General features: G+C 43.6%; 1 protein-coding gene across 2 annotated transcripts; it reads right to left on the bottom strand.

Moving 5' to 3' along the window:
- Positions 1–2,159: 2,159 nt before the first annotated feature.
- Positions 2,160–110,326, bottom strand: SLC30A9 (solute carrier family 30 member 9). 2 transcript variants are annotated; one of them, XM_068278512.1, is made up of 18 exons: positions 109,913–110,326; positions 84,430–84,597; positions 69,449–69,511; positions 67,257–67,356; positions 64,936–65,028; positions 60,151–60,233; positions 57,349–57,407; positions 48,503–48,570; positions 42,226–42,328; positions 37,175–37,230; positions 31,701–31,836; positions 31,576–31,615; positions 26,422–26,493; positions 24,487–24,594; positions 20,804–20,969; positions 15,589–15,718; positions 13,218–13,331; positions 2,160–3,932 (listed from the first exon to the last, which is right to left on the bottom strand). In XM_068278512.1, exons 1-18 carry the CDS (start codon positions 110,010–110,012, stop codon positions 3,888–3,890), a joined length of 1,704 nt encoding a protein of 567 aa, XP_068134613.1. In that variant the 5' UTR covers positions 110,013–110,326; the 3' UTR covers positions 2,160–3,887. The 2 variants fall into 2 exon arrangements, with proteins under 2 accessions (XP_068134613.1, XP_068134614.1); XM_068278513.1 differs by lacking the exon at positions 109,913–110,326 and adding an exon at positions 105,755–105,832.
- Positions 110,327–123,310: the final 12,984 nt, after the last annotated feature.

Raw genomic sequence — 123,310 nt, 5'->3', positions numbered from 1 at the left:
GCTTTCTGTGGACAGGATGTAGGCAGTAATGCTTTCTGTGGACAGGATGCAGGCAGTAGTGCTTTCTGTGGACAGGATGCAGGCAGTAGTGCTTTCTGTGGACAGGATGTAGGCAGTAGTGCTTTCTGTGTACAGGATGCAGGCAGTAGTGCTTTCTGTGGACAGGATGCAGGCAGTAGTGCTTTCTGTGGACAGGATGCAGGCAGTAGCGTTTCCTGTGGACAAGGTTTAGGCGGTCATGTAAAGGACAGTAAGCAAAAACAAAACTCCCTTGTGGGAACCAGTGACAAACAATTATCAATCTTATATAACCTTCCCCAAAGCTGTGCAGCCCTCTATGCTCAGTACTGCAATTACATTTACTCTGACACAAGCTGCAGTATGTTAGAACTGACATACACCCAAAAATTCACATTTGCATGAATTGATAAATTACAAATCATTTTTACAGATGTAATCTCAATGCCAATATGGCAGCTTCTCTTGCTTCACAAACAGTGTCAACTCTTATGGGCTGAGCCAGAACTCTGCAGAAGTTTAAAGTTTTGAATGCTGGCAGCTGATTAAGGTAATATATTAGCCCCATGCAAAGTTCAGCCCATGTACATTCCCTCTTCCCATGGAGCAAGAGACTGCTACAAAGTCAAAATAGGTGACTGTCTCTAATCATAATGACTACCCATACACTAACATTATTCTATTCCCAAGTAACAGGATATTTTATTAATAAACAGAATTCGCAGAGCATCTATCAGGGGACTGTATGGGCTGAAATCTCAAGGTCTGCGTCCAAGAATCATTGTGGGAGTGATGTCATTTGTAACATGTGAGGTATGCATGCAGAATCTAGGAGTGTGCAAGCACATGCATGGAAGATGCTGACTCGGACACTACAAGCCACATTAATATGGCTGCCTATTGTCAAAGGTCAGCTAATTATTGTTTTAGTCCTCAGGTTATTTTTTCAACGGCTCGGTTTCTTTGAGTTGGGTCTCTAAGAAATCTAACATAGCTCAATAAAGTGTGTCATCAGTTATTTCAGGCTAAGGAATGCTGAATGTAGTGTTCTTGCTTTAAAGATGACATAGTTACACCTTCCAAAGACTCAGCACTGCCTGGATTGTTTTGTTTTTTTATACTACTGTAAATGCTGCTTTTTGAAAGATAGCCTCTGAGAGGCAGCAAACACAAGGACTTTGTTAGGCTGGATATTGTACTGGTTAAGGGCTCTGCCTCTGACACAGGAGACCAGGGTTCAAATCTCAACTCTTCCTGTTCAGTAAGCCAGCACCTATTCAGTAGGAGTCCTTGGGCAAGACTCTCTAACACTGCTACTACCCTATAGAGCACATCCTAATGGCTGCAGCTTTGGTGCATTGAGTCCACCTGAAGAAAAGCGCAATATAAATGTTATGAGTATTGTCTTTTAAATACAGCAAACACAGCGTTCAGCCTTCCTTAGCTGATAAAAGAGAAAAACATGGATTACACTATTCTGATTACAAGTACCTCAAGAGGAGGAATTCCCTGGATGTGGTCAGGAGAGTGCTTAGTGTGATAGATGACCTGTTACTAGATGGACACTTGTCAATAGTGCAATTATTTATACAATAGTGGTGATTTGCAAAAGAGGGCATGCAGTGAAATCTCTCCAATCGCTTGAAACATCCAATCAGGTACACAGGAGTTTAAAATCCGAGGAAGCTCCTGTCTCTAACTCGATGTTCAGGGCGATTCTTGTGACAGTTATTATTCGGGTTGTATATTCCAAGCATATTCCATGGTACATCTCCTGCTGCTTGCAAGCAATTTGTGTTGCTTGGCGTAACGAGAGGGTAGGCACTGCTCACCACACATCTCTTCCAGATCCTCTGATTGGGTAGGGCATGGAGATACATGTTCCTCCCAGAATGCACCTGGAAGAGACGCACATGGAGAGCTGTGTCTGGCAACATGTTGTGTGGTGGACAGGTGGGAAAGATGAAGCAAGATATCATTTATGGATGTTGTTTAGAGGGTGCTTTGTGTCTAGGGTGGAATATCACTCCAAATTGTTAATCACCCCTATTGTCCTGAAATTCACCACTAAATACAATACCAGGAATGTTTGAAAAAAAACTTTTTTTTAATAAAAAAAAAATAAAAAAAATGATACACGACTATTTACAGTACGCTTTTGTAATATTTATATAACAATATTTTGAATGATGTGAATAGTTTTCTCACGAGTCAGGATTATGCAGATCTTGCATGCAAATGTACGTGATTTGAAAATGCACCAGTCGAATTCTGCCGAGGTAGAAACTGAACGGCCCCTTTTCAAGCTGCATAAATCAGAGTTCCCCAACCCTGCCCTCAAGGCCCACCAACAGTACACGTTTTGCAGGAAACCACAAACTTGCACAGGTGAGGTAATTAGTGTTTCAGCAGAGCTGATTAGCTACCTCTGTGGATGTCCACAAAACATGCAGTGTTGGTGGGCCTTGAGGACAGGGTTGGGGAACACTGAATTGGCATACATGCATTTTTCATAATCCTGCATCAACTCGGAATGATCTGCATTTCATTGATCGTCCATAGTACAGATGCTTCCCTTGAGCTTCCCACAGCCCACTGTTGCAGCGCAAACCCTCTAAATCAATGTATTGATTCGAATAAGTTTTTTTCAGGCCCCGGCTGTGGATGAGCGCATCCAGACTGGGCGTGTGCAAGTAAGGTCAGCGCATGTCCAGGAGAACAAAGTGCTCATGCACCGAGGAAAGAAGCCATGCCCAGTCCGGATGTAGAAGACAGAGGGATCTTGCTCTGGCCTGGTGGGCTGCAGGAGGATTTAGGAATAATCTGGACAATCCAAAGACTTCAGTCTATTGAGATAAGAATCTAACTTTTCCCTCTCTCCACTTCAGGCGTGCTTTAAATGTATGACCATGTGACCTGAAGCAGTAAGTACAAGGTGCAGTGACAGATTCTGATTGGCTCATACTGTTCAGCTTGCAAGGGGCGGGGCACAGGGACAAACCTTGCTGAAAAGACTACAGACTCCAGCTATGGGAGTCTGTGCTGTATGGCCTTCTGACTAGATACCATAAATGTCATTTATGTCGCTCCACCTAATCATTCAGCTTATATGTGGATAAAACAAGCTCTGCCATTGAACTCTGACAGAGGCCTACAGGAATATTTATTGCCTGGAGCTGGGTTTTAAAATAAAATAACTTTTCATAACCAAAGAGTTGCACTTGGTAAAATCTGCAGAAATGCGGAGACCACGATATTACGGCTTATGCGCCATAGCGGAAGAGGAGTACGACATATCTGTGCATATTACAAAAAGGAAGAATCGTCAGCAGCATCCTAGCCTAAGAAGAACGCCTCGCCAGCATCAAAGACCTAAGAAACATCAGAAAGAACATTCCAACCACTTCCAGCAATAAAATAAAACCATGAACATCTTTGTACTGTACAAGGTGGCGGAATGGCGGGAGTGCAAATGGTTGTTTCCTTATCTCAAGCTGTCCAGTACGCCAAAACAAAAACAGCAAAAAAAAAAAAAAAGGATTAAAGTCATGCATGTCAATGGAATGAAATAAAAACAACACAATGTACTTCAGTGAGGCAGTTGTACAAATAAATAACCTTAGCTTTTTTTCCCTCTCCTTCTCTTGTCCGCCACACAAAAAAGTGATTGCAGATAATTTGACAACAACAGACTCTAAGATGCTCTTGTAAACAGGACTTGTGATGCAGAGCATTTGCATTGCAGGGCGATTCGCGCTCATTTACAATTTAGTCATGGAGCATGCACACTGGAAAATGAAATGAAGCTTCTTGTACAGTCTCCTTTTCTCTTCCTCCATGAATCGTATGAATAGAAAATTCTTCCGCTTCTATAAAATTTCCAAGTCAACATGCCGAACCTCAGGATTGCTTTGCTGAAACAAAAGGGAAGAAGTAATTAATGAAACATTAGCTTCCTGACACATTATTTGAAGGCTGGCAATAGAGAAATAGTCTTTATTGTAGATGAAGATAAGACTCGGGGGCGAGATGCCCCCTGCCTGCGGAAGCGGAGACGTGCTCTGCAGCCACAATCCGCCCGAGAGCATAAGCGATGCTTAATGGTCATAATTAATACTAGACATTCTCCTCCTGCTCTGAGCTGTTTGTACACTGATGTGATGGGGAAGCAGAAGGCAGCGCAGCTGCTGCTAAAAGGGCCCTCTCCTGACCACACTGTCTGTGTAATTGCCGCACACCTCTCCTGCTACAGTACAAGGCAGCTTTCACAATCATAACAGGCAGGCTTGTTTGTAGACCAGAAAATGCCATCAGAGCAGCAGTGGGCAACATGATATTTTATGGATCAGATTGTATTCATTGGAAGGGAGCAAAAATGCATAAAATGCCTGAGGGAGGAACTGTGCGTTTTTGATCTGTTTGAGAAAGAAGCACAACGGCTGAAAAGCAAATCATATATGTCAGTGTTCTCTGCATCAATCAGATGAAGTTTTTGTTTATGTCCTGGGTTACTGGACAGGACCGGACTGAGCTGAAGTGTATGTTACTGGAAATCTACACGCATTTTATTTTTGTAATGCTGAAATGATCATTTGTGATTGTTTTGGGTGGCAGTTTAACAATGATCCCTGTTACGAACACAGGGAAGTCTGATATGTGGGGTGTGGTAAAGTCCAACTATACACTGCAGTAGGGAGTACAATAGTAATCAGTCAAGTATTATCCAACTCACAAGTAGCTACACTACAACAATCAATCATTTCAGGTAACAAAAGTCTGGTGTGCGTACAGAGCTTTAAAGAGAAACCGTGACCAAGAATTGAACTTCATCCCAATCAGAAGCTGATACCCCCTTTTACATGAGAAATCTATTCCTTTTCACAAACGGATCATCAGGGGGCTCTGTATGGCTGATATTGTGGTGTAACCCCACCCACAGGAAACTGAGGACCGTGGTCCTGGCAGTTTCCTGTCTTTGAAACCGCTGTAAACTACTATTTCCCACAATGCAACGAGGTTCAAACTGCCAAAAAAGCAAGCAGCAGCTACTTCCAGTGACATCACCTGCCAGCAGTAAAAATGTCACCATGTGATAAATGTCAGAATGTAAATCAGGAGAGGAAAGCTTTTACAATGGGCAAACACTGACTAAATCATTTATACATAATTATTGTAAAAATGAAGCACTTATTTTTATTACATTATTTTCACTGGAGTTTCTCTTTAAGGTATGTACACACCTTAGTGTCGAGTGTCAGGAAACATCTCAATACTGTTGGTGACACTAGGGAACGAGAGCTGTATATGGTATACCAGAGCAATGTATACTATCTTCTATGGGATGGGAGGAGTAATGATAGCACAGCGCACAATGGGGGGCTTCATGGAGGAGAGGAGGAAAACAATGCATTCACTCAAGCAGATCTGGCACTTTGAATCTTTGGCTGACATCTTGGGCCAGCTGTACACACGCTAGTGTCAACCCTGAAGGGTCGCCTCGGCCCAAATCCCATCTAGTTTGTGTACAAGTCTTTTGTTATAGTGCTGGGTTGAGGACTGTGTTAGGCAAAGGCTGGGGAAGTCTGTTTTATAGATGGACCTGCGGTAAGTTAAAACGCAATTCATATTTATACATTACAAGGCTGTACAGAAGCACCACTAGCCTGCAGGCTGGTAATGTGCTTTGTTGCTATGTGGGGTGGAGAGTCGATGAAGGGGCGCAGGAGTGATGTCATACAATGGGTGGGGTGAGTGTGGAGAACAATGCTCGATCCACTGGATGAGCCATCGGTGGCTACTGCACACACTAGATTCTCGGCTGATGCAGTTGTCGGATACCTTGGCTGAGTTCCATCTAGCGTGTGCATGAGGCTTGAGACTCAAGCTGTCAATAAGATCTTTGGTAGTAGAAGATCCAAGTTCCTGCATATGGCTTCATCATGCATTGGAAGTAGGACAATATGTCCATCTTTCTCCACAACTGTCCCTTTTAGCCCCCTAAATAGATTAGACAGACTAGTAAGTCTACTAGGGGAGGAAAAATGGATTCCAGCCTTTTTGTAACTGATGAATGAACATAATTCCTTTTAGCTGTCAAATTTCTGCACTGATGATTGCACACAGTGGCCATGAGTCATTAAACATTTTTATGAGCTTTCTCACTTTCCACTAAACAACATCTTCCTGGCATAAGGCAAACCAAACACTACTAAATATAAGGTGAGAAAGTTATGTCAACCCTCAGCTAATTAACCAACACTTCAAAGTCATTTTTTTTGCTTGCTAGGAATTGGGAAGATGTTACATAGAGGAGACTTGCAAGCAATAAGAGAACAGCACAGGCAAAACCTTAAAGTTACTCTGCATAGACTGATAAAAGGAACAGGGTTATGTACATTAATACACTAATTAAAGTGCCCGAAATGGGTACTTGCCTAAGTAGAGGGAAACCTCTGGATCCTCCAGAGACTTCCCCCGTCTCCCTCTTCCTTGCCGGTCCAGCACTGGAACCCGCTGAAGCGCCTCAACAAGGGCTTGTCAACAGAGCTTGATGGCACTGTGTAGGTGACTTAAATCTTAGCGATTGGAAATGTTAGCGATTCTTTTTGTCTGTGGAACTCCATATGGAAAGTTCCTTGTTCAAGAGACCCAGCTTACGCAGCTATCGCCACGGGCTCTTTTAAGTTGTTTGTTTGATGGAAACTGGGAGATTAAAGATGGCCGCCAGGCCTGTCCTTTTGAAGAATCTGCCTGGGGAGGCGGGAGTCCGAGGCCTGACCCTACTTCAGGCTGATCCTTTCACTGCATTCTGGCAGTGTTGGAGAGGAAAAAAATGGATCAGGTATGGATTATTGTCCATATTCTGCGCATGGCTCATCGCCCGCATACAATAATAGCATATTCATCATCCATAAAGAATCTGCATCAGGTTGATACCAAACATTATTTTACTGTATGAAATATTAAAACAATGAACTAATATTTTATAATTAAGGTTTGTTCATAGTTACTCCAATTGTGTAAGCTGTCTGCGCGGCGACCATGATGCTCAGAATTCGGTGATTTTAGATTATATATATTTTTTCATTTTTATTTATTTATTTATTTATTTTTTAGAGATGAGACTTTTGGTTTAGCAGGAATAAGAAAAAAATTTGAAATGGATCTATTCTATATTCTGTGAACATTGCTGGCTACCTCCCATGGATTTGAGGACAGGGAGATGGCCCCCTGCTGGCATAGCTTCCTCCTTTGCTATGTTCTAACTGGGGCTAAAGCCAGGTGTGAAGGATGCCAGGGCCTTCTTGGAGCATCTGCCCTTTGATAGATAAACAGGGAGTCCACAACACTATTCTGTCTGAATGGAATGTCCGCTCTAACAGAAAGAAAACCAAAGCATTCTTTAACAATACAATCTCGAATTGTACTTTGACAATCTGTGTACAAAACTAATTGTGATCACGAGTTTCACAGTTATGTTGTGACAGTGCCAATCCTTATGTCCGCTACTTATTGCTGCAGTTTGCACAGCAGGTAGCCCCGGTGACCGATATTTTATCCAGTGCCTCCGGGCGCCCAACTTTCTGCTCATTGCCACTAATCGTGACTTTTATCATGGTCGCAAATGGCGGCCGGTCTTCTTTCCAGGAAGCATTGGGCGCCCTTTTTATTGGGTTTGAGGTGTGTAACTCTCCATCTATCGCTTAAGATTTCTCCTACACCGAACTGAGGTTTACAACTGCTTAATACCCATTTCCTACGACAACTGCTACTAACTCCTGAAGTAGGCACACGGCTTCTGGAAGTTAAAGGGAACCTTAACTGAACGGGGGTAAAGAGTTTCACTTACCTGGGGCTATTACCAGCCCCCTGCAGCAGTCCTATGCCCTCGGCGCCACTCTGGAATCCTCTGGTCCCCCGCTGTCACTTAGTTTCGTTTTTGACGACTCACCAGTCGCCGGCCGCCATGCGTATTATTGGACGCATTCACCAATGCAATTAGCGCTATTGCGGACCACAACGCGTACAAAAGTACGCGTTGCCGCATATCTACGCGTGCGGAATGCAGCAACGCGTATTTTTGTACGTGTTACGGTCCGCAATAGCGCTAATTGCATTGGTGAATGCGTCCAATAATACGCATGGCGGCCGGCGACTGGTGAGTCGTCAAAAACAAAACTAAGTGACAGCGGGGGACCAGAGGATTCCAGAGCGGCGCCGAGGGCATAGGACTGCTGCAGGGGGCTGGTAATAGCCCCAGGTAAGTGAAACTCTTTACCCCCCCGTTCAGTTAAGGTTCCCTTTAATGCATGGATTCTGAGATATGGAGTTTGGTTCACACCTAAACCAAAAATTATGGATTAAAAAAAAAAAAAAAAACAGAATGTTTGTGTGTGTGGTGATGGCAGTATTTTGGAGTGAAGTTACCGGTACTGTTTAAATGCCTTTAGGTAAGCATGTCCAGCTGTCACGCTAGGCAGGCGCATCATGAGCCAAAGAAAACGGAACTTTCCCTGAAACGTGTAAACATGCACCAAGTAACCTCAGCAGACACAGTTTGGTTGTAGCAGACACATTAGGCTTTGCACGGTCTAATGCTCATTCGGATGGAGCTGAGCTGCATCTCGATTACACCAGTTAAATAAATCATTATGGAAAATGCGAAAAACTAATGACAAAAATAAACAGCCATTTAAGTAGCTGGAGTGTTCAAAAAGGAAAAAAATAAATCATTGATGAGGACTTGTTACAGTTTAAAAATGCCGACTATAAAGAGGCATTTGCAAAGTGATTTGTTAACAATTTTGTGTTACAAGTGTCATGTCCACTAGAAAGGAAGTGACGAGGTGGATCAGCTGCAAAATACATTCCACACAAAGTAAGATGATTGTAAAGACCTTTCTGTAGCATACACATTCATTTTTCAGAGATTTGTTGAGATTTAAATCCCATAAGCAACACTTATTAGTCTGTAGGCAGGCGTAACTAGTTAAGACCTGGACACGCGCTAAAATCAGCTGATACGGCTAATAACCACTGTCTCTGCCAATAATCTAACGTGTGTACAGCAGCCCCCGACTCCCACCTGGCCAACGATCTACCAGGTGGATAATTTTGGCCAATAACTTTGTTCTCCATGCTCACCATGTGAGGTCAAATCTGCATTGCTCCACCATTTTACCTCAGGAGAAGGAAGCCTTTGGATACTCCCGAGGCTTCCCATGTCCTTCTCTAGACACCTCATGGACACCGGTACCCCCTGGAACCTCACAGCCACACTCCTGTGTGTGAATAAGTGCACCCGCACTGCACGGTAGCACGGACCAGATGAAGCTTCAGCAGAAAAAGAAGACAGCAAACAGCTCTGTACTACAGCACTGGTGCAGTGTGGCTCATGCCGGGACAAGAGCAGGGACGCGCTTGGGCTTTGGGAGGACACAAGGCTGGAACCGGTGGAGGAGGATGGGGAAGCCTCTGGATTAGCCAGAAGCTGCCCTCTACTGAGGTCAGTAAATGTTTGAGACAGTTTTTTTTTAGCTATGTTAAAAGCATCGATATAACATATCAATGCCACACATGCCATTTTGTAATAGAAGGTTATTTAAAGTACCTTACATTTTAAGTCTGCAGCCAGCTATGCTTTTTCTAGACATGAGCCGAAGTGATGAGGAATTTTCAAGCTAGCATAATGTCTCTCTCATTTTGAAGAACAGTTACAATGGTTATTTGACCCGCTCAGAAAGAGAAATGGTAGCTGGTCTGAGACACTGAGACATGCTGCACCGGAAGAACAAATGGAAGAATCTGGTTGTTCCAGGAAACAAATTTTATTTCAGTCATCTTGTCAAAGCTAAGTTTTTTTGACTGTGCCAAGCTGCAGTATTAGCCAAGACTGGCTACTGCACAGTAGGAATGGTCAATGAGATCTTCAGGCAACCGTTCAGGAGCCACGTGCTGCACATGTCATGCTGCTACAACAGGCCTGGAACCCACTAGAAATGCTTCTCTGAGTGCTTTGTGATTTGAAACGCTCTTGCTAATGAAATGCTATGAGTGTGATCCCACCAGAGGGATGTGATTTTATAAAAATCCCCCATAGCATTGCATTAGCAAGAGGTTTTTCAAATCAGTAACATTTAGAAAAGGCTGCTAGTGGGTTTGAGCCCACATAGTGCCATTGGGATGGGAGGAGGAATGACATGTGGCGGCAAGGAGGAGAACATTGGAGGGGCAAGGAGGAGAGCATTGGAGGGGCAAGGAGGAGAGCATTGCCGATTGTCACTTAGAGATCTGGCATGCCTGATCATTAAAGTAAACCTATAGGGAAAAAAGTGCCCCTGGGGAGTACTTGCCTAGGTAGGGGGAAAGTCTCTGTATCCTAATGAGGCTTCCCCAGTCATCCTCATCCAGCTTATTTCAGCGATGGCTCCCATGCAGCCACACTGACATTAATATTTACTTTCAGAGGTGCGCGCAAGTGCACTTTGCGGCTATTTACTTTCGGAGGTGCGCGCAGGTGCACTTTGCGGCTTCCTGCTTGTGCTCCAGCGGATATAGCCAAACCTGATCTGGTCTGCTCTACTGTGCAGGCGCAAACTCCGCCCATCAGGAAGTCACTAATGTGCCTGCGCGCCCAACAAGTGATGACAAGGGAGTTTTCAGGGAACCAGCGCTGGATCCCATCTAGTGAGGAAGAAGGGTCACTTTAAGCTCGGTCCGTGACACTGGACTCTCATCTGAGATGGCACTGATTGGCCGCCTTGGCACAATCTAGGTGTAAGGGGCTTTACTGTAAAAGCTAGCTTGTCCCAACCCTTCCTTCTGGACCTTAAAAGGAGATCTGAAATAAGAGGGCTATGGAGGCTGCCATATATATTTACTTTGAACAAATACCAATTGCCTGGCAGCCCTGCTGAATAACACACCTGAAACAAGTATGGGGCCAATCCATTCTTCATGCTTGCTCAGGGTCTATGGCCAAAAGTATTAGAAGCAGAGGATCAGCAGGACACTAGGGCAATTTGCATTGTATAAAAGGAAATAAATATGGCAGTCTCCACATCCCTCTCAGTTCAGGTGTGCTTTCTTAATGAAACACATTCCCCTTCATGGAAACTCAGGAGTCCAACTTTCTTTACTTTGACTTCAGGAACCTGTATTTCTGAGACAATGGTTTTAAAATGTTGTTTAAAGGAAGTTTACCACTTATTCTGCACATTTCCCTGACATATTTCATTTGTATTACCCAGGAATGTGACAGGTTTGCTTTGAGGAAGCTACAGACTGATTTGTCACATTCAGAAAGAAGAAGCAAAAAGTGAATCAGGGAGAAGTTTGTAAATGAGAAAGGATTATTGAAGAAGACTCTGCGAGCACAGCATGGTAAAACACATGTACACAAAACTGAAAATAAACTCTCCGGGGAGCTGACAAGTTGAATAGTGAGGAAATTAGCAACTATAAATTAGCGAGAGCAAGGTCTGTTGCAGAAACATAGAATTGGATGTGGAAACAAAGAAGCGCTTCATTTAGTCTCGGGTTGTGTAAAACCGCAGGCCTTGGGGTCTGGTGACAAGCCACATTTTCAAGGAACATGAAATTCAATTTAATCAGTAGTGCTTGGCAAATGTAACTACAGTGATGGTGTGCCTAGGAAATGTGTGCTGTGGAGGGTAAGAAATGCTACCCCCCATCATCACTAGAAGGTACCTGAGAAGAAGTCTCATCCAATCAGATTTCAGCTGTCCTACTGTTCTATAATTTAAAGGCCTACTATTGCAAAAAATAGTAAAATTTAAAATATATACAAATAAGAAGTATGTTTCTTCCAGAGTAAAATGTGCTATAATTTACTTTTCGCCTATGTTGCTGTCACTTACAGTATTTAGTAGAAATCTGACAGGTTTCTGACAAGTCCATCCCCTCATAGGGGAATCTAAGTATTTCATTTATTCTTTACAAAAGCACTCCCTGGAAAGGATTTATACAAAGATGCAGGCCGTCACCCCAACCTGTTTACATACTATTCTGGCAGTTGCACTGAGCAACTGCCATTCACTAAGGGCCCATTCACACCTGAGCGATAAGCGGGCGTTTACCGCTAATCGATAGCGCAATGTTAAATATATGGCATTGATCTCACGCCGATTCGCGATTAGCGCTAGATGCAAAATGCAGCATTTTTTTTTGTTTTTTTAGCATTTTTTGAGCGATAGTGTATTTCAATCGAGAATCGCGATTGCTCAAAAAACGTGAATAGGTCCAGTGATTTTTACGTGTTAACCGTGTAAAAATCACCGGGGCAAAACGCTAGCGCTAAGTGCTTTTGGAAAGAAAGAAAACCATGAGAATCCCCCATGAGGAAATGGGCTAGTCAATTCTGTCACATTTCTATTACCTACTGTGTGAATGCAACATAGGATACAAATAATTTATAGCACATTTTACTCTGGAAGAAATGTACTTTTTATTTGTGTTTTCATGCATGTTAAATTTTACAGTGTTCTGTGATGGCGGTCCTTTAAAAGGTGCCCATTAATGGTACAATTTTTCACTAAATGCGATATTTTGATGCGATTTGAACGATCATAACTAATCGGAAAGCAATTATTGATTGTTCACATTTACTGAAAAATTCTTTTTTCAAATTCGATCATAAAATCCAACTTTTGGATCGATTTTATCCTATTTAGCAATCATCCAAAGAATCGTTCCTTATCGACTGCCTTCATAAACAGTGCATTTTCTATACAATTTGATAGTAAAAATCGCATTAAAAGATGGCATTTGGAGAAAAAAACTTGTACCATTAATGGGCTCCTAAAGAGGAACTGTAGTGAAAATAATGTAATTAAAAAAAATAATTTTTTCTAATACTTTTCTCTAGACTTGCCAGGTGATCTCTGCGGAATGTTTGGTAACTTAGATCTAAGGACAGAGGGAGATGCTCCTTGCTTGGCAGTTATAAACAGCTATTTTCCACGATGCAAGGAGGTTTACAGACAGGTACCTGTCAGGGCCATTGCCTTGACATTGTTTCAGCACAATAGCCATACAGATGTCCCTGATGATCTATTAGAGAAAAGTTAAAGATTCCTCGTGGGACAGGGGGCATCGGCAAGCAATTGGGATGAAGTTCAATCCTGGGTTAAAGTTCCTCTTTAAGAATAGAAAAGGGATCTGTACCCTTCCACTCTTACCTTCAGTGCCTTCTCTAGTCTGTCTACTTCAGCGCCTAGTGTGTCAATAACGTTCTCCCCGTGTTTAAGCATGAACGCCTCCAAATCTTCTGCGGTCTTTACTTGACGAATTTCCTGAAAAGAAAACCAGAGTACAACTTCCATACACTGGAATTTCAGACAAAGGCCAAGTTCTAACAGTCTCTTATTGTATATACAGTATTAAGTAAAACATAATTTAATCATGTATAAACAGATCTGTAAGAAAAAAAATGCTGCAGTTAGAGGAACTCCAGTGAAAATAATGTAGTTAAAAAAGTGCTTCATTTTTTTACCATAATTATGTATAAATGATTTAGTCAGTGTTTGCTCAGTGTAAAATCTTTCCTCTCCCAGATTCACATTCTGACATGTATTACATGGTGACATTGTTACTGTGGGCAGGTTATGTAGCTGCTCCTAGCTGTTTTGGCTGTTAGAGACAGCTGTAAACAGCTAATTCCTGTCTGTGAACATTGTTACATTGTGGCAGTTTGCCCAGAGTACCGCGGTACTCAGAGCTTCTTGTGGGAGGGGTTTCAGCACAAAATCAGTCACACAGTGCCCCCTGATGGTCTGTTTGTGAAAATCATTATATTTCTCATGTAAAAGGGGGTATCAGCTACTGATTGGGATAAAGTTCAATTCTAGGTTGGAGTTTCTCTTTAATATTGTCCTGTAAAAGCTGTGCTTCTCTGCGGTTGGATATCATTTTACAGAGTTTCTTTTTCTTTTGCTTTCTTGCCTTTATTCACAATTAATTCTATAATGCTCAATTAAAAGGATATGAAGAAACGACTCTGTGTATGGCTTCCTAAATAAATGTGAAACTACATAATCCCCCTTTTTCCTCCATGTACTTATGCTGGCAGAAGTCATCCTTAACTACCTGCGGACCGATGCAGTACGATTCTACGGCGGGCAGGTGGCGCTGCGGTTCTGACTGGACGTAAACTCTACGTCCCATTCACCGCGCGTCCCTGCCGTTCCCGCCGCTCTCGACGATGTGTCCCCGCCGCAATGTGCTTGCCCTGCCGTCTCTATGACGGCAGAGCACTGTGAGCCGGGCAGGAGCAGTTTTCATTGGTTCCTGGCCCCGTCATTCCTGTAAACCGTTCCCATTGCTTGCTTACATTGAGTGACAGGGTCAGGAGTCAATGAAAGCGGCTCCTGACCGGCGCACAGCGCTCTGCCGTCAGAGACGGCAGAGAGAGGAGCCTGCGGCAGGGACAGAGCGGCGTGACCGGCGAGAGCGACGATTCGTCGGGGAAACGGCGGTTTACTGTACCAGCAACCTCTGGTCCTTAAGAGGGCACAGGGTGCTGGTACTGAAGTGGTTAAAGACGACCTCCATAGTAAATATAAAAATCCAGCAGCGTCCCTGGAAAAAAAAAAAAAGTTATATTTACCTGAGCAGCCTTGTCCTGCGAAGCCGTGCCGAAGACCCCACATCACTCGACTTCTGGGCCTGGGCCTGCCTCCCATCTCCTCATAGATAAACCCCAAGCGGTTTCCTGCAGTAAATAGCTTGGTGTTTTTCCACGCATGCGCAGAGGACCACGACTGGCGGGACTGAGCCAGTTACCGGGGATGATCGCAGCTGAATGGCAGACCGTGGGAGGATGGCGAGGGACTCACACGTGCTTATGGGGCTGGAGGAAGCCCCAAATAAGTATTGAACCTTAGTATACTGACAGCTCTGGTTTGCTTTAAAGTGCACCAGAGACGACTAATACTCTCTGGCAGGCCTGTGCTAAATAAAACTCCTTTGTCTTCAGACTGCATCATTGAGGTAAACCACCTCATCCATTTTCATTTTTATATTGGTTTTAAACTAAATGTTATCTATACTGGGGCGCCTTTTTACCCAAATTGTGCTTGTACACCCCACAACATACCCTGTAGGAGGGGTTCAGACAAACCTCTAGGGTCTAGTCCTAATGACGGCCTGTCATCGTTTTACCAAGGAGAGTGACCACATCTAGGTCTGGCTGGACCACGCCAAATGGAGTCGGGTTTGTTGTCTCCACCTGCTTCCTGTGGTCGGTTGCCCCTTTGCAACCCACCTTTGTGAGTAGCCAATCCATTTTTACATTATATCCTTTTTTTGTATCAAACTTTTTGTTTCCTGTGTCTTTTGTATTCAGGGTGTCAAGACACCCCCATCACTGCTCTAATCTGAGAGATCCCCTCCTGCTGGATTGTGTTTTGCACATCCAACTACAGTTGCCTCAGCGCAGTAAACGTTAATTGCTAAAACCCATTTATGAAATGTGTGTCTGTGAGTTCATCCTAAATACAAGAGCTGTAGTAAGTAATTTAGCATTTTTAGAATTAATAATAAATAGCTTACTTGCAACATCTGGTCAATGTCCTGTTTTTCCAAGTATAACCTTGTCACAACTCGTCCGTCAAAATCCACTTCTGCTTTAAATCGCACTTTACTCAATCCCATATCTGTAGCTTTTACATCATGAACTGCTCTATAAACAAAACATTTTGACTTGCATGAAGACTCAGTAAAAAGTACATGAAAATGTGCACTGAATTTTATAGGGGATCCTTTCCCTTACTATATGGGTCTGCTATTCAGTCACACACAAGGTTTGGAAATATACAATTGTATAAAGTTAGAAATGTCCCTCTCTGTAATCTCTTTTGTCTTTTCTACTTGGATATTTCACAGCAGCAGCCGTATTTCAGAAGAAGACAACCATGCCAACAGTAAAACGTAGTGGTGGTAGTGTGAGAGTCTGTAGCTGCTTCAGGACCTTGGATCACTTTCTGTGATTGATGGAACCATGAATTCTACTCTAAAATTCCACAAAAAAAATCCTGAAAGAGAATGTCTGGCTATCAGTTTGTAACCTTGAAGGACTTTGAGACAAAAAAAAAAAAAAAAAAAAAAAAAAAAAAAAAGAAGATGTAAGATGCAGTACCTGCTAGTAATAAGGTCATAACGTCTTACGCTGTGCTCTCCGTTTGCCTGCATTCCGCTGCAATTCTCTACATTTTTAGGCCTTGAATAATATTAGTCATGACCTTTCACCTGGAGTTTATTTCCCCTGTGCATGTGCAGTGGGGTCCTTTCAGACAATCAGACGGCACTGTGCTAGCTCCCTGCAGCTCTCCTCCTGCCTGGGGCTCGAGCAAAGACTGTGGAGCCACACCCCTGGACCATCAAAGAGGACTGTGTGAGGAGGAGAGCTGCTGTGGGATAGCACAGCCCCGTCTGTGAAGCTGAAAGAAGCTACTGAGCATGTGCTGGGGGCAATTTGTTCCAGATGACTAGTATTAGACAAGGCCTAAAAATGAAGAGAATAGCAGCGGAGCAGCAGCAAGCAGAGGGCACAGACAGTATGCCACTACTAATGCAAGCAGGTACTGCAATCAACATCTTTATCTTGTCTCAAAAATCCTTTAAGCTGAAAAGCAATTGGGTTCTGCAGCAAGACAATGATCCAAAACACACCAGTCAGTCCAGCTCTGAATAATGTAGTATACAGAGGCGCCAGTAGAATAAAATTAGTACCAATTAAAATCAATAAAAGTGTTGGTGGTATGGGTGGATCTACCCGCCCAACAACAAACACAAGCACTGCTGTGTGTAAAATGGTCAATTTAATAAGAACTCCTAATAAAATTGTACAGTTTGCAACGCGTTTCACGGGTCCCAAGCCCGCTTCCTCAGGCAAAAAAACTTTTACAAGCAGGAGCAACTGAAAAATACAAAAAACATAACAAAAGACCCAAATGTAAACAACAATCAGAAATCAAAAATCAAAGATGAACATCAGTCAGTATTTAAGCTGAACATAATATAACCTACCATAACACAATCTCTGATTACGTCAGCAAATAATAACATAACATATATAAAAGACAAGAGACATTGCATCCATGAAAAACACAGACATATACTCTTGTCAGCCATTTAGTGCCATGTAATCTCGCACTTGCTTGGTCCACAAACGCATTGTATATATTTGCCAAAGTTTGGCCATCTACAGTCCATATCCTCATACATGCAAAAAGAGCACCTTCTCCTATCCTATATACATATATATGAAAACACACAATAAGTATAATATACACTACCAAAAGAGCTTTTCAATGGATATGTCTAAACTTGAACATGGAAAATTTTGTAGAACCATGCGGATAGAGAGGTGGGGGGTGGCCAGACTATCGCATACTAACGAGGGACAAAGGAGAAAGAAAGTGAGGGGAGCGAAATAAACACTGGATTTGGGAGGAAAAACATCACTTACCAGTGTCCTTGTGCAGACGAGTGTGGCGCCTTTGCTGCAGGTTGGCGCCACACTCGTATCTAAAAAGCCTTCCGCATCGTGACGTCCGGGTGGTGGGGGGCGTGGTGTGTCGCGTGTATGGAAGGGCGTGACTAATGGATCTCTAATGAGGGAACGCGTAATCCGCCTATGGAGACCTGTACAGGGCGGAAATGCGTCAGCTAAGGGTATGATGGCTGAACCGCCATCTTACTAGTGGGCATGGTATACTTATGTGATATCCACATAAGAGCAGTACGGAGCGGAAGTGCGTAGGTTAGGGGCATGATGGCTGGGCTGCCATCAAACTAGTGGGCATACTACTCTCGTGTGACATCTCATACGGAGATACGTAATGTGTATAATGTAGGTCTAAACAATATTCCTTATAAAAACATATGGTATAATATAATAATGGAAAATATATATACACACATAAGGATTCATGTTCAAACAAAACAAAACAAAACAAAAAAATATACAAAAAAAAAAAATACAAAAAATACAAAAAAATACTAGTCAGATATAAATAATGGAAAATTCATAATGCTTAAATGGATTGGATTGTCAGACCAATCTAGTAACCATCCGTGGTGGCCTATGTAGATTAAGGATAGAGGATAATTATTGATAGACAATAAAAATGAAATAAAATAAAATATATATGTATATATATATGTGTAAATGTGCATACACACACATACATACACACAAAAGGGAGAGGGGGGGGGGGTGTCAAAAAACAGTGGTAAAATGTAATATAAAAATTATTAAAACCATAAAAATCGATTAAAAGAGAGCGACAATTGTGAACATGGGTCATGGTCATAAATATCTGCCTAAATAGGTCAAAATATTGCCAAATTACTGGTATATTATGCAGGGACGGGGAGAAAGGTAAGTACTGTAGTTGTGGCCAGATCTCCTCCATACCCAACACTGTAGGGTAAGGGGCGGAATGTAAGTGTGGGATAAATATATTCAAAAAGTTTTCTCTAGTTGTTCGTTCAGTCCTAGGGGTGTGAGTGTCTTTAGTGTTTGGATCCAGTATATCTCTCTGTTTTTGAGTATTTGAATTGCATTTGGTTTCATAGGGTTTATAGCCTCTAATGCTATGAAAGAAACTTCTGTCGTGTTTCTGTTATGGGCCTGGTCAAAGTGTCTTGACAGGCTGTGGGTAGCAAGCCCTCTCCAGATATTCCGTTTGTGTTGGCCTATTCTTTCTCTAAGTAGTTGGCTGGTGCGTCCAACATATTGTACTTTGCATGGGCAGGTAGCCACATAGATGACAAACCTGGTGTCACAATCTATGTGCTTAAAGGATACCACAGCCCACAGGCTGTGGTAAAATAAATGCAGCATGTGTAGGGGAAAAAAAAGGACATACTCACCGCTCCCCTCGCTCCCAGCCGCCGGGTCCCGCTCGTCTGCTACAGCTCCCGGTACCGGCCGACTCATCTGACCCCTGACCCGGACATACTGCACTGCGCATGCGCAGTATGTCCAATCATCTTCCCTTCTGCCGTCGCATCATGACGGCAGAAGATCGGACACTCCCCCGCCTCCTTCCTGCCCAGCGTGTGCGCTCCACTAATAAAGCTAGCGTGACATGCTAGCTGGAGTCACGCTGGGAGCGGCGATTTGGAGAGAGAGTGGAGGGGGAGTGAGTTGGGATGGACGGGAAGCGGGCACTTATTATGAAAGTGCCCGCTTCCCGTCCATCCCAACTCACTCCCCCTCCACTCTCTCTCCAAATCGCCGCTCCCAGCGTGACTCCAGCTAGCATGTCACGCTAGCTTTATTAGTGGAGCGCACACGCTGGGCAGGAAGGAGGCGGGGGAGTGTCCGATCTTCTGCCGTCATGATGCGACGGCAGAAGGGAAGATGATTGGACATACTGCGCATGCGCAGTGCAGTATGTCCGGGTCAGGGGTCAGATGAGTCGGCCGGTACCGGGAGCTGTAGCAGACGAGCGGGACCCGGCGGCTGGGAGCGAGGGGAGCGGTGAGTATGTCCTTTTTTTTCCCCTACACATGCTGCATTTATTTTACCACAGCCTGTGGGCTGTGGTATCCTTTAAGTATTGGGTATACTATATTGTCATGGTGGGATATAATATGATCAGTACTGGTAATGAAGCTACAAGCAAGGCATCGTTTTTTAAGGCAGGTAAAAGATCCCGCCGGTAGTGTATTTATCTTGTTATCAGATTTGAGCTTGCTGGGAGCCAGTAGATTTCGGAGATTGGGCGCTCTCCGGTACGTCATGATTGGTTTCTTGGGGATGTGTTCACGTAGATAGGGATCTTGTTGCAAGATTTCCCATCTCTGGGTGAGGATATCTTTTATAGCTGTGTGTTGAGCATTGTATTTCGTGATGAACCGTAATAATAAAGTAATAAGTAGCAATAAACAAAATACAATTCTGCGAAGAACCGTGGGACAAAATTCTTCCCCAGCAATGTGAAAGACTCATTGCCAGTTATTGCAAAACACTTCACTGCAGTTGTTGCTGCTAATGGTACCACCATTTATTAGGTTGCAGGAGCAATTTCTTTTTCACATAGGACCATGTAGGTCTGGATTGCAAATCATCATGTTTTTCTAATATTTAAATGTGATTACTGTTCTGAAACATTTAAGTGTAAACTAGGTGAGTGCAAAAAAAAAAAAAAGAAAAAAGGAGCTTTTATCACACTTCTACATGCTCTGAACTGTCTATTGCAGCATACAATTTTCTGAAATGATACACGACAATAAACACATCCCATAAAGTCTAATTTCCACTATCGGCGATTCACTGCGTTTCCCGCATGCGTATTTAGAGAAAGAAAATGTAACCTACTGAAATCAATATGGTGCTGTCCGTTTAACGCTCCGCATGCCGGTCAAAAGTGGAAATGGGTCCTTTGACAACAGGCATCAAAAAATTACACCTGTTAAGCTCACTGTACACGATACGATTCTTTGTGCGATTCGATTACAATTCTATTTACGATTCGATTAAATCCATCATGTCCGATCCTGATTCAATTCGATTTGCCATTGCAAAACAATGGCAAATCGAATTGGATCGAATCGAATCCCGATCGGACATGTCGGATTTAATCGAATCGTAAATAGAATCGTAATCGAATCGCACAAAGAATCGTATCGTGTAGATTGGGCTTTAACACAGTCAATGGATACTTCCAGAGCCTGTACATATGTAGTAGTAACTGTTTCTCTGAGCCTTTTAACAATTAATGAGTACTTCGTTTAGCGCTTTGTTTCGTCTTACCTCACGGCAGGGTCGCTCTCTAGGACTTCAGTGAGACGCTGTACTTGCTCTGGCTGTATTGATCGACCTATCAGAGCCTCTGTGTTGGTGTAGATGAGGAAGGCAGACACCGCTCCTAACAGAGTGCCGACTCCCAAGGAACCCAAACTGTCATAAAGTGGGTTTCCTGAAAAAGGACAGTCACTAAAGTCACACACAACCATTAAACTGAAACCGTGCAGATTCTTTGTAAACAGCTTCTTCCTATTTCCCTAAGCAGCATAGAGACAACGCAGGCGAGTGTAACAAGTTGTTCAGAAGTTTTTATTTCGCGACAAGAAGGTCAGTGGAAAGTCACTGCAAACAGCACTAGAGATCAGCCGAGCGGATAAAAGTATTTGAAACCTTAAAATTGAAAGTGTCTTTGTAACAGGTGACGCACAATAAAACAAAGAGATGTGTGCCCGCCGTTTGCAGAATTAACAGATGTGGCTGTTGAGATTTATGAGGTGAAAGATAGCATTAAAAGATCAGAAAACAGCAGTACACACTCATAATTCATGGGGAGTTGCCTTGGGTGCCTGTATCCAATGATAGGAAAAAGCTATGTAAAAAGCTGCCATCCTCTGGATTAACTCCGTCATTGCTGTGCTAGCATGCAACACATACTCTAACCACACAAAGCATGAACGAGAAAACACTATATAAAGCATGTATAAATGTATGTATGTAATGTAGGTAGGTAGGTAGGTAGGTAGGTAGATTATATATATATATATATATATATATATATATATATATATATATATATATATATATATATATATATATATATATATATATATATATATATATACACACACACACACACACAGTGTGTATATCAAGAGATTATGTTTCCTTCTAGTTATATGCTGCGGTGACTTGCTATTTTTCTTTGCTATAAGCTATGGTATGTGGGCAACTCTGACACTGGCACTGCTGCAGTGAATGGCATCTTACTCTAACAATAGAGGACAAGCAAAACCGTACAGATAAAACATATGCTGGATTTGGGATTCTGGTGCAATGAACATTTGAGACTGAAAATCCAGTTTATTTAAACTAAAACAAGGTAAATAAAAATTTTCAGCATATAAGACACTTTTTCTCCTCCAAAAATGGGGAGAAAGTTAATGCGTCATATTCCAAATACAGGGAGCTCCCGACTTACGAACCCCTGCTGATACGTACCTCCAACACAATGTCAGGGATTCCCTGTATTGTCCCCCTGTGTCCTCCACTCCCACTTAATACATGAAAATAGCAGCAGCGTGGCTCACCTAATTCACCGGAGCCTGCGGCAATCAGAGACCTCTTTCCCTCACTCACTGTTCTCCTAGTGCTGGTCACTGCTGATCACATCATCAGAAGCCAGCGCTAGGGGAACAGTGAGGGAGAGACGAGGTCTCTGCTCACCGCAGGCTGGTTTAGGTGAGCCACGCTACTGCTGTTTTCATTTATTCAAGGAGTGCGGAGGAGGACACAGGGAGAGCAGAGGATACATGGGGGACAGAAGGGGACACATGGAGGACAAAGGGGGCACAATAATTGGGGGAGAACATCTACAAGACACTCTGGGACCAGGTTTAGTATATTTTTTTCCTCTCTAACACTAGGTGCGTCTTATAGTCCAGAGCGTATTGTATAACTAAAAATACAGTGTGATTCAAGCAGAAACTACAATATAGTAATGAATTAAAATCTAGCCTGCAGGCATTCCAAACCGTGGTGAGACAGACTGGACAAATAGGAGGAAAGGAGGAAGGGCAGAAGGGCTGAAGAGAAGAAGGTAAGGAGGGAAAGCAGGAGCAATGAGAAAAGAGAAGGGGTGGGGGGTACAGAACTGGGAAAAGTTAGGAGGAGATAAAAGGAGCAGTAATAATAAATAGAGGTTGGTGCTTAGACCAGGAAGTAGTGAGATGAGCTGAGTACATCATGCAGTCACCACTGGGCTAGGGAAGGTGCAATCAAGGATTTCCTCATGATCAGAACACACGTTTTTGATGCGGTGAGCAAGTGACATGGTAACCATTATTACAGACATTCAAATCCTTGCACAATCTGGGCCCTGGATATCTGAAGGACTTGTTGCAAATGCATCACACCCCCACAATCTTAGATCAAAAGGATCTATTAACTTGGTTACCCCCAGAGTCCACCTCAAAACCTTTGGAGACAGAGCCTTCTGTCATGCTGCCCCTACACTTTAGAACTCCCTGCCACACCCAATCAGGACATCTCCATCCCTGGAAGCATTTAAAGTGGATCTGAGGTAAAAACTTTTACGCATTTCATAATTGTGCCCCTTACATATATTTTATAGGGCATTCCTCAAGCCAAATAATTTTTTTTGTTTTAATGCCATAATTTCCTATAAACTAAGCAATCTGTGCCCACAACTCCTCCAACAGCTCATGGGAGCTCAGTCTGGGGAGAAGGCTTTTGCAGAAGGAGGAGGCATTACTAGCCGGGAGCTGCTGAGATTTCAGAGGCAAATGGGCGGAGAGGGGAGGAGAGAGAGGAGTGGAGTTTTCACAGGCTGAGGGGTGGAGATGCAGAGCAGCTTGCCTGTGTGTAATGAAGACAAGAAGAACATGGTTGCTCTCATTTGATCACAGGAAGAAATAATCATATACTGTTGAAGCTGTTTGCAGCTAGATTTACTGTGTAAACCATTTCAGCTTTAGATAAGATATATAGACAAGTTACTTTTTATAGTGAGTTTTTCATCTTTAATCTACTTTAAAGAGAGTCAGAAGCCAATTTAAAAATACCTGGAAAGTCGTGGAATTTTGTCCCGGGATTTGGGGGGTATAACGCCTTCGTTCTGCCATGGGAATGCGGCGTTTTAGCACTGCTCATATTCCTTAACATAAATAACAGGTAAGAACAAGTATTTAAATTGGCTTCGAACTGAAAAGCCACCTGTTTAGTCTGGCATTTATGAACCCCTGACTATTTCCTCTGTAACACAGTCCAGCCTGACTCCCTGTATTGCTCTGTGACATATCTATTCAATTTGAGTCCTGTGAGAGAAAAGCACTTTAAAAGTGTTATTGTATTGTATTATGTGACTCGGCAATGGATTTTAAGGGTGGGATAACTTGCAAGAGGTTAACTACTGGCGTTTAACAGCTTTAAACTACATTTGGGTTATTTGTGGCTGTTGCTTGTATCTTACAGCTAATCTAAAAACAGCAATAGGGTAATGGGAGATTTTATTTTCATTGGTACTTTAGATGACATAGGGTTACCTTTAATCACACATGCCATTAACCTTAAAGGGATACTTAAGTCAAAACTAAAAAATGATTTTTACTCACCTGGGGCATCCCTCAGCCCCCTGAAGCTGTATGGTGTCCTCGCAGCCTGGCTCCGATCCTCCTGTCCCCGCTGGCGGCTACTTCCGGGTTCGGCGACAGCCGCTGACAGGCTGGGAACGCGAGCGATTCCCTGCGTTCCCAGCCGCTATATCACCCTCTATGCTGCTATAGCATATAACATATACGCTATCTCTTTAAACGTAGCTTTCTAAATTCAGCGTCACCCAGCTTTACTACACCCACAGGAAACAAGTTCTGCAGAAGTAATACTCCTGCCATATTCCTGCGTACAAAGTAGAACTCCTTCAAGTAAAGTGGAAGTAACTGACTGTTTCTTACCAGTCAGTGAGGTCAGTCCCATACAGGAGGAAGCCATAATAACTCCCAGAACTGCAGCAGCATCCTCCATTAACACCACATTAGTACTTGGGTCACGAGACTGCATCACTGGAACAGAAAAGCAGCAACATTATCATACAGTGCAATATGAAGAGTTCAGTTCACAGCCAGAGTTCAGCATTTTGTGTCTCCTGATGAAGGCGGAAGGCCGAAACTACTCGGGACGAGAGTGGGCAATGATACACCATTGATCGCTGTTATTGTACTTTAGGACCACATTGAGTGGGAAGCGAATATTGCCAAGAGGGTCCCTACTGGAGTAGGACCCTCTGTATGTGAGTTTTATTTTGTCTATTTTATCTGGAAGAATTTTTATTCAAATAAATTAATCTCTCACTTCCTGTCCATGAAACCGCCATGCTGCTTTGTGGCTCCAGATGAAAACTGGTGCTCTCAGGGACAGGAAATAAGGGACAGCCATAAAATATACAGTCAGGGATTCTAAAAGTTCCCCACTCTACAAATATGTTTTATCAGTGGCTGTCGCTGTCACTCCGAAGGGTTTAAACACTGGGTTCACACATAAATCTGTACATTCCATTCCAGTCAGTTTTGTATCATGCACTGTGTACAGTTGTATTCCCGTGAGGTAAAACTGATAGACAACTGATGCAAAACTGACATGACAGCACTGGAACGAATACAGATTTATGTGTGAACCCAGTTTTAAACAGATACAAAACTGACAAGACCGGGTTAGAACGGAGCTGTACATCTTTTATGTGTGAGCCCACCTTTACCCTTACGCTTCAAAAATGTTAACTTTTTCCCACTGGATTTGGGCTATAAAGGTGCACTGTAGGGAGAGGGATGTGAAGGCTGGCTTTTTTCCCCTTTTTAATTATTTTCCGAGTAAGATTGATGCCACTCCCAAGTACTTTTGCCATGCCTTCCTCAATGAGTCAATACCCCACCACACTGTGTGCATCCTTTCAGTATGTCAAGGCTTTCATAGTTACACTGATCTAACCCAGCAAACCAAATCATGGGACACTGAAAAAAAATCCCTGAAAACACACAAGAAAACATGTTGCATTTCTCTGTTTTCATGTGCAATCTGAACAGTCTGAACCTAGTCCAAGAAGGTGAAACTTGAGAAGCAACTATGATGATGCATTTAAAGGAAATCTAAGACAGGGTAATACAAAAATGTATACATACCTGGGGCTTCCACCAGCCCCCTTCAGGCTGATCGCTACCTCCCCATTCTCCAGGATCCTCAGCTAGCTGCCCCGGTAATTCTTCCAGTCGGGGCGTACTGCGCATGCACGGCCCTGCCGCGTGCGCCCCATCACGCTCCCATCCCCAGGAGAGTTCTGCACCAGGTCAGGCGTGGATTTACATCTCAGGAGCCTATAGGCACAGAGGTCCTGGCACCCTAGACTTCGCCCTACATGGACCTACAAACCCCCGCCGAACCGCACCACAAGTGTGCTGGCTGGCCCAGCTGTCACTACCCTGTGTGTGAGTGCGCCACCTTTCCATCATCAGGCGCCTGTAGGCTCGTTCCTACAGTGCCTTATGGTAAATCCGGCCCTGGTGCAGGTGCAGAACGCTTCCATGTACGGGAGTGCAATGAGGGAGCGCACGTGGCTGGACTATGCCAACTGTCGGATTCACCGGGCCGGCTAACAGAGTATCAAGGAGGCCTGGGAAGACGGCAAGGGATCGATCAGCCTGAAGGGGGCAGGAGGAAGTCCCAGGTATGTATAATTTTTTTTTTATCCCATCTCAAGTACACCAACTTCCACTTCATAAAATTTCATATTAATAAAGAGTCTTCTGGGTAGGGATACCCAGGACTGCAGAGATAAACAAATATGACATCTGAAATAAAATAATAAAATACTGCAGTATAGAAGATGAAGGACATACCATATTGGTAAAAGGACACTCCCTTCGCCCGGGAACTTTTCCTAATTTCATTAATGGCAACAAGAAGTGTAGCTAATGCAAATAAAGAAAAATGCACATTGTGAGAAGCAGAAATACACTAGAACATAATGTATATAGATGCAATTATCAGCATTTTCTTTAGTGAGATGAAACAGGAGTCATAGCTTTTGCTGGAATATGGGCAACAGCATTCATGCTTAAACTAGATAAAGTGTAATGCACCGAAATGGCCACAAGCTGTTTGGTACTATTCCAGTGTGTTTTCCTCTTTCCTGATAATCTGTTCTGTTTCTGCCTTTATATGTGAGATGCCAGACATGTTATCCCCTTTATATTTACGATATCACGGATCCGGTGATTAAGCCTCCAAGATAGCGTTACCGAGCTGCATTGACTATTCTCAAAAATTCTAACCAAATAAAATAAAGGATCTTATGTGCACCGCCACTGGGCAGACACTCTAGCAAACTTGCTAAATGGAAATAGAAGAAAAAGAAGTGGTGCAATGGTCTATGTAACTTAGTGTAAAGAGAATACCACACCATACAGGAGAGAAAATTTAAAGCCCAACGTAAAGAGGAACTCCAGTGAAAATAATGTAATAAAAAAGTGCTAATTTTTACAATAATTATGTATAAATGATTAAGTCAGTGTTTGCTCATTGTAAAATCTTTTGTCTCCCTGATTCACATTACATTACATTACATTACATTTATTACATGGTGGCATTTTTACAGCTGGCAGGTGATGTCAGTAGAAGGAGGTGCTGCTTGCTTTTTTTGGCAGTTGGAAACAGCTGTTATTTCCCACAATGCAACAAAGCTACCACAGTTTGATGTCAGGACCTCAGAGCTGTGAGGCGCTGACATCACACTGTGGGAGGGGTTTCACCACAATATCAGCCATATAGAGCCATCTGATGATCTGGTTGAGAAAAGGAATGGATTTCTCATGGGAAAGGGGTATCCGCTACTGATTGGGATGAAGTTCAATTCTTTGTTACAGTTTCTCTTTAACCCTGAAATTAAGACTATTATTCAGGCTTACTCTTCACATAGTATGCTCACTTAAAGAGGAACTCCAGCCTAAACAAACATACTGTCATTAAGTTACATTAGTTATGTTAATTAAAATAGATAGGCAATATAATCTCTTATCCACACTGTTTTAAAACAACAGGCAAATGTTTGATTTCATGATGGCAGCCATCTTTTTGGTTGAAAGGAGGTGACAGGGAGCATAAGACACAGTTCCAACTGTCCTGTGTCCTGAGCACCTCTCCCAGTTGCTAGGCAACGTGAACAACATAGGCAATCCCATCATGCTCTGCACAGCATCAGGGGAAAAAAGCCTGGGCTTTCTCTCTTTGATGGGTGGAGCTTAGATAAAAATGCAGCTAAAAATGATGCTTTGGTAAGAAAAACAAAGTTCTGATGCTGTGAAACTGTTAAACACCAAGCCTTTTCAGTTCTGCTGAGTAGATTTTTAGTCCGGAGGTTCACTTTAAGTAGGCTTTCTCTGTTAAATAGTATTTTTATGCATAAAAGGTTTATAGAGTTTAAAGGACTTACGAGGCCAATTGGTAAAAGAAGTTAAATACCTGTATCCTATTTTAAGGCACGGAGGACGCTGTCGGCGCCCTCCGTGCTGTTCCGCCGGGTCCCCGCCTCTCAATAGCCCCCGGGCTGGTTCACGACCTCACGGCCCGGGTCGGGCTCTCCTGTCTGCAGTAAGATGGCCGCATGAGCTGGCCGCGGCTGCGCAGTCCGCATAGCCGCAAGTGCGGCTGCGCAGCTCTAGGGCCAACCCCCGATCCACGCTACAGGAAACAGCCTGTTGTGTGTGACTCGCTGCTATGCGGACTGCGCAGCCGCGGCAAGCTCATGCGGCCATCTTACTGCAGGCAGGAGAGTCCGACCCAGGCCGTGAGGTCGTGAGCCAGCCCGGGGGGCTATTGAGAGGCGGGGACCCGGTGGAACGGCACGGAGGGCGCCGACGGCGTCCTCCGTGCCTTAAAATAGGATGCAGGCATTTAACTTTTTTTTTAGCATTTGGCCTCGTAAGTCTTCTAAGCAAAGAGGTCAGCCTGACCTACTAGGTCCCCTACTCACTGTGCATACATCCTAATATAAATGAATCAGAGATGCACCACAATCTTGCTGGGTAGACAAATGCTTCAAACACAGCAGTCAGCAGCACTTCTGTGGTTCAGCTTCTGTTTATATGTAGAAGAATGCACACATTCTGACAGATGTGAATAGAAGAAGTAACCATATAGAAGCATCAATTCAGCACCAAGACCTGCTTTAGCAAGCAAATTATGTTTGGGGTATGGGGTTGGATCCTGGCAGTGAGCTTGCTAATTAAAATAAAAGCACTATATAACAAGTCTAAGGTTGCAAATTATAGCATGATTTACTAGCACAACCAATATAGACCCAGCATCAGCAACAAAAATAGAGCATCCTAACCTATTCAGAGGATACAATGATGCAAGTAGACATATTCATAAAGTGTATGATAAAACAAGGTGTCACTATCTAGGTACTGTAGTATGGTAAACAATAAGTAAGGAGAATGGGAGGCAGCCCGAAATGAAGACGCACAAAAACAATTCCAGCTGTATTGACTTAAAGCAACTTATAACAACGCTGTGAAATATATAATAGATATAAATATATAATAGCAACAGCTAAGAAAATGACAACTTTATGGAAACATGTGGCAAGTTACAATGACTGTATTACACCATCAATTTTCCTTATATTTCCAGTCCCATAATGCAGACATCCACATGATGCTACCACCCTCTGGCTCTCTTGACAATAGACAGGAAATCTAACACAATGTCAGCCCATCTGAGCTGCTCAAACCTTATTCATAAATGAAGTGTGGAGCCTACTTCTTCCTTACATACAAACACATTTACATAATGATAAATATACAGCAAGAGAGGTGCTGCAAATGGCAATGTATTGCCTATAAACAACAAAATGATAATATATAAAGGCTGGAAGCCACCATGGGCACATTGCGGCAATAGTGGGATCACCCCTGTATGGATCAACTGGCGTTGCCTGGCTGTCCTGCCGATCCGCTGGCTTTAATACTTTTAGCCATAGACCGTGAATAAACATGCATATGAGGGGTTTCTGACCGAAGTTTGACTGGACTGCTTGTTTCAGGTGTGCGATCCAGACACTACTGCAGTTGCCAACTCATCCCTTTAATTACTGACACATATGAATTATACAGGTTTGGTGGCTAGGTAGATGCAGTTAAGGCACAGATTATGTGCAAATAGCCCCAGAACCTGTATAACTTCGATGTGTCAGTAATTAAAGGGATGAGTTGGCAACACTGGCAGGACTGCCAGGCAACTGGTATTGTTTAAAGCAGACCTGAAGTCTTGCACAGGAGAGAAGAAAAAACACAGAGAAATCCACCGTGAGTATGCTTATAGAAAAAAGACTGTCCAATTCTCCCTTTTCAGCAAGTAATGAGCCAGCGCAATTTGAGCGGTCAGCTGCCATGTTGTGAGCTAATATGTAGTGCTCCTAGCAAATAAGGAATTAACTACACTTCAGCATCTCTGTAGGAGCTCTATAAGATGTAAAGAAGAACATTTTTTTTAAGATTATGATCTTGCTTATAATTTAGAGCAGAGAGGAAGTTATGTGTTCAGGCCTGCTGCAATTTGAGCGGTCAACTGCCAGGAAATAAAAAAGGCTTTCGGTTCAGGTGCGCTTTAAAAGGGTTCTGTGATGCTTTTGTTTCTTAAAAAAAAGTTTCACTTACCAGGGGCTTCTACCCCCCCATACGTCCTGTCCTACGCTGGTCCTCATGGATCCTCCAGTCCCCCGCCGCAGGTCACCTTATAATTATTCATCTAAACAGATAAATGTCACTGCACCTGCGCGGCCGCGCGAATCCTCAATCCTGCTCATGCCGCCAGGAGCGTCCAGCGCAGGTGCAACTTTTCTCATACTGTGTAGGAAGCTCCCACAGACATGAGCAGGAGCTTCACGGCCGTGCACGGCGGGCGCAGTGTCATTCGTCTAGTAGGACAAATAATTAGAAGGTGACCCCCAGTGGGGACAGGAGGATCCGTGAGGACCAGCATGGGACAGAACATCTGAAGGGGGGGAGCAGGGGGGGGGGGTAATTTTTAGCCCCGGGTAGGTGAGGCTTTTTGTTTCCCTAAAGCATCACAGAACCCCTTTAAGTATATCAGGCCCATAGTACGGGAACAGAAAGCAATGCAGTTGTGTGAACTGAACTAATACATAATCACAATTGCCATGTTTTAATACATAGGGCCATCAGAAATTGTTACCGTATCACTTTCCCAACGTAAAATATAATCAGCTTGCATCTGTGATGCTCATTCCTATACAAGTGGATTGCACTGACCTTTGTATTAAAGAGAACCAGAGACGGTACACCCTCATGTATTTTACCATATACATCAGTGGGAGCCTTAGAGAAAATACCTACCCTGCTCTCTGTTTTATTCTTCACTGTTCAGCCTGCTTATCAGCCCTGATAAAATCCCCGACTGAGCATTCAGTCTGGATTTGCTGAGGAATCATTATAGCGGAGTGTCTTTTCTGATTTCTTTTCAAGCCCAAGCCTGCCCCCTTGTGGCTCTGCTATAATGATTCAGCTATAATGATTCCTGAGCAAAGCCAGACTGAATGCTCAGTCAGGGATTTTATCTGGGCTAATAACAAGCAAGCTGAACAGTGAAGAATGAAACAGAGAGCAAGGTAGGTGTTTTCTCTAATGTTCCCACTGATGTATATGGTAAAATACATGAGGGTGTTCCGTCTCTGGTTCTCTTTAATCTGTTCATATAAAACAACTCAACTGCAAATTAATAGAACATGCAGAATGTTTCTTATCAAAGATAAACAAACATGTACAAAGTACATATAATGTAATCAAAAACGTGTGTGTACCGCCTCCTCTCCAATACTGGGATGTGCAAACCGCCTCAGTATTTGCAGTAGGCAAGCAGGTTAGAATTTGCAAGTCTGCCAAAATCTGATGAAAATACCGCATATAGCTGGCCTGGATTTATTTAGGAGGGTCTACACTTTATGAACCATTATTTAAAAAACGGCATCCTACCTCCTTCAGAAACTAATGATCCTGCCAGTATACAGTATGCCTGGAATAGAAGAGATAAGCACATTAGCATCCACAGAAAACATAAGTATCTGTTGGGTGAAACACAGAAAAAACACGACACCTACCCAGAGGAGTGATTCTATTGGCTGTGGATGTAGTAAACCCATGATGCCGTGGTACCAGGATAATCCGGCACCCATCATAAATATCCCAACACCACTGATCAATGAAACAATGTATCGCATATTCGTAAAGCCATACCTGTGGGGGAAAAAAGTGAATACTGCCATTTACTAATATGAAAAGTAGCAATTCCAGAAGTGAGGTGGCACACCACCTGGGCTTATTGGGGTGTATGGCAAATGATCATCTCGCTAATCATTCCAAATAGCCCATGTATTGCCAGCACACCAGGTTCAACGCACACCCGGGAGACAAATGCAGGACACACGGGGGACAATGGAGGACACAGAAGAACACAGAGGGGCACGGAGGAGGACACAAGGTGTACGAGGAGGAACAAGGGGTGGTCAGCGGCAGTGAGCGGCCTCACCTCTCCCTCGCTATCCCTCAGTTAGGGAAAGGAGAAACCACTGATTGCCACAAAAACAAATGGCCACAGAGGACACATGGGGGACAATGAAGGACACGAGGGACACAAAGGAGCATTAAGGAGGACACACACACGGGGCCTGAAGGAGGACACACACACGGGGCCTGAAGGAGGACACACACACACGGGGCCTGAAGGAGGACACACACACACGGGGCCTGAAGGAGGACACACACACACGGGGCCTGAAGGAGGACACACACACACGGGGCCTGAAGGAGGACACACACACGGGGCCTGAAGGAGGACACACACACGGGGCCTGAAGGAGGACACACACACGGGGCCTGAAGGAGGACACACACACGGGGCCTGAAGGAGGACACACACACGGGGCCTGAAGGAGGACACACACACACGGGGCCTGAAGGAGGACACACACACACGGGGCCTGAAGGAGGACACACACACGGGGCCTGAAGGAGGACACACACACGGGGCCTGAAGGAGGACACACACACGGGGCCTGAAGGAGGACACACACACGGGGCCTGAAGGAGGACACACACACGGGGCCTGAAGGAGGACACACACACACACACACAGGGCCTGAAGGAGGACACACACACACGGGGCCTGAAGGAGGACACACACACACACACACACGGGGCCTGAAGGAGGACACACACACACACGGGGCCTGAAGGAGGACACACACACACACACGGGGCCTGAAGGAGGACACACACACACACGGGGCCTGAAGGAGGACACACACACGGGGCCTGAAGGAGGACACACACACACACGGGGCCTGAAGGAGGACACACACGGGGCCTGAAGGAGGACACACACACGGGGCCTGGAGGACACACACACACGGGGCCTGAAGGAGGACACACACACGGGGCCTGAAGGAGGACACACACACGGGGCCTGAAGGAGGACACACACACGGGGCCTGAAGGAGGACACACACACGGGGCCTGAAAGAGGACACACACACGGGGCCTGAAAGAGGACACACACACGGGGCCTGAAGGAGGACACACACACGGGGCCTAAAGGAGGACACACACACGGGGCCTAAAGGAGGACACACACACACACACACACACACACACACACACAGGGCCTGAAGGAGGACACACACACACACGGGGCTTGAAGGAGGACACACACACGGGGCCTGAAGGAGGACACAAACACGGGGCCTGAAGGAGGACACAAACACGGGGCCTGAAGGAGGACACACACACGGGGCCTGAAGGAGGACACACACACGGGGCCTGAAGGAGGACACACACACGGGGCCTGAAGGAGGACACACACACGGGGCCTGAAGGAGGACACACACACGGGGCCTGAAGGAGGACACACACGGATCAACGTAGGACACAGGGTGACAATGGAGAACACATACTTTAACACATAAGTGAGGAGTATGCATAATGTACTTTTTGGATAAGATAAGTAGTTCCCTTTAAAATTTGGTTAAATCTGTGTCTTGAAAAACTATACATATATTAAAATATAAAAAATATGGCAAAAAGTACACAAATTAAGAGCAGGGCCGACCCATTTAATATAGCATTATGATTCCATGCCCTTTTCAGTGCTTAAAAAAGTAATTTCATTCTGTATTTTTTTTCTAATCCCTTCCCTGCATAGGCTATTTAGATCTAATCTTATTACTTTAATGTTATGCACCACAGCTGCTGATGAAATTGATTTAATCCCTTTTTTAATGCATTCAGATATTTAATGAACAGGGTAGTATTTAAATATTTGCTGAATACTATTCCAAATTTAATTCCCCGTGTCTTTATGTGTAATTTCAGGTGTTTTAATACAGAAAATACATTTTCATATTTATAATTTTTTTTTATAAGTCCAAAAAAGCCAGTAATTACAGGCTGGGAAGCGGCTGATTGTGTTTTCCACGAAAAGATGTACTGTATAAGAGTGGATGCTGGGCCAGTGGAAAAGATGAAGATCTGCGCATTTACCAGCTACAGCGGTTCATGTATGACATACTGGAACTAAAGCGTTTGCAGCTGTCTCACATAGCAACAAGAATCATGACAGGAAAACTATTTTTAACCCTTTAGCAGGCTTGCAAGAACTATTTTAGCACTTTTTATTTTTTTAATTTCTCATCTGTTACATTTCCTTTCTTCTAGTATTGCTGCAATGTGCATTAATGACCACTTGTCACTAGGGGGCAGTGTGAAATAACTGAGGACTTCTGCTTTTAGTTTCTATATTTGCTGCTAGCAGAAAGACATCAAAGCATTCCAACAATTTACAGCACGAGTTCTGCCGGTTTAGGTCAACAGCAATGCACTTATCTCTAACGAGATAACTCTATTGATGCTACTGATGGGTTAAATGGAATAGGCACACAACATATTACAAACCTGTAAGCATTTACATTTTCTGGTTCCCCTAAAGGTGGCTGTACACTTATATATGTCCATCAGATAGATCCCTCTTAGATCAAATCTGACAGGGATCTATCTAATCTTTGCCAAAAACTAGATTTTTAATAGATTTGAGTGTGAAATCTATTAAAAATCTATCCAACTTCCATGATCTATGAAACTTTTTGAATCTGGCTAAATTTTGAGGTGTCTTTGTTCCTAGTGGTCCGGATCTTAAAATTTCCTATATTATTCTGCCAAAGTGTAATTTAATGTAGGCATTAAACACAGCCAGCCAGAGAATCAGATCTGAACTAAATTGCCCAGTGAGCCTGTGTGTAGACAATATAGGTGGAAAGACACTCATTTCTCCACAGGAAGTAGAGTTTGTACAACTGTTGCCTGCATTATGCTCACCAGTGAGAAGTATGAACTCCCTACCTAACACACGGCTCTAACCTAGAAGATAGGTTACATTCTAATACAGCAAGAAGAAATCATGTAGCCAAACATCGCTTTATTGCAACAACTGAATGACATTCAATATACAGCATAGCAGAGAGCAGAATTGCTATGAGAATTTGACTTCCTTTATTTATACTGTTAGAGATGCCGGTACAATTTTTTGGCGCACTTTTTACGATTGAATTGTACACAAAATTGTGCAGTACGGAAAAACGATGTAAACCGATTCTTTGGTCGTTTGTGTCAGAAAATATAACTGATCCAAAAGTTGGATTTTACAATCGTATCTCCAGAGAGAAAATGCCCTAATTGACCCGTTTATGGGATCAATCAATGATTATCTTCTGATTACTTACGATTGCAAAAAGTACGTCGAAAGATTGCATCTGATGAAAAATTGTACCGTTCATAGGCACCTTTAGTTAACCTTTGCACAAGGACACAGGACTTGAAAGTTATTACCATGATTGCCATTAAGCACCTTTATCTGGGACATTACCCTAAGGAAAATAGGAAATTGTTTTTTTAAAATTTACTTTAAGGAAAACATATGGAGGCTAGAGCTTTGAAGGCTTCAAGCTTGAATAAAAAATTTGGGGATATGTACTTTATGTGGACACCGTAGCATCTAACCTCTCACTTTCTCTCCCTTGGTCAATATTGCCCTAGGTATCTCCTCCCCCTCCTGCGGCCAAACGATGCTTGCAGTCATGTGTTCCTTGCCATGGATTATACCTTGCAACTGTAATCTGTTCTATAACCTTGTCACTTCTTGTGCTTCACACTGCTGCTCCATTCTCATATGCTTTGTTATGAATGTGGATGTTATCATTTTACTTTATCAAATATCACCAACCTCTTTGCCAGTTGGCAGTTATTTTTTTGCCTACCGTATATACTAGCAAGCAAGCCGAATTTTTGACCCCCAAAAAGTGGGCCAAAAGGTGGTGGGGTGGGGTGGGGGGTTCGGCTTGCTTGCGAGTCATGTTGATCCCCCCGCGGCCTGCTATATTCCCCTCTTCGTCTCCTGCTCGCCCGTGTAAATAATTCACAGCAGCTCGCCCCACGGCGGCTGCTGTGTGATGAGGGAGGAAGCTGTAGGGAGAGCGGTTCCCATAGTAACGGCGATACACATCGCCCCTACAGGAAGCCGCTCTCTCTACGGCTTCCTCCGACATCACACAGCAGCCGCCGTGGGGCGAGCTGCTGTGAATTATTTACACGGGCGAGCAGGAGACGAAGAGGGGAATAGAGGAAGCCACCGGGTAAGCTAATAGCAGTGGTGGCCATGGGGGTGGGGGTGCACTACCTACCCATACTGGGGCGCTATACTGAGCACTATACTAGCTATACTGGGCACTATACTAGCTATACTGGGCACTATACTAGCTATACTGAGGCACTACCTACCCATACTGGGCACTATACTAGCTATACTGGGACACACTGGGGGATCACGCGGCCAGCATTTCCTACCCCTGACTTATATGAGGGTCAATCATTTTTTCCTGGTTTTTCAGGTAAAAGTTGGGGGGTCGGCTTATATGCGGGTTGGCTTGCTTGCGAGTATACACAGTATTTCTATGTTAATAAAAAGAAAAAAAAGTTGAATAAAAAAATTTCTGATGTGTTTAGTTATTGTAGTTTGTTTTGTGCTATGCCCATGTGTGACATCACCTGTTCTAAAGCCTTCACAAATAAGCTGCTTATAGCATTTGCACTTTTTGGAAGATATCTAGAAGATGTATGGGCAGGAATGGGGAGCTTTTATCCTGAATATATGGTACTCTAAAAGCATACATTCATTTTCCCTGCCCCGCGCTTTTGCTGCCGATGAAATTCCGGGCGGCGTTAATTACTTTTTCCCCTCAGAGTCGCAACAACTCGGTGGGAGAAGTAATTCGGGGTCCGCCAATCGCCAAATCCCCGAATTACTTGTGTACTATAGCAGAGCCAAGCTCAGGCACAACGTGTCTCGGTATATGAGATGTAAGGTTAGATATTCACATTGAATCTAAAACTCATTCTGCAGGTCCAACAGTATGACCATGTACTATAGTGCATTCTGCAGGTCCAATAGTAGGAGCATGCACTATAGAGAATTCTGTAGGCCCCTATGGGCTAAGACCATCTACAGCAATACTCAAACATGACTTACGGATGTCCAGGATCTGGTGTCCTCGCAGACTGTGCAATACCGAGTGCTAACAGTGCCTAAGGAAGCAAAGAAATTCATAAAGAAAGCTGTAAAGTGTACAGAGGTAGAGCCCAGATAAAAGGATGAATGAAAACTAAATCCTTAATACCTGAATAACAAAACTGCCCAATAGTGATACTGAGCACTGCATATAGCTGCACAGGCATGTATGGCATCTCCTGCAGTTATCACAGGCAGAACAGATGAACAGAGTATACAAAAGACTAACTGCAATAACCACTTAGTGACATGCAGACGTATTAAAACATTCTGCTGGAGCCTCTTAATGGCTGCAGGACGTTTTAAAACGTCATGCACTACTGCTGCTGCTGCTGCTTTGCGCGCTCCCGTGCATTCCTGTGCACGTGCACGTGCAAATAGTGAAAAAGCCCACCAAAAAGAAAAAAAATACACCTTTATTTCCAAATACTATATTGTCACCATACTTTGTACTAGGGACATAATTAAAATCTTGTTATAACCAGGACAAATAGGCAGATAAAATGTGTGGGTTTTATGGACAGTAGCAGTGTTTATATTAAAACCATAGGAGATGAAGTTGGAGAAATTGTGTATTTTTTCATTTTTTTTCCCCTTTAAAATGCATAGAAAAAGTAATTACTGAAAACAAATATCAACCCCAGAAAGCCCAATTGGTGGTGAAAAAAACAAGATATAGATCATTTCATTGTGATTAGTAGTGATTAGTAGTGATTAAGCTATTGGCAAATGAAAGGGATGAGCACTGAAAGGAGAAAATCGCTAGTCTGTTAGGGTAAAAACCTCCTTGGGGTGAAGTAGTTAAGTTAAACCAGACTTAAAGTGATGCAAGCTGATACTGCTTATCGGATTCTAATAAAAATGACTGCCTGTCATGCTGATCTTCTTGCTTCAACCGTTTCTGAGTCATACACACCTGCTGTTAGATCACCAGAGCAACCAACTCAGTTTGAGTCAACATTAATGACAACAGAAAAGAGAAAAAAAAATGAAGTATGCTGTATTTATTTCCTATTAAACAATACCATTTGCCTGGCAGCCCTGCTGATCTATTTGGCTGCAGTATTGCCTCAATAACACCAGAAACAAGCATGCGGCTAATCTTGTCAGATCGGACAATAATGTCAGAAACACCTGATCTGCTGCCTGCTTGTTCATTGTCTATAGCTAAAAGTATAAGAGGCAGAGGATCAGCAAGATAGCCATACAACTGGCCACGCTTAAGAGGAAATAAATATGGCACCTTCATATCCCTCTCACTTCAGTTGTCCTGGAATGTATAAGAACGCAGAGAATCACTATGACAGCCAGGTAACAAGCATTTTTCAGAGTAAAGCGAACAATGGCAACTTTTACAATTTCCAACTCTAAGAATCTTTTATTTAAAATATTTGGTAAAACATCATAAGATTTCATGCATTTATAAAACTTCAATAAAGCACACAGTAAGTCCAGTGGTATATGGTGCGTCGTATGGGCTGGTTTGCCCCAGTTAATGGCTTTAGCGATGGCAACTGACCTGGGATTGTTGTATTGCTAGACAGGACTACACCTTTGTTTGGTCAAGTTATTTACTTGAGATTAACATAAAAAGAGCAAGTAAAAGGTTATATTTTTTTTTCAATGATACTTGTTTAACTGTGGTTCTGATCTCTGGCCTAATACATTCTGAATCGAAAAACCATAACCAGTAAACACAAACGATGTATCAACTAGCTGCATCCTTGCAACAGATGTAAGGTTTAAAGAGACTCCGTAACAAAAATTGCATCCTGTTTTTTATCATCATACAAATTCCAAAAGCTATTCTAATGTGTTCTGGCTTACTGCAGCACTTTATACTATCACTGTCTCTGTAATAAATCAACGTATCTCTCTCTTGTCAGACTTGTCAGCCTGTGTCTGGAAGGCTGCCAAGTTCTTCAGTGTTGTGGTTCTGTGATGCATCGCCCCCCTCCAGGCCCCTCTCTGCACACTGCCTGTGTGTTATTTAGATTAGTGCAGCTTCTCTCTGCTCTCTTATCTTTTACAAGCTGGATAAATCCTCCTCTGAGCTGGCTGGGCTTTCACATACTGAGGAATTACATACAGGCAGAGCTGTCTGCACTCTGCAGGAAGAAACAGCCTGACACTTCAGTGGAAGATAGCTGCAGGGGGAAAGAAACACACAAATGATCTCTTGAGATTCAAAAGGAAGGGTGTATACAGCCTGCTTGTGTATGAATGTATTTTCTATGTGTGGACATACTGTACATCAACCTACTTCCTGTTTTGGTGGCCATTTTGTTTGTTTATAAACAAACTTTTTAAAACTGTTTTTAACCACTTTTAATGCGGCAAAGAGCGGCGAAATTGTGACAGAGGGTAATAGGAGATGTCCCCTAACGCACTGGTATGTTTACTTTTGTGCGATTTTAACAATACAGATTCTCTTTAAGAAAGCATTAAAGTGGACCCAAACTCTTGCACAGGACAGAATGAAAAAAATGCACCCTGTATATATTTAGAGAGTTTAGCCTGTCTAATTCTCCCCTCATTTGTGTCTAATTACTAGTTGTAATTTGATCTCTGCCCAGTGTCACATGACTGCCACGGCAAATAAGCTCATTTGAAAGCACAGGAGGTTAATATGTCTGCTTCATTAAATCAGGAAGTAGAAACAGTGAAGATTTATATTAGGATTTGTATCGGCAAATAATTTTTTTTTTTGTTTAACGGTTATTGTTGTGCATCTTTTAGAGCAAAGAGGACGTTTTGAGTTCAGGTCCACTTTAAGTGAATAAAATCAGCACGACAGCCTGGTAAATAGCATTTTTAAAGCAGGATATGGCTTAGTTCATATGGAGCTGGATTGCCAATAGCCAATCGAGGTGGACAGTGCAGGGTCCACTTCAATTACATGTTGTGGTCTGGTTGTTGCCCAGAATAGATGAGTTTCCACCACAGGCTTCTGTGGGAACACATCCTCTATCCGGAAAAATCATGCAGTTCGGATTGTTGTGTTGCAGTTACCGCAACAAAGACTGACCAGTATGAATATGAAATGATCCTTTTAGTAAAGCAGGATTCATTTGACAGTTTGTTTTTGCGTTGCAGAGTGAACCGGGCCTAAGTCTGATTGCAAAGAGAAAGGATCTGGGCACTGTAGTCTTTGATGCAAAACCATTTATTTATGGTACATCTAGAAAAGTGGTATACATACACTTTGTGCAGCGTTGGTGGCAAAATCGGTGCCTAGGTTACAAACAGGCCAGAATTGGAAGGATGATTGTTCACATGTACGACAGTGCCTAGTTCCTTACCACTTCTCATCCGTGAGCACATCCTGATTGAAGCCTACCTCCATAATGCGGTGAGCGTTTCATTACTGTTGGGTACTGCTGTATACCCCTGCTTTATTTATCTACCAGTTTAACTGAACTGGGCTTAACATGACATTCTCAATATTAATCCCACTTCCGGTTTCTTTAACATGAAGGAGAGACAAAGCACCCTCATGTATTTTACCATATAGATCAGTGGGAACATTAGAGAAACCTCCTACCCTGCTCTGTTTCATCCTTCACTGCTTAGCCTGCTTGTTATCAGCCCTGATAAAATCCCTGACTGAGCATTCAGTCTGGCTTTCTTCAGGAATCATTATAGCCGAGTCGTCATAGCAGAGCTAGAAGGGGGCAGGCTTGGGCTTGAAAAGACATCAGAGAAGACAGACTCAGCTATAAGGAGTCCTGAGCGAAGCCAGACTGAATGCTCAGTCGGGGATTTTATCAGGGCTGAGAACAAGCAGGCTGAGCAGTGAAGGATGAAAAAGAGAGCAAGGTAGGTGTTTTCTATAATGTTACTACTGATATATATGGTTAATACATGAGGGTGCTTCGTCTCTGGTTCACTTTAACAGTCTGAAGTAGATTCCCTTCTAATGCAACTTAGAGAATCATATATATTGCTCTTCAGGATCCTATTCCATTCATGTGATGTGTTCTGTCCGATCAATAGAATTTGTCTCCCATTTACTTTTGTTCCTGCATAAGACACTCTCTCCAGCCACACGAGCAGCAGTGGCTGGATGGTGTTCTAATTAAGATCTCTGCCTCTGACACAGGAGACCAGGATTCAAATCTTGTCTCTTCCTGTTCAGGAGACTTTGGGCAAGACTCCCTAACACTGCTACTGCCTATACAGCGGGACCTAGTGGCTGCAGCTCTGGCGCTTTGAGTCCACCAGGAGAAAAGGACAATATACAGGAAATGTTCGGTGCCGTCTTGTCTTGACTGATTAATGAGCATCAGAACTGGACTACTGATCTATGGAAGAAAGTCTCTGGTTTACTTTGGCCTACCAATTCCCCAGATCTGATTGTGCATCTGTAGGATGTGCTGAAAAAGAAAAAAAAAATGACATGCAGAGGCCTAACCTCTCAACCTAAGCCTGACATACACCGTAAGGCAAATCAGGCCAACAACTGATATCATCCCATTATTGATAATCTACCTGTTCTACCACTTTGCATGAGTAGATATTAAACAAAAAAAAAGACATCTTGTCCAATATCTATCAATAATGGTTGATGGAATACAAAAGCTATGAGAAAGTCAATTTCAAACAGCTGCCACCTGTGCCTGACTATCCTGCCTGCGTCAATTAAGTATTGATATTTTAATAGATTTTCAGTAGAATCAATGTGTATGTAATCTATCTCACACCCATCCACTACAACATTGAATTTCACAGACAAAAATAAACCCCAACCACATTTCAGTTTTGCAGAGACAGTGACAATGACAGATAAAGTCATAGCTGCAGCATTGTACTGTGAGGGAGATGTTTTGATAAGCAGATGAACATTGATAGGATATGCTGCCACCTGGTGGGAAAATAGCAACAGTAACTCTGTGGAAACGGAAGCTCTGTAAAAGAATTTTCAATATTGGAACATTCCATACTAAAATGCAAGGCAGATGTACTGCTCAGGTGTGTGAAGCCTGAAAACAAAAGCTACATGCTCTTCTTACCTGATTACACGTATCAGCTAAGGAGTGGATAGCTTCAGAAAACATGCTGGCAGAACCAGTGTACACCCAGGCCAGCAGCTTAAAGAAAAAGTTTAGCCCATTTCTGTATTGAAAAAAAAAAAAATATATAAAAAATGCAGGACAGCTCTGAAAACATTCTTCATATGTATATACAGTATATGTTGAGATGACATAACTAAGATTATTAAAAAACATTAAGTATAAAAGCATAAGAACAAGGATAGTATTTATTTATTAGATTTATAAAGCCCCAACATATTACGCAGCGCTGGAAATTATTTAAAGTTACAGACAATACTTAGGGGTGACATCACACAGCAATATGACAATACAGGAATACAAGAAAAACCAGATCAAGCAGCACAGTAGGAGTACAAGGTAATGCTAAGTCAGTCACTGGATGGAAGCATGGGGATTAGGAAAGTTGAGTTCACTCAGATCCATAGGATTGGTGTACGGAAATGGAGGTGCATGAACAAGTAGGAGACATAAGGAGGAGGACACTGCCCAAAGGCTTACAATCTAGAGGGAGAGATGGGGACACGAAAGGTAGGGGGACCAGAGTTCAGCTGTGGGTTTAGAGCACTTGTGAGTCGTGGTAGGCCAGAGTGAAAAGGTGAGTTTTGAGGGCCTTCTTGAAGATGTTTAAGGAGGGGGCTGCCCTAATGGGTGGGAAGTTCCATAGTGTTGGAGAAGCTCTTGAGAAGTCCTGGAGGCGTGCATGGGACTGAGTAATGCAGGGGCAGTCAGGCAAAGTTCATTGGAGGAGCGGAGTCAGCGGCTAGGTGTGATATTAATTATGAAGCCTCACCTACGGGGGAATTTTCTTACCACATGCTAGGCATTAAATGCAAAAATGACAGCCAGTGGAATATGCAGTAATAACAATCAGCTTTCTTCAATAAAATCTGTATGAAAAACTTATTTTTTTTTTTGTAAGGAACACCAACACACATTTCAAATGGGCATGCCACCCCACCTAGTCCCCCCCCCCCCCCTATCCCTTTAGATTGTAAGCTCACAAGGGCAGGGCTCTCTCACCTTTTTGTGTCTTGGAACTCATTATACATTTTATTCATCATGTTACTTTTGCCACCGTCATTATCAATTCTGTATTTTGTATCGATTCTGTATTTTACCTATTTTGTATATTGGTGTACACCATTGTCTGTATTATGTACCCCGTGTTTGTTTCTTACTTTGCACAGCGCCACGAAATATGTTGGCGCTGTATAAAAATATAATAAAAATAACAATTTTGTTGATTAAAATTATGCAACATAAAAGACATTTCATCACTGCCAAAGCTTAGGAATTTTAAAGCTATATTAAAGGTAAACTTAAGTCAGCTAAAAAAAAAAAAAAATGACTTACTCACCCGGGGCTCTCCTCAGCCCCCTGCAGCTGAATGGTGCCCTTGCCGTGTCCCTCCGATGCGCCTGGACTCGCCGGCGGCCACTTCCGGTTTGGCCGTCAGCGGCCGACAGGCTGGGAACGCGGCTGATTATCCGCGTCCCCGGCCGCAATAGCGCCCTCTATAATGCTATTGCGGCCGGGGACGCGGATAATCAGCCGCGTTCCCAGCCTGTCGGCCGGTGACGGCCAAACCGGAAGTGGCCGCCGGCGAGTCCAGGCGTATCTGAGGGACACGGTGAGGGCACCGTTCAGCTGCAGGGGGCTGAGGAGAGCCCCGGGTGAGTAAAAGTCATTTTTTTTAGCTGACTTAAGTTTTCCTTTAAGATGACATCTGCTCTTGGAAACAAAAAGCTACTTTAAATCACTAGCGATTTCCCTAAACACTCTGCCAATATAAATAAATGTAACAAATTCTACAGTAGCGATTGCGATTAGCAAGATCGCAATCGCAGGACATGCAGCATTTTGGCAGCGTTTGCGCTTTAATGTAAAGTATTGAAGCGCTGGCAAATTGCTCATGAATCGCTACACATATCGATCTGTGTGTGATTTTACATTTTTACATTACTGCAAACTGTAACAAAAATTTAAATAATTAGAAAGGACCAATCAGAATTAAAAACGCTAATCGCAAATCGCTATCACAATCGCTGACAAAAAGCTTACACTTTTTAAAATCGCTACCAAAATCGCTGGAAACCGCTCATGAAAATAGCTTACAAAACGCTAATTAAAAACGGTCGCGATTGTGCTAGCGATTTGTAGTGGGTTCCAGGCCTTAAAGGTTATATGAATGTTAGTTTGCAGAATAGCTCTGCTGGATGTCGCAATAGTGACTAGGGAAGATCGAGATGCAAACAATTCGGAGTTTATGCCGGATTATGCAAATGTTGTACTTATAAGGTATACAACTTGAAAATGGACCAATCAACTCCTGCAAAGGTGAAATTTGATAACTGTAGCTGCAAGCATTTGCATACAAAATATACATAAACCTGCATCATGCGGATGGCCATGCGTGCGGAACGCGTGCGGACCGCAACGCGTACGAACGCATGGCCATCCGCGTTTGTGTGCGTTGCGTGGCTGATCCCATCACTGAAAAGTGAATGGGACAGCCACGCGTTTTAGCAAAATCTGCGTGCAGCATGCGTTCCCGGTCCGCACAGGTCCGGAACGCATGCAGTGTGAACATCAGACATTGCACTCTATGCAATGTCTGATGTCGTGCGTATCGGCCACCTGCACGCGTTTCCAAAACGCGGCTGGAAACGCGTGCAGTGTGAACGGGCCCCAACACTGAATTATTTGCATCTCAATGACAATCCGTACTAGTAACGCTAACGACTAGTTTCGGCAGAGATTAAGTTATTTATGATGAATACTATCTGAAAAATAGAATATTTTATCTTTTTATTTTTTCTCTCAATTAAAGTTTAAATGTATTAGGAGTAACATGAATAAATACTCTTTATAAGAGTAAAATGAAATAAGAAATCACTTCAATGAACAAAGAAAAACCCAACTGCGATGTACAATATTATTCCTCACAAAACTTACAGTATCCAGGCCACAGATTATGCTCCTTATAGTACAATGAATGTAGCAATAAAATGTGAGGAACTAGCAAACCGTATCAGTGACTCCTGTAGTGCTTTTATGCACCAGCATACAGCATATCCTCTGTGACTTCAGTGCTATAATGCACCAGCATACAGCATATCCCTGGGTGACTCCAGTGCTCTACTGCAGTAGCATACAGCATATCCTCTGTGACTCCAGTGCTTTTATGCACCAGCATATCCTCTGACTCCAGTGCTATAATGCACCAGCATACAGCATATCCTCTGACTCCAGTGCTATAATGCACCAACATACAGCATATCCTCTGTGACTCCAGTGCTATAATGCACCAGCATTTAGCATATCCTTGGGTGACTAGTGCTATAATGCACCAGCATTTAGCATATCCTTGGGTGACTAATGCTATAATGCACCAGCATTTAGCATATCCTTGGGTGACTAGTGCTATAATGCACCAGGATTTAGCATATCCTTGGGTGACTCTAGTGCTATAATGCACCAGCATTTAGCATATCCTTGGGTGACTAGTGCTATAATGCACCAGCATTTAGCATATCCTTGGGTGACTAGTGCTATAATGCACCAGCATCTAGCATATCCTTGGGTGACTAGTGCTATAATGCACCAGCATTTAGCATATCCTTGGGTGACTAGTGCTATAATGCACCAGCATTTAGCATATCCTTGGGTGACTAGTGCTATAATGCACCAGCATCTAGCATATCCTTGGGTAACACTAGTGCTATAATGCACCAGCATCTAGCATATCCTTGGGTAACACTAGTGCTATAATGCACCAGCATTTAGCATATCCTTGGGTGACTAGTGCTATAATGCACCAGCATTTAGCATATCCTTGGGTGACTAGTGCTATAATGCACCAGCATTTAGCATATCCTTGGGTGACACTAATGCTATAATGCACCAGCATTTAGCATATCCTTGGGTGACACTAGTGCTATAATGCACCAGCATTTAGCATATCCTTGGGTGACACTAGTGCTATAATCAGAATCGTTTATTTCGCCAAGCATGACTGGGTCATGCCCGGAATTGGTTTTAGCATCACAGGGCAGTTCACAATGATAAGTTACAGTAGAGACATAACGTGAGAACAGTGCACAACATTAAATTACAGCAGAAATATACAATGCAAGGAAAACCGAGGCAGTATCACAGCAAGAAGCAGCACAGCGTTCTCAGAAGAATCCCAGTACCGTACACACTCTTGGGCCATGGGTGGTGACGGCAAGTACAAGTGTGAGGGGGGCGCCATGGGATTTATAGGGAGTTCAATAGCCTCACCCCCGCGGGGAAGAAAGTGTCTCTGTGCCTAGATGTCTTGGTTGGGATGGCCCGGAACCTCCGACCCAATGGGAGCCGTCGGAGGAAGCGATGACCTGGGTGTGATGGGTCATTGGCAATCTTTGCCGCTCTAGAGCACAACCTAGAGTTGTGGATGAGCTCCAGAGGGGGGAGGAGTTTCCCAATTATTTTCTCTGCTGATCTGATGACCCTCTGAATTTTGTACCTGTCGCTGGCGGTGGCGCCAGCGTACCATACAAGTATCGAGGTGCAAAGGACAGACTCTATGGTGGCGGAGTAAAAGGATTTGAGGAGTTCTTGGGCTATACCGAACTTCTTTAGTTGGCGCAGGAAGAAGAGTCTCTGCTGGGCCTTCTTTTGGGTTGTGATGGTGTTGTTCTTCCAGCTCAGGTCATCAGATATGGTTGTGCCCAGGAGTCGAACGCTGGAAACAATTTCGACTTCAGCCCCGTCAATGAGAATTGGGCGGGGGGGTCGTCCTCCGCCTTCACCAGCATTTAGCATATCCTTGGGTGACACTAGTGCTATAATGCACCAGCATTTAGCATATCCTTGGGTGACTAGTGCTATAATGCACCAGCATCTAGCATATCCTTGGGTGACTAGTGCTATAATGCACCAGCATCTAGCATATCCTTGGGTGACACTAGTGCTATAATGCACCAGCATTTAGCATATCCTTGGGTGACTAGTGCTATAATGCACCAGCATTTAGCATATCCTTGGGTAACACTAGTGCTATAATGCACCAGCATTTAGCATATCCTTGGGCGACACTAGTGCTATAATGCCCCAGCATCTAGCATATCCTTGGGTGACACTAGTGCTATAATGCACCAGCATTTAGCATATCCTTGGGTGACACTAGTGCTATAATGCACCAGCATTTAGCATATCCTTGGGTGACTAGTGCTATAATGCACCAGCATTTAGCATATCCTTGGGTGACACTAGTGCTATAATGCACCAGCATCTAGCATATCCTTGGGTGACACTAGTGCTATAATGCACCAGCATTTAGCATATCCTTGGGTGACTAGTGCTATAATGCACCAGCATTTAGCATATCCTTGGGTGACACTAGTGCTATAATGCACCAGCATTTAGCATATCCTTGGGTGACTCTAGTGCTATAATGCACCAGCATTTAGCATATCTTTGGGTGACTCTAGTGCTATAATGCGCCAGCATTTAGCATATCTTTGGGTGACACTAGTGCTATAATGCACCAGCATCTAGCATATCCTTGGGGGACTCTAGTGCTATAATGCACCAGCATTTAGCATATCCTTGGGTGACACTAGTGCTATAATGCTTACATGCGCAATGATGAGTGTTCAAACTGAATGCACTCTGCAATGAACTAGGCACATCCAAGCAGCCAGAGCTGGTCTGTAGTGCATCCTTGTGCATATCATGGAACGTTGAATAATGCGGTTAGTATACAGCAGTCAGTATTGTTCATGTAATCATTTGAACACTTGGACATACCTAACTGATCAGAAACCACATCAGCAGACAAGACCATCCATTGTTACTGCCCATTTATCCAGCATAGTGCTTGTTTAAGAGTCACTTGAGGATGAAATATATGATTATATGCATGTTCTGAACATTTTGCCATTGAGATTGCTATAGCTATGAATATCCTGTAAGGACAGACTTCCTATGGTGTAAACCACACAGTACTGTGTATCTGCTAATAATCGCTTACAATGGCAGCATTGTGTGATCATGTGCAATCACTTCCTCCAACATGTTACAGCACATTGTATACTATACTGTAGAGCTCATCTTATCTGCTAGACACGGATTGCAGGGCTTCCATGGTTATTCCACGATTATGACTATGAGTCACTGAAACCCAACATAGTTCTTTAACTCTAATAATAAAATATGGATTTATTAAAATGCAAACAAAAAAACTTACATGCAAATTGCAACCATTACAACTTTCCCGGGACCTTTAAGAAACAAGGACATTGTGCTTAGCCGGGGCTGTAAAATAAAGAAAAAAAAAGTCTCAGAGTGCTGCACTGCATAGATTTGCAAGCTAAAAAAGAGATTTCATGTTAAATACATTTTTATGGCACAAATGGATAATCTTTATCAGGTTTGAATACAATTACGTAATTCAAGTAGTGAAATAAACTAGGTTGTAAGGTTAACACGTGAAAATAAAAAAAAAATAGAATATCACGCAAAAACCCATTTATTTCAGTAATTTAGCTTAAAAGGTGAAACTAATTTATGAACTAGACTGATTACATGCAAAGCGAGATATTTCAAGCCTTTTTATGTTATAATTTTGATGATTCTGGCTTACAGTTTATGAAAAGCCCAAAATCAAAATCTCAGACCATTAGACTATTGTGGAAATATTTAATATTGTAGGCCCAAAGTGTCAGACTAATCAGCTAATTAATCCAAAAAAAACATTTTAAATTGCAAAAACTGAAATAAATGTACTTTTATCCAGCCATTCAGAACAGTTCCACAGTGACTTGAAGTAAACCTATGCTAACCTCCTGTGCAGCCTTACCAATCACCCTACAGTGCAGAATAAAAAAAAAATGAAATGACAAAGGCCTCAGCCAGTCACTTTGTCATCAGAGACCCTTTAATGCTAGAGTTTGACCATAACCATGATGCTACTTGTGGCTTTCATGTAGGTGACACAGGAAACCAAGTCTCCACCTTCCAATCTGACTCCAAAGTCCTGGCACAGCTTCCTACAGACGTGTGTTCAAAATAAGTAGTGTAGGGAGGGAAGCAGGGCTGCATGGGATGCAGCTCTACCCTAAGCAGATACTGTGTCAAGCTTTACACAGTTTATTTTAGGTAGCAGAAGAAATCATGAAAACTTTGAAATACTTAAAGTGAACCTCCGGACTAAAAATCTACTCGGCAGAACTGAAAAGGCTTGGCGTTTCTTTAACAGTTTCACAGCATCAGAACTTTGTTTTTCTTACCAAAGCATCATTTTTAGCTGCATTTTTAGCCAAGATCCCCCCATCAAAGAAAACTGCCCGGGCTTTTTTTTCCCTTGAGGCTGTGCAAAGCATGATGGGATTTCCTGGGTGGTTATTCACGTTGCCTAGCAACTGGGAGGGATGATCAGCACACAGGACAGTTGGAACTGTGTTTCATGCTCCCTGTCACCTCCTTTCAACCAAAAAGATGGCTGCCCTCATGAAATCAAACATTTGCCTGGTCTTTTAAAACAGGGTGGGTAAGAGATTATATTACCCATCTATTTTAATGAACATAACTAACGTAACTTAAAGCGGTTTAACACCCAGCATTACAACTTTGCTTTAAAAGATTGCTTACAGCTTACAAACTATTATGCCAGATTTTTTTTTAAGCAGAAATTCACTGAATGGGTTAAACATGACATTTTAGTGTTGGATTTAACTAGGAATCCGCATCCGTTCTTATCTTTAGTTACAAAATGTATCTTTATTTGGAATACAAATAGACCTTTGAAAAGCCTGCCGGGGAAGCCCTCTTTGTTCTCTCAGAGAGGTGTTTGTTTGTTACATTGTAGATAGATACATTCGTAACTAAACAAGCAAGCACAGAGGAGGATTTCTAGCTAAATGCAGCACTAAAATGTCATGTTTAATCCATTCAGTGAATTTCTGCTAAAAAAAAAATCTGGCATAATAGTTTATAAGCTGTAAGCAATCTTTTAAAGCAAAGTTGAAATGCTGGGTGTTAGACCACTTTAATGACAGTATGTTTGTTTAGGCTGAAGTTCCTCTTTAAGACACAACTAAACCCAAAACTGAATAAGACAATTGGTAGAAAAAGACTCCTGCACCTGAGCTATTTATATAAAATATATACTAAAGAAATTAAGCTATAAATAACTCAGGCGCAGGTGTCTTTTTCTACTTATTGTTGGCAATTTTTATGGGTGAAGGAACACTATCCCATCTCTCTTTGCAGCCCAACTCTATTTGCATTGCATTGTATTGCTCAGTACTGCAATCTTTTATATGTAAAATTGAAGACAATTGTTTTTCCCAAAAATGTTTTATTCATTTTCCAACAAACGAATTATAGCACTAGTGTCAAAATTATGTATTTTCTGGCCAGCCTTAAAATGCAAGGCTTTGACCATGTATGAAAGTTATAATCTCACGACCCACCCCACCGATGTTACTGCCCTACTCTGCATAGGGTCACATTCTTAATTCCAGACATCCTGGAGTACCCATCGATTGCTCTGTGGCATACCAGGTCGTGTATTTGAAAGGGGTCATTCGTTGTTGTAGATATGAGCTTGCCATCTTTTTAAGTAGGAACGGCTTCCATTTTTTGAAGAACTATTTGTGGCCTTTATCCTTGTGCATAAACGCACCTAGTTTGTCATCAAATGTTTTAGCACTTCTTTCAAGTCCGGTGGGGTCTTACATATCCATTGATTAAAATTACTTTTGCACTCTATTGGCCCGTACACACTGATGACATCGCTGGGCCAAAGCTGTATAGAAGCATAGCCAACCTGTAGGCTGACTATGTGCTTTGCTGCAATGCGGGGAGGTGGAGGGCTGACGGAATGGTGCAGAGACGCGCGGGTGGGGCATGGACAAAGTAATCACCCGTGGCTTGGCTAATATGATCCGCCTGGCAGATGGCTTGTAGAGCTTGTCGGGACTGCTGTACACAAGCTGGATTATCGGCTCATGCCACCCCAACCAACATTAAAGCATGCGTGTTTACGGGGCTTAGAGAAGAGGGAGACCTAGTGGTAAGCTACCATATTTACAATACCAGTTGCCTGTCAGTCCTGCTGATCTTTCTGGTCAGTAGGGTCTAAATCACACACACCTGAAATAAGCATGCAGCTAATCTTGTCAGATTTTCTCATAGACATCGGATCTGCATGCTTGTTCAGAGTCTATGGCTTAACGTATAAGAAGCAGAGGATTATCAGGACAGCCAGGCAATATGCATTATTTAAAAGGAAGCAAACATGTCAGCCCCCATATCGCTCTCACCTCGGGTCCCTCTTTAATACGTTTTTTACCACTTTCATGTAGTAGAAAAACCAACATACACAATCTGGTCATAGTGGAGGTAGTAAAATTAGCCAGTGATTAAAGAGACACTTTTTTTTACATATATATTTTTTTTTTTATTAACTCCTCTTCTGCATCAACTTCTAAGCTGATTCGCCGCATCCCCGTGGCAGCACGAGTGATTTATTGCCCAGAAATAGCCCTGCAAAGTTCCAGGGCTCACAGATTTTTCTTCCTGGCAGAGCTTTGCGCAGTAGCTCTCCCTCCTCTCCAGTCAATCTCCACCCTCTGTCTTCTTTCACTGAGAGGGGCGGGGAGAGGCGAAGATTGACTGGATAGGAGGCAGAACTACTGCGCAAAGCTCTGCAGGGCTATTTCGGGGCAATAAATCACTCGTTCTGCCGCGGGGATGCGGTGAACCCGCTTAGAATTTAATGCTGAAGAGGACTTTATAAGAAAAGAAGGTAAAAAAAGAGACTTCAGTTTCTCTTTAAAATTGGATGCGTGTATGCACCCTAAAGCCTGGTATACACCTTCAATTGTGATTGGCCAATTTTACCACCTCCATGTAGTATGAGGGCCAACAGATAAAGGATACTTTGAGCAGATTGTGTAGATAAACCCCCATACTACATGGGCATGGTAAGATTGGTCAATCCTAATTGCAAGTGTGTATCAGGCTTAAAAGGTGAGACTTTGCAATAGTGTTTGACTTTATGTGGATCCCATTGCCTATTGCAAAGTAAGAGGCAAAGTGAACACCAGTTAGTGCATTGCATGAGCTGTGAGCTTCCACTGTCCTAGCTGTGCATAAAGCAGGGATACTCTTTGTTGCAGGAATTATGACTCCATATTTCTGCTCTGCATCTCCTCTGCAGTACAAGGACGCAGGCCCAGACACCGCAGACTATTACAGCCACAAATGAGATGTCTAATGCTTTGCTATCTCTTATCTAATACAAGTTTAGGGTAATGACCTGCGATATTGTGCTATAATGAAGCAATGAATCAGATTTATAGATTCTCTTTTTTTTCAGATGTTCATTTGGAGCTGGTTAAGTGTACATTGTAATTTATCCAAGCTTTTTACCTGCTAACCGAATGTGAAGTGGAGGGAAATGCTGTAAACCATCTAAAATTATTAATCAAAAAATAAATGCAGTAATCCAAAGTTTTTGGCATTCAATTAGCATACAGCACCGTAGAACATTATTACATATAATTTACATCACATACTGCTTAAACAAAAGTATTACAGGAAAAAAAAGCATTGCAAATGAAAAAGGAAAGGATTATAACAGAATCTCTCTGCAATACAAACTTGCAATATAAATAATAAAAAAACAGGTTTCTGAATGACTGCGCTGGGTCTCCACAACCTCAAGTGTCTCATTTCTCTATACACCAACCTCAGTGCAGATCATCTACTCTATTTTACAGAAAAACATGATGAACCAGAGAAAGCCCCGGTGCTTAAGAGACCTACATTTGGAAGTTTAATTTCCCTTACAAACCAATAAAAATGGACAAACTTGCTGAGTATGCTCGTTATTAGTAGAATAGACAGAAACAGTAATGACTCCACTGATGAGATGATAGCTATGGAAGCTCTGTGCATACAAACAAGAAGTTAATGTGCAGGCACCAAAGGGACAGCATTGGACTGAGCGCTTGCACTCTTAAGGTAGCCATAGATCAGAAGATTGTGAGCAGATTCAACAAATAACAAATTTATCTCTAATCGAAGTTGATTAGTTAGAGATTCGCATCTTTGTTGAAGCTGCCCATATACTGCAGGCCAATTTTCAGCCGATTTCAGCACGAAATCTCCAGGGAATCGTCAGAGCCCGCCGAGTCCACCCCGCCGCTGCCCTCTAATGTATAAATGTGCCCCCCATGAGTGAATTTATACATTACCAGTCCTGTGTCAGCCTCCGCGTGGTGTCCGTCCGTCTCCAGTTGGCTCTTCTATCAGCTGCATAGACGCTGGCAGCAGCGGCGCATATGGTGTGACGTCACACGCTATGCGTCAGTGGGGTTTACAGAGTTGACAGAAGAGCTGCCCGGAGGTTTCAGAGACGGGCACCAAGTGGAAGCTGATAAAGGACAGGTAATGTATAAATGCACTCATGGGGGGCACATTTATACATAAGGGGGTAGCGGCTGGGATTTCAGCGCTCATTCCGAAATCAGCTGCCGCACACCCGATCAACAAACATCAGCCCGACATCTTGCATCAGGCGCGATCGATTAATGCAACCAATTTCAGTCCAAAATTGGTTGCATTGTTAGTCGGGCCTGCACTTAGCAGCACCGATTTCCAATAATCGAATTGGCTGCCAAAGTCGACAGATGTATGGGTACCTTTAAAACTCTGTCGCTGAATATTTTGGGCTAGGCAATGGAATGCAAATATTGCTCAGGGTTGTCAATCAAGGTTGGGCTTTGACAACAACAGGTAGGATTAAAGGGAATCTGAAGCAAAAGGTATATGGAGGCTGCCATATTTAGTTCCCTTAAAGTAAATCTGAAGCGATTTTAAAAACAGATACTTACCCAAGGAGAGGAAAGGCTCTGGGTCCTAAAGAGCCTTACCGCTCTCCTCACGGTCCCCTCGTTCCCCCACAGGCTTTTCCATTCAGATCTCCTACCATGTGAGACTTCCAAAGTTGAGAGACTGAGTGCTCCCAAAGACAGGCAGCTCTGTACTGCGCATGCGCAAGTATGTGATAGAGCGAGCGCTCACGCAGTGTTGAGCAGCCCGTGTGCTTTCTAAGACTTCCCAAGCCAACCAAATTGGAAGAGAGCAGTCTACAACCGATCGGTCATAGACTGCTAACAGGGGAGCCTGCGGGCGAATGTGGGGACCATGAGGAGAACAGCAAGGCTCTACAGGACCCAGAGTATTCCCTCTCCTAAAGGTGGCCACTAACAGTCCAATTTCTAGCAAAAAAAATTGTTCAAGCAATCAGAAATTCTGGTTGGATTGGTTGTACATGTCCATTGATGGGCACAATCAATTATGAACGATTATAAAAATAGTTGTCTGATTGGATTTTGGTCAAACCAAAATTTGGATTTTCTTATTGGTTGTGATAGATAGGAAGCAAGGATTGGTTCGTTGATGCTGTAGTAAGCGATTTTTCTTCTGATCAGAATTATCTGACCGCTTGAATGATTTTTGCTAGAAATTGGAACATTAGTGGCCACCTTTAAGTAAGTATCTGTTTTTTTTTTTTTGTTTTTAATTTCGCTTCACTCTCTTTAAGCAATACCAGTTGCCTGGCAGTGCTGCTGATCCTCCATGTTACAAAGTGGACGTTACACCACTCCTCAGCGCTTATGTTTTTACCTATGCCAATTTTCACATTATTTTATGCAACTTTTACATACATCTAGCATAACTGACAATCATTACATAGGAAATGGATGCATGGTGCGAACATTTTTTTAAGATTGAAATGGACTACATAAAACGCATTCAATGGAAACCGTTCCATTGAAATTGTATTGCTTTAGTATTAATACAAATTTTTGCAATGCAAATTCTTACTCAGAGGAAATGGACCCTAATGTTTCTTTTAAGAACAAGGAGTACAGCATGACCCACAAAACAGCACAACACAAAAAAAAGCCAAATCTTATACATCATAATTAATTGAAACAAAAATAATCAATGAACAAGCAGAATAAAATCATTGAAAATTTTCATAGGAAAGCATCACTGCATGATGCTCCGATAACAGTCACAAACAGATAGAGTAGCACAATATAATACTGCATCATTATGGTTCAAGAGAGTATAAACTCAGAAAAAATAAATACATGCATCAGTGAAAATAAACCACATGGGAGTGAAATCCTACTTCCCATAATACAGGAATGTTGAACTCCGGTCCTTAATGGCCGAGGTCCTCAAGATGAGAAGATCCACACTGTCTAAAATGAGTTTATTTAAAGCTCTTTAAAAACTGACAGAAGCATAAAAATCAGTGTGCGCCGGGTCATCATGGCGTTTCGGATTAAACATCCTTCTTCAAATAACTCCAGTACACACTGCATACAGTCCACTTTGTAACGTGCGTCATGATGACCCGGCTGATTTCTATGCTTCTGTCAGGTTCTAAAGAAACTAATTTAAGACTCTGCAGATTTTCTCATTATGTATATTGGATCCCTGTGACTCCAGGGGTGATCACGGCAGTTCAGCATCCATAGGTGCGGTTGTAGCTGGTAAAATTCCTGGCCGAGGTACGCACACATTTTTGGCACAGTTCAAATTAATTGATGGAACTGATTCAGGAAAGGTGCCACTCATCAAGCAGAACACATTTCTGCATTTTTCAGTCCATCCTAAACAGTGACATGGATATTGCCCTCCAGGACTGGAGTTCACCACCTGAGTTGTGTGATAGGAGCAGAATACTAGGTGAAGTGCACAGTGAGACCCATATGAAGAGGGTCAAAGAAAGCATATTTAGCCTGCTTCAATGAGGCATCTGACTTCCTGCCCGGATGTGCAAAACCAAAGTGGTCAACCCCCCCCATACATTACACCTGCATTGTTATAGCAAATACTGATTCCTCAGGACCTTGTGACTAGTTATAGCAAATGCTGATTCCTCAAGGCATCATGATAACAAGAAAAACATTAGCTGGAAGTTATCTTTACATTGTCTGTTATTCACAATTATTACCAATGACCGAATGGTAATATTTAACTTCAGAGAGCTGATCTGGCTTCATTGTGAAGATGAGTAAGAACATATTTCCCCATTGTGAAAAAAAAAATGGCCATAGTTTTTGTGTTATTTTAAAGAGACACTGAAGCGAAAAAAAAAAAAATATGATATAGTGAATTGGTTGTGTACTATGAATAATTACTAGAAGATTAGCAGCAAAGAAAATATTCTCATACTTTTATTTTCAGGTATATAGTGTTTTTTCTAACATTGCATCATTCTATAAAGGTGCCCATACACTCGTCAGATTGGCAGCAGATAGATAAGAAATGCATCTGATGATCTATCTGATGCGTTTTTAGAACATTTTTTACCAGGATAGAATTCCAATAGATTTCAGTTTGAAATCTATTGAAATTCGATCTGATGGCATTTTTTTGCCATCAGATTTCCATTAAGGCCAATGCAAACTGATAAGCAATCTCATCAGATCGACCTAAATTTTCCACCCTGCAAGTTCGATGGAAATCCATCGAAATCGATCGAAATCGGCCGTCGATCGGTCGATTGGCCAACCGATTTGCGATCGATCGATCGATCGGGCCAGAAAATCGGCTGAGTGTATGGGCTGCTTAATATGTGCAGATTACACAACATTCAGCATTCAAAATGAGTCTTTCAGAGCAGTCTGAAGTAATGACATCTCCTCTGGCAGAGGAAAAGTAAATAGTCCAGGAACAGTTGAGATAATAAAAGTCAGATAACAGCCCTCTCCATGACTAACTTAGTCGGAGAGCTTAATGGCTTGTTTGCATAGAGATAACAACTGGAGTTTCAACTCTTCCTGTACTGGAAACAATTAGACTGATGTATCTGATCTTAATGTTTTATTTCTTAGCTGTACTACACATAAAAATCATAATATCATCATTTTTTTTTTTTGCTTCAGTGTCTCTTTAAATGTTGTAATTTGTCTTTCTCTAGATGCAAAAGGTACTGAAATTCACTAGAGGCTGAGCTTAGAGGAGTCTTTTGTATAACCTTGCAACAAAATGAATGCATACCTTTGTATTTCCTAGAAATTCTTTGTATTCCTTTAATAGTTTCTGATTTCTAAATAGATCTGTGAAAAGAAAGAAAAAACAAAGAGTCAACATAAAGCTAACTTTTCAGAATAAACAACAGGGTAGACTTGCGTGAAGAAAAGTGGTTCTGAAAGACACAAATTAGTGTAAGGCAAGTAACAGTGCTTGTCAAACTCAGAAAGGAAACCAACAATTAATCAGTTTTCTACTTGACAGACAAGTGTGTGTGCAGATAACAGCCTACAATTTTAGTCTTGGGAGAAATGGACAACATCAACTGGCAGTTTCAGAAGTTTCAGTAAAAGCACTTAAAGTGCACCTGAACTCTTGCACAGGACAGAAGGAAAACATATAGTAATGCACCCTGTATGTATTTTGAGAGTTAAGCATGTTTCATTCCCACTCATCTGTAACTAAGCACAAGTTGCAATTTGATCCATCAGCTGTGTCAGCTGCCTGCCACAGCATAGAGTTAATTGGCAAACACAGGATGTTAATATTAGGTCTGCTTCCATGAAAGCAGGAAGTAAACAAACTGCAGATTTATTGCAGGATTTGTATCAGCTGTAACAAAGATGTTTTTCTTTAAAAGGTTATTAAACTGTTGCGTATCTTTTGGAGCAGAGAAGATGTTCTGCGTTCAGGTCCGCTTTAAGTCTAATATGGTAAAAAGGAAAAAACAGGATTGTGTAGACAAGTTTGTGTATGTATGGTTATGTATACACATGTGAGCGCATGTATATGTGCATGATTCACATACTGGTGGTATGGGTGCTTCAATCACTTATAAATGCCTCCTCTAGTCATTATTCAGGATTGTCTAATCTAGGGCAAAAAAGAAGTTTCACTGTGTCACCCAATGTAGCTTAGTTTTCCCGTGTAAAGGACAAATGCAGCAAGAGGTACGTGGAAGCTGCCATATTTATTTCCTTTTAAACAATACCAGTTGCCCAGCAGTCCTGCTGATCTATTTGGCTGCAGTAGTGGCTGAATCACACCAGAAACAAGCATGCGGCCAATCTTGTCAGATCTGATAAAAATGACAAAAAAAAACACACCTGATCTGCTGCATGCTTGTTCAGGGTCTATGGCTAAAAGTATTAGAAGCAGAGGATGAGCAGGTTCGCCATGCAGCTGGTATTGCTTAACCACTTAAGGACTGCAGTCTTAAAAGCCCTTAAGGACCAGAAACTTTTTTTCCATTCAGACCACTGCAGCTTGAGGTGCTAGAATTCCAGGATAGTATAAATACCCCCCAAATTACCCCATTTTGGAAAGAAGACATCCCAAAGTATTCACTAAGAGGCATGGTGAGTTCATAGAAGATTTTATATTTTGTCACAAGTTAGCGGAAAATCTGAGGGTGTGGGCTGGTAATTGGGTACCCGAAAGGGGCAGATTAGGGTCTGATCTGATGGGTAGCAGTGACAGGTGGTGACAGGGGGTGACTGATGGCTGATTTATGGGTGATCAGAGGGGAGAACAGATGTAAATAATGCACTGAGAAGGTGATCAGGGCGAACACGGTAAATCCAGCGCTGGACACTTGGGCGCAGCAGCGCAGGAGACTTGGGTGCAGCCGGCGCCACCATAGGCCGTAATAGGAACTACGGCTATCGCAGGCACAGGGAGTAACTTCAGCGCCGTCAGAAGACGGACCTGAAGTTGCTTTTAAAACAATAATTCGGCTTCCAGCAATTGCTGGAAGCCGAATTATTTCATTTCCCCACTATCCATGTCGGCCTGGAGGGGGAATAGTAATTAACACGGACCGGACTTGTGCGGCAGCAGGATCAGTCATATGCTGGCTGCGTCCTGCGCCCAAGTCTCCGGCGCCGTTCTCTCTCGTACGCGATCAGGGGGGGTCTGAGGATGTGGGCGGGTAATTGGGTGCCCGCAAGGGGCAAATTAGGGTCTGATTTGATGGGTAGCAGTGACAGGGGGTGATTGACAGGTGATCAGTGGGTGATTACAGGGGAGAATAGAGGTATACAGTACACAGGGGGCAGTTTAGGACCTAATCTAAAATATGGCATGGACAGATAGTGACAGGGAGTGATTGATGGGTGATTGGGTGAAAACAGTGGTCCCTCCGTGATCGGGGGGGTCTGAGGGGTGCTGTGGGTGATCAGGGGGCAGGGGGGCAAGATCAGTGTGTGTGTGCTTTCAAATACACAGCTGCCTCCTACCCTGATGGTCCCTCGGTCCTGGGGGTGGCACTTTGCCGACGCCCATAGGTAGTGGGCGGTCAGCAAGTTGTTAAAAGGAAATAAATATGGCAGCCTCCACATACCTCTCCCTACAGTTGTCCTTTAAAATTGACACCAAAAAACAGTTATTGGTTAATTCCTTCCCCCCCATGGCCTCTCTTGCAGAACTCAGAAGATGAAGATCTAACCTACTAAAGGTGGCCATACACTATTTGACTTGGTAGCCGATCCACCATCCGATTTGATAATTATTATTGAATCAGATGGCGGTGCAACCAATTTTGGACTGAAATTGGTTGCATAGATAGCAAACTTTTTTTTTATCACTTGCTGTGCATAAAAGAAGAAAGGGACTTCAGACAGTTTCTTACTAGGACTAGAACTATATGTACCTATGTTTATCTCATCATATCACTTCAGAAATGCTTGAAGTTCAAAGTTGAAAATGCATATAGAAAAACACTACACTTTTTTTTTTTACAAGCCAGGTAAAGAAAAATGTGTTCTACTGTTGGACACATAATACCCCATGTAACGGTCGGCCATTGGGATACTGTACAAACCAACTCACTTTCTTTATATGCAATCTCCTCTTCTTTCCGTAACTTCCTCTCCCTGAATATGGCTTCAGGACTGCCCCAAACTTCCAGAGCCCTGTGAAAACAGTTGGGTTGGTAATAAGTTGGTTAAAAGGTTACACAAGACAAAATGAACACCAAAGTACCAATAATATCCACACTAGAGAAAAGGATTAGAGAAAAAGTGTTATCTGCTATCTAATAACATCATTCTGATAAGATACCAAATTACCATGTCAACCCGACGCCTTGTACGCTATGACGCGGCCGCGTCATGTCCAGGGGTGTGCTTGTTAATTTGGGAGTTGCCGGACGGGGTTTAAAAGCGTCTCTTACGCGTTCTTACTCTGCCTCTCTCTGAAGCGGGTTGAGCCCGCATGATGCATTAAGGCGGCGGCTGTGTTCCTTAGCGTCCTCCCATCTCACACGTAGGTCACTTCTTCTCTTTGACTTGCTGCTATTTGTAGTACCCTCTTTTGTGGTTCTTATCCTTTGATTTACATTTGACCTGCTGCTATTTGTAGTACCTTCTTTTGTGCTCCTTATCTTTGGATTTACACTATATATCTGGGGTTGCATTTTTATGTCCCAGTCTTGCTATATAATTTGGATATAAAACATTTTTTTGCACATTGCACTTTACTTTAGGTCGAACATATTGGGGGTCTCTCTGTTACCTATATTATTCACCTCTTGGTTATTTTGAGTGTGAGGACTTTGTTATCATATGTTGAATATACTATTATATAATGATTTACCCACATTGTACACCGCTGCTATCACCTTCTGGTGACTTTTAATCATGTTTTTATTGTTGTTGTTTTCATCAAATAAAGAACTTTGTATTTTTGAATAATTGGAGTGGTTTGGTGCTGTATATTGGGAACCTTTTTCTCTTTGTTGTTTATGTACATTGCATACCCAATTAGCACATTCCTCCTCCCCATTAAATACAAGTGTTATTCATAAGGTGGTGCTTATCCTCCTATTTTGCTTTAAACTAAGTTACCAAATTCATGCAGTAAAAGATTCATTTAAAACGTAACTGTAATGAAATATAGAATGTAATACATTTTTTAGGATACTAATTTTTACCTTATATTATCCTCATTTCAATGTTAGAAATTCTTTTTATATTCTAAAGGAAACCTTAAAAAACAAAAACAAAAAAAAAAGCTTTCATTTACCTGGGGCTTTCCCCAGCCCCCTGCAGATGTCCTGTGCCTGCGCCATCTCAAACCTATCCCGCGTACCCCCGCAGGCAGCTAGTTTATTCCCAGTCGGTCAATTTCAAAGAGTGTACAGGATAGTTGGGAAGGATGATGTTAGGACACAGAGATTTGATGAAGTGCAAATGAAAGTTATACATAGAGGTTATCCTGAGGAAATAGTGAAACGGAATAGAGTTTTGGAAGGTGGTGAGAACAGGATGAGGGACAGAAATGACAGTCAGAGGCTACCTTTTTGTTACCAAAGTGATAATATAGTCAAGATCATTAACCACTTAGCAACTTCTGCCACGCTTTTCTACGTCCTTATTTACAAACACCTATAAACACATAAATATTTGGTTCTGCTGTCTATTTTTAGAAAACTGAGTACGTATAGCACCATCTTGTGGCCAAAAAGTAAAACTACTTCCAAATACACCATTATTCATTTACCATAGGAACATTAAGCACATTTTCATTATTTTTGAAACTCCTTCACCCCTCACCCAAAATAAAATATTATCGCCATACTTTGTACTAGGGACACAAGTTAAACATTGTAAAAACCGGGACAAATTGGCAAATAAAATGTGTCTGTTTTATCTACAATAGCACAATTTATTTTTAAACTACAATGGCTGAAAGCTGAGAAATGGTGATTTTTTTCATTTTTTTCTTCTTCTTCCCTGTCAAATCAGTATAAAATAATATAATTCTTAGCATAAAGTACTGCCCAAAGAAAGCCTAGTTTTTCCCGTAAAAAATAATGTATAGATCATTTCAGTGTTATAATTAGTGATAAAGTTATTACCGAATGAATGGGAAGAGCTTTTGAAGGGGAAAAAAACCTGTGGTAGAGAAGTGGTTAAACGCTACTGGTATCTTCTTGCTGATAGCTTCCCTGATATTCCACAATTTAACAATCCCCCTATGATCTCCTATAAAAAAGAGCCGAATTTGAGAGACCAGTTGGTCCGCGCTGATTTGAGGAGTTATAATAGAGGGAGTCAGTCAAAATCTAATCGCATGGGTACATTCCAGTGTATGAATTGGGTCCACTGTAGTTCTGTAATCAAGGGCCAGTATATTGGGCTTCCTGACTTGGGTACTAAGTTTAACATATGTGATTGTTTCACGTGTGATTCATCGTACGTAGTTTATGCATTAAAGTGCCCCTGTGGCCTGTTATATGTTGGGCAGACGACCCCAAAAAAAAACAAAAAAACCGGATATCTTCCCACAAACATGCGATTAGAGAATCTTTGACTTATCAGGCAGTGGCCTTTCATTTTAAAACAAGCCAATCATCAAGTCAGCCAGTTGAGATATATGATTATAGAACATGTTGGCCCTTTAAAGGGGCACTATGGCGAAAAATTGTAAAACTTATAATATGTGCAAACACAGACAAATAAGAAGTACGTTTTTTTCCAGAGTAAAATGAGCCATAAATTACTCTTCTTCTATGTTGCTGTCACTTACAGTATGTATTAGAAGTCTGACAGAAGTGACAGGTTTTGGACTAGTCCATCTCTTCATAGGGGATTCTCATCAAGGCTTGTATTCTTTATAAAGATATTCCCTAAAAAGGATTTAAATAATAATGCTGGCCAGCTTCCCTGCTCGCTACACAGTTTTTTGGCAGTTGGACAGAGCAACTGTCATTCACTAAGTGCTTTTGAAAATAAATAAATCCCTGAGAATCCCCTATGAAGAGATGGACTAGTCCAAAACCTGTCGCTTTTGTCAGATTTCTACTACCTACTGTAAGTGATGGCAACATAGGAGAAAAGTAAATGATGGCTCATTTTACTCTGGAAAAAACATACTTCTTATTTGTTTATGATTGCACATATTTCAAATTTTACAATTTTTCGCCATAATGCCCATTTAAGGAGAGGAGGTGACAGGATTAAAAAATAACTATACAGAGAGGCATTCTGGATCAAGAGACTTGATACAATGGAACCTCGTGGTCTAAATCGAGAGTTGGATTTATTGCCCTTTATTTTATTTCTGTCTCTGGCTCCACATGCTTCTTTGTATCTGTGGATGGGTCACCATATATAGCAGTGGTCCTCAAACGAAGGCCCGCGGGCCGAATGTGGCCCCCTGAGGATTTTTTACCGGCCCCCACTCACAAAATGTATTATTTATAGATGTGATCAGCTACATCTTTAAATATTGTTGGTACGCATATAGAACAGCAGTTCTGGCGCCACCCATCCACATGGAAGCCAGAAAGCAGTAATTTGCTGTTTTCCAATCAAATTCCACATCAGGTGACACTGCTGTCCACTGCAGGTTGTCACCTGGGTATGCTTCAATGTCTGGCCTGCAAAGACTTCTACATCATTTTATGTATACTCCGGCCCCCCAGCAGTCTGAAGTATGTTGACCCGGCCCTCGACCCAAAACGTTTGGGGACCCCTGATATATAGGGTCCTTCATTTAACTATGATCTGATGATAGATGTAATGATGACTGTGTCTCTTCAAATATTACTCTAGCAGCATGTATGGATAATGTCATTTATTATTTTATCTTTAATGTAGTATGTATTTTGTCCCTCCAGCCTTGTTCAAAACTCTCTAGTGAGTTCACACCAGTATATTCAGCCACTGCATAGTTACATGTGTCTTTAGACACGTATTTTTGTTTACATAGGGAGGTCATCCTCCTATTGGTTGGTGCTATCCAGGCACGCCTCCCTTCCATCTGCAGTTGTGAGCGGCGGAGTCCGCCGCTCCCACTAGCTGTAGTCAGAGCAACGTGGTTGGCGCCGCCCTCTCCAAGTTACGTAGGCATGTTCCCCATCAGGTCCGCCAGGCTGGCGGCCTGCAGGGTGTGACAGCCTTACGTGTCCTGACACTGAGGCGTTCCTGTGTGGCGCGGTCATAGGTGAGTGTGGGTTTCCATTTTCAAACGTACCTATTGTAAGCAACTAGTATAGTTCCCCACTAGGTCCGCTCTGAGGATGGACTGTAGGATTGGCTGATGTAAGAGAATCATTCTGATTGGTTGCTTTGCTACTATGCTCTGTATATGAAGTGATTTGATGTCTAACAGCTCAGCTTGATAAAGGGGCGGCTGCCCTGAAACGTTGTAATGACAGCTGTTGATCGCCAATAAAAGAGCTATATTTATCCAGATGGTGCCAGTTTCATCCCTTCATCTTGATTAGTAAGCCAGTGTGCGGCTGGTTCAACTGTGGCACGTCTTGTGTGCATGTGAGGAGTGCTCCACTACAAGCACAAGGGATTTAATTCAGCATTATGGCAGCACCCAAATAGCCGCAGCTGTCTGACCCTGACGCTCCTGCTGGGAACTACTTTATTTCGCCAGGAGCGGTCGCAGAAAAGAACAAGCAATTCTATGTAGGACTGAAAATGTCAGTTTTGATTTTCAATACATTCTGTTTATATTGAGTCCAACTTATTGAAAACAAATCTGTTGGAGTATGGGTTGATTATCTGAGGTGTCTATAATACTAGTTCCCAGCTGCATAACTGATAGGCCCACATTATGACATACGGTGTGAAAAAGTTTTTTCTAATTTTCACTTACTTTGCCTCTACATCTGATCTGAGAAACACAGTAAAAGATTCCGTGTCATCATGCGGACTCCTCCGTCTAATCTTCCGCAGAGGTTCTAGGTCACTAGGATAAAAAAGGAAAAAAAAACAAAGAAAAACAAGCAGATAAAGACGATCAAAGGTTCACCCAGGTTCATACAGCAGCATGACTACTGCTTAGTCTGTGGTTACTTACAAAAGGTCATCAAATAAAGAAACGCATAAGAAAACGGCTGTAATCTACAGACCGCTCAACAATACTTATTACTCTGAAAACATACTCTGAATACAAAGGAAATGTCCACTTTTATTAACATATCAATCCCTTCAGTTAGATTTAATATATGAAAATATTACCTCAGCGTGCTAACTTTGCTTTTAGATAAATATATATATAAAATATGTCCATTCTACAGGTTTTCTCACAAAGGGCCAATCATATGCAATTCACTTTTTCACCTGAGTTTTCTCCTAGGAGATCATTTTTCATCTTCGATTTAAAATAACTTTCCAGTACTTTTCAACTAAAAAAGTACCAAAAAGTAGGTGAAAAAGTACTTTCAATGTTATTTTGAGCATTTTCTTGGTTGCTGGTGGCATTAAAAGGCATTTTATTGACAAGTTTAAAATTATCACCTAGGAGAAAACTCAGGTGAAAAAGTGAATTGCATATGGCCCAAAATGTCAGAGGAATGTTTCAGTCTGCTGCTACTAAATTACAGTACTCAGTTAGCCCAGGTGTGTAAACAGCATAATGCAAATTAGGGCGGTACGGTGGGGTAGTGAATAGCACTCTCGCCTTGCAGTGCACAGATTTTGTATATGCTCTCCAGGTCTGCGTGGGTTTCCTCACTTCACTCTGGTGTCCTCCCATACTCCAAAAACATACAGATAGGTTAGTTGGCTTCCCCCAAAAAGGACGATGGACATGAGTTTGGTAGGGATTACACTGAGTCCCTCTGAGAGAAAGTTAGTGCTATATACACAGTACAGCGCTGCAGAAGATGTCAGCACTATATAAAATGTAAATGCTAACAATTATTTCTGGGCACTATCAGCTCCAATTAGAAAGAAAAGATGCACAATAACATGTTTTTCCATGAAAGGAGAAAATAGTAGCTATGATTTGATGGTACAGTCTAACTGGAGAATTTTATTATACTTGCTTTGTAAAGTCAACGAAATAAAAAAAAAAAATGTGCTCACAAAAAAGTTTTAAAATTACTTAAAAATGTTCCATTATTTGATCACAATAGACCAGGGGTGTCAATCCCAATCACATAAGGGGGCAAAATTTAAAACAGTCTAAGTAGCAGGCTAAGATTTAACATTTATTGAACAATCTCAAACTAAGTGGTATAACTATAGTGACCATGGGGGCCAGCTCCTCCCCCTTCTGCAGAGTAGTGCAGTGGAGCAGTGTAACATTTAACGGCTTCAGTACTGCTTTGAGACTCCTCTGATCATTCTGACAGCCACATGCTCTATGCTGCATACCTCTGGCTCCTGAGGCATATCATGTGATCAGGAGAAGTATGGAAGCATAGAGCGTGTGACTGCCAGGAAGAACAAGAGGCATTGCTGGAGCAGGTAAATAATACACTGCTCATCTGCACTACTCTGTTATGTGATGGTGTCAGGAAGGGGATCCCAGTAGAGTGTCCCATGCTAATTTTGCTGGGGATGCCCCGTGGGTTTTGTTTGTGCACCCAACTCAAACTGACAATGTTTCATTCAGAATCACTGGCACTGGTCTGCCCCTCTGGATAGGAAGGCAGTGTACTGATTAATGTTTACAGTGATGCACATTTGAAGCTCTGGGGGGGGGGGGGGGCACATAAAATGGCAAGGAGGGCCACATTCAGCGCGCGAGCATTGTGTATGACACCTGTGCAATAGACTATAAAACAATGACATTAATTGATCATGTCTCAAATTATGCTTCAATTGTTACGTGTCAAAGTGGCTGGATAGTGTACACGTTAAGGGCTCTGCCTCTGACACGGGAGACCAGGGTTTGAATCTCGGCTCTTCCTGTTCAGTAAGCCTGCACCTATTCAGCAAGGAGCCCTTGGGCAAGTCTCCCTAACACTGCTTCTGCCTACTGAGCATGCTCTAGTAGCTGCAGCTCTGGCGCTTTGAGTCCGCCAGGAGAAAAGCACCAGAGATTATTTGTCTTGTATTTAAATAAAGCATGATCGCATCTTAACTTGTGCTGCCAGCATAGCAGGCATACGGCAGCATAGACCCTACAAAGTGTTACAGAGAATTTCTAAATATACACTTCACATTCGCAGGAACCACTGATCATACCTGGGTTTAAGGCAGAATTCATTCATTGCTCGGACCGCTGTGATGAAGTTATTCTTCATGTATTTTGCTCCATAGTCTCTTTTCTTAAGAACGGCTTTAACTGGAAGCGTTAAAATACAGAGAAATACATTTCATTTAAGTGAGAGCTGGCAACCTGTGACATGCCAGTATTACAAAACGGCAAAAATCAATAACACAATTACACTGCATTACTGAGAAAGGTCACTTTTTAAGGGGCGGTTCACACTGGCACACTGTTAGTCTACTCCTCAATCTCTTTCCATTGGCTGACGCCCATAGCTACTGTGAGCCAAGCACAGTAATCTCTGTTTACCAAAGGGAAAGGACGGCTCTGGTTTAAGGGGCCAGAACCGTCCAGGCCCGTAAGGGTTAATGATAAATTGGTTTGAATCCTTAAACTCAGTAAGAGAGTTTCTTAAGGTGTTTTTTTATATCACGTTTCCCTTGGTTTGGAACTGGGGATCAGATCAATGGTGCTGGTGAAAAAAGTATAAATTGTAGTGATAAAATTAGTGTAATGAAGGGAGAGGTTAGTTTGGAAATCACATTCTGACTATTTTTTACCCATGACAAAATCATTTTCCTGTGCTTACATACAAAGGCTGGGATGTATACAACTGGCAATATACATAGCTTTACACAGTGTTCATTTTTAGGTGGGATAAGAGGCAGAGGGGGTTTGTAATGTGTTTTCATGAATGACAGTCCAGTCCTGCTAATCTGTTCATGTATGCATGAAAAATGATGCAACATGCAGCAGGGTTTTTTTCTGTTGTTGGCTGCTGATTGGTTAATGTAGTTTCATGATGTGGGATGTATGGATATGACCTTGCAGAGCAGTGAGAAGACAAGAAGTGTGGTTTGTTAGCAGAGGTCGTCCAGGGATCAGCCCGCTGAATAGCATGAGGATGTCCTTGCAGATGCGTGGGCTGCAATGTGGAAAAGATAAGAGTATGGCAATAATGAGGAGCCTCTGTCCAGCTTCATAGAAAGCAGGAGAAAATGTGATTTATTTATTTTTATTTCATTTTTTAAATGAGCCCTTTTTTGTTTTAGTGCAAATTTCAATTAACAAATATAGCGGTGTTCCCATTTTGTCACTGATTGCACACATAAAACTATAGTATATAAACTGGCTGTGAATCATGACAGATTTGTCTGTAGGTCAGCCCATTGGGCACTAGAGGCTTGCTCTTGGAAAATGATACTTCTCTATCTTCAACATTCCTAAGTGCAGTTGTATTTCCAAAGGAAAAACTATTTTTACTTACCCTGGGCTTCTTCCAACCCCTACAAGTTACATCCATCGCTGCAGATCCGGTCTTCTCCCGTCTCCCGCTGACAGCCTCTGAAGATCGCCGACCCCTGAATGGGTTGGCGTCTTCTGCCCTCATCACCAGGACCATACTGTAAAGTACATTCCCGATGACATGGGCGCACATCGGCGCTTGCGCAGAAGATGCTGACCCATACGGGGGTCGTTGATCTTCAGAGGCTGTCAGCAGGAGATGAAGGAAGAACAGAGCAGCGGCAAAAAACACACGCGACTTGTAGTGACTGGAAGAAGCCCCAAGTAAGTAAAAATACTTTTTGTTTTTTTTTAATCTCACCTCGGGAGTCCTTTAAGTTTGCAATATTTTTCATGACTTTGAAACACTTCTATGGCTGGGTTATTTCCAAATTTGCCCTGTAGGAGTAATTCTGATGCCCACTTTTCCAGTAAGGCTCCTGCTGGTCTGCTTCTTTTTTTACTTTCTAGGTGTCCACCACCTTTCCCTGCTGCTGCGAGTTCTCTACCCCCAGAGATGCCTGTCCAGCTTTTTCTAGTCACTGGCCACATGGGAAAGGTAAGAGAGCAGCAGGCCTTTCCATAGTGCAAAATACTACAAGTGGTAATCGTAAGGTGTTGAAGACATGCTGGAGAATGCTGCACAGGAGAGGAGAGTGTTACAGGAGCATTGAGGCACAAAACACCTACGTAGGAAAGAAGTAATGAACCAGCAACAGGTTAGCACCTTCCCGGGGAAGTAATATTTTTTCCTCACTGTACAGGTACATTTTATTGCCATGGAAAATGCTTTGTCTTTAACTACATTCATTACAATTTGAGATCCTCATACACTGCACTTAACCATGTTAGAAAGAAAGTGTAATAAAAGAAAATCACAAACCCTTGACATGGATGGGATCCAGAGGTGGGGGGCTCTTCTGTTCAGCTTTGCTTGGATCCTGACCTGTGAATAAAACATTCCACACATAAGATATTGAGCAATACACTTCACAGCAAAATTCTTGGGATTTCAAAGATTTCCAAGTGGTCATCCAATCTCTTCTACAGCAAGCTTCCAATAGTGTCACCATATAGCCAAATACCTTTATTTTGTACTGTGGACAGATCCAACATACTGGTTGTGCAGCACATAAACCCTCCACATTATTATTGTTATTTGGATTTATATAGCGCCAACATATTACACAGCGCTGTACAATACATAAGATTACAGACAATGGTAAAAGGGGTGACCGACAGCGCAATACAGGTAATAGACAATAGATACAACAATGCAGGCAATAAAAAGCAATAAGATACACAATACAATACATGTAGTATAATGCCAGATCATACACTGGAGTGGTAGTTCTAATAATACACGTCTACATATTCTGGGTAGGGTGTACAATCAAGTATGATACACAAGGGGAGAGGGCCCTGCCAAAGGCTTACAATCTAGGGAGGGGGTGGTGACAAAAGGAGAGGGGGGTATCTAGAAGTTCTCAGCAGAGAGAGTTGGGGCATATTGTTGCGTTGCACAAAATCAGCGCATAGCCACACAGAAACAATGATAGCCCTATGGGGCTTTCACACTGCAAGGCCTTCTGTCGAGCTAACGCAAGAGATGCTCTTGCAATACAGGATAACGCACTGACAGTGGGGCTTACTTTCGTGGTAATGTAATGGTGGCCACTAATGATCCAATCTTTTTCATCCAATCTTACCATTTCTATGTAATATAAGGGACTGTATAAATTAACTATTCAATATATTCACTTAATTTACCCTTATACTACATAGATTTGGTAAAATTGGATGAAAAATATTGGATCATTAGTGGCCACCATAAGCCTCATTGTACACTCGTGCCAATGCAATGACACATTTTATAATCCTTGCGATGCAAAGAACTATTGCATTACAACAGAAAGCAAGAAGTGTGAAAGAACCCTTAAATAAGGCACTGTGGTGACTGTAGTGTGCTATTGGAGTTCTGATTTCCTAGGAGACGCAGCACCCTCCCTTAACACTGGCAGAGGTGGGAAGGTAAGAGAATCTGCGATCATGTGATCAGTGCTTATATTTTTCCTTGGAGTACAAATGTTTTTTTTTTTGCAATGTAAAACCTAAGCAAAGACTATGCATTTTTAGAGATTAGATTTTAAAGTCAATAAAATATTTATTGAAATATCAATAAAGTGTAGTTTCAACACGCCTGTTATTGATCAATGTCGGCAGGAGCTGTACATGAGTGATTGCGGTATTGCCTTGTACTGCATTGGGCAGAGTGATCTATAATCGATAACTTCAGCTGAAATCTTGTATCTACTGGTGCAAGGTGGTAGACCAGCTAAAATATGCAAAATACTGATTGTATTATATGTGTGATTTAAGCCACGATTCACAAAGGGGTGTCTGCAGGCTTCAGGCAATTGATGTTTCGTGGGAAGTTCCTATGGTAGGAAGGGTCACCAATCCTCCAGGTTAATCAAATCAATCCATACATATTCCATAAGGAACTCAACCCTCAGCGGATTCTTATCCAACGATTTCCATTTATTTCAGTGTTGAATAGGTGTATACAGCATAGTGCAACCAGCACTCTGGTGAAGGTTGAGTTCATTATGGGATATGTATGGATTGATTTGATTTAAGCCACGTTCACACACTATATTTAACTAAGCTACGGTAAGAATATGTAGATGTCCTGCCTAAGTTAATGTCCAAAATGCCTGATATAAATGACAGCGACCCCCAAGTAAAAATGTTCCCCTACTTACCCCGCCCACCAGAAGACGCTCCATCATATGCAGAGGCGCCTTATTTGTGGCTACAAGCACTATTAGGCACTGCTATTTGGCCTGACGAAGTGGGTATGCACCCACAAAACGCGTTGCCAGTGCAATAAAATTCTATTAACACATGAATTTATCTTCATTAGGTAAGCCACCTCACTTTTTTTTCATTTTATTTGTATTTAATGCATTTTATCTTCTCTGGGTGCCCCCTTTACCCTAGGTTTAAGTTAAAATTCATCAATTCAGCCATGTTTTTTTTTTAGCACCTTGTACAGTACAGCACTTGCACGTAAAGTCTTGTCCCAGTAGCAGCCCCTCCTCTCTATGGTTGAAAGAGTGAGATCATTGATTAGTGGGGAGAGGGAGTGTTTTGAGGCGAAGGGGGTAGCAATATATTGTGCTGACCCTCCTAACCTTGTGATGACCCTTCTAACCATAGTTTTATATACAATTTACCTACCATGATCTCAATGCCTCTACTTTGGTGCATTATGTTGTGTGTGTTTTTGTGCCCCATTTAAGCTTTATACACCAATAAAGGTTACGTTTTAAACAGAGTCTTTAGAACCCAGTTCCCACCTAGGGATACATTTTCAGCACTTATTTCCCTGACACACCCTTGGATCTAGACATACAAACTCCATGCAGATAATGTACTGGTCGGTATTCAAACCAAACACCACCATAGACCACCATGCCACATAATTCTATTGAAATTCCTGCTACCCTAGCCTGACATTACATTTGGCTGACCAATTATTCCAGTCATATATATGCGAGTTTGTATGTTCTCCCCGTGTCTGCGTGGGTTTCCTCTGGGCACTCCAGTGTCCTCCCATACCCCAAAAACATACAGATTAGTTAATTGGCTTCCCCCTGAAACTGACCCTAAACTATGACACATACACTACATGATACATACATAGAAATATGATTATGGTAGGGATTAGATTGTGAGCCCCTTAGAGAAACAGTTAAGCGACAAGACAATATACTCTGAACAGCGCTGCAGAAGAGTCAGTTTTGCTCCCGATTAAAACTTAGTCAGAAAAGTGTCTGAGAAAAACACACGGAACAATTATAAACACACACATTAATCATAAGACGTCACACAGAAAACAGAAAACTTCTTAGGAAATGCTAACTACTAATGGATTTCAGGAAAATTAATATCCATTTGTTTTGTTAATGGTGGCAGATGTTTTTGTCTTATAAATCTTCTACGTGGGAGATGGAGCTTGAAGTAATGCTGTGCAGATATTCAGGATTTGCAATAAGCGACTATTTTCTTACCATAAACTACATTTTGACGTGGTCTGAATGAAAGAACAGCAATCATCTTGGAGAACCCTAACATTGGCATTACTTTAGACCAGTCAAAACATTGTTTTAACTTATGCTGGGAATACACAATGTTTTTTTTTGTTTTTGTTTTTTTTAGGCAGATTTACTAGCCGATCGATTTTCCAATCGTTTTTCATTCACTTCTATGAGAAAATTTATTAGAAAACTATCGAAATCAGATTTGTCCCGTCGGAAGCTATCTATCAAACCATCTACCTGCCAAAAAAAACTCATGGTGTATTCCCAACAATAGGCTGAAATACAATGCAAGTTATTTATTTTTAGAAACACAGTCAATTAACGTTATCTGAGTGTCTGCTGCTGGTATTTTTCATCATTTGTTGTCAACAAGAGAAAATGTAGGTGATTGGCTCCCAGTGATCATACGATCTGACTGGTCAGGTCAGGTGTCTTTTTTTAAAGCCATCAGCAAAAAAAAAACAAAAACAAAAAAAACCTAAAAATATTGGATATTCTAGAATTTGGCATTTAGAACAGCTAAACTGCCATTGTGACACTTAACAGACTAAAGGAAGGCTTTGAAAACAAAGCTTTCCCCAAAAGAGCAAATTGCTTGATGTGTTGGCTTTTACAGTTACACACTAAAAGCAATATAAATTCCCCAACCAGGCAATCAACAAAGACAAAAGAACAGACAGCATCCTCCACTGACACAGTGAGGGTCAGGTTAGCTGTTATACACACACACACAATGTCACCTCATACAAGCACATATAATGCCAAGTGGGGGACTAGTGGTGATCTCTGCTGTTTTATTATTCATTTTTATGCAAAATACAGAGAAAAATGTAGCCATTGAAAGATAAAGCACTGAAAGAAATCCTTGCATGTCTCAAAAACAATAAATGGATATCATTAACCCTTTTGGGACTGGGCGTTTTTAAGGACCGGGCGTTTTTGCTGAAAGGGGGGGGGGGGAGCATTTGGGGGGGTTAGGGCAGCCAGATCCCTGCAGGGTCTTGCTGGGCTGTGTCCCCGTGTGGCCAGGTGTCCCCCGTTCAGCAGCTGCTTTCACTCACCTTCCAGGCTCCAGCGACGAGCCGCAGCGGACCCCTCTGCTCCGGCCGGCATCTCTGCTCTTACTACCGCTTAGTTCCAGGTCGCGGCTTGATGACGTCATCAAGCCGGGACCCGCCGCTGCCGTCAGAAGGAGCAGAGATGCCGGCAAGAGCAGTGGGGAGCGCCGATCATCGCGGGAACGGCAGGGAGGTGAGTGGATCTTCTTTCCCCCCTACCGCCGCAGCTGTCAAATTGAGCACTACGATCTGCCGGCGGCCGTAGTGATCACGTGATCGGCAGCCATACACGATGGCTGCTGATAACTGAGGGGAGAGGTCAGCTGTCATATGACAGTTTAATCTCCCCTCTCCGGTGCGCACGATCACGTCGGGACGGTTCGTTAGCAGGGACGTTGAACCAACGTCCAGTCAGGGCGGCAGCACTACCTGCTGGAGGTAGATTCAACCTACGTCTGTCTCCAAAAGGTTAAGGTTCCCTAGTGATGATGGGCAGAATCGACTTAAAGAGACACTGAAGCGAGAATAAATTTCGCTTCGATGCTTCTACTCAGCAGGGGCATGTGTGCCCCTGCTAAAACGCCGCTATCCCGCGGCTAAACGGGGGTCCCTTACCTCCCCAATCCCCTCGTGGAGTCCCGGGCAGCGCTTCCGCATTGAGGCAGGGCTAACCGCTACAGCCCTGCCTCACGCGCATCTGTCAGCGCGTATCTCCGCCTCTCCCCCGCCCCTCTCAGTTTTCCTTCGCTGAGAGGGGCGGGGGAGAGGCGGCGATGCGCCGCTGATAGACGGCGCTGAGAGGCAGGGCTGCAGCCGTTAGCCCTGCCTCAAGAGCAGCAAAATCTACGACCAAGTTGGTCGTAGATTTTGCAGGGGAGGGGGGGGGGGGTTTGGGGAGTAAGGGACCCCCGTTTAGCCGCGAGATAGCAGACTTTTTAGCGGGGGCACACATGCCCCTGCTGAATATAAGCACTGAAGCGAGATTTATTCTCGCTTCAGTGTCTCTTTAAGCCTCATACTCATGAGCTACAACTGTCGCCGCAACCACGTGGCACGCGTGTGTGTATGAGGCGCGCACCCCGAAGCGTCGCTACTCAGAGCTGTCGACGGGCGATTGACTTGGCCAATCGCCTGGCGACAGCTGTCGCCGCAACCTCAACACAGCTGTCGCTAGTCCGCCGTGTGTATGCGGACTAGCGACAGCAACTCCATACACAATGTATGGAGCTTCCGGCAGGGGGACGGCGGGGAGGAGGAACCTTCGGGGACAGCTTCCACCGAATCTGTGTCCCTCTGTGCGCCGTGTGTACGGCTGTTGCACAGAGGGACCTGGTGACATGCTGTCCCTGCTTTCTTTCTTTCTTTATGGCTCTTGCCACAACGGTTGCTCATGTGTATGAGCTATAAGAGAGACAAATCTCTCTCTTAATTGAATCTGATTAGAGAGAGATCTGTGAGCTGCCCATACACCACAGGCGGATTCCCGATCAATTTCAGCATGAAATCTTTCAGGAATCAACCAAGCCTGCCACGTCCGCTGCTGTGTGTATGTATGTAATGTATATGTGCTGTTATGTGCATTTATACATTACCTGTCCTGTGTCGGAGTGTCCATTCACCTTCCGCCTCTCTTCAATTAGCCGCATACACGATGTCCCGAGCTGGCGTGCTATATGGACTGACACCGCGACACAGGACAGGTAATGTATAAATGCACATTACAGCACATATACATTACATACATACACACATTGCAGGAACAGTGCCAGGGGTTTCGCCACTTGTCCCGATATCTCTCGCCATTACCGCCACGCACCAGATCAAGCAAGTCGGCCCAACACCTTGCAGCACGTCTGACTAATTAATGCAACCAATTTCTGCCTGTCATCGATTGGGCATGCACTTGGCGGCACCGATTTTCATCCACTTATAATAATCGAGTCGGATGGTCGATCGGCCGACAAGTCGCCTAAATGTATGGCCACCTTAAATGTGTAATTTCTTTTATTTATAGGAGGATAGGTACACACACAATCAAAGTTAATTAAATTGTTGACCAGAAGTGAATTCTTCCATTGACCAATTGAAAGTAGCAAATAAGTGATCCCTTATCAGAAGTTAGGCCCTGTTTACACTCACAATATGCGATTGTGTTTTGCTATTGAGATATTTTGCAATTTTTCAGCAATTGCATTTGTGGTTTTCATTCAAGTGAAAACCATCTGATCATTAAACTAGGTGAAACAATGAGGTAAGCGGCTTAGACTTCATGGACACATTGGCGTCAATTAACCAGAGGTTACCAAACTATCACATGGTCGATATTTTACCTCATGCGATAACTCAAAATAACAATTCTCTACAAATATAGGGTGGTATAGTGTGGTATAGCGGATAAGTCAGTTGCCTAACACACACTGAGACCTGGGTTCAATTCCCAGCCATGGTATGTAAGCTGACTTTTGAAAAACTACAATTCCCTGGAAGATGATGATGAGAGGAGGGAGGAGGAGGAGGGGGGAATCTTTTTCCGACGGAATCGGGAATTCCGCGGAAATTCGTACAAATCCGGCGGAATTTAACACTGACGGAATCCGTGATTTCCGGCGGAACGGAATTTGCTGGTTCCGATCATCCCTACTAAGAAGGTATAATGCTTGGCAGCTCCAGTGAAGTCACTGGCAACTATCAGCCAGAAGCAGTCCATGCCTGCTAAAAGCACCAGTCAGTGTAAATAAAGTGCCTACTAAAATTGTCAGTGACGGACAGGCATCTCCCGCAAAACTGATAGTCAATACTGGCTTTTCTTCACCTCCTTTTGGACAATGAGCCGTGATTAATACATGGTTAGAAAAGTATACTCAGGAATATACTGGAAAGCAGGTAATTACATTCTTCCTGCTTCTCTGCAAACAGGATCTCTAGGAGTTTGTTGACTCACACAATAACTAACCTACATTGCACTAAACTCTTTTCTTAGGAATCTGCCACCTGTGTCTGAATCATGTTATCTTCAGCTAACCAAATACTGGGGGATGGATGAAAACATGAGAGTAGTTACATGTCTCACAAGAGCACAGCAGGCTTTCACTATGCTTCCCTCTGCACAAAAGTGGTACAGGAAAAGAGGGGAGTTGCTAGGATTCTTAGAGATCCGAGGCACTTTGGGCGCTCCAGCCGGAAAATGGGTGTGGCCACACACCAGAATGTGGGTGGGGTCATAGGTGGAGCCAAATGTACATGAACTTAACAGAGGTCTAAATAAGCCCGCCCAGCAAAATGTTGGGTGAAGCCCCCATTCTCCATTAACCTCCCTGGCGTTATGATTATTTCCATATTTCGGGTCTAAAATCCTTGCAATTTTTTCACAAAAAATGGATTTCTGTCCCAAGCCTACCACGGGATTACCGCTAAGGAGGTGAATACAAAAAAATAACAATAAAAAAAAAATGCAGCACAGCACATAAATAGGCAGTGTCACTTAAAGAGAAACCGTGACCAAGAATTGAACTACATCCCAGTCAGTAGCTGATAACCCCTTTCCCCTGAGAAATCTATTCCTTTTCTCAAATGGATCATCAGGGGGCTCTGTATGGCTAATTTTGTGTTGAAAACCGTCCCACAAATGATGTCAGCACCTCACAGCACTGAGGTACTGACATCACACTGTGGGAGCCTTGTTGCATTTGTGGGAAATAACAGCCGTTCACAACTGCAAGCAGCAGCTACTACCACCGCCATCACTTGCCAGCAGCGAAAAGGTCACCATGTGATAAATGTCAGAATGTAAATCAGGGAAAGGAAAGATTTTACAATGAGCAAACAATGACCAAATCATTTATACATAATTATTGTAAAAATGAAGCACTTTTTTTATTACATTATTTTCACTGGAGTTCCTCTAAACATAACTAGGCAGAGTTACATGGCTTCTGTGCTGGCTGGTGTGGGTTTCTGCTGGGCAGACTGGACTGCTGCCAGGTTGTCTGGCAGTTCCCCCATAGCATTCCCTGACCTTCTAGTGGACTCCCATGCACCCACCCTACCACAACTCCCAGCATGCCCCCATAAAGGTATCACAGCAACCCAGCATGGCACCACAGCTCCCAGCATGCCCGCCATTGAGACACCACAGCTGACTGTCTGGGGGACATCCGGGTATGTGCCACTGATCTTTAAGGCTAGCAACGCCCCTGCAACAAAATAGGAACTTCCACATGGGAGGACCAACAGAGATAATGCTACATCAGCTGTATCTGTTTGTATCCATACACATAGTTACCGTAGATATGACATGGGGTCGAAAGGACATACACAATATGGCCAGCATTTTGATTGATATTTTCCAGCATGCCTGATTATTTTCAATTTAGTTATGCCTGCTGAAAGATGAAGTATGATGTTTAGGGATGGCCAGTGAGAAGCAAATACCAGTAATTCTGAGTTGATGCAGAATTATGCACTTTTTCCATGCACATCTATGCATCTCTAAAATAGATATTTTGGAACTGTAAACCATGGACTCTAGCCCTCTGATGGCTCTCTCAACAAGGTTCCCGGGGGCATCTGATGGGTGTCTGACGCTTATCTATTGCAAGCAGCTGGTGCTTGTCAAACACGTATTTCACTTTATGGATGCCTTTTGCAATAAAAGGAGCAAGAAGATTTGCATTATAAAATTTGATTGTGCTGATCATTGTAGATTGGTCTCTAAAATGGACCAAGCGCACAAAACCTAGGTGGAATTTGATTGGACCATTTTCAAGCTCCATACATTTATGAAAAATATTAGAAAATGTGCATAATTCTGCATCAACTCGGATTTATTTGCCTCTCATTGACCATCCCTAATGATGTTATGAGGTCACAGAAATTTCAGTAGAAGATTTGTGAATATGGTGGGACCTTAATGACAATTTCCTGACCATCAGACTTAAAGGGAACCTGAGGTGAGAGGGATATGGAGGCTGCCATATTTATTTCCTTTTAAACAATACCAGTTACATGGCTGTCCTCCTGATCTTGTGTCTCTAATACTTTGAGCCATAGACCCTGAACAAGCATGCAGCAGATCAGGTACTCAGACTCAGGTTTTACAGGATTAGCCATATGCTTATTCCATGGTTTTGACTCAGACACTACTTATGCCAGAAGATAAAACAGGACTGCCAAGCAACTGGCATTGTTTACAAGTAAATAAATATGGCAGCCTCCATATCACTCTCACCTCGGGTGTCCTTTAACCACTTAAGGACCACAGGCTTACACTCCCTAGTGACCAGGCTATTTTTTAAAATTTAGGCCATTGCAGCTTTAACAGCTCACTGCAGAGCCATACAACTCAGCACAAAAATGAATCATCCCTCCTTTTCTGCCCACCAACAGAGATTGCTGTTGGTGGGCTCTGATCGATGCTGTAACATTTCGGTTTTTTTTTTTAATTTTATTTTATTTTTATTATCAAAAACAGCTATTTTTTCTTGTAACAGCCTGCCAACCACGATCGCGGGATGGCAGGCTAATCTCCGAGCAGAGCTCCGTCATTCAGCGGGGATGTGACCCCCACTACATGTATAGTGGTAGCACAAAATTGGCCATGGACAACTGATACATCTCAGTTACATGAGTAATTCTTTATTGAACAAAACACTGCGGGTATTCACCTTTTACGACTCAAACCACAAACAGAAGTTAAAACCTATTTCTGCGCAGAAACTGGAACAATTAAAACCGAGGAGCCATCCCACACTTTCCCTAGATCAATACTCTAGGCCTGTGTGCATGGAGTCTGTCTAATGACACTTATGCTCCATGCGCGCAAGCCCAGTCCGCCCGCACATACACACCACCTCACACCATGCATCCGGCAGCTGCCTCCCCCTAATAGGGATAAGTCCTGTAATTTTTGGCAACAGTTAACAAGCAAGCGTTAGTCAGTTAGCAGGGGTGCAAGCAAAAAGGCTGTTTGATAGAGCAGTGTCATCCAGACATCATTCTCCCAATGGTTCAACTTATGCATGCATGATCATTTAACCAGTTCGGCCTATCTGGACGAGTTTCCTCGTCCAGATAGGCACTGCTGTTTTCCCTGCGTGGTGCGCGCGATCGGGCGCACGCCCGCAGGCGCACCCGCCGCCCGCCGCTAGCCCCCCGATCAGTGAATGGGAATATAATTCCCATTCACGGATCTAACTTCCCCGCAGAAATACCGACGCTTTCTCTCCAGAGAGCGCAGTATTTCTGCCCCCAGGAAACTTTTCCCCAGCATTTTAGTTCCTGGATGCGAGATCGTTCGCATCCAGGACTTTTTTCACTGTGGCCATCTTGTGGCCAAATAGTAAACTGCACCCACATACATTTTTGATTTAAAAAAATATAATTTTACATTTAAAATTAGCAGTTTCCCTCCCACACCAAAAATTACGCACATACATAGTTACATAGTTACATAGTTATTTCGGTTGAAAAAAGACATACGTCCATCGAGTTCAACCAGTATAAAGTACAACACCAGCCTGCTCCCTCACATATCCCTGTTGATCCAGAGGAAGGCGAAAAAACCCTTACAAGGCATGGTCCAATTAGCCTCTAAGGGAAAAATTCCTTCCCGACTCCAGATGGCAATCAGATAAAATCCCTGGATCAACATCATTAGGCATTACCTAGCAATTGTAGCCATGGATGTCTTTCAACGCAAGGAAAGCATCTAAGCCCCCTTTAAATGCAGGTATAGAGTTTGCCATAACGACTTCCTGTGGCAATGCATTCCACATCTTAAAGAGAACCCGAGGTGGGGATCTTAGAGTTAAATCTATACACAGAGGCTGGGTCTGGCTATAGTGCCCAGCCTCTGTTGCTAGTTGAATATTCCCTAAATCCCCCCTGCTCTCTGCACTAGCCCATATATTACAGCCGCGCTGGCGACACTGAGCGTGTCGCAGCAGGCTCTGTTTACCATTCTAGTGCCACTCATGCCGCTCCCCCGCCTCCTGCAGAGCACCGATCCCCGCCCACGTCTCTTCCCTCGCCGCTGATTAGAGAGAAGGGACTCGGACAGGGAACTGCGCTCTGCAGGAGGCGGGGGGAGCAGCGTGAGTGACACTAGAAAAGTAAACAGAGCCAGACAGCGCGGCTGTAATTTATGGGCTAGTGCAGAGCACAGGGGGGATTTAGGGAATATTCAACTAGCAACAGAGGCTGGGCACTATAGCCAGACCCAGCCTCTGTGTATAGATTTAACTCTAAGATTCCCACCTCGGGTTCTCTTTAATCACTCTAACTGTAAAGAACCCTTTCCTAAATAAATGGCTAAAACGTTTTTCCTCCATGCGCAGATCATGTCCTCTAGTCCTTTGAGAAGGCCTAGGGACAAAAAGCTCATCCACCAAGGTATTATATTGCCCTCTGATGTATTTATACATGTTAATTAGATCCCCTCTAAGGCGTCTTTTCTCTAGACTAAATAAACCCAGTTTATCTAACCTTTCTCGATAAGTGAGACCTTCCATCCCACGCATCAATTTTGTTGCTCGTCTCTGCACCTGCTCTAAAACTGCAATATCTTTTTTGTAATGTGGTGCCCAGAACTGAATTCCATATTCCAGATGTGGCCTTACTAGAGAGTTAAACAGGGGCAATATTATGCTAGCATCTCGAGTTTTTATTTCCCTTTTAAAGGAAAGGTTCAGGGAGGGTGGAGGAAAAATAAAAATCAAATTCCACTTACCTGGGGCTTCCTCCAGCCCGTGGCAGGCAGGAGGTGCCCTCGCCGCCGCTCCGCAGGCTCCCGGTAATCTCCGGTGGCGCGCCCGACCTGGCCAGGCCGGCTGCCAGGTCGGGCTCTTCTGCGCTCCAAGGCCCGGAACTTCTGCGTCCCACGCCGGCGCTCTGACGTCATCGGACGTCCTCCGTGCTCTACTGCGCATGCGCAGTAGTTCTGCGCATGTGCAGTAGAGCCCGGAGGACGTCCGATGACGTCAGAGCGCCGGCGTGGGACGCAGAAGTTCCGGGCCTTGGAGCGCAGAAGAGCCCGACCTGGCAGCCGGCCTGGCCAGGTCGGGCGCGCCACCGGAAGCCTGCGGAGCGGCGGCGAGGGCACCTCCTGCCTGCCACGGGCTGGAGGAAGCCCCAGGTAAGTGGAATTTGATTTTTATTTTTTACCCACCCTCCCTGAACCTTCCCTTTAATGCATCCCAAAATTTTGTTAGCTTTAGCTGCAGCTGCTTGGCATTGAGTACGATTATTAAACTTGTTGTCAATGAGTACTCCTAAGTCCTTCTCCAAGTTTGATGTCCCCAACTGTATCCCATTTATTTTGTATGGTGCTAGACCATTAGTACGTCCAAAATGCATGACCTTACATTTGTCAACATTGAATTTCATCTGCCATGTATGTGCCCATATAGCCATCCTATCCAGATCCTGTTGCAATATGGCACTATCTTCCTGCGAGTTGATGATTCTGCACAATTTTGTATCATCTGCAAAAATAGCAACATTGCTCACTACTGCATCTACTAGGTCCTAGGTTCTCAACGTGTGGTACGCGTACCCCAGGGGGTACTTCTGATGGTTCCAGGGGGTACTCGGGCTTCATATACTTAACCAAGAACAACAACTTTAGAGTCTTAGAAAATGATAAATCTTATTTAAACAACACCAAATTAGTATTTTAGCTGATTAAAAGCAATAGTAAATGCTTGGAAATAGTTTAGAACCAATTATCAAGTACTACAATGAAATATATATTTGTCAAGGGGTACTTGTGAGAATGTTTACTATGCCAGGGGGTACTTGGAGAGTACAGGGTTTTAAAAGGGGTACATACCAATAAAATGTTGAGAAACACTGTACTAGGTCATTAATAAATAAATTGAAGAGCACTGGACCCAGAACAGACCCCTGTGGGACCCCACTGCTAACAGTCTCCCATTTTGAGTACGATCCATTGACCACAACTCTTTGTTTTCTGTCCATTAGCCAGTTCCCTATCCATGAACACAGACTCTTCCCCAGTCCTTGCATCCTCAACTTTTGCACCAGACTTTTGTGGGGAACAGTGTCGAAGGCCTTTGCAAAGTCCAAGTATATCACATCTACAGCATTCCCAATATCCATATTAGCATTCACTACCTCATAAAAGCTGAGCATGTTAGTCAAACAGGACCTGTCTTTAGTAAACCCATGTTGATGCTGAGAAATAAGATTATTTTCTACTATGAAGTCATGTATAGTATCTCTTAGTAGCCCCTCAAATAGTTTGCATACAACTGATGTTAAATTTACAGGTCTATAATTTCCTGGATCAGATTTTTTGCCCTTCTTAAATAAGGGCAAAATATTTTTTTTATTAAAAAAAAAAAAAAAAAAAATACAAATACAAATAAAAAAAACAAAAACAACATAAATAGTTACCCAAGGGTCTGAACTTTTTAATTATGCATGTCAAGAGAATATGTTATTATATTATTTAAAATTATAAGCTTATAAATAGGGATGGACGCAAATTGAAAAAATGCACCTTTATTTCTAAATGAAATATCGGCACCATAAATTGTGATAGGGACATCGTTTAAACAGTGTAAGAACCGGGACATATGGGCAAATAAAATACATGCGTTTTAATTACGGTAGCGTATATTATTTTCAAACTATAATGGCCAAACACTGAGAAATAATGATTTTTTTCCATTTTTTTCTTATTCTTCCTGTTAAAATGAATTTACAGTAAAGTGGCTCTTAGCAAAATGTACCCCCCAAAGAAAGCCTAATTGGTGGCGGAAAAAACAAGATATAGATCAATTCATTGTGATAAGTAGCAATAAAGTTATATGCGAATGAATGGGAGGTGAACGTTGCTCGGATGCATGAGATTTTCGGCACTGCGGCGCTGAACCGGTTATACTTGCAATGAATCCAGGATATGGTACATCTCAGGTCAGCTTTACTGTGTTATCTCCCCTCCTCCTCAATAGCCTGCAGTCACGTCCATTTTGGCGACAATTTTTAGGCTCATATATCCCTTTAGTTGGGTTTTACTCCAGCTTTTCAGAATGTCCATAAAGTCCATGGGGGGATAGAATGCCGTATATGCCCATCCACACGCCCGGACAGGTCAGCTGGGCAAGGCACACACTTCCACCAGCATTGGTATAGAGTGGCTGCTGAGCGCTGACTGTCTGTGTCCGTATTCAGGTCTGCAAGTCCATTTCCGCATACTGTGCGCTTTGGCCTGCCATATTCTGACCCTGCCTAGCCAGTTTAGGATACGGCTGGCAGACGCCGTCTGTCTGTGGCAGTGCGAGCAGCGGGGACGCGAAATCCGCGTGGTGCGGCGATAGGCTCCTCCCACCGATGTTTCGCATCACATGACGCTTCTTCAGGGCGTGGATCCCCACTAATCTCCTCCCCCAGAACTTGACGCCGATCTGCGTTAGTCGGTCCTGGGGGAGCCCTCTTGTGGCCGCCAATCGGCATCAGGTCATAAGATGATTAACTTTCCAGGTGTCGGTGCACAGGTTTTTCTCTTTTTCAGCAATCACTTTATGAATTCACAACCAGTATTGTTGTTCTGCCTTGTGTATACCCCTCTAGCTCTTTACACCACTTTATAATGCTAGGTATTTTGGTTTTTTTCCACTTCTCACCAGAGCACGAGCATGTAACCTCAACCTAAAAAAGGTATGTATAAAGAGTATTACCTGGAATACCTGCTGCAGTTTTGTCTGTGGAGCTTGCAGTGCTGGCCTCTGCTGGTCCGCTGGGTTCCTTCTGCTCAGAAGAATAAAGTCTGATTTGTGCTTGCATTGGCAGCCGGCAGCACGGGGTTAAACACAAGACTCCTCTGCTCCTCAGAGAGCTCTGCCAACCTGCATTGAAAAACAGAGCTCAGGTGACATGTGGACGCTACAGTAATGTATCACTATGCTTATTGTGAGCAGTCTATAACAATAAAGCTTGGTTATATTCACAACACATCAGTTACTGACCATGGCTTCCCAATGTGCCCAGACATTACTACAAGGTCACGGCTGCCTTGACTTTGCCAGAGGACTCTTTGCACACTCAAAATTACTGCGGCTAGGGCCACACTAGGCATTGCCTTCCCTGTAAAAACAGGATCGTGGCAGAAGAGGAAAGTGGCAGTGCACATTAGATTCGAAATGTGAAGCATACAGTGAAAGTAAAAGTATGTCGGCCATTCCATTCATATAGAATTGGTACAGGAGCTGACAGCAGTCACGTGTTAGCACTCAAATGCACTTGTTCAAACAAATTACAGCTTATATATAAAAAAAAATGATTATTTAATGCCGCAATAGTGACTAGGGAAGGTCACTGAGGTGGAAATAATTCAGAATTATGCAAATTTTGTATGAAAAAATATACAGCTTCAAAATGGACCAATCAACTCCTGAAAGGTTGAAATTGATTAGTTCATTTTCAAGCTGCATACATTTGCATGCAAGATTATATAAACCTGCCTCTACACAGAATTATTTGCATCTCGTTGACTATCCCTACTAGTGACAACTACTCCTCAGGCTTTATCCTTACCGGAAAGCTGTAATTTATTTTATATAAAAGATTCCTGTGTACACATCAAATATACAGCCAGTTACATATTTGTATCGGATTTTAAAATATGGTGACTGCTTTATTGCAGCAGCTCAAGTAACTGTTTTTTGAATGGTTTATTTCCTTTTTGTGGACTAAGCACTGCTATTACTGTATATACAAGTCATTTATGATGACTTATCTGAGAAATAGAATATTTTATCATATTTTTTTCTTAAAAGGACTACTGTAGAGGGGGGGGGGGGGGGGGGGGGCCAAGGGAAAATTAGTTGAACTTACCCAGGGCTTATAATGGTCCCCAGCAGACATCCTGTGCCCGCGCAGCCACTCACCGATGCTCCGGGCCACTTCTGGATGCCTCCGGTCACTTCTGGAATTTCCAACTTTAAAGTCGGAAAACTACTGGGCCCAGTATGGTCTGTGCCTACGCAGTACGCTCCTGGTGACGTCAGCGGGAGCGAGGACACAGCTGTGCAGGCACAGTGGTTTTCTGACTTTAAAGTCGTAAATTCCAGAAGTGACCTGGAGGCGGGGACCAGAGCATCGGTGAGTGGCTGCGCGGACACAGGGCGTCTGTGGGGGACCATTAGAAGCCCCGGGTAAGTTCAACTTATTTTCCCTCAACCCTCCTACAGTAGATCTTTAAAGTTTAAATATAATTAGGGCTGGTGCATTTTTGTTTGACTCCAAGAAATACCCCACAATTGCTCCAAACTCACAGCCCTGGTTCCCTGTGACATCGGGACAGCAGCGCCGCACGCGCCACTCGTGTTGCATCGCATACGGTCAATGAAAAAGTAGGCTTCACTTTTCTGTTAACGTGCATGTTTAGTGGTAACACACTGTATGCATTGTGAACGTCACATAGGTGGTGCATTGCAGTGGGATAAGCTGCGTTACAAAACGGCCATTACACCACAAAGCATAACTGTGAATGTGGCCCAAGTCAAAGGGATAACACATAGAAAAAGACTGGGGAACCATTTATGTAACAAATTCAAGATTATAGACCAGCAAGTACAAAGAAAATGTGAACGTTACTGTCACCCTGAACAATCATTGGGGATCCTTCCTGGTAACACTTTAGGCACAGGTAAGTAAAACCATTTGAAAAATAGGTATCCTGTTCAGCACTTTTCTTTTAGGCTGGGAACACACTAGGTAGAAACACTTGCGTTGCAGAAAGCGCAGTAGACGCACATAATGCAAGTCAATGGGCCACATGAAAAAACAAATATGTTTGTGTTCAGCACTGTATGTTTTTTAAAAATGCTGGTATTGTTGCATATTTTTCCAAAACGCATCAAAATTGCACATAATAAAAGTCAATGGTGAAACAGAGGTATTGCGTTTTACTATGCATTTAAAAACCATGTTAGAACTTACCGGTAGCGGTATTTCAACGAATCCTCCAGGATGGCTTATACAAGAGAGGAAGCCTGCTCCACCTTCAAAGGAAACACCCACTCAATTAATCAATCAAGCCGTCTCTATAAGACCTCCCCTTGCATTAGCCTCCCCAGTTATTGACGAGTATACACTAGAAGGATCTAAGCAAGATATATATATAAGTATACACCAATATTTTTATTATAATTTCATTTTTAGAAATATCTCCCAAAATAGGGAGGGAACTAAGGTAGCCATCCTGGAGGATTCGTTGAAATACCGCTACCGGTAAGTTCTAACATGGTTTTAACAACTCATCCTCCAGGATGGCTTATACAAGAGAGACCAGCGAGAAATCTAATAAGATTACCTTAGGGAGGGATGATGTTCTGAAGAACTTTTCTCCCCAAAGAAAAGTCTTGACTTGACAGTAGATCGACTCTGCAGTGTCTGACAAAAGTCTGATGACTAGACCAGGTCGCTGCTTACAGATTTGTTCTAAAGAGGCCCCTGATCTTTCTGCCCAGGAAGTGGCGAGGGATCTAGAGGAATGGATTGACCTGCCTTGCTATAGGCAAAAGTAATAACTTCCCTAATCCATCGTGCTATAGTGTTTTTCGAGACCTGTAATCCCTTTCTGGCTCCTGCAAAGGCCACAAAAAGGTGATTCGACCTTCTGAAAGACTTTGAAGTCTCTAGATAGACTAGCAAAATTCTCCTGACGTCTAATTTGTAAAACTTTTCCTCCTTTTTATTGGAAGGTGGGTCACAAAAAGAGGGGATAATGATGTCCTGTGATCTGTGGAAGACAGAAGAGATCCTAGGAAGATAAGTGGGATCTGTTCTGAAGACTATCTTAACTGGAAAGACAGACATGTATGGGTCTTTTATTGAAAGGGCTTGAATATCTCCTACTCTACGTGCTGAAGTTATGGCAACTAAGAAAACTGTCTTTAAAGCTAGCCATTTTAAGGAAACAGAGACGAGGGGTTCAAAGGGAGCATCCGTCAGACTATTCAAGACCAAGCTTAAATCCCAGGGAGGTATCAACTTTGACGGGATTGGCTTTGATCTGGATACTGCTTTAAAAAAAAAAAAAAAAATCAATAATCGCCTGTTCCTTGGCTAATCTAACATTAAGAAAAAAGGATAGAGCCGCCACCTGGACTCCTAGGGTGTTGGTAGCTAGGCCAAGCTCCACACCGTCCTGCGAAAAATCCAAAATCATAGGCAGTGTAGTCTCTTTTATACTTCTCTTTCTTTTCCAGGAAGCAAATACTTTCCAAATTTGCAATAAATTTTCCTTGTCGTCAACTTACGGCAATTGACCGAAGTAAAAATGACTTTTGTGGTGAATCCTCTTAACTTCAGGGATTCCCGCTCAAGAGCCAGGCCGCTAGGGTAAATTTCTGGGGGTTCGGGTGCAAAGTATCGGCTTGAGACAGCAGATCCCCCCTGGAAGGTAGAGTAAAAGGTCCTTGCATAGAAAGTTGAAGTATCTTCGAAAACCATGCCCTCCTCGGCCAGTGGGGGGGCTACAAAGATCACTAGAGCGGACTCCTGTTCTACCTTTCACAGAGCTCTCGCTATCTTCGTCGTTGAGGGACCATTCCGCCTCTGTGCATGTCTCTCTGCTTAGCCGGTCTGCTAGAGTATTTAGAGAGCCTTTTATATGCACTGCTGAAATAGTCTTCAGATTTTCTTCTGCTATCTGCAGAATCTGCAGCGCTAAGTCCCTTAGCTCTTTTGACCTCGTTCCTCCTTGTTTTTGAATGTAGGAGACTGTCACCATATTGTCGGACAATACGGTCACATGACAATTTTGTATTGCTGGAAGAAACTCTAGTAGCGATAGCCTACCACTAGGAGTTCCCTGAAATTTGAAGACTTTGTTTGAATTTCTGGGGACCATTTCCCCTGAACCTGGAGATGATCTAGATGGGCTCCCCAGCCTCCCATACTGGCATCCGTATAAATCCTCTTCTGAACTGGTGGATTCCAGACCCGACCCTGATTGAGGTTCGTTAGCTCCTCCCACCACAGAAGGGATGCTATCACCCAGGGCGGCAGAGTATAAGACTGATCTAGGCTGTGTTTGGATTTGTCTCAGACAGCCAGAAACCATTCCTGCAGACTGCGGGAATGAAATTGTGCCCGAACAACACCCGGAATCGTTGAAGTCATTAGGCCCAACAATGATAGAGTCTCCCTCAGGGATACTTTTAATTGGGTCCTGAAGTCCCGTATCTAGAAGATTAAATTTAATTGTTTTTCTTCCGGTAGGAAAAATATTTCGTTTTTTTTTTTTTCTTTTTTTTTTTTTTTTTTTAATCCACCCCAACATCCCAGAAAATTCACTTTCTGAGCTGGAATCAACATTGATTTGTCGTAATTCACCAACCATCCCAATTGGGAGAGGTAATAAATGGTTAACTCTATGTGATGTAGAAGGGATTGAGCGGAGTCCGCTATCATCAACAGATCGTTTAAATATGGAATTATATGAATCTTCTGTTGATGCAAGAAGGAACTGTTGATATGCCGGGTGTATTGGCATATGCAAGTATGCATCCTGGATGTCTAATGTGGCCATAAAGGCTTCTTTGGGGATTAGATTCTTTATCGTAAATATGTTCTCCCTGCGGAATTTCATTTGAATGAATGGATTCAACTGTTTGAGATTTAAGATCAAACTGTATTTGCCTGACAGCTTTTTGATCATGAAGACTCTGGAGTAAAAACCCTTTTTCTATTGGTTTGCTGGTACTCGGGTAATCACATTTTGTTGTACTAACGTGCTTACTGATTCCAATAGTGCTGATGCTTTCCCGATCTCTGGAGAGACCCGTGAGCACAAAGTTTTGGGGCGGACGGGAGGAGAATTCGATCTTGTACCCTGATTTCAGAAGGTCCAAGATGAAGGCATTTGCGGTGATGTTTGTCCACGTCTGCCCGAATAGTAGAAGTCTCCCCCCGACCTCTCCCCTGTCACTTGTTTTCTTGGATTAGAGGTGGCAGGCTTGTTGAACAGAAAGGGGGGCTTGATTTTGTTGAGTTATACACCCACCTCCCCATGGAACTGCCAGCTTTGAAGTCTCTAGATTCTTGGGGGTTGGGATTTTGTATCCCTTTGGGCAAATTGCCTTTTGCATTGAAAGTTCTTACGAAAGGACTGTTTTTTCCTTTTGTCAGGGAACTTTTTACCCTTTCCGGAAGATCTCTCTAAGATATCTTCTAAGTCCTTACCAACCAAGAGGTCACGGAACATAGTTTCTGTTTAGAAACTTCTCCTTCCCAGGTATTTAGCCATAAGACTCGCCTTGCTGTATTAATTAAGGCTAAGGCTCTGGCCGCTGACTTTAAGGATTCAGTAGCTGCATCCGCTAAGTATGCAACTGACCTTGCAATTACAGTAAAGGATTGAAAAATAGTCGCATGAGGAGTACCCTCCACTAAGTGTTTATTAAGCCCTGCTAGCCACTTGTTCAAATTACAGGACAAACAAATGGCCGAGATTGCTGGTTTAAAAGAAAAAGAGATAGATTCCCATGCTCTTTTCAGCAGATTCTCAGCTTTCTTATCCATAGGGTTTTTCAGGACCCCTGCGTCCTCAAAAGACAAGTCAGAATTTTTTTTTTTTTTTTTTTTTTTTTTAGAATACTGTGATAAAGCAGCATCCAGTCTGGGGCATTTATCCCACAAAGCAATATCCTCCTATTTAAAGGGGAATCTTCGTTTAAAAGGCCTAGGGACATAAAGTCTCTTTTCCGGGTCTTCCCATTGGGCCAAAATACATTTTTTTTTTTTTTTTTTTTTGAATGGCCGGATGGACTGGAAAGGTTCTACCTTCTGAACACTGTAACCCGGAATAAATATCATCCTGAACTGAAGTTTCTGGTTCAGCCAGTTGCTCTGCCTCATATACTGCTTTCAGCAGTTCAGAAGTTTCTTCAGCATTAAATAAGTATTTGGATATTTTAAGAATCTTCTAAAGAAGATGAAACTGCCAAGTCCTGGGCGCCCACAGCTGAAAAACCGCTAGGGTTAGCCGGCATCCAGTAAGAGGAGGCGGGGCCTGAGGGGGTGGCTGAACCCCCGGTTGGACCTGAGGAGTCGCCCCAAAGATGGAGGTACCAGGGGTATGGCCCATTGAGCCGGCGTAGACATAATTGATCTAAACGCTCAAGAGCCAGGCCATTATTTTAAAAGTAGTAGAGAATTCTTTTCGCATAGACTCCATAAAGTTCATCATTACAACTGAGGGGTCTGGGGTTTTGGGGGTAGGGCTGATATCAAACATTTTTCACATTTGGATCTAGTCCAAGGTTTAGGGAGTTTAACATTGCATTGTTTGCAGCGCCTGGCCTTTTCAACAGCCTTTCAGGTTGGCTGGAGTCTTCAGGCAAAACAGGTACACTGTAATACATAAACAACAAACACCCTAGTGTAAGCCCTGTGTTCCTAAATACCCTAAGTATGACACAGAGATTACATGCTACAGCATAGCCCAGCACTCACAGAAAAAAACAAGTTCTCTGTGGACAGACTGTGGCAATGCTCACATAAAATGCCTCCGTCTGTCCACTCTCACCTGCGCCTGTGAAGTAACCTCCGGGGGTCCGCTGGGCTCGGAGTGTAAGGCGACTGACTCCTCCATGCCTTCACTCCTTACAGCTCCGTCGCCGCTGGCGTAATGGCGACCAGACGCTACATGGTTTCCGCATTACGCGGAAGCGGAAACGCGTCATCCTGCCGCCTCCTCCATCACTAGACCATAGTCGCGCGCGACTTCACTCGTGCATGCGTATTGACGCCGACCATTGGGTCCGATAGCTTGCCCGCAGACACGGCCAGCCGAGACACTCCGTCTAGGCCGCCGCCGCTCTAAGATGCACGAGATCCCTCTGCGGACACCCAGAGCGGGGAGAGCTCCACACGCAGCCCCATCCGCCGGGGAAGGAGGCCCAGATTATCCGGATACCTACAGGTACCCTCCTTTCAAGTAGGTGTCCTTCGAAGTGTGGAAACACACTAGAACTGGGGAGGCTAATGCAAGGGGAGGTCTTATAGAGACGGCTTGATTGATTAATTGAGTGGGTGTTTCCTTTGAAGGTGGAGCAGGCTTCCTCTCTTGTATAAGCCATCCTGGAGGATGAGTTGTTAAAAAAACCAAACATAAATTTGATTACCAGTATGTTCCTGCCCAATGGTTTCTGATTACAACAACACAATCCTGAAATGCTAAATTCCCATGACTTGCGTATGAAACAGAGATAAACATCATAAATTCTGCCAGTGACAAGGTTAGCAGTGCAGACAAAACTGCAGCCATGTCTAAAATATGGTTAGGATAGAAAGAACAAAAATACTTCAGCTTCAAGTGAAACAGGAAGGAATAAGGGCTCAGCCACACTATAAGCGCTTTTCTGAGCAGTTTGTGTTTGGCGCTTTCTGAGCACTTCTTAAAAATTGCTCCCATTCACTTGCATTAAAATCGCGGTAAAATATGTGTAAAAATCGCCACGATCATAAAAAAAAATGAAACAAAAACGCGATTTTTCCTTCGATTTTAGAGAGCGTTTTAAAAAGCACTAATCAATCACAAAGTGCTCAGAAAAGTTCTTATAGTGTGGCTGGGCCCTAAAGGACATTAAATTGGTGATCATATGGAATCAATTATGGTGCTTCTGCAATGAATGTCATTTCCTCATTAAAATTTGCAGGGAATTAAGTCCCACATGACTTTCTCAGGAAGACGATTATATGGCAGTCAGGAGTCTGTAGTAAAGGCTCACAGTACAGCTGCTGTTCACATATACTCTGTGCAGGAATGAACCAGCCATCTCCTGCCCAGAGTGGTAAAGCTGGTTCTAGGCTGGTCAGTGAAACTTGTTCACATTATTATAAAGAGAAAAAAAAAGGAGGCAAGGGACACAGAGGGAGAAATATGATTATCTCCCTCAGCAGTCTCCTTATTTACTTCATAGGGGAAGGCAGGAAACCAAGGCATATAACACTGGGGAAAACTCTTCAAAATAGGTAAAATCCATGATTAAAAATGCATTTGAAATAATGTGCTAAAGATACCTAGAGCTGTTTTAATGCCAGGCAGGCACTATCTAGGCATGTATAGTCACTCTCTGAACTCACGCACATACGCTCACAACATAAGTCACAAATGCACAATGTGAGTTTTATACAAAGCGAGCTGAGAATTCCAGCACTGGTCATGTGCAGAGCTATAGCCCATACAGAGCAGAGGGTCCAGAATCCTCCGAGCCACACACAGAATATGCCAGCTTCATAGCAATACACTGTGCAACAGGTAACAAAACCAAAGGCCATTCAGATCATAAAATACACCATTATAATGACAAATAGACTCATGATAACAACAACGACAGAAATCTTAGATAAGGTTGCATATAATTGTTCTATAATTGCAAACTGTGACTCTACAAACACTGACAAGTAGAAAGCAATGCCCATTTCTAAAGGCACCATTACTCTCAGAAGCACAATTCACAGTTGCGCTCAAAAGTTTACATATCCTGGCAGAATTTATGATTTCTTAACCATTTTTCATATAATATGAATGATGACACACACAAAAAAACAACATATCTTTCACTCATGGTTAGCTGAAGCCATTTATTGCCAAACGACTGTGATTATTCTTTTTTCACTACACAAATGACCCTAATCAAAAAAGTTTACATACCCTGGTGATCTGGCTAACATGCACACAACTTGACCCGAATGGGTTTTAATGGCAAATAAAGTTAACTATCTATACTTGTGTTCAGTTTGCTTGTAATTAGTGGGTGTGTATAAAAGGTCACCGAGTTTCTAGACTCCTGACAGACCCTTGCATCTCTCATCCACGGCTGCACTGATGTTTTTTGGATTCTAAAGGTGCGTACACACATGCGACTATAGTCGTTTGAAACGATCGTTCCCTGATCATTTCAAACGACGATCGTTTAAAAAAAAAGCAGCCAACGACCATTAAATCTAACGATGGACGAGCTAGATCGTTAAAAACTATCTTGGCGGATTTTTTCCAACGACGATCGTTTGCAAAAGTAGTACATCGTTGGAAACGGTCGTTCGTACTAAGCTTGACATGCGCATTTCACCATTTCTCCATGGAACTTTTCATTTTTATGCGCAAGCGCAATAGTTGCTGTACGTGATGTAACAGTCGTTCTAACGATCAGATCGTTACACATCTTTAAAAACTAACTTTACTGAGGTTGTTCGTTCGTCGTTCACAACGATCGTTGTCGCATGTGTGTACGTAGCTTAAGGGTGCATACACGCATAAGACCATAGGCCTAGTGCACACCGAGCGGTTTTTGGAGCGATCCGCCGGCCGCATCCGTCTGGAAAAACGCTTGGCTAATGTATTGCAATGAGATGGTGCACACAGGCGGTTTGAGGTTTTTGCCAAGCCGCAAACGCGCCTCCTGCTCCGCGTTTGCGGTTTTCGGAAGCGTTTCGTCCTCAATGTAAAGTATAGGAAAAACGCAAACCGCTCTGAAAAACGCTACTTCAGAGCGGTTTGCCAGGCATTTTTGTTACAGAAGCTGTTCAGTAACAGCTTCTACTGTAACAATATGTGTAATCTGCTACACAAAAACGCACCCAAAACCGCTAGGTATGTTTAGAAAATCTCTCTAAACATACCTAGAATCGCTCTGAAATCAGCTCCCAAAACCGCTAGCATATTGCGGATCTGCTAGCGGTTTTGGTGTGCACTGGGCCATAGTCTTTGGAAAATGAAAGATCACAGACCAATGTTACCCCCTTCCATGTAGTATGAGAGCCATACCTACACAGTCTATTCTATGGAGCTGAACTCCCCATCAGATAGAAATCTTTGCAAGATGCTGCACACAAAGATGCTGTACACATTCAAAAGATCAGGATCTGTAAAAGATTTGTTCCTGCAAAAGATCCGTTCCTCCAAAATGCATTTATAGTCTATAATATCTGCAGATCCTCACACACCTTGTTTAACAGACATTCATCTGCAGACCAGATCCACCAGAATGGATCTTCAGATCTACAGTTATGAAGAAGGAGGTGCACAGGACCACCACACTTGGTCACTCCGGAGTGCTCCAGACCCAAGATACAGTTGAACAAGCCAGATACTAATGTAGATGAAAGCGGCTGGGCACATCCAGTAAAATAGACCTTTATTGTAAACACATTAAAAGCTGGTATGAGGCATCAAATGGCAACAGGTACCAGGAGAGAGAGAGACAAGCAAGGTAAACCAGTCGACAGCTGTTTCGCACTCAGCAAACGAGCGCTTCCTCAGCTATGATGAAAGGTACATCATTCATACTGTGAAACATGGTGGTGGATCGCTGTTTTTGGGATGTGTGAGCTACAAAGCCACGGGAGATGTGGTCTGAATTGATGGCAATATGGATTAGGTATGAAAGATATATTGAATTTAAACCAAAATCGTGATTCACATGTGCACGATATTGGAATCCTCAAAGCAGCGATTTCCGTTATTATGTAATTTCCGTGTGTGGGAAGTTTGAAGAAGCGGCTTCAACCTTCCTCCCCCCAAAGTCCTGGCACATGCGGCTCGCAGCATTGAACGTGTTGGACATGGCTTCCAACACGAGGCCAACGCTGTCCGTCCTCTCTCGCCATCTGCCGGTACTTGTGCACAGCGTACTTCCTGGTTCCTGTATGTAACATGACATACAGGAAGTAGGTCATCCATTAGAGCAGGGGTAGGGAACCTTTTTGGCGGAGAGAGCCATAAACACGACATATTTTAAAATGAAATTCTGTGAGAGCCATACAATATGTTTAAAACTAAATATAAGGTAATGTGTACAAATGCAATCTCATTGGCAGATTTCCCCACAAATGCAATCTCATTGGCAGATTTCCCCACAAATGCAATCTCAACGGCAGATTTCCCCACAAATGAACTGACCAGACGAGTGAACTGGAGTACCCTCCTGGACCTGGAGTGACCTCCTGGAGTGACCACGACGGCGGCAGTCCGGCAGGCTCTCACTCGCTGCTGCTGCTGGCACTAGTGCGCTCCGGAGGCAGTAGCCGTGGCTGGCTGCGTAGCTATGGGTGCGGCTGCCTCTGGGTCGCACGACGTCGGGGCAGCTCCTCCCCCCGCCAAGCTGCCTCTGTTCCCGCTGGCTGCGTGTCACACGTAACGTGTGACATCACTATTTTACAGGGAGCGCCAGCATCAGCGCATCCATCGGGCAGAAAAGGCGGAATTCTGGCGCGGGAGGCGGTGCCGATGAAGGAGGCACACGTAAATATAAAGACCCGGCATGGAGGAGGGGGCGGCGGCGCAGATTTCAAAAGTAAACACAGGCTCTCTGGCCGCTCTGTCACACGTCTTTTAGCGAGCCAGAGAGCAATATGCGGGCATGAAAAGAGCCATATATGGCTCGCGAGCCATAGGTTCCCGACCCCTGCATTAGAGCCTGCACGAGGCGAAGTGGAAGGTATGTCCAGCACTGCTGCAGCTTGGGGGGCAGAGGGGGCACAGAGAGAGAGAGAAACAGATGGGGGCACAGAGGAGGAACAAAGCTTGATTTGAAGGAAATCGTGAATCGAAATCACAAAGTTGGACAGTAATCGCTCAGTTAAATTTTTTTCTAAAATTGTTCAGGCATAATATGAATGTAGTAAATTATCAAAAAATACTAGAAAAAAAATCATCAGCCAGGAAGCTAAACACGGGACATACTTGGACATTCCAACATGACAATGATCCAAAACTCAAGGCCAAGTCCACCTGTCATTGGCTACAGCAAAATAAAGTGTAGGTTCTGGAGCGGCCATCTCAGTCTTCTCATTGAGCCACTCTGGGGAGACCTCAAACATTTCATGCAAGACAGCCCAAGACTTTATGGGAACTGGAGGCTTCTTCCTAGGAAGAATGGACAGCTTTACCATCTGAGAAGATAAAGAGCCTCATTCCCAACTAACACAAAAGACTTCAAGCTGTCACTGTGCTAAAGGGGGCAATACACAGTATTAAGAACTGGGGTATGTAAACTTTTGATCAGGGTCATTTGGGTAGTATGTGTAGTGATTATGGTTTAAGAAGAGTAAACACAGTTGTCGACATTAAATAGCTTCAGCCAACCACTTTCCGTGAGTGAAATTAAATTTTATGTGTCATCATTCATACGCTATAAAAAAGGATTAAGAAATCATGTCTGCCAGGGTATGTAAACTTTACATCCACACTGCCAATACTGTATAACTAATGTCATTTCAAAAAACTATACCTTTTGTAGAAAAAAAAAAAAAAAAAAAAAAAAAAAAAAAAAAAAAAGCAGGACCTACGAGCTCATCTGCCAATAGCAGGAATAGTTAGCAACTGGAAATATGTTAATTCCAAGTTGGAGAAAATGTTATGGAAACTGACCAATCAAATGCAGCAGACAGGATCTCTCTCTCTCTCTCTCTCTCTCTCTCTCTCTCTCTCTCTCTCTCTCTCTCAAGTAAAGAAAAAAAAAAAAAAAGAAAACCTAGCATGCCCACTAACTTCCTTTGTGTGCCAGATGTACCAAATGTTTACGCGGAAGAAAATGAGTGATTTTTAACTTTTGGAATGTCTGGTTACCATCCTTATTACTGGTTTACCAGATAAAAATAAAGAATTGATTGTTTTATTTTATGCCCGACAGTTACACTTTAAGGGCCCGTTTCCACTTTCGCGAATCTGCATGCGTTTTCTGCTCGCAGATTCGCACAACCAATACAACTTAATTAGCCTATTTCCACTCGTCGGGAAAACAGAGCGTTTTTCTGTGCAGGAAAAATCTGCACAGCAGAGCCGTCAGACTTCGCACACCGCAAGGTGGTGTGTGATTCGTATACAATGTAATTAATAGGAAATTTTTTGAATTTTACCACAAATTCACGTACGGTTTCACCTAAAATCAATGTAAAAACACACAGGCACTGACATGGTTAAATTCACACACTTACAAAAAAAGGAATTTGCAATGCACAAGTGGAATTCGCAATGCACAAGTGGAAACGGGCCCTAACACTGGAGGTGCTTTATGCAGCAGTGGATTATTATGTTTTAATGCCACCCTCCCACAGGGTACATCAATTAAGGAGGTTGACTAGCAGGCCAGCAGCAAACTCTCCTCCTAGCAACTCTTGGTACCAAACACACGCCAAATCCCCACATAAGAACAGAACAGGAGGGATTTGTTAGTGGCTAAAACAACCATATGCTCCCACCAACAGCACAAATAGAGAGATCTAGCATGTGTGGCACTCCCTGCTCTTCCAGAAGGCACTGTGAGAGGCAAGATCACTGTTGAGACAGTGGCCCAAGCTACCAGAAAAAGCAGTGTGAAATGCAGGATCATGGAATGGAGCTGGTACAATACAAAAATAGTGTTTAATCACACCCATGTTCAAATAGCATATTCCCCTGCAAAATGAATATCCTACTCCCTGCTACTGTATAACTTTTATTCAGGAGTTCCAGGAGATCAACAATTAGTTAAAGGGGCACTACAGCGAAAAACTGTAACATGTAAAATATGTGCAAACCTATACAAATAAGAAGTACATTTTTTCCAGAGTAAAATGAGCCATAAATTACTTTTCTCCTATGTTGCTGTCACTTACAGTAGGTAGTAGAAATCTGACAGAAGAGACAGGTTTTGGACTAGTCCATCTCTTCATGGGGGATTGTCAGGGCTTTATTTATTTTCAAAAGCACTTAGTGAATGGCAGTTGCTCTGTCCAACTGCCAAAAAAACTGTAGCGAGCAAGGGAGCTGGCCAGCATCATTGTTTAAGGCCTAGTGCACACCAAAAACCGCTAGCAGATCCGCAAAATGCTAGCAGATTTTGAAACGCTTTTTCTTCTTTTTCTGTAGCGTTTCAGCTAGCATTTTGCGGTTTTGTGAAGCGTTTTTGGTGTAGTAGATTTCATGTATTGTTACAGTAAAGCTGTAAGGCCTAGTGCACACCAGAGTGGTTCGGCTGCGGTTTGCGATCCGCTTGCGGGTGCGGATCCGCTAGGGTAATGTATTTCAATGGGCTGGTGCACACCAGAGCGGGAGGCGTTTTGCAGAAACGCATACTCCCGGGCTGCTGCAGATTTTGGATTGTGGATGCGTTTCTGCCTCAATGTTAAGTATAGGAAAAACGCAAACCGCTCTGAAAAACGGCACTTCAGAGCGGCTTGCCAGGAGTTTTTTGTTACAGCAGCTGTTCAGTAACAGCTTTACTGTAACAATACATGAAATCTACTACATCAAAAACGCTTCACAAAACCGCAAAATGCTAGCTGAAACGCTACAGAAAAAGAAGAAAAAGCGTTTCAAAATCTGCTAGCATTTTGCGGATCTGCTAGCGGTTTTTGGTGTGCACCAGGCCTTACTGAACAGCTTCTGTAACAAAAACCGCCTGGCAAACCGCTCTGAAGTGCCGTTTTTCAGAGCGGTTTGCGTTTCTTCTATACTTAACATTGAGGCAGAAACGCATCCGCAATCCAAAATCTGCAGCAGCCCGGGAGTATGCGTTTCTGCAAAACGCCTCCCGCTCTGGTGTGCACCAGCCCATTGAAATACATTACCCTAGCGGATCCGCACCCGCAAGCGGATCGTAAACCGCAGCCGAACCGCTTTGGTGTGCACTAGGCCTTTATCCTTTTTAGGAAATATCTTTATAAAGAATAAAAGCCTTGCTGAGAATCCCCTATGAAGAGATGGACTAGTCCAAAACAAGTCGCTTCTGTCAGATTTCTACTGCCTACTGTAAGTGACAGCAACATAGGAGAAAAGTAATTTATAGCTCATTTTACTCTGGAAAAAATGTACTTATTTGTATATCTTTGCACTTATTTTAAATTTTACAGTTTTTCGCTGTAGTGCCCCCTTAAAGGGTTAACAAGGTCAAGACAGCTGCTCTACAGCTTTCAGTATAACCTGGCTGAACTCCATGGCCTAATGTTACGTTATAATTTAATTTACCGAAGATTCTGCAGTTGTCAGAAAAGTGCTGCAGATGTGTCCTCTGCCACCAGGACAAGTGTGTTCCTGCGCTCTCTGATAGGTATAGTCAATGAGATGCAAATAATTCCAGGAGAAAACAGGATTATGCAAATTGAATGAAAATTTATGCAGCCTGAAAATAGTCCAATCAAATTCCACCTCGGCAGGATTCAACTGGTCCATTTTCAAGCTGCATAAATTAACATGCACAATTTGCATAATCCTGCATCAACTCAGAACTATTTGCATCTAATTTACCATCCCTACTCTCGTAGGCCTCTTTTCCACGGACTGTTGAACTGTGTGCTCAGCAAGCAGTTGCCAGGCAGCAGTGTGCAATTACCAGGCAGCAGAAAGCAGTCCTGAGAGGCCTAACACTAAACTATGACTTGTTCAGCTTCTGAGAAAGCAGCTCAGAAAATTTCTCACCTATACAACCAATGACCAGAGGGAGGAGCCTGAGCTGACTTCACCTCCCCTTGCCTGTCGTGGGGAAGGAAATCAAAGAAACTCCCAGGGCTGTGGAATCAGAACAAAAATTATCCGACTCCGAAGATTAAGGCCTCCTTTCAACGAACTGTTGAGCTGTGTGCTCAGCAAGCAGTTACCAGGCAGCAGTAAGCAGTTACCAGGCAGCAGTAAGCAGTTATCATGCAGCAAAAGGCAGTAGTAAGCAGTTATAATGCAGCAACAAGCAGTTACCAGGCAGAAGTGAGCAGTTGAGAGAGTTTGAGAGGCATTTCACTGCCTATCAACAGTTCGTGGAAAGGAAGCCTAAGACTGCACCAATTCTCTGCATACATGATTGAAAGTATGTAACATAAAATAATTTAATTACTGCCAAAGCTTAAGAATCTTAAAGAACTTCCTATGCGAACACTGATAATCTATTTTTTACTCACCTACTTATTTCAGCCCCTAGCAGCCATCTCAGTCCCTCGCCATAGCCCGGTCCTTCTCGGTGTCCCCGCTGGCTGACCGTAATCATCGCGACCTGCCGGCACGGTCAGCTCTTCTGCGCAGGAGCAGTACGAGCCAGATGACATGGACGACTGGGCACAGTCGCTGAAGAGCCGACCCCGCCGGCGGCTCGCAATGATTACAGACGGCCAGCAGGGACAATGAGGAGGACCGGGCTGTGGCAAGGAACTGAGATGGCTTCTAGGGGCTGGAAGAAGTCCCAGGAGAGTAAAAATAGATTATCTGTGTTCGCATCGGAAGTCATTTAAAGGGAAGGTCCAAGCAAAATAAAAAAAATGAGTTTCACTTACCTGGGGGTTCTACCAGCCCCATGAAGCCATCCTGTGCCCTTGTAGTTACTCACTGCTGCTCCAGTCCCCCGCTGGCAGCTTGCCGACCTTGGAGGTCGGCGGGACGCATTGCGTACATTTTTACGCATTCCCGCTAGTGCAGGAACATTAACACATACATTTTTACACATTACTGGTTCAATGCGTAAAAATGTACGTTGCTTAACCACTTGCCGACCAGGGGATTTTTCAGTGATCGGTGCTGCGTGGGCTCTACAGCCCGCAGCACCGATCAGGAGTGCAGCAGGGCGATCAGACTACCCCCCCCCTTTTTCCCCACTAGGGGGATGTCCTGCTGGGGGGGTCTGATCTCCGCCGGCTGCATTTGCTTAGCGGGGAGGGCTCTTCAAAGCCCCCCTCCGCAGCGTTCTCCGCCGTCTCGCCCGCTCCCTCCCCCTGTGAGCTGCGCAGGACGGATTTCCGTGCATTGAAGGATAGGCTTCAGCCTATCATATGCTTGCGATCCCCGGCCAATCAGAGGCCGGGGATCGCCGATCTGCCTTACGGCGCTGCTGCTGGGATTTCTTCCCCGCCTGTTTACATTTTGCCAGCGAGCCGCGATCGGCGGCTCTTCGGCTGTTCACGGAGACACCCTCCGTGAACTGACATGGAAAGGCCGCTCGAACGAGCATGGAAACCCTCAGACAACCAGTTTACGCCAATCGGCATTAGCTGGTCGTCAAGAGGTCAAAAAACACAATAATTCGGCCTCCCGCAATCGCTGGAAGCCGAATTATATCATTCCCCCACTATCCATGGCAGCCTGGAGGGGGAATAGTAATTAACACGGCCCGGACTTGTGCAGAAGCAGGATCAGCCATATAACAGCTGTATCCTGCGCCCAAGTCTACCGGTGTCGTTTTCATATGTATGCGAAGCTCATGTGAACTGGCCCTTACATACACACTTTAACCACTTGAGGACCGCCCCCAGCCGATGGGCGGCGGCAAAGACTGGGCCCAAACAACCGCAATACGCCCATCGGCGGGGGCAGCTGCGGGAGTGGTTATGCGGCGATCGCGTCATTCATGACGCGATCAGCCGCCGGGGACTGGCTCCGCCCACCGCTCGAAGTAACCCGCCGGCCGTTCGGAAGCGCCGGCGGGTTACTAGCACCCGGATCGCCGCATGTACATAGTATAATAGGCTTTGTAATGTATACAAAGCCTATTATACTGGCTGCCTCCTGCCCTGGTGGTCCCAGTGTCCGAGGGACCACCAGGGCAGGCTGCAGCCACTCTAGTCTGCACCAAAGCACACTGATTTCCCCCCCCCTGCCCCCTGATCGCCCACAGCACCCCTCAGACCCCCCCCTGCCCACCCCCCAGACCACTGTTTGCACCCAGTCACCCCCCTAATCACCCATCAATCACTCCCTGTCACTATCTGTAAACGCTATTTTTTTTTTATCCCCCCCCTGCCCACTGCCCCCTCCTGATCACCCCCCACCCCTCAGATTCTCCCCAGACCCCCCCCTTCCCGTGTACTGTATGCATCTATCCCCCCTGATCACCTGTCAATCACCCGTCAATCACCCCCTGTCACTGCTACCCATCAATCAGCCCCTAACCTGCCCCTTGCGGGCAATCTGATCACCCACCCACACCAATAGATCGCCCGCAGATCCGACATCAGATCACCTCCCAAATCCATCGTTTACATCTATTCTCTCCTCTAAACACCCACTAATTACCCATCAATCACCCCCTATCACCACCTGTCACTGTTACCCATCAGATTAGACCCTAATCTGCCCCTTGCGGGCACCCAATCACCCGCCCACACGCTCAGATTGCCCTCAGACCCCCCTTTATCAATTCGCCAGTGCAATATTTACATCTGTTATTCCCTGTAATAACCCACTGATCACCTGTCAATCACCTGTCAATCACCCCCTGTCACTGCCACCCATCAATCACCCCCTGTCACTGCCACCCATCAATCAGCCCCTAACCTGCCCCTTGCGGGCAATCTGATCACCCACCCACACCAATAGATCGCCCGCAGATCCGACATCAGATCACCTCCCAAGTGCAGTGTTTACATCTCTTCTCTCCTCTAAACACCCACTAATTACCCATCAATCACCCCCTATCACCACCTGTCACGGTTACCCATCAGATTAGACCCTAATCTGCCCCTTGCGGGCACCCAATCACCCGCCCACACCTCAGAACGTCCTCAGACCCCAGCCCTGATCACCTCGCTAGTGCATTGCTTGCATTTATTTTCCCCCTCTAATCACACCTTGAGACACCCATCAATCACCTCCTGTCACCCCCTAGCACACCTACCCATCAGATCAGGCCCTAATTTGCCCCGTGTGGGCTCCTGATCACTCGGCCAAACCCTCAGATCCCCCTCAGACCCCCTTCCGATCACCTCCCCAGTGCATTGATTGCATCTATTTTCCCCTCTAACCGCCCCCTGAGACACCCATCAATCACCTCCTGTCACCCCCCTAGCACTCCTATCCATCAGATCAGGCCCAAAACATCCTGTCATCTAAGAGGCCACCCTGCTTATGACCGGTTCCACAAAATTTGCCCCCTCATAGACCACCTGTCATCAAAATTTGCAGATGCTTATACCCCTGATCAGTCATTTTGAGAAATTTGGTTTCCAGACTACTCACAGTTTTGGGCCCGTAAAATGCCAGGGCAGTATAGGAACCCCACAAGTGACCCCATTTTAGAAAGAAGACACCCCAAGGTATTCTGTTAGGTGTATGATGAGTTCATAGAAGATTTTATTTTTTGTCAAAAGTTAGTGGAAATTGGATTTTTATAGTTTTTTTCACAAAGTGTCATTTTTCACTAACGTGACAAAAAATAAAATCTTCTATGAACTCACCATAACACTAACGGAATACCTTGGGGTGTCTTCTTTCTAAAATGGGGTCACTTGTGGGGTTCCTATACTGCCCTGGCATTTTAGGGGCCCTAAACCGTGAGGAGTAGTCTAGAAAACAAATGCCTCAAAATGACCTGTGAATAGGACGTTGGGCCCCTTAGCGCACCTAGGCTGCAAAAAAGTGTCACACATGTGGTATCGCCATACTCAGGAGAAGTAGTATAATGTGTTTTGTGGTGTATTTTTACACATACCCATGCTGGGTGGGAGAAATCTCTCTGTAAATGGACAATTGTGTGTAAATGACACATTTTTGATTTTTTTTTACACACAATTGTCCATTTACAGAGAGATTTCTCCCACCCAGCATGGTTATATGTAAAAATACACCACAAAACACATTATACTACTTCTTCTGAGTACGGCGATACCACATGTGTGACACTTTTTTGCAGCCTAACTGTGCTAAGGGGCCCAAAGTCCAATGAGTACCTTTAGGATTTCACAGGTCATTTTGAGACATTTGGGTTCAAGACTACTCCTCACGGTTTAGGGCCCCTAAAATGCCAGGGCAGTATAGGAACTCCACAAGTGACCCCATTTTAGAAAGAAGACACCCCAAGGTATTCTGTTAGGTGTATGATGAGTTCATAGAAGATTTTATTTTTTGTCACAAGTTAGCGGAAATTGATATGTATTGTTTTTTTTTTCACAAAGTGTCATTTTCCGCTTGGGGTGTCTTCTTTCTAAAATGGGGTAATTTGTGGGGTTCCTATACTGTCCTGGCATTTTAGGGGCCCTAAAGCGTGAGGAGTAGTCTTGAAACGAAATTTCTCAAAATGACCTGTGAAATCCTAAAGGTACTCATTGAACTTTGGGCCCCTTAGCGCAGTTAGGGTGCAAAAAAGTGCCACACATGTGGTATCGCCGTACTCAGGAGAAGTAGTATAATGTGTTTTGGGGTGTATTTTTCCACATACCCATGCTGAGTGGGAGAAATATCTCTATAAATAGACAATTGTGTGTAAAAAAAATAAAACAATTGTCATTTACGGAGATATTTCTCCCACCCAGCATGGGTACTGAATACTTTGGGATGTCTTCTTTCCAAAATGGGGTCATTTGGGGGGTATTTGTACTATCCTGGAATTTTAGCCCCTCATGAAACCTGACAGGTGCGCAGAAAAGTCAGAGATGCTTGAAAATGGGAAAATTCACTTTTGGCACCATAGTTTGTAAACGCTATAACTTTTACCCAATCCAATAAATATACACTGAATGGTTTTTTTTTTATCAAAGACATGTAGCAGAATAACTTTCGCGCTCAAATGTATAGGAAATTTTACTTTATTTGAAAAATGTCAGCACAGCAAGTTAAAAAAGTCATTTTTTTGCCAAAATTCATGTCTTTTTTGATGAATATAATAAAAACTAAAACTCGCAGCAGCAATCAAATAGCAGCAAAAGAAAGCTGTATTAGTGACAAGAAAAGGAGGTAAAATTCATTTAGGTGGTAGGTTGTTTGACCGAGCAATAAACCGTGAAAGCTGCAGTGGTCTGAATGGAAAAAAAAGGCTCTGGTCCTTAAGGGGCGAAAAGACTGTGGTCCTGAAGTGGTTAAACTGTCCAAAACCTAAAAGTCCAAGAGGGTGCTGTCCATACAAGAACATTAGCTTAATTTCCCTATGGGGATTCCTGCTGGGTCCCCTCAAGTAGACTAGCACCGATCGTGCTTGATAATTTAGGGCAGCGTTTTTCAACCAGTGTTCCGCGGCACACTAGTGTGCCGCGGAACGTTGCCTGGTGTGCCGTGCTCTTATCCCCCCTCCCGCACGTCCCCGCGGCCGCCGCTGCTATTACCTTAGCAGCGGCCGCTCTCCCCTCTCCAGCGCATGTTTTTATTCTAGCAGCGTATCTCCCGGCTGCTCTGTGTGTGATGCGCAGGAGGCAGGGCTCGGTTTCCATAGTAACGGCGATACATATCGCCGTTACAGGAAGCCGCTGCCCTGCCTCCTTCCGCATCACACAGAGCAGCCGGAGATACGCTGCTTGAAATATACACGCGCCGGAGAGGGGAGGGGCGGCAGCTGTTAAGGTAATAACAGCGGCGGGGACGGGCGGGGGGAGCTATCCTGGGGCACTATACTGGCTATCCTGGGGCACTATACTGGCTATACTGGGGCACTAAACTGGGGCACTATTCTGGGGCACTATACTAGCTATACTGGGGCACTATTCTGGCCATACTGGGGCACTATACTAGCTATACTGGGGCGCTATACTGGGGCACTATACTGACTATACTGGGGCACTATACTGGCTATACTGGGGCACTATACTAGCTATACTGGGGGGCTATACTGGGGCACTATACTGGCTATACTGACTATACTGGGGTACTATTCTGGCTATACTGGGGCACTATTCTGGCTATACTGGGGCACTATACTAGCTATACTGGGGGGCTATACTGGGGCACTATACTGGGGCACTATACTGGCTATACTGACTATACTGGGGCACTATACTGGCTATACTGACTATACTGGGGCACTATACTGGCTATACTGGGGAACTATTCTGGGGCACTATACTAGCTATACTGGGGCACTATACTGGGACACTATTCTGGCTATACTGGGGCACTATACTGGCTATACTGGGGCACTATTCTGGGGCACTATACTGGCTATACTGACTATACTGGGGCACTATACTGGCTATACTGGGGCACTATTCTGGGGCATTATACTAGCTATACTGGGGCACTATACTGGGGCACTATTCTGGCTATACTGGGGCACTATACTGGCTATACTGGGGCACTATTCTGGGGCACTATACTAGCTATACTGGGGCACTATACTGGGGCGCTATACTGGGGCACTATACTGGCTATACTGGGGCACTATACTAGCTATACTGGGGCACTATACTGGCTATACTGGGGCACTATACTGGGGCACTATACTGGGGCACTATACTAGCTACACTGAGGCAACTAAACTCCCTACACTGGGGCAACTATGCTAGCTATGCAGCCGCACCCCAGGCCCCCCCCCCATAGCCTGCTGCGCACGGCACTGTCCACTAGGTCGCGCAAACAACCGGGGGCCGCGTTCCCCCCCCCCCCCCCCCCCCGCGCCGTTCCCCGGATAAAAATTTGGTCAGACAGTGTTCCCCGGGCCGGAAAAGGTTGGGAACCACTGATTTAGGGTAGCAATTTTCAAAGATTCGGTTCCAAGCCAGGCAGAATGTTCCGCTCTATGGACAGAGAGGAGGAAAGACAAGAGACAACAAACATACAGATGACCAAAGTGACAGTATCTTGGTGGCCAGCAGATGGAAGGCTGAACTGTCCAACAAAGGCCCAGTTAAATAGTATACAAAGAGAATAGCCAAAGATAAATAAGTCCATGTAAAATTCAAAGGCAATGTACACGCATTTGACTTACTATCATTCATGATCATCTCGGGTGACGAATCTAGTACAGGTATCTTTGTGATCCTTCACGAAGAATCACTAATGACTGATGAAACTGTTGTCCTATAGTTGTCTACATAGCAACAAGGCTAGTTATGCTTTTCCTCCTCTATAGAGCAGAACAGGCTGCCCAGCAAACAACCAAGCAGTGTGTCTATCCAGCGATCATTCCTAAACTGTCATGTGAAAAGATAATTGACAATTGGTTCAAATGACAGTGCCTGAAGTATGTACACAGCTGAAGTGCAGTTTAGATGACCGTATATCTATTGATTTGGCAGCCAATCTTTGATACAATTCAATCGTTATTATTGAATCGGATGAAAATCGTTGCCAATACAAGCATACCCTATCGACGATTCAACTGTCAGTCAATCGGGTGCGTGGCGATAACAGCATGTAATAATTACGAACATGACGGAAACTCCCGGCCGCTGTCTCCCCAAATGTATTATGTGCCCCCGGTGCACATGCATTTATCCTTTGCCCATCATGCCCTAACCTGAGTGTCGCCCTTGCATTTCTGCATTTGGGTCCCACTTGACTACCAGCATACACATGCCCCACGTACTATAACGCAGGCAGCCAATGCAGAAATGCAGTGTGAACACCCATGGATGGCGTGACAGGTAAAGTATAAATGCACATGCACCAGATATAACATTTGGGGGGATGCAGCCAGTTGCAGAAAAGAGGCATCATAAAGCCAATTACCAATAGATGTCATGCCCATCATTGCTAGATGTATGGGTACCTTAAAGAGACTCCGTAACAAAAATTGCATCCTGTTTTTTATCATCCTACAAGTTCCAAAAGCTATTCTAATGTGCTCTGGCTCACTGCAGCACTTTCTGCTATCACTGTCTCTGTAATAAATCAATGTATCTTTCCCCTGTCAGACTTGTCGGCCAGTGTCTGGAAGGCTGCCAAGTTCTTCAGTGTTGTGGTTCTGCTATGAACTCCCCCTTTCAGGCCCCTCTCTGCACACTGCCTGTGTGATATTTAGATTAGTGCAGCTTCTCTCTGCTCTCGTATCTTTTACAAGCTGGATAAAGTGTCCTCTGAGCTGGCTGGGCTTTCACATACTGAGGAAATTCAGACAAGGGCAAAGCTGTTTGCAGGAAGAAAAGAGCAGCCTGAAACTTCAGTGCATGAGAGCAGAAGGGGGAAAGAAACACACAAATGATCTCTTGAGATTCAAAAGGAAGGGTGTATACAGCCTGCTTGTGTATGGATGTATTTTGTATGTGTGGACATACTGTACATCAACCTACTTCCTGTTTTGGTGGCCATTTTGTTTGTTTATAAACAAACTTTTTAAAACTGTTTTTAACCACTTTTAATGCGGCGGGGAGCGGCGAAATTGTGACAGAGGGTAATAGGAGATGTCCCCTAACGCACTGGTAGGTTTACTTTTGTGCGATTTTAACAATACAGATTCTCTTTAAAGGGAACCCAAGGTGAGAGGGATATGAAGGCTTACATGTTTACTTACTTTCAAGTTATGCACATTGCCTGCTGTCCCTCTAATCCTCTGCCTCTAATACTTAAAGCCGACGACCCTGAACAAGCATGCAGATCAGATGTCTATGACAAATCTGACAACATGCTTGTTTCAGGTGTGTGATTTATGCTAGGTACAAAAGATGAGATTTTCTAACAGACTGACTGTCAGATTATTTCCAACATGTCCGATCTGATTTCCATTCACTTCTATATAAAATCATTCGGAAAACAATCGGAAATCAGATCGGGCATGCTGGAAAAAAACAACTGTCTGACAGTAAATCTGCCAGAAAACCTCATTGTGTGTACCTAGCATTAGAACCCACTAGCCAGAAAGATCAGCAGGACTGCCAGGCAACTTGAAATGAGGCTGGCAGCTTCCACGGGTCTTACACCTCGGGTTCCTTTTAAAGGAAACCTAAACTGAGAAGGATATGGATTTTTCCTTTTAAAATAACACCAGTTGCCTGACTCTCCTGCTGATCCTGTGTCTCTAATACTTTTAGCCACAGCCCCTCAACAAGCATGCAGATCAGGTGCTCTGACTGAAGTCAGACTGGATTAGCTGCATGCTTGTTTCAAGACAAGACAAATAACATTTATATCGCGCTTTTCTCGTGGCGGACTCTGTGATCCTGCCACTACTGCAGCCAAAGGCATCAGCAGGACAGCCAGGCAACTTATATTGTTTAAAAAGGAAACATCCATATTCTTCTCAGTTTTGGTTCCTTTTAAGACTTTCAAAAACAAAAAGGTGCATACAAGTTTTCAACTTCACACGAGCAAGTAGTCACTCACTCACTCACTGACCTGAAGTGATGACTGTGCAAAACATTCCTTTATGTCACTGAAATGTCAGGTATACAGCCAGAACCAATGGTTTACATCACCCCTATTTGGACTATATACTGTCAGTAATCCAGAAAAGCCATGGTCAGTTAATGATGAAGTAGTGATGAGAACATATATTATACATATATATATATGTGGCCTCTTGTGACCCCAGCGCCTGCTGATAAGCTACTCACCATGGCAGGCCCGTCCGTGGCTTGGCCTGACTGTATGAAGTCTCAGGTAGAGCCTGCAGAGTGAGGACCAGCCTCGGCTCTGGGCAGACACCCCCGCCATCTCTGCAGTCTACACTTGCACTGATCCTTTCCGGAGGCTGACTTCACTCATCCAGCTGTCTGTGTACCTTCAGCAGCCCGGCACGCTGGAGCGAGCGGAAAGTTTACTCCTGTGTCTTCAGTGCGGCAGACATGTTGCCGTAGAGAGCGCTATGCCACACTGCGCTGCTGGTCTTCTACAAAATGAAGGCATGCCGCCTGAAACGAAGCCCTAGCAGAGAGACACGCAAGACTCATAACCTTTATCTGCCTTATCGCTCTATCTCATGTACTCTGTCTAGTCATTGTTTGTAGACGTATAGAACGCGAGAGATGCTGCACGGAGCATCCACCTATCACATGCTGAGTCTGACTGAGCGACTTCACCCAATGCCCATACTTTTTTTTTTTCCTACAGCTATTGAACACAACTTTATTGGCAACTTTTAACTAATAACAAGTTCATAAAGGTTGCCTGGATGGTTAAATGGGCCAGCGTATCGAATTGAGTACAATCGAGGAGACACTATTTTTGATAGAATTAATTTTGTCTTCTCCCACTGATTAATGTTACAGATTACCCAGCTACTCCTAGACCAAAAAACCTTTGCATATTGGATTATTGTGGATCTGTACAAGCTGACACATCGTTGCATTCTAGCGGTTCTGGAGGTGTGTTTAGCTTTTAGGGACAACAAAGGGGCAATTTGCATATTCAACAGTGATCAGAATCCGATTTATTCTCCAAGCACAATTGAGTTTGGCACAAAAACGGCTCAGAATGGAAAAGAAATTAAAATAACATATAGTGATCCAGAAAAGAAATAAGACAAAAATTATGACAGACAGAAATAGCAGCAGCTTCAACATAATAAGCAACAAGATACAGTGTTCCAATCTTCAGTTTACCGGGAGCATTCATCCACGGGGGGGGCGCTCTGGATAGAGTTCCAGAGGTTGACAGCGGAGGGGAAGAAAGAGTTCCTATGTCTAGCAATCCTGGTTGAGTTGGCCCAAAACCTTAGACCAGATGGGAGCTGACTGAACTGAAGAAGCGGTGGTCTAGATGTAAGGGGCCGTTGGCAATCCACTGTGCCCTGGAGCACAGTCTGGAGTTGTTGAGTGGAGGGGGGGATTTCCCCATGTTTCTCTCCACTGACCTAATGACCCTCTGTAGCTTGTATCTGTAGCTGTTCAAGGAGCCAGCATACCAGACCAAGATGTATGAATAGAAGACAGAGTCTATGGTGGCAGTGTGGAAGCTTGACAGAAGCTCTTGGGCCATACCAAACTTCATCAGTTGGCGGAGGAAGAATAGTCTTTGCTGCGTTGTCCTCTGGGTGGAGGCAGTGTTTGCCTTTCAGCTCAGGTCGTTGGAGATGTATGCTCCTAGGAGGCGAACGCAGGATACCATTTCAACCTCAGTGCCATCAATGTAGATTGGAGGTGGGGTCATGCTTCCTGAAGTCGATGATCATCTCAATGGTTTTGGCCGTGTTGAGGACCAGCCTGTTCTCCCTTCACCAGAGGGATATTCTGTTAACCTGCTGTTGCTAGGCCTGCTCATCATTCTTGGTCACAAGGCCAACGATGGTGGTTTTGTCAGCAAATTTGAGGACCTTGACAGAGTCTGCTGTGGATCTGCAGTTATTAGTGTACAGGGAAAACAGGATCAGTGACACGATGCAGCCTTGTGGGGCACCTGTGTTTGTGACCCTTGGTTGGGAAGAAATCTTACCTAGCTTGACGACTGTAGGACACCTCAGATGCACACTCCAACCTGAATAAACGCAAATACCTTCGGTTTTAAGAAGGCAAATTTCTGCTTCCCACTGATTATGTTAGGGTGTTGCATGGTTGGGTAGGTATGGGTTTTAGTGGCGGGTAATCAAAAACCACCTAGCTTTTTACTGCATCAAGCATGATATCATGCTAACTTGAATTCCTGTTATGACCTGGTTTGTTTTCTAGCTTTGCTAGTAATCTGCATATCCTGATCTCGGCTTGTTTTGGATCATAGTTTGATCGCTGCATGCTCTTTGACCTTGGCTAGTTTGACCTTGTCTCTAGTTACCTGCTTGCTTTGTACCTGCTCTTTCCCAGTGCAATCTCCTGTTCTCTCAATCACTGGTGGGGCAATGCCAGGGGTTGTGACCTGGTGCCTACCTGGCAGCAATGTAGTACCTTGCCCCCTAGGGGTGGTGGCCCATCATTCCTTGCAGGGTGTTTTGGTGAAGACCTGTAGCCGCATAGGTTCCACGCCCTAGGAGAGCCCACGCCTATCACCAGTGCACAGGTCAAGAGGCTACCTAAGAATCCTGACAACAAATACAGTCTGCAAATCATCCACCGTTAAAGAGACTCCGTAACAAAAATTGCATCCTGTTTTTTATCATCCTACAAGTTCCAAAAGCTATTCTAATGTGTTCTGGCTTACTGCAGCACGTTCTACTATCACCATCTCTGTAATAAATCAACTTATCTCTCTCTTGTCAGACTTGTCAGCCTGTGTCTGGAAGGCTGCCAAGTTCTTCAGTGTTGTGGTTCTGTGATGCATCTCCCCCCTCCAGGCCCCTCTCTGCACACTGCCTGTGTATTATTTAGATTAGGACAACTTCTCTCTTCTCTCTTATCTTTTACAAGCTGGATAAATCCTCCTCTGAGCTGGCTGGGCTTTCACATACTGAGGAATTACATACAGGCAGAGCTGCCTGCACTCTGCAGGAAGAAACAGCCTGACACTTCAGTGGAAGATAGCTGCAGGGGGAAAGAAACACACAAATGATCTCTTGAGATTCAAAAGGAAGGGTGTATACAGCCTGCTTGTGTATGAATGTATTTTCTATGTGTGGACATACTGTACATCAACCTACTTCCTGTTTTGGTGGCCATTTTGTTTGTTTATAAACAAACTTTTTAAAACTGTTTTTAACCACTTTTAATGCGGCGAGGAGCGGCGAAATTGTGACAGAGGGTAATAGGAGATGTCCCCTAACGCACTGGTATGTTTACTTTTGTGCGATTTTAACAATACAGATTCTCTTTAAGTCATAATCATGTTTGCTGACACAGTAAATGGAGAACCATACAGACATCAGTGCACCTACCCTGCATTTGGGGGAAAATCAGGACAATGGCCCTATCACACTTGCCAAAACAGTTACGACCGTCATAGTATGAACTAACCCCAAAATAGGTTTGTTGTGTTTCCTGATCCTGAGAGCCAAGTTGGAGAGGTATTGTTGGATGATTTTGATAGATTGGATTCCGGGACTTTAAATGATGGTGGTACAGATTTATTTGATCTTGGCAAGATGCCCTATTTTAAAACCTTTGACACTGTGTTGCCTCCTGCAGTGGACCCAGTCTCTGGTGCCTCTTGCTTGCTCTGGTTCTGTCTTTGGTGCTTTCTTCTTTGGTTCAGTCTCTGGTGTCCCCCTGATTTGGTTCAGTCTCTAGCTTCATGATTCATCTGCAGTGGCCCAGTCTCTAGATTTTTTTTTAATTTTTTTTTTGCAGTGGCTCAGTCTCCAGCTTCATCAGCAGTGGTCATGTTTCCAGCACTACATGTTATAATCCAGTCACCAGAAGCACCAGCAGCAATCTTGTCACCAGCATTGTCTGTCGATGCTAAGTGTAAGACATCTGTTCAGCCTGACTCAGATAATTGTCAATTGCTTGCCCGGCCAGCTTCTGTCAAGTGCAAGACTGGAGCTCTGCAGGAGATGAAGTAGATTGAAGATGCTGAATGGAAGCGGTTGGAAAAAAAAATCATTTTAGGTTCCTTTTACACTTAATCAGTTGCTCTCAGTTATAACTGAAAGGACAAGTGATTTTCAAAGTAATGTCCATGTTTTCCTATGGCTTAGTTCCCACTATACGCTTTTAATGTGTTTCCCCTCCCCCTATCCATATTGTGCAGGCTCGTACTGACCCACCGAACTGCCGATGTTTCCATCGGTGGGCCCCGGCTCCTGGGGGCCCCAGAGCGGGCGCAGCACAGGAAGGGGGGAAATTGGGCACAGAGTGGCGGGGAGGGTGGGAAGCAAGCTCCCCCCCCCCCTCCCTCACCTAGGCCCCCCCCTCCACGCTCCCCCTTCCGCGCTCCCCCTCCCTCCAAAATTGCAGCCAGCGGCTGGTCTTCGTCTCCTGCAATGCACTCTGTTTAATCCTGCTCTCGCAGTACTTCCTGACGGAGATCAGCCAGCGGCACACAGAGCTATGGATCTCATCATGTCATGCAGGTAAGCTATTCCCCGCTCGCTGCCGCTGGCTGCAATTTTGGAGGGAGGGGGAGCGCGGAAGGGGGGGGCCCTAGGTGAGGGAGGGGGGAAGCTCCCCCCCCCCCCGCTGCTCTGTGCCCACTGCCCCCCTACCAAGCTGGGGGGAACTTAGACCTGCCTACCTAACTGGGGACACCTGTGACCTGCCTACCCAAACTGGGAGGGGGCTCCAGGTGAGGGAGGGGGGGGGCTTCCCCCCCCCTCCCTGCCGCTCTGTGCCCACTGCACCCCCTTCCAGCATTGGGGCCCCCACTAACTGGGGACCTGCCTTTGTGAGGATATCTAATTGTATTTTGTGGGGATATCTGCTGCCAATCTAATTGCATTTTGTGAGGATATCTGCCACCAATCTAATTGCATTTTGGGGGGAAATCTGCCACCAATATGAATGTATTTTGTTGGGAAATCTGCCGCCAATTTAATTGCATTTTGTGGGGATATCTGCCGCCAATCTAATTGCATTTTGTGGGGATATCTGCCACCAATCTAATTGCATTTTGTGGGGAAATCTGCCACCAATCTAATTGCATTTTGTGGGGAAATCTGTCACCAATATGAATGTATTTTGTGGGGATATCTGCCGCCAATTTGATTGCATTTTGTGGGGATATCTGCCGCCAATCTAATTTCATTTTGTGGGGATATCTGCCGCCAATCTATTTGCATCTCGGGGAGATATCTGCTGCCAATTTGATTGCATTTTGTGGGGAATCTGCCAGGGCTGTGGAGTCGGAGTCGTGGAGTCGGGCAATTTTGGGTGCCTGGAGTCGGAGTCAGAGTCGGGAAAAAATGCACCGACTCCGACTCCTAATGAATTTATAACTGTAATTAAAATAGAAAATATGATAAAATGTTCTATTTCTCAGATAATAGTCATTAAAAATAATGTATATATACAGTAATAGCTGTGCTCAGTCCACAAAAATGAAATAAACCAATCAAAATTAGTTACTTGTGCTGCTTCAATAAAGCAGTCACCGTATTTTTAAGGTCAGATATACACATCTGATTGTGACTGTATATATGATGTGTACACAGGAATCTCTTATATATACTAAATAACATCTATGCTGTAAGAATAAAGCCTGATGTGTAGCTGTGTCACTAATAGAGATGGTCAACGAGATGGAAATAATTCTGCATTGATGCTGATTTATGCAAATGTATTCACTCCCTTTGCTCATAAAATCAAATAATTTGATATGTTGTTAAAATTTTGTTTGGTGACTACAAATTAAAGGGTAACTGAGACGGATGAAAAGTAAAGTTTTATACATACCTGGGGCTTCCTCCAGCCCCCTTCAGGCTAATCAGTCCCTCGCTGTCCTCCACCACCCGGATCTTCTGCTATGAGTCTTGGTAATTCAGCCAGTCAGCGCTGTCCGGCCGCATGCCGCTCCCACAGCCAGGAACATTCTGCACCTGCGCAATAGTGCTGCACAGGTGTAGTATGCTCCTGGCGGCGGAGTGTGTGCATGCACACTACACCAGACTGGCTGAATTACCAGGACTCATAGCAGAAGATCCAGGTGGTGGAGGACGAGGGACTGATTATCCTGAAGGCGGCTGGAGGAAGCCCCAGGTATGTATAAAACTTTAATTTCATCTGTCTTAGGTTTACTTTGTTACACAGTAGTACTATACTGTACATATGCACTCCCCACAGAGCTGCAGGGAATCCACTGAGAATGCTGTGCACATTGAACACAGAGGTGTTGTCTGTTTACAATCCCCTCATTCTCCTGCAGAGTACCTGCACATCATTCTTACATGTACCCACACTTACATTGCCTAGGGCCTGATAGATGTTCTTTGTTCCGGTTTGTACCTTTTACAAGTACTCTTACCAAGGACTAGTTTGTCTAAAGGGAATAAATACAGTAGTCTACATATCCTTCTCACTTCAGTTGTCTTGTAAAATTCCTAAGCGTTGGCAGTTAAGAGACGAATTTCATGTTACATACTTTTAATCAACAAAATTGTAATATGCAAATTAGAGGAGTCGGAGTCGAGGAGTCGGAGTCGGTGGAATCCTAAACTGAGGAGTCGGAGACGGTGGATTTTTGGACCGACTCCACAGCCCTGGAATCTGCCGCCAATCTGATTGCATTTTGTCGGAAAATCTGCTGCCATTTAACTACTTGATGAATTATCATGAGGCATGTAACTACTTGATTATTTTATCTAAAATGTATCTGGTCGGACCTAATCTCTGTGAATAGCACCGCTACTTATTTTGTGTTTTTTTTTTTGTTTTTTTTAAAGTCTGCCCATGACCCATCATGACCACGCCCATGTTCCAGTGCGTGGTGACACATGTATTTTTGCTGCGGCGCGCACGCGGACATGTCCCTATTGGAGACTGTCCTCAGAAGTGCTTACAATCTATTCCCTACCATAACATCATGCAGAATTTCTAGAGTACATGTGTATGTGAGCCCAAAATGGGGGGGGGGGGGGGCGTGGGCCCCAGGCTGAAACTTCCTTGGTGGGCCCTTAGTGTCCCAGTCCGACTCTGATATTGTGTATATGACCTGTACAATTAGTTGCACTCTTATCTGGAGTTCTGCTCAAGGATATTTCCTTTAATATTGGGATCTGAAAGCTTACCATGATAATTATGTATTGTACTTTTAACACAATTTTAGATTGAGGCCAGTCTCTCGATTGAGCGATGTGGTTCTCCCGCTGTGAGAGAGGCCACCACAGGAGAATCACACTGCACCAAAGGCAAAGCCCCTTTTTACGCTGCAGGCTGCAGCAGACAGGGTAAACTGAGAGGTAGGCAGTCCCTCTCAGTGAGGTACTCCATGCTGGACAGGAAGTACATCACCGGGATCCCTCTTGGTCCGCACATGCACGTCGCCTCACACTGCGCTCATCGTTTACACTTACTGCGTCGCCATAGACTTGCATTACTGCATAACCCACGTGATAGGCATGGATCATGCGGTAACACACTGCTGACTTTACATCAGGATTGCGGGCATTTCAGTACTTCCATCGCATCGCACGAAGTACGAAAGTCTTCATAGACTTTCATTTACTTAGCATCCTCTTGCAATAAAAATGCCTACAGCAAATTTACCGCAACGCCATAGTGTGACAGGGCCCTGAAGCTTTATATTTAGTACTATTATCAGTATAAAATGCAGTGCCTGTAAAATAAAAAACATTAAAAGAGAAAAGTGAAAGCATTGATTTTAACAAGTAATATTTCTTATCTTTTTATTTTTGAAATATTTAAAAATAATCAAACCCAACCAAAATAGAACATTTTGTAAAATGACACGTGACATTGCTATACCCATGAGAGAATAGTGTAAAAGTGCACCACCATGTGGCTCTCCTCACAATTGCAATGGCTAGTTTTACTTTTCTTCAAATATGAAGAGTTACAGATTGCCCAGCAAGCTCGTGGTGAACCAGAACTCCCAGGAGTGTGTAAGGGGCTAAAAGAGACCCAAAAGCCTCCTTACTAAAGTAGTCAGTAGGCCACCCTGGAGCATTAAGGAGTCTTGCCCAATGACTCCTTACTGAAAAGTTACTTTTGCTGCCAGGATTCAAACCCTGTCTCCTATGTCAAAGGTAGGAATGGTCAATAAGATACAGATAGGTCAGAGTTGATACAAGACTATGCAACCTCTATATGAAAATTCACACCTTTTAAAAATGAACTGACCGAATCTCACCTTGGCTGTATTTGATTGGTCCATTTTCAAACTACGTAAACTTTCAAAATCTTGCATTAACGCCAAACTGTTTGCATCTCATTGACCCCCTCTAGTCTAAGGTAGTATCTTTAAAATGTACACTAACCAGCTCTACATATTTATATAACGCTGACATCTTTTGCAGATTCCCTAGTCATGTCACTAACTGTCCTTTAGATGAGCTCACAATCTAACTCCTACCAGAATTCTCATCTAGTCTCCATGTAATAGAGTGTACTATCCACTACGATGCTATGTGTAAATATTGATTTATGAATAAAATGTGAACTGTTAAATTACTACTAGCGATCAAATATTTTATTGGCAAAGAAACAGCCACATACTGATAGTCTCCATCCAAAATATGACCACCACAAACCAGATGGAGGAGAGGAGGAAGAATTCACACACCATCCTGCCTCCTTCACAGCCCGACACTGGGTGCCGTCACAGGCCCAGGCTGTGGGGTTCCCTGCTGGAACTCAGGGGGGCTCTAATATTTGATTGTACTGCACTCTAATCAATAATTTCTTATTTACCTTCTTGGCGTTTAATTTCTGCATGATTTTTGTACCAAAAGCGGTACAATTTTTTTTAAGTGTGTATATTGTACGTTTTTTTTGCGGACCACTTGCAAGAATCTGGTGTTGCAAGCTGCCCCCATGCATGCGCATACTGTAAAAAAAGCTTGTTAAACATTATATATATATATATATATATATATATATATATATATATATATATACACATATAGATATACAGTGGGTTGCAAAAGTATTCGGCCCCCTTGAAGTTTTCCACATTTTGTCACATTACTGCCACAAACATGCATCAATTCTATTGGAATTCCACGTGAAAGACCAAAACAAAGTGGTGAACATGTGAGAAGTGGAACGAAAATCATACATCATTCCAAACATTTTTTACAAGTAAATAACTGCAAAGTGGGGTGTGCATAATTATTCAGCCCCCTGAGTCAATACTTTGTAGAACCACCTTTTGCTGCAATTACAGCTGCCTTTTAGGGTATGTCTCTACCAGCTTTGTACATCTAGAGACTGAAATCCTTGCCCATTCTTCTTTGCAAAACAGCTCTAGCACAGTTAGATTAGATGGACAGCGTTTGTGAACAGCAGTTTTCAGTTCTTGCCACAGATTCTCGATTGGATTTAGATCTGGACTTTGACTGGGCCATTCTAACACATAGATATGTTTTGTTTTAAACCATTCCATTGTTGCCCTGGCTTTATGTTTAGGGTCATTTTCCTGCTGGAAGGTGAACCTCCGCTTCAGTCTCAAGTCTTTTGCAGTCTCCAAGAGGTTTTCTTCCAAGTTTGCCCTGTATTTGGCTCCATCCATCTTCCCATCAACTTTGACCAGCTTCCCTGTCCCTGCTGAAGAGATGCACCCCCCGAGCATGATGCTGCCACCACCATATTTGACGGTGAGGATGGTGTGTTCAGAGTGATGTGCAGTGTTAGTTTTCTGCCACACATAGCGTTTTGCATTTTGGCTAAAAAGTTCCATTTTGGTCTCATCTGACCAGAGCACCTTCTTCCACATGGTTGCTGTGTCCCCCACATGGCTTGTGGCAAACTGCAAACGGGACTTCTAATGCTTTCTGTTAACAATGCCTTTTTTCTTGCCACTCTTTCATAAAGGTCAACTTTGTACAGTGCATGACTAATAGTTGTCCTATGGACAGAGTCTCCCACCTGAGCGGTAGATCTCTGCAGCTCGTCCAGAGTCACCATGGGCCTCTTGACTGCATTTCTGATCAGATTCTCCTTGTTCGGCCTGTGAGTTTAGGTGGATAGCCTTGTCTTGGTAGGTTTTCAGTTGTGCCATACTCCTTCCATTTCTGAATGATCACTTGAACAGTGCTCCTTGGGATGTTCAAGGCTTTGGAAATCTTTTTGTAGCCTAAGCCTGCTTTAAATTTCTCAATAACTTGATCCCTGACCTGTCTGGTGTGTTCTTTGGACTTCACTGTGTTGTTGCTCCCAATATTCTCCTAGACAACCTCTGAGGCCCTCACAGAGGAGCTGTATTTGTACTGACATTAGATTACACACAGGTGCACTCTATTTAGTCATTAGCACTCATCAGGCAATGTCTATGGGCAACTGACTGCACTCAGATCAAAGGGGGCCGAATAATTATGCACATACCATTTTGAAGTTATTGATTTGTAAAAAATGTTTGGAATCATGTATGATTTTCGTTCCACTTCTCATGTGTACACCACTTTGTTTTGGTCTTTCATGTGGAATTCCAATAAAATTGATTCATGTTTGTGGCAGTAATATGTGGAAAACTTCAAGGGGGCCAAATACTTTTGCAACCCACTGTATGTATTATGTATATATATATATATATATATACAGTATATATATATATATATATATATATATATATATATATATATATATATATATATATATATATATACATATATATAATATATGAATGAACACTTACAGAACCCAGTTTCCACAAAAACTGTTCGGCGGGAGTTGCACAAATCTGGATTCCACGGAAGAGCTGCAATTAGAAAACCTCTGCTCTCAAAGACAAATGTTTCAAAGCATTTAGAGTGGTGTAGAAACAGGGGTCTAGTCCTGGGAAAAGAAGTGAGTGGACTCACTTGGAGAACTCCTGCTGCGGCGCGGCCACAATGGGCGTGGTCAAGCACACCGCGGGCGTGGTCATGGTTGGGGCCAAATATACATGACCTTAGCAGTGATGTAAAAGGTCTGCCAAGGAAGTTTGAGCTCTGCCGTAGTGTATCCCCCAAAAATAGATGTAATCTGACAGCATTTCACCAAAAAGACACATAATCTGGTAGAAATACAGATAATATGGAAGTGGTTCCCCCAAAATAGACAATGTGGCAGCAGCAGTTCCCCCAACATACACATAATTTGGAAGCAGTTCCCCAAAATACATAACAGCGGTTCCACAAAAATGCAGATAATCTGACAGCAGTTCCCCCGAAATAGGTACCCCCAGGTAGCCAGGTCTATAGGTGTCCCTAGTATAAGTAGCCATGAGTATAGTAGTCCCCAGTATATGTAGCCAGAGGTATAGTTGCCTAGTATATGTAGCCAGGGGTATATGTGCCCAGTATATGTAGGCAGGGGTATATGTGCCCAGTATATGTAGCCAGGGGTATATATGCCCAGTATATGTAGCCAGGGGTATATGTGCCCAGTATATGTAGCCAGGGGTATATGTGCCCAGTACATGTAGGCAGGGGTATATATGCCCAGTATATGTAGGCAGGGGTATATGTCCCCAGCATATGTAGCCAGGTGGTATATGTCCCCAGTATATGTAGGCAGGGGTATATGTGCCCAGGTAGCCAGGGGTATTTGTGCCCAGTATATGTAGCCAGGGGTATATATGCCCAGTATATGTAGCCAGGGGTATATGTGCCCAGTATATGTAGCCAGGGGTATATATGCCCAGTATATGTAGCCAGGGGTATATGTGCCCAGTATATGTAGCCAGGGGTATATATGCCCAGTATATGTAGGCAGGGGTATATATGCCCAGCATATGTAGGCAGGGGTATATATGCCCAGTATATGTAGCCAGGGGTATATATGCCCAGTATATGTAGGCAGGGGTATATGTGCCCAGTATATGTAGCCAGGGGTATATGTACCCAGTATATGTAGGCAGGGGTATATATGCCCAGTATATATAGCCAGGGGTATATATGCCCAGTATATGTAGGCAGGGGTATATATGCCCAGTATATGTAGCCAGGGGTATATATGCCCAGTATATGTAGCCAGAGATATGTCCCCAGTATATGTATGCAGGGGTATATGTCCCCAGTATATGTAGTCAGGGGTATATGTGCCCAGTATATGTAACCAGGGGTATATGTGCCCAGTATATGTAGCCAGGGGTATATATGCCCAGTATATGTAGCCAGGGGTATATATGCCCGGTATATGTAGGCAGGGGTATATGTGCCCTGTATATGTAGGCAGGGGTATATATGCCCAGTATATGTAGGCAGGGGTATATATGCCCAGTATATGTAGGCAGGGGTATATATGCCCAGTATATGTAGCCAGGGGTATATATGCCCAGTATATGTAGCCATAGATATGTCCCCAGTATATGTAGGCAGGGGTATATATGCCCAGTATATGTAGGCAGGGGTATATGTGCCCAGTATATGTAGCCAGGGGTATATGTGCCCAGTATATGTAGCCAGGGGTATATATGCCCAGTATATGTAGCCAGGGGTATATGTGCCCAGTATATATAGGCAGGGGTATATATGCCCAGTATATGTAGCCAGGGGTATATATGCCCAGTATACTGTATGTAGCCAGAGATATGTCCCCAGTATATGTAGGCAGGGGTATATGTGCCCAGGTAGCCAGGTGTGCCCCCACCCGGAGGGAGCAGAGCAGAGAAGGAGAGCTATGGGGACAGCTGGGATGGGCGGACATCTCCCCCCCCCCCCCCATCCCTCACCTTCGTGCTACCCTTCCTGCCTCTCCCCTCCGGCGTTGTGAAGTGTCGGGCCCGGCGGCGAAAGTGGGCAGAGACTTACCTCGTTCGAGCCGCAAGGGACGCTCCGCTCTGTGTGCGGCTAGTCTGGTCTTCTAGCCGCACACAGAGCGGAGCGTCCCTTGCGGCTGGAAGAAGGTGGAAAGTCTCCACCCACTTTCCCCGCCACCCCCGACACTTCACAACGCCGGAGGGGAGAGGCAGGAAGGGGAGCACGGAGGTGAGGGATGGGGGGGGAGTCGTCCGCCCATCCCCGCTGTCCCCATAGCTCGCCTTCTCTGCTCTGCTCCCCTCCACACAAGCCAGGGTGAACGGCGTTCACCGTGAAGAAAAAGTGGGTGGATGCCGTTCACCCGCGTCCACGCAGGACTCGACCCCTGTGTAGAAACCACCAGAATTGGTCCCTCGAGCAGTGGAAAAATTTGATTTTCTCTGACAAATCATCCTTTACCTTATTTTCAACCTCCGGCCAAGTGTACGGTTGGAGACAGCCAAAAGAAGCATTTCATCCAGACTGCCTTCTCCCAACCGTAAAACATGGGGGGGGGGGTTATGTGATGATCTGGGGTGCCGGGCCAATGATTTTCCTTCATGGAAGAATTTACCGCCGAGACTATTTAGGAATTTTGGGCGACCAAGTTCATCCTATGGTTCAAGAACTGTTTCCGGAGGGGAATGCCATCTTTCAAGATGATAATGCCCCAATCCATACAGCTAAAATTGTTAAAGAATGGCACGAGGAATATTCTAATGAAGTTGAGCATCTCATCTGCCCACCACAATCCCTA

The sequence above is a fragment of the Hyperolius riggenbachi genome, chromosome 1 (assembly GCF_040937935.1).
Source record: "Hyperolius riggenbachi isolate aHypRig1 chromosome 1, aHypRig1.pri, whole genome shotgun sequence".
NCBI classification, from domain to species: Eukaryota; Metazoa; Chordata; class Amphibia; order Anura; family Hyperoliidae; genus Hyperolius; species Hyperolius riggenbachi.
Note: the sequence above shows the minus strand (reverse complement) of the source record. Positions and strands in the feature narration are given on the sequence as shown.

What these genes read in the sequence shown, in the direction of transcription:
- SLC30A9 (XM_068278512.1), bottom strand. Translation starts at nt 110,012, where the DNA reads ATGGCGGGGGTGTCTGCCCAGAGCCGAGGCTGGTCCTCACTCTGCAGG. An exon ending in AGATCAGATGTAGAGGCAAA is followed by an intron (nt 60,234 to 64,935) that starts GTAAGTGAAAAT and finishes CTGTTTTCACAG; the next exon opens with GGCTCTGGAAGTTTGGGGCA. An exon ending in GACTAGAGAAGGCACTGAAG is followed by an intron (nt 3,933 to 13,217) that starts GTAAGAGTGGAA and finishes CTTTTGTTTCAG; the next exon opens with CAAAGCAATCCTGAGGTTCG.